A 144179-nucleotide genomic window follows, 5' to 3' on the forward strand; every position below is an offset into this window, starting at 1 on the left:
TTCAGTTCACGTAAAGTTATTTCCTTTAGCCTGATTACATTTTCCCTTCTCTCTCTCTCTCTCTCTCTCTCTCTCTCTCTCTCTCTCTCACTCCCTCCATCTCTCTATCTCTCCCTCTAACTCTCTCTCCCTTTCTCTCCTCTCCCACGTCTTTCATTGTTTCATTTTCTCTATACCGTCTTGCTTCTCAAATGGTTCTATTTCTGTTCTTTCGTTTCAGCTTCTGTTTCTCTTACTCATATCTCATTTCTACCCTATAAGTCCTTGAAACTTTTCTCGTTCACAGCGCACATTAGTAGCGCACATGTTGTTATTTCTTGCAGCATTTTTATTTTTTATCTCTGACATTTCTTTCTTTGATTTTTACCTCATTTTTAACGTTTACAATTTTGCCTCTACACTGCAATCGTAGGTGAACGGGTGAAAGTTTAACTGCTGAAGTTTGTGATTGGTGTTACCAATTTGGTGAAGCATGAACTCGATATTGTCATAATTGTAAGGATGTTGTTATCTCCGTTTAATGAAAAGAAACAGTATTTCCCCATGACATTTTTAAAAATAAACATATATAATAAATCAGAATTGATATACAGCTCCACACGTATATTGCGATTTTTTAACAGTATTTCAGCGAAAGGTTTTACTACTTACGAAATAATAACAAGTACATTATCTTCAGTCTAATAAAATCGATGGAATTGGTCATAAAAAAAATTACAAATTACAAATTATTTTATTTCTCAAATATGAAGTGCCTAAATCAAGTGAAACAGAAAAAAATTGAATACATTTCGTCTTTTCACTTTGAAGTAGTACTTAGGTAATTGCTTGATTAATGAAAGACATATACATCCTTATCACCTTCTACCAACTGTAGAAGATACTTGGTTAAATGAATGCTGCAATACGATTATATATATATATATATATATATATATATATATATATTTGAATATCACATCGTGTATCTATAACGGTGTACTGATCAATAGAAATAGTTTTTTGTAAGAGCCTCGGTAGCCTCCACCTCCGTGCACTTTGCGAACTGAGAAACTGACAATTTCATAACCAATATACGCATCATGTAGTTCAGCTTAAGCTGAGTTACCCCCTAAAGAAGTGAACAATATATTGAAAGACTTAATTATTCATATTCATTTCAATTATATTTTCCATGGAACGAATTAGACATTGATATGAAACAGCTTGTCTATTTGGGGTTAAAACTTGGGGATAGCATATTAAATTTTCAGTAGCTTGTGCTTTACCCCATCAAAAGTTCATATACATGTAACCTGCGTTTGATGGTACTTAATCTTACCTTAAGTGCGATTATGAATGGCAAAATCTTTCAATAGAGAAAATTTATGATAAAAAGATTAACTGATTTATCTTTAAATTTTCTTGCTTTCACGTGCTGTTCTTTATTATGTACATGTTTTTATTCGTATATCAATGTCTGATTGTCTTTTTTTCTTTTTAAAGAACCAAGGAAGAAGGCCTTTTAAAATAAACATTTCCTGTTTATTAATTGTTGTTATTGTGATTTTTTTGCAGCAACGCTGTTATTTTACTGATTCAGACATTGTCTGGTGTTATTTTCCTGGAAATTGAGTAAGACATTAAAGATTCTTCATTTTACTGTTCGTTTTGCAACATTACAGTATTGCAAAATTAAAGATGCTTTTTCACGAATACAATAATGCATGTCATAACAGTGTTGGACAGTAGCCACAGGAGGGGCAAAACATCTTGCCTTACAGTAATGCATATACTTCAGCACGGTTGGTACTACATCTCTCCACGCCCCTAATGAACAAAAGCTGAATTTCATGGGAATCAGAACGCCTGAAGAAGCCAGTTGGAACTGGTGAAACGTCGCGGATCAATAAGTTGAATCATTCCCAGTAACCGATATAGAACTAACTATTACATTTCTATAAAGATGAATAACAATGTATAACTATTGAGTAATAAATTCATTTTTTGGAACATGGCTATGTTTTGTGCATTTGATGGGTAAGAAATCTGTCGGCAGGTGCAGATGGCCTTCCTCCTCCTCCATTTGCCCCTGTATAACGCTACGTGGTATCGTTGTGCTTTTGAAAAGCCATCAGACTGATATGATGTTAATAGCGCCCTCGTCGATTTCAGAGAGTATAGAGTCGTGTCCTAAACTATACCCAGAATCCCAGTCTGTATCCGACTCACTCGCGTCCAGTCTTGTCGCGTCGATGAAATTTAGCGAGGCGATGTCAATCTGATTATCAGCTTTATCGTGCGCCGATTCGTCGATGTTGCTTTCTCCAGAGACAACGTGACCATTGGGGGTGGATTGTTGGACGGTTGAGTCTTGATAGGGAATGTCCGCATGATGAATGACAACAGATTGGTCATCGGGGGAATACCCTCTGTTGATGCCACGCCCACTTTCACCTACCACTTGTGCAGAAGATGCTTCGGCTCCAAGCGCGGCATGGTTTTCAATCACCGCATCGAATTTCAAAACAGCTGGTGCCTCGTTGATATGATTGGAATACCCGTTACTCCTGGTAACTCGAGAGTCCTGTAGATCTTCACCAGTCAGAGAGCCGTTGTCGTCATAGTGGTCGTCATCGGAGGCCAGAGCGTCGATGGGGGTCGTCTCGAAGACGACCAGGGGATTGATGTCGGTCTCCCATTCTAGTCTGCCTTCGATGCCACTCGACGCGACTTCAGCCTGACCACGCCTTCTCGACGTCGCCGACGCGACTGTCCAGTCGCCTTTCCTCCTTGCATGCCGCCTGAACACGAGAACGCATAGGACGATGATGGCGACGAATACAAGCAATCCGATAACGAGACCGATGATGAGGAATCTGGTGTCAATGATTCGATAACTTCGCACATGCACAATTGTGGTTGTCTCTGTAGGCCTTCCTGTCGTTGGTGACGAATACTCTGTTGTACTTTCATTAATCATCGGCGTCGGAGTTAAAGAAGTATCTGTTTTATTCGTAATCACCATTGTTGAAACATTGCTAGATGTTGTTGGAAGTACCGTAGTGAGGACCTCTTTTACTTCCAGCACTACTACAGACGCAAAGGCACTGGCTACTAGCCTATCACCGTACAGTAACATGCACTGGACTATAGGCTCAGTGTAATTCATTGTTATATTCGAGAACGCAATTTGGATGTTGGTATCACTATAGCGACGGGTGGTGTATTGGATCGTATCAGTTAATGTGGGTGGAGCTATCGTCAGCATGGCCCCGTTCAGAGTGGTGGTACAAGAGTAAGTCGCAGATCCACCCGAATTAATAGTTTCCACAGCAGGCGTTAGTGATAGGTAGCTATGAACGGGGTTGGGTACGACGACGACACGGTCAAAGCACGGCGTCGACGTGGATGGACAAGAACTTGCGGGGAAGGAAACGATGTTGCATTCTAGCGTCCTCACCAGAGTTGAGTTCACCGAATGAAAGGCGAGAACGGTGACTGAGACGCTTTCGATGTTGACCAAGCTAGCCGCAGGGTCTATGTTCACCCAAGATGGCTGTCCAGTCGCGCTACTGCAAGTGATGTTTTCACCTTTCTCTACAACAGGGCCGGTGGCTGCGTTGATCATGCAATCATGCAGATAAACCTGAGATTCAACAACAAGTCTCAGGACATTCGATTCGGTTGCGTTAGTCCGACATGTATAGTTTCCCGCATCTGCTTGTGTGACTGTTTCGAATGTTAAGAGCACCGACATGCAATTACTACCTTGGGTCAATGATGTGACGGACACCTCTCGCGATTGAAGCTCTGGGGCCAGCGATGTACCGTTGTAGAGCATTTCTCCATCTCTGTAAATTTCGACTACTCCGATCCGTCCGCTGCACTGGATGGTAACATTTCCATCTTCGCAGATTTGTGGTGAGCTTGATATTATGGTGATTTCATCTTCCATGCACGTCTGGCCAGCCGTGTAACCAGATAGAGAGAGCATGAAGATTAGTATGTAGAGAACAGTGGAAATAGAGATTGTCGGTGACATCGTGATGGACTGACTTTACACTGCTAGGTATCTATACATAAAGAAACAACGAGAAATAGAAACAAACAAAGTTACCAAACTATGAAGCAGTATTTTATTCTTTTTCTTTAAAAGAAATATCATCCTCTAACAAGTATAGCAGAAATATATATTAATTATTTTAACCACTGTAACGGATCACCCTTTCTTTAATTTTGAGTCAACAGATCCGTCAACCACGAGTTACAGAAGTGTAAAAAAACACAAAAAAAACAACGACAATCGAACAACACTGAAAGATATGGGGGGAGTTTAATTTCTTCTATCATAAAGGAATTCATACAAATGTAAATTCAGATATACAGGGTGTCCATGATAAAGGAAACCCAAGTTTACGGGTAAATAACTCGATAATTTCATATTGTTCCTTGATTAATTGATATGACTGGACAGCTTATTGTCTTTTCATTCATTTGACACCAAAATCATGATCAAGAAGTCACACATGACTAACTTCGAACAGCCCGAAGCGGCAACGTCAGAAATCCAATTGTCTAAAATAAATAAATGACTGTTACGTTTGTGTCAGTATCGTTTTTAAATGATAATACATGATTTGACATGAATGGGTAAATTTCAAACATAAACATCATTGAAAAGCTCATATTCTCTTCTTTCACAGGAAACCAGGGCCCAATTTCACAAAATTTGTCAACAGTGACAAATGACAGTTATTGTTATAAACTAGTGAAATCCTTGCTTCTGATTGGTTATCACCAGATTTGTCACTGATTTTTGTCATTTGTCAATGAAAGAAAGTTTTGTAAAACGGGTTCCAGAACTATAATGGATGGATCACGCATGAGTGAGCAGGTGGCATAAATTGCAATTGGTTCCGGCACATGCCAGTTTGTTTTAGGAAATGAAATGAGGTAGAATAATAATGATAATAATAATGGTGGCTTCTTATATAACGCACATGTCCATCACGTCGTGACGCTCCTGGCTCTGCCTCGATTATTACCCTGGCTTTAGCAAGGCGGCCATTACAGTGCTTTAGCATTTCAAGGAATTAATTCCTGCCAGATACCCAATTTACAAGACCTGGGTTGAGTGTGGCAAATGTAGATCAATGTCTTGCCAAAGGACATTAGTGCCGCGGCGGGACTCGAACCGCGGACCTTGTGATTGAGAGTCCCGCGACGTATCCACTCGACCACGACACCTCTACAAAATAACAAAATAATGTCACTCTGCCCTATCTATTATAAATTGAGCCTGCTCAGTCCAAGCGTGATCTTTTCATCATGATTATGGTCCCATGTGGTAGATGGGATTATGAGTTTGTAAATGATGTTTATTTCCAATAATAAATAATTCCTTATCATTCCTTTCCCTATAGAGGCATAATGAACGAAATGTAGCAGTCATACGCTTAGTTTGGATAATCGGGTTCTGACACTTTTTTTTCTCAGACTGTCTGTATTTCGATCATGCGGTACTTCTTGATCATGGTTTTGGTGTCATATGAAAGAAGAGAAACGAATTTTTCGACGAGTTAAAAAAAAATGGGTTCCCTTTTTCAGGGACACTGTATAATGAAATGTCTCCTTTCAAAGAATTAACAAACAAAAAATTACATGTACTCATAAAACTGTATTATAATAAGTAGTAAAGTCATAATGTACACATCGTTGAATAAAAAAAGAATATAGACTATCATTCGAAAACAACCAACCCAGACAAATGCAGATCCGAGATTGTGCCAACCAGCCCCAAACTGCTGGGCACTATGTGACCAACCAGTGTTATTGCCCGACTAATTTTACCTAATCAGAAAGAAGATTCGCACGAAATTCCATATATTGTGGTTGTAAAGTACCCAACGCTATGTTAATATGACTTATGGTTTAAAATCTATCACCAGTGTTGTAAAGTAAATTGCTCCTAAAGTGGTCTAAACCTGTGGCCCTGAATTTTTTAAAACATTGCCTAGAATTGGGTAATTTATTCTTTATACAACCAACAAGTGTTCACTTTGATGCCGAAAAGAAACATGCATGATACTTTTTACAGCATTTTATTCCCTTTCTGGCAAAATGAAATCAGATGATTATTTTGTCAGACTCAGTGTATACATGAGTTGTTTGTGAAACCATTGACTGATAGAGCATTAAGAATGCTAGGACCGCCCACTATTAACCGCGTTCTAGTCTATGCCTTTTTTGAATGAAAGGTATTTTAACGTCATCGGTCGTGCAAATATGTAATTCCTATTCAAACTGAGATTATCACAATATATTCCCATTCAATTCGAGTCAATTTATTTCAAACACACAATAAAAACACAGATCATATAAAATCAGTACAGTGAAAGATTAAAAAAAACCACCATACAATCTTATTATCTGAATGGGGACAGCTGTAAAGCCAAGACAATAAAAAATGCCCCTAAAAAGAAAATGGCATAACATTAAATTTCATTACTATAAATAAAATATGAAATGCTAAATGTAGTAAAAAACTTTCTTCTAATGTTAAAAGAAACGTACATTACAAAAATTAGAGAAGCAGACTGGTGAAGGTTTGAATGAAATCGGACAAAATGAAAGACATTCATGAGTCTTTGAAGGTTGTCACTGTGACGTAGAGCCGGATAACTTTTCCATTCATTTCAAAAACAACAAAAAAACGACTAACATGTCACTTATTCAAAATGTAAGAGTCACGAGGGTCTTTTCTCAAATATTATGCTATCCATAATAATTTTACATAGAAATCCCCAAGAAAGAAAGCACTAAGGAGAAAAACAGAAATTACTGATATTTTTGTACAGTCACGACAAACGTAAAAATGTCCACGACTACGTCACAATACACTGACCGAATTGCCAATTTGAGATTTGCACATAGATCCAGGGATCTCGTTTTTCAAATAATCATAATTCCCTTATGATTTTTCCGATTTATTCCAAACTTTTGCAATCATGAGTTCTTAATTTTCTGCTTTCATACGACATTAATGAACTGATCACAAAGAAACTCCTTTTAAACTTATCTATAACTAATATCATCATGATATACATAATAGTTCAAATAATTCAATGCATTAAAAAAAATGTCATAAAGTATACAATTACATTCCTTTATATACAGTTTGATAAGTATACTGAAGAATAAACATGGAACAAAGGTACCATAAAAGACGCCCCCTGTGCAATAAGTGTTTTAATGACAAGGGTCTCATGTAAAATTAAATAATTTTCAGTTTTTATGAGAGATACCTCTTTAATTTGGCACATTTCTTCCTCTCTTAGTTGTCTTTTATTGTTTCCTCTCTCATATATATATATATGTATTCAAACAAATCATGAAAAGAAGAATAATACTGGCATAATTATGTACACCCAACTTATGCCGGATCTCATAATTTTCAAGATATTCCAGTGGTCCTTCGAAAACATTTTCCTCCCTACATTTATGGCGGTTAATATCATCCTGCTTGAAATACTGTAGACCTACAACCTGATCCACATAGTACATGTAATTCTTTTTAGATTATAGTGTATAACGAGTACAAATACCTGGTTTAAACTATACTGGCCTGTATTCCTTCCCGACACACACCACTTACATATCAATCGTGCTTGATCAAGTATCATTTAAGGTGCTTCAATACATCTTATAATCTTAAACAACACCGTCTTCTGGTGGATGATCCGATCCCATCGTGGTTGGATTACAGTACAATCTAATCCTGATGATACTTATGTTTGATTACAGTGTATGACGAGTACAGGTATATGGTGTAAACTATATATATATATATATATATATATATATATAGGCTTGAATTCCTTGAATTCCGTCCCTACACCACCACCACCACCACCACCACCACAGGCACGCACAGACTAATCGTGGTTGAACAAAATCTTTTGCCAGATACCTACGGTTTTTCGAAAACTTTTCCTACCTTAATCAATTAGTGGCTTGTGATGGATAATCTGATCCCATTCTGGATGGATAACTGTACAATCTAATCCGGATAATGTTTTTGGATTACATGAATACATGATTTAAACTATATATGCGTACATTTCTTCCCAACATACAGGCACAGACCAATCGTGGTTGATACAAATCTTTTGCCAGATACCTACGGTTTTTCGAAAACTTTTCTTATCTTGAACAAATAATGCCTTATGATGGATAATCTGATCCCATTCTGGATAGATTACTGTACAATCTAATCCGGGTAATGTGTTGGATTACATAATTAGTACAAGTACATGGTTTAAACTATATAGGCCTATATTCCTTGCCAACACACACCACAAACATAACAATCCCGCTGGAGTAGGTATCATTTACCTCCAATACATTCATCACCTTCAAATCATCGTCTTCAGGTGGATGATCTGATCCCATCCTGGATGGATCACTGTACAATCTAATACGGATAATGTGTTGGATAACATAACTATTACAATTACATGGTTTAAACTATATAGGCCTGCGCTCCTTCCCGACAAACACCACACACATAACAATCGAGCTGGGGTAGGTATCATTTACTTCTAATACACTCATTACCTTAAAAGCATCGTCTTCTGGTGGATGATCTGATCCCATTCTGGTTTGATTAAAGTATAATCTAATCCAGATGTAACGTTGGATTACACGACGACTATAAGTACATGGTTTACACTATATATATATATATATATATATATATATGCCTATATTCCTTCCTAGAATGCACACATATACCAATCCAACTGTATGAAATATTTTTTGCGTTTTTCGACTTTTCCTTAAAAAACGTCTTTCCCTGGCTAACCTGATCTCATTCTGGATGGATTACTATACAACATAATCCAGATTTGGCATTGGATTACATAGTAAATATTTAGGCCCATATTCCTTCCCGACACACACCACACACATATCAATCGAGCAGGATCATTTACGATGCTTCAAATACATTATATTACCTTTGAAAAACAGTGTCTTTTGGTGGATTATCTGATCCCATCCTGGTTGAATCACAGTCCAATCTAATCCGGATTATGCAGGTGATCTTCCATGATGATACAACGCTCATTACGAGGGCGAGACTGGCATTGATGTAACGCACCGAATCTACACGGGGACTACTGTCGCAATATTCATATCGACTAGCGTATGGCTTCTATAAGAGTACATCTTGTATCATAAAAAGTTCAACAACAAGTGAATACTACGGTTCAGCAATCACAGTCGTCGTTTCTTTACAAATGTAAAGTTTACCAATTCTCGACGACACAATGGAGTAATATGTTTGGTGTAGACTAAAGGTATTTCCCGAATACTTTAGGTCAGAGGAATCGGTTGAGTTTGCGTTAGTTTCGCAATCAAAACACGGTGTTGGTTCTGTTATGCGAGGTTAAAAGCGGGATGACTCAAATGGTAAAGCAATAAATGTTGGGGTGGTATTCTGAAAACTATTTTTGGTGCAGAGATAACATAAAAGTAAATAACTACAATAATATGTCCATTTGTATGGTGCAACTACTGCATGAAAATATTATATATTCTACAGCGCTTAATACGAAGTACCATGTTATACTACCCCAGGCTGTATTTAAGCCGCCGTGATCATGATGGTAAGAACCAAAGCATTCAATGAATTTCCTCCTAGCGATTACCCATTTACTTCACCGGGGGGGGGGGGGGGGGGGGGAGTAGCAAATATAATGCAAGTGAATGTTTATGCAATTTTGGTTTCTGTAAAAAAAAAAATGTATTTGGTGTAATCTACATTTAAAAATATTAAACAGACATGGAAAACATAAATAGAAAGTAATGAGCTAACTTTTCATGGACACCCTTACACCCTTGTGAAAAAAAATGGTATTGCGCATGAACCGATGATAACTCATACATTAAAAAAAGGCCACAGATAACACATTTCTAGGCGAAATCAAACACGAAGTGGGATTGGTAAGAAAACATTTTAACGGTGATTTTCATTGAAGAATCAATGAGAAATGGGCAGCTGTCCAGAAGAAGTCGTAGATGGCGTTAAACAGTATTTGCTATGCTACACCCCCTTTAACATGATTTTCAGAATACTGAATTAGAGGTATGTTAGGGTATTTCCACCCTTTCAGCATCGACTTTCTTGGATCCAATATACTAGTTTGCACATGCAATCTGTACATGGGCAGCTTACGTTTATTTGTAAAAAAAGTCAACATATCTGTAGATAACGAACTGGTCTACTATACATGTTCTACACAGACCGATTTAATTGTTGATGTTTAAGTGTGACTAACCCTTTCTAACCTTATATCTCGGCCATACCAATGAGACCGATACCATACTGACTACTCATCAAATTAAAATATCCCCTATTATATTAAACTCTACCCGTATTATCCAAATCTCTTTTCAAATTCATCAAAAACTCTAGCATTTGTAACACCTTTCCTCGTACTGGTAGATATACATTTGCCATGTTTCATAATTTCTAAATCCTGTTGAATATCTTTCATTGGAATGTATCTCCCGATTTGATCTGAAACTAAAGAAAGATCCATCAAATCTAAATGTGTAAAGTATATGACTACAATAACAACTTCGACCCAAATTAAACTCTATGTATCTTCGTTATCAGAATATTTATCCTTGCCCTCAGAAAATATATGGGATCTTTCGTCTTTCTCCCTATTCCTTTTTCATTTAAGAAAAGAAAAGTAGATAGGATAAATTGTTAAAATCCATCACTATAACAATAATATATTCTGAACACTTTGGAGGACAGTGACACAACAATAACAAATCATTACATTGTCTTCTAAATGGAATAACAAATAAAGGTGATATGTATGTAGTTGCAGTCCACCGAAAAAGATCCTCGAAGAAAAATAGAAGTGAACCTTATCTTGTAATACGTACTACGACAAATAAAATACAAAGACATCCACACCCAGACCAGACCAGACAACCGATAACATTATCCACAGAGGCCAACAATAAGTCAGTTTGGACTTGTTGGAGTCGGTACGAAGTCGGTTCGCCAGTGTGACTGGAGTATTAATCATACCTCGAAAACCGACTTCAAATCGACCGATTCTCAGCGATTCGGGGCAATGTAATAGTGTGTCCGGTCTGTTGTTGGTCTGGCATCTTCTGTCAGTTGAACCCCCCATGGATCTATATTTGTCTCTTTAATTTTAGAACTGATTCTCAAAAACGAGGATTTTAGTTCATCTTCTTTACTTACGAAATTCTATATATGAATTCAATATGAAAATAATGAAAGTTATACATTTTGAGCAAAGGGTTCGAGTATGAAGTGCATATGTACACGGAAAGAGGCGAATAATATGCACTCTGTGAGCATCTTATAATGCTTAATTGATGGCGATACAATGACAAATTTGGTTTATATTCTGCCACTTCTAGAGAAGTGAAGCGAGTACTCTACATCAGTAGGTCACATCATGCCACATGTAGGGCGCTAAAGAAAAGCAATGGTTGTATTCTCTGTCCCTTTCGTCTTTCTCTCTTTTTCCTGTTTTCTCTCAAATTTCTTAGTATTCGATGTGTTTGAGTGTGTGTGTGTGTGTGTGTGTGTGCGTGTGGAGGGGGGGGGGGGGGCAGGTCAACCTAGCACTGTTAATGAATTAGGCGTAATGAAATATTGATCCGCCATGTTTTTTTTCTTTCACGCAAATCTAAAACCAGGTATTTTTCAGACCCCAAAATACAGCAAAAAGGCAAGGCAATAGGACTGTATTGTTGCAATACACTGTGCAGTAATATAGTCAGACTTCTGAAGCCAAGATGGATATGAATACAAAGTCCAATTTATGAAATGTTTTCATATAATCACGCTTGATTGCTCCTCAGAATAGTACAAATAGATAACGCTACTAAAGGGTACGGGCCCATTTAGACAGTATTTCAATGTCACATGACAAAAAGTAAGTTGATGTTTAGAGAGCACGGAAATATCATAATGAGAAAAACGTTGTAGGTGTGAATTACGTTTAACATGGCGCTGTTTTCAGCAGCAGCAAAAGGAGACGTCCTGAAGTTACAATCATTAATCGACTCAGAAGACAAGTCAGAGGATTCGGGAGGAGTTGATGTTAACTGCTCGGATACAACTGGCAAGACACCCCTCCACATTGCTTCGGGAAATGGAAATTTGCAAACGATTAAATGGCTTTCCCATCATGGAGCAAATGTTAATTTGGTCGATGCTAACCCACAGACATCTGTTCACTTATGCTCAAAGAAAGGGCATCTTCATGAGTTACAGCTGCTAGTGAACGAAGGAGCAGATATTGAAATTGGTGACAAAGATGGGTTTACAGCTCTTCACATAGCATCATTCGAGGGCCATCTTGATATTGTCAAATACCTCGTTGAGAAAGGGGCACAGCTTGACAAATGTGACAAAACCGACAGGACACCCTTGTCTCGTGCTTCTCAAAAAGGCCATCTTGAAGTCGTCGAGTTTATCGTGAACGAAGGAGCAGGCATTGAAATTAGTGACACGGATGGGTTTACAGCTCTTCACAAGGCATCATTGAAGGGTCATTTTGACATTGTCAGATACCTTGTTAGTAAAGGGGTAGAGCTGGAGAGACTTGCTAATGATTACTGGACACCTCTACACCTTGCTTTAGACGGTGGCCATCTTGACATAGCAGAGTACCTTTTGGCAGAAGGAGCCAACATAAACACGTGTGGCACAGGTGGATGTACAGCTCTACATGCTGCATTAAAAACTGGTAATATTGATGGGGTGAAATTTCTAATGAGTCAAGGAGCAGAGCTGGATAGAAGCACTGACGATGGTTGGACAGCACTTAGTTTGGCTTCATTTGGGGGACATCTTGACATTGTCAAAGGTCTCGTTAACGAAGGGGTAGAGGTTGACAAATCACTCAGGAACGGGACAACACCCTTGTGTCTTGCAACAGAAGGAGGCCATCTGGGTATTGTCGAGGTCTTACTGAACGTAGGAGCAAATATTGATAACTGTAATCGAGACGGGCTAACAGCACTCCACATTGCAACGTCCAATGGACACGTTGAAATAGTTGATCATCTTGTTAGGAAAGGGGCACAGCTTGACAAATGTGACAAAAAATACAGGACACCTTTGTCTTGTGCTTCTCAAAAAGGCCATCTTGAAGTCGTCAAGTATATCGTGAACAAAGGAGCAGGCATTGAAATTGGTGATAAAGATAAGGTGACAGCTCTCCACAGAGCATCCTTTAAGGGACATCTTGAAATTGTCAAATACCTTGTTAGGAAAGGGGCACAGGTTGACAAATGTGACAAAACAGACAGGACACCCTTGTCTTGTGCTTCCGCAGAAGGCCATCTGGGAGTCGTCGAATATTTCGTGAACAAAGGAGCAGGCATTGAAATTGGTGATAAAGATGGGTTTACAGCTCTTCACAGAGCATCATTCAAGAATCATCTTGATATTGTCAAATACCTTGTTACAAAAGGGGCACAGCTTGACAAATATGACAAAACAGACAGGACACCCTTGTATTGGGCTTCTAAAGAAGGCCATCGTGAAGTCGTCGAGTATATCGTGAACAAAGTAGCAGGTATTGAAATTGGTGATAAAGATGGGATAACAGCTCTTCACATAGCATCGCTGGAGGGTCATCTCGATATTGTCAAATCCCTCGTTAGGGAAGGGGCACAGCTTGACAAATGTGACAAGAAAGGCAGGACACCCTTGTCGTGTGCTTCTCAAAAAGGCCACCTTGAAGTCGTCGAGTTTCTTGTGAACGAAGGAGCAGGCATTGAAATCTGTGATAAAGATGGGCTTACAGTTCTTCACAGAGCATCATTCAAGGGTCATCTTGATATTGTCAAATACCTCGTTAGCAAAGGGGCAGACCTGAGGAGACTTTCTAATGATAACAGGACACCTTCACGTCTTGCTTTCAATGGCGGCCATATGGGTATACACGATTTTCTTTTAGATAAAGAAGCAACAAAGATCGTTAAGCCATTCATTGGGATTGAAGAGGACCACTATGACTACCTTCGCAGTACGTTCGGTAGTAAGGCTCTCCCTAGCTTAATGCCCCGCCCATACTCCCCACCATACGATCCATCTCTTACCAGTCCACAAGACAGCTCTAGCTCCTCGAGGAAGAGTATCACAGAAGAGACAATGATTATAAGTCTGGACGAGTACAGCATCAAGGTTCCACTTTCACCAGACGATGTGGACAGAGCCAAATATATCACAGCAGAAGCATTGACAACCATTCCACCTGACTTAAACCTGAACAAAGACGAAGTCATCATCTCAGTTGGGCTTAAGCTATCCCCTCCTGGTCTTCAGTTTAAAACTCCGGTGGAAGTCACGGTCTCGCATAGCGCTATTTTCACCAACCCAGACAAAGCAGAAATTGTGCTATACACCCGAAGGACTGGTAAGATCTTCCTATTACCATAGATCCCATATCTCCATATAAATTCCTTTCCCTTCCGTTCCTTTTATTTCCCTCTCTTTGTCTAATCTTCTTTGATTCGCTCTTAGATTTATATTGAATTGAAGGCATCTCGATTTACACGAGACAAGCTTTTGCTAAAAGTTGCCTTCTTTTTTTGTATCAAAACTGTTGAGATGTGGTGGTCTCGTGGATACTTAACCGGCCTGCAGATCACATAATTCATGTTCGCGCGGCACTCAGGCAAGACATAAATATGAATTTGCCACTCTCCACCAAAGTGTTTTATGGGTACCCGGCAAAGGAACATACCACGGTACGTTCCCATTATCATGCCATATGTTATTACGTGCATTACACCGCGTCTGAACTTTGAACATATCGAGATATACGTGGATCAAGAATGCTGCACAAGACTTATATAGCTGCTTCACAAAAATAGCATAGCCGAGTGAATATAGGTTTCTTAGACTCGTCTTATATTGTAGATTATTGAAATTTCCTTTGAGCTCATTTCTCGAAGGTCTTTCTGCTCGTGTTTGAAAAGAAAATAAGCATTTTTACAGTAACTGTTTCAAATTTGATGTCCGTTATGAATAATGAGGCGCGATAGCTCAGTCGGTAGAGCAGTGGTCTCGTAATCCGGTGAAGCAAATTTCAATGATAACTTAGCGCACAGTGCAGTCTCTGTAACAGGTCCATATCTACCACTGATTATTGTCGGTAATGAAGCTTTGACCTGAACTTTCAAAGTGCAAGAGGTATCGCGACGAATTGATCCAGAGTACTTTTCTCATTGTATTCAAACATATTGGCGTCTACTGATTAAATTAAAGTGTATTCAATCAGTTAAATTAAAATGTTCTTTGGTCAGACAAACGAAAAGCGGAAGGGATAGGGAAAATATGCTGTGGCAGTGCAGAGAGCCCTTGACTGTCACGACAAACACATAGCAATTATGACAGAGATCTTCACACAAAATTAATCCTTCCTATACTATCCTTGGTATCATAATGACCTCACTTTAATGTTGATATTCCTCTCAAGATGTTCTAATTCACTGAGTTTTACTTGATAATCTTCTATCAGAATAGAAATTCGCTTAAAATAAAAATGTTTCAGTCTTTGTGTTTGAATGACTTATAAGTCGCACAGTTCATACAGCTGCCATTTTCAAGATTCTTGTGGAAAGATCGAAGGGAATTACGAGAATGATTTAATGCATAAAACATTTTTCAATAGCCAATCACCAAAAAGCAAATGACATTTTACGTCATTGATCATGATTAAACATTGACCCTCCAACAAGGCTCCCCAGTAAACCCGCAAAACTCGGTTCCCTCTTTTTTTGTTTTTTGTTGACAGAGTCTGATGAATTTTCAAGGATAGTTCCTGCTTCTGACAAAGCTGCTCGGTGTGTAGTCGCAAAGAATCACCTTACTCTGTACTTAGACCATTTCTCGGAATGGTGGATTATCTCCTTAATCAGGAGATACTTCATCGGTAAACGGCTCATCTGTACGCCATACGTTCCCCTATCAACATACAGAGACGAGTTGAACCGCATCTATCTCGTCATTAAAGACGACTTCTGCGGCATAAAAGAGGTATATTTATCATAAATTAACGGTTCGGTATAATTTTAGCTGAAAAAGAATTTGAAGTCTATTTTAATATTTATTTAATTTAAATAAATTGTATTTGTGTCCCCAGTCTTTTTGTGGTTACGATGTCAGTATTTGTGTGTAACGTTTTCTGAGTATTTAGGTGGGTACACGGAGGGGTAGGGGGGGGGGGAGAGGGGACGGGGGTGGTCACAACAAATATAAAACAAATCACATATATAATATTCAAACCCGATAAACGTTTCACATCTTGAAGTAAATATTCAGTGTAATTGAGTACCTTCACTTGCTGCAGTGCCCTCTGGAAGAGCGGCAATTTTGCAATTATTGCAACTATTATTACTATATTCTTATTACTATTATTGTCATTATTATTCTTTCAATATTGATTCATATATGTTCAACCTTTTGTAGGATACCATACGAGACTACCAGGTAGCCTTTCTTGGTGAGCAGTACTGTGTATATTGGGGAAAAGGACCCCTTTCTGTCACACATCTGGAAAACAAAGAGGAAGTGTCAAAAGAGGTAACAATCCCAACATAATTGTTACTGTTGTTTCCCCCGAAGTAAATTATCCTGACAAACAAATCGTCCGTTAACTATTCTGCAGGTCCTAATAATATATTGCTTACATTACCAAAGATATAGTCCTTTCTTAAAGCGATACCGAACTGATGAACTTTCTGCCTTAGCGTACTGTTCATTGCACAACACCATCTCATTATAATATAATTTCAGGAAACTCGATTTAAACATGGGTCATAACTCATGGTATAACTTTTAAATTACGAAAATGGTACCGTTCCCTATACTTTCGTAGGGTATTAATTGATACTTATCTCTGATTTTCGTAGGAACTTGAAGAATGTGCTTTCTTTGACATGACGACCCATCGGATGCCGTTCAATCTTCAGCCACGTGAAAAAATAGTATACAGAGTTCTCGTCACTCTCATCTTGAAGCAAAAAATCACGAAGAAGATCACCTTCCCAGTACAGTACAACGGTAATATCAAGAGCATGAATTCCTTTCGGGGGAGGTGAGGGGGGGGGGGGGGGGGAGGGGGTGGCTTAAAGACTTCCATTGGCAGTGCTGGCAGCGAAAATAGTGTTCTTGTGCAATTTCAGGAATGGTTATTTGCCTGACCTTCGGACAAGCTGTAACATATCTTCAGATTAAACCCAAACACAACACTCCAATAACATTATTTCTTTCATTTGAGATATTTTTTAATGACTTGTGTACTGAGAAAGACGTGAGTTTACACGAATTTTTTAACGCATTTTTATTGAAACTGGACAAAATGCTCCCCAAAACAAAAAATTAACTCTCTACCAGTTTTGTCGATCCTGGTACTATTTTTTCATGTGGAAAGATTCTACACCACTAGTACCAGTGAATTTCACCCCTCATCATTGGAAGTATGCTAGTGCGTTTATACTGGTTCAGCCTGTAGGTATATATATATGTTTAATGTACAATTTTTTTAGTACGTGCAATGCTAAATATTTCATTTAGGGTAGCAAAAGAACCATGGCAAGTTACTCCTATTTCGAAAAAGTATCATTTTAGGCTAATCGCTTCTCATCACTTTGAGATCATGTATTCACATTTTAGATGTCCCCGACGAGAATCCAGTTACCCAATCAACTCCGAAAGGATCTGCATCGTCCAAAGGCAAAGCTGAACCAAATGATGTTGGACGAGGAACATCCAAATGTAAGGTTAAAAGAAAATGTATTAGTACTATTTTTTCCTTTTATTTGTTTTGTTTGTTTCATACACAAATTTCGATATGCAGGGCATCGTTTTACGAAAGCGTCATGAGTACAAATGGGAAATGTGTGTAGAAAAATTAACACGCTTTTCAATGGGATACCGGCGAGCTTGTTACATGAAACAATGTCCTTATTTTCAGACGATTTGAACAAAATCGAAATAATAACATTGTAAGGATACACATAAAAGCTTTTAATCTTGCGATTTACTCTCATGATTGCGAGATGAATTGTATTTGTGCTATTCTGATTTGATTTTGATTGATTTTTGCTTTATCAGCATCTCAGCTCTCTGAAGAGCTGACAAGAAGCGAGCGTCATGATCTTGAAGCGATAGGTTCAACATCACCTGAGCCTGCAGGCACAAAGGGTAAGACTATGGCCTATCAGGAGCGGTTCTGGAGGAATACCTATGAATATCTTTTTTTTTTGGGGGGGGGGGGGCAGGAGGGAGTAGCAGGAGGCAGGCGCGGATCCAGGGGGGGGGGGGCCGAGCGGGCCTTGGCCCCCCCCCCCGCAAAAAAAAAAAAAAAAAAAAAAAAAAGAGAGAGAAGAAAGGAAAAGAAGGGAAAGAGAAAGAAGAGAGAAAGGGAAAGAAAGAAGAGGAAGAAGAAAAGAAAAGGGGGAAGAAGGAGATCGGGGAAGGCGTAAGGGCCTTGCCTCCCAGGCTGTTGACCCCCCCCCCCCCAATCAAAAAAATAAGAGAGAAGGTAGGAAAGGGAAAGAAAAAAGGAAAAGAGGAGATACTCGCGTACTGATAGGGGGGGGGGGCTTGGGGGAAATCAAATTCAAACGTGGTTTATTTCTAATTCCACAACGGGGGATTACAAATAATGCTGAAATGACATAATTTCCGAGATTTTTCCTCACTTTTTAGTAGATTCCTACATGTCAGGGCCCGAGGTACGGCGGGGATCGGGAGCCCCGAGCCCCCCCCCCCTACTTTTTTGAAAAAGTATATTAAAGAGAAATAAAACAGAATGAGAGCAAGAAAGAAAGAATAGTTAACTGCCAGTGTTGAAAAATAATGAGGCATCAAAATATGCTCATCTGACCGTGATTAATGCCTAAAACCCCTAAGCTTCCGGGGGCTCTGCCCCCTGGATTTCACCTAGGGCCCTACGGCGGGCCCTTAGATGCTCATCTGACGGTAATTTAATGCCTAAAACCCCTGATTTTTTGGGGCTCCGCCCCCTGGACCCCACGCCAAATAGTGACGTGCCAATCTCACAAAATAATAAGGTATACAAAAAAATGCTCATCTGACCTTAATTAAACGCCTAAAACCCCTGAGCTTCCGGGGCCGACTCCGCCACCTCGACCTCCCCCCCCCCCCCAGGGGCCCTAAGACGGCCCCTGATTCAGACAAGGATTAAGAGTATAGAGAACGATACAACGCATCGTCTTCTTTCTCTAATAATATAATGAAACGTCAAAGCTTCGCGCAGGAGGGGAGGGGGGGGGGGGACTGAATTCAGACAAGGATTAAGAATCGAGAACGGTACAACGAATCGTCTTCTTTCTCTCATAATCTTATGAAACGTCAAGGCTTCCGCGCTTCGCGCGGGAGGGGGGGAACCTGAATTCAGACGAGGATTCAGAGGCGAGAACGGTAATACGAATCTTTAATGATTTAATGAAACGTAAAAGCTTCCGCGCTTCGCGCGGGATGGAGGGGGAACTAAATTCCGATGAGGATTATTTTCAAGAACGGTACAACGAATCGTCTATTTTCTCTAATGATTTAATGAAAATTAAAAGCTTCCGCGCGAGAGGGGGAACCTGAATCCAGACGAGGATTAAGAGTCGAGAACTTTACAGCCAATCGTCTTCTTTCTCTCATAATCTTGTGAAACTTAAAAGCTTCCGCGCTTTGCGCGGGAGGGGGAGGGGGAGACTGAATTTAGACAAGGATTAAGAGTCGAAAACGGCGAATCGTCTTCTTTCTCTAATGATTTAATGAATCGTAAAAGCTTCCGCGCTTCGCACGGGAGGGGGGAACCTAAATTCAGACGAGGATAAAGAGTCGAGAACTCGACAACGAATCGTCTCCTTTCTCTAATAATTTAATAAATCGTAAAATTTTCCGCGCTTCGCGCGGGAGGGGGAAAACTAAATTCCGATGAGGATTATTTTCAAGAACGGTACTACGAATCGTTTTCTTTCTCTAATGATTTAATGAAAATTAAAAGCTTCCGCGCTCCGCGCGAGAGGGGGAACCTGAATCCAGACGAGGATTAAGAGTCGAGAACTGTACAGCCAATCGTCTTCTTTCTCTCATAATCTTGTGAAACTTAAAAGCTTCCGCGCTTTGCGCGGGAGGGGGAGGGGGAGACTGAATTTAGACAAGGATTAAGAGTCGAAAACGGTACAACGAATCGTCTTCTTTCTCTAATGATTTAATGAATCGTAAAAGCTTCCGCGCTTCGCACGGGAGGGGGGGAACCTAAATTCAGACGAGGATAAAGAGTCGAGAACTCGACAACGAATCGTCTTCTTTCTCTAATAATTTAATAAATCGTAAAATTTTCCGCGCTTCGCGCGGGAGGGGGAAAACTAAATTCAGACGAGAATTATTTTCGAAAACGGTACAACGAATCGTCTTTTTTCTCTAATAATTTAATGAAACGTCAAAGCTTCCGCGTTTCGCGGAGGAGGGAGGGGGAAAATCGCCCCTCCCTGCACCGACCCCCCCCCCCGCATTACGTCACTGTTGGTCACCATTACGTACCAATATTTGGCTCGCAAAATTTCAAATTTGGGCCCCCCCCCCTAAGAAATCCTGGATCCGCGCCTGGCAGGAGGTGGGGTCTTCTAGCATTATGTGCTTTTGGTGGGGGGAAGGGGGGAGGGGCATTAGAACCGCTTCTGCGGCCCATATTCATATTAGTTTTTGTTTTAGATATTATTTAATGTTCAATCAATGTATTTTTATACCGTATAACTTTTACTCTGTAAATTGAACCATTTTATCTTTTTGCTACATGTTCCATGATTTTATCTCAATCATTTCAATAACCCAACCTAATACAATATAATCCAAGGGCCGACTTGGGATAAATAACAGATGAGTCACAGTTCTTTACAGCACAGGTTGAAGTCTGGTTTTAATCATTTCTTAAAGCCTTTTTTACGTTGCTTTTTTCAGATGAAAGTAGTCCTACTGAAGTCCGTACAAGACCTAGGCCGTTGACTCCGCCATCGATAGAATCACCGCCATGTGAACATGCCTACCAAGTCACACATGATTTGGTAACAGAGACAGAGACAGTTGGTAAGGAGCTGAAAGATAAAGTCGTGTTCAGGGCTCTGTAACAACACAAATTTCAATTGTACCTCAAAAAAATTAAGCTTATCTCCTCAATCAATCGTAACTTTAAGGTGCAGTTTGATGTTATGTTACAGATAGTAACGAACGAAACCTTTGGCAAAACATTATTGTTAATTATTTTGCTACACTCGATCCATGTGTAATAAGTGGGCAGGCTTCCTGAAACGGTTGCTGGAACTTAACCGGGGTAATAATATCTATAGCCATTTAGAAGCGCATATATTGTGATATACGTTTATTCCTTTTAAGTCCTCTACGGAAATTTGAACGATGTAATTGATTTATACGTCATAACATCTTTGTGTTCGTTTTGTTTTAAGCTTTGACGTTATCGAAAGTGCCCGTCTATTCATTAGAGTCTGCAGCAGAGGGGGCGATGGGAGTCCTAGCCCCACCAGCATGGTTTAATGTGGTTTAATCATTTTCTAAAACCTTTTTTTTTACGTTGCTTTATTTCAGACGGAAGTAGTCCTACTGAAGTTCTTACAAGACCTAGCCCTTTGATTTCACCAGCAGAGTCACTGTCACGGGAACATGCCTATCGAGTCACACATGATTTTGTAACGGAGACAGTAGCCTCACCAGCGTGTGCGGCAAACATTGTCCAAAAATTGGTTCCAGGACTTTCAGCCGACCAAATGCACCCGCGTTCTGGGGACGTCTATAATATTATGGTTATCAACAATCCCAAAGAAAAAGATTCTGAAGGAAATACTGTTGCCCCTGCCCCTGTTGCAATTGCTTCCATAGTACCTCCTAGGCTACTGCATGAGCTGCGTTGCCGGTTGAACAGAGAAAGCCCAGTTTTTGGTGACTGGAGGGGTCTTGCCAGTGAGCTGGGACTTGGAGACTACATTCAATCACTGGAGCAGTGCAAGAATCCGACTGAAGAATTACTCGTTCTTGCTGAGAGTCAAAAGAAGATCCAGAACCTTGGGGACTTGGCTAAGGCGTTCGAACGCATGAATCGTGGGGATTGTCAAGAGCTCTGCGAGAACTATGCGTTTGAGAAAACGAAGTCAGCTGATTCTCGGAATGATCAAATGGAAGATGATGACACAGACACCAGTGATTAGGGAACAAGCTCAATGTGTTCCACATCACCCTTTAATCCATGGTCTATGGCTCGTTAATCAGACAACCTGTGAACATAGCATTATATGGTTGTTGTAATCCACCAACTGCCTGTCATTTGGTTTAAAAAACCACAATCATTAGATTTGCTCGAAAAATATAAAGGTAAAGAAAAGGTATACTCTAAGGTTGGTATTCTCCTGATCATTTAAGCCATATCTAGGGGGAAATATCATGTTTAAAATAAAACTTAGATCTCACACCAATTTTCTTTTTGAACCACTGTTTTGCCAAAAGTCTAAATCCAGCGTCGGGTTAAAATATTAGAACAATTCAGGCCTATAAAATTGACCAAACATTGGTTAAAGAGGAAATATGCATGTTTGTTGGGTATATTACTTCCCAATAGTGCGTAAACCTAAACCTTATTCAATTTTGAGTACACTTACCTAGTATTGTGTAAACTTTTACCCTCTTGTAATATGCTTCGCTGCATCAAGATTATTACATCGATTGCTTTTACAGGAACGAAGAATTGAGATTCATTCTTGGCATATTCATCGATTTTAAGAAAGCAATTTTGACACCATTAATCTTAATGTACTGCGAGCTAAACTCTTTAATTATGGCATTCGAGTTTAATAAAGATCCAGATTGGTCAATGTGCTCAAACGTTATCTATAAGGAAAAAGATAATATATGGTCTTCCACAGTGATCATTGCTAGGGCCAATTCTGTTTTTATCTATATAAATGATCTGCCAAGACTGCCATCAGTAACTGATTATTTCAATTTGCGGCTGTTTGTCGATGATTCTGATATAATTCATACTTTTCCAGCTCACCAGGGCGACATTAATGTGGATGAAGTAATGAACAACACATGGAAAATTGTAAAAATAGGTATAAAGGGTAAACTGAACATAGCTGGAGAGGAAATCCAAGCGGTTAATGTTACCACTTATGATAGAAATCTGCCATGGAATAGTCATATTCGTTATGTAAATCAGTGTATCAGGATTGCGACATTTTGTTCCTAGGCGTACTTTGACAGTATCCATTATCATACAAAACGTGGATAAAACCACACAGGTGTGGTGAAGCAATATAAGGTTAGCCTATTAAGAAGCATATTGTATTCACAGAAAATAGCAGTTCGTGCTTTTTTTCATTTAGAGAGTGAATATTACTCATACAGCTCAACTACTTTTACGTTTGATCTGTTTAATAGAAGTTTGTCTCATATGTTGATATATAGTGTATAGAGTATATATAGAGAGAGTATAGTTATTCCACAAGGCAAACAGAAGGTTAACAATTACGTCTGCCAAAATTTAGAAAGACACATGGTCGATTTCCATCGTCTCTTGTGGTTAGTTACTTGATTACCTATTAATGTTAGATTATGTTACAACACATTTGTTGAACAAATCATGAATCGAAAATCCATGCAAATAGTCTGTATGTGTACAACAATTATATATAGTATTTTGTAAGACATTGTTAAAGTTATATATTTGTATAGTATTGATTGCAATAGTACATTAATTTCTTTGTTTTTGTTTAGTTTTCTGAAAGTTACTTGTACAAAATACATTGTTGAGCTGTGCATAAGGCGTTAGGGTCGACTAGCACATATGCTATTATCCGCCCAATTTACCAACCAATATTCTCTCTTATTGTACATATAAATATCGTTGTATGAAATAAATGGTTCTTATTTGCTGTTCGTAAATAAATCTATCAAATACAAAAATCTAATAAAAATAATAAACATTGGCAGGATTGTAACCAGAAAAAAGATGTACATGTATATGGAAATGTATTAACATCAACTCAAATCACATAAAATTAAATGAATTCAACATTTGAAAGTATCTAGAAGGAACCAGAGGTGTTAAATTGCATATTTTGTTTAAGGATCAAGGCAAGACCAGCGATGTTATTGCCTTTCATATGGATTATTCTTTTTAAATGTCATTAAGAAACAAAATATATATATGAGAGAGACAAAAATCTTATAAAGAAGACAACTAAGGAAGGAAGAAATCTGCCAAATTAAAGGGCATCCCTCATAAAAAACTGAACATCATTACGTTTTTCGTACTGAGATCCTTCTCATTCTAACGTTTATTACAAAGGAGTTCGTCTTTTATGTTACCTTTATTCGACGTTTATTCTTCGTCATACTTATCAAACTGTTTGTGTATACTTTATGTACATATATATTTTTAATTGCATTGGATTAATTTAACTTTCATGTATATCATGATGATATTCGTTATAGATAGGTATGATATAGGCGCTCCTTTGTTATCAGTTCATTAATTTTGTGTGAAAGTAGAAAAATAAGAAACTCATGATTGCAAACGTTTGAATAAATCTGTCAAATAATAAAGCAGTTATGAATGTTTGAAAAATGATATCTCTAAATCTATATGCGAATCTCAAATTGGCAATTGGGTCAATGGATTGTGATGTATTCGTGGACAATTCTTTCGTTTGTTGTGTACACAAATATCAATATTTTCTGTTTTTCTCCTTAGTGCCTTCTTCCATGGGGCACTCCTACATACAATGTATTGGATAGCATATTATATTATATATTTTATATGATTTGTGTTTTTATTTGTGTTTGAAATAAATTGAATCGAATTAAATTGAATATATTGTGAGAATCTCAGTTTGAAAAGAAATTACATATTTGCACACCCAATGACGTTAGAATACTAGTCATTCAAAAAGGGCATTGACTGGAACGCGGTTCTATACAGAGTGAGTCAGAAAAAATGTCCCACTTTTCAAAAGTTGTAATGTTTGAAGTCTGAATATTTAATCATGGGTTTCATGATATGTCTTGATAGAGTTATCCTCCTAGTACATTTAGGTACTATTTTCATTTGAATCTCTGCATGCATGACTAAACATCAGACAATCTTTACAAGACTGCCAGATCTCACTTGCGCCAAGTTACTGGGGGTGAGGAATAAAACAGTGCATTGAACAAAGACAGTCAGACAGACAGACATACACACACGCACACACACACGCACACACACGCACACACACATGAATTCACACATACACGAACACATGCATACACAGCACACACCATGACAATTGTTTCATAATATCCCCTTTTCTGATTAAGCAATGATTTTATCAAGATCGCTGAATGTTTAAGTGGCATAAACCCCTTTAGTACACATTCAATACCACTATTGTGTCATCATCATCATCATTGTCATCATCTTAATCTTCATCATTATCATCATCATGAAGCACAACATTCGCCAATACGCACCAAGAGGACAGCGGCCACTCAACTTTTCGTACGAGAAGAAGAATTCCCGACAAAAAGTAACAGTTTGGGTTGGCCTTGTCGGGAATGGAACGCTCATTTGTGTGCGTGTGCCTGTGCGTGTGTGTGTGTCTGTCTGGCAGTCTTGGTTCAAAACACTTTTTTTATTCCTCACCTAGCTACTTGGCGCAAGTGAGATCTGGCAGTCCTGTAAAGAATGTCTGATGTTCAGTCATGCATGCAGAGATTCAAATGAAAATGGTACCTAAATGTACTGGGAGGATAACTCTATCAAGACATATCATGAAACCCATGATTAAATAATCATACTTCAAACAATACAACTTTAACAAGTGGGACATTTTTTTCTGACTCACTCTGTAGAGCTCGCAATGCTTCATCAGTCAAGGGTTTCATACACAAATAATTTTGGCAGAAAGAGAATAAATTGCTGAGATTATTACATGTATCATCCGTGTGTGTATTTGACAACAAAGTGAACGCTAATCGGTATACGCTCTTAGAATTAAATTGCATGTAGGTAACTGCTAGTTGTTTTTAGAGAATTACCCGATTCTTGGCAATGATTTTAAAAATTCAGCGCCACAGGGTTTTGAACATTCTAGGGGCAATATATATTTTATACCATAAAGCAATACACGTTTGGGTGATATTCTGAAAACTTCAGACTTTCAGAATACTGAATAAGAGGTATGTTAAGGGTATTTCAACACACAAAAGAACCTTCAGCAACGGCCTTCTCGGAGCCAGTACTCCAGTTTGTATACAATTTGATATGGGCAGACTTAGGTTATTTTGTACAGAAGTTAGAATATCTGTGGATGTTTGAGGTGATTTGAACCATGTGCTAATTACGAACTGGTCTACACATTATTCTACACAGACCGATTTAATTGTTGATGTTTATGTGTGACCAATCCTCTCTAACCTTATATCTCAATCATATAAATGAGACCGATACCAGACTACTCATCACGAAAAAATATCCTCCTATTATACTTTTCTCATTCCCCCTACCCGTATTATCCAAATCTCTTTTCAAATTCATCAAAAACTCTAGCATTTTAAACACCTTTCCTCGTACTGGAAAATATACATTTGCAATGTATCATAATTTCTAAATCCTGTTAAATATCTTTCATTGGAATGTATCTTCCAATTTGATCTGAAACTAAAGAAAGAACCTTCAAATCTAAATGTGAATTAATCAACCCAAGAACACCTATTCTGTGTAAAGTACCAGGACTTAAATGACAACTTCCATCCCACATTAAACTCCATATATTTCTTACAACATAATATCTGCATATTTATCTTTGCACTCAGAAAATATCAGGGATCATTTGTTCTTTTCCCTGATTCCTTTTTCCTTTAAGGAAAGAAAAGTATAAGAAAGGATAGATTGTTAAAATCCATCACTATAACAATACAAAATTCGGAACACTTCTCTTTGGAGGACAGTGACATCACAATCACGAACCAAAATATTGTCTGCTGAATGGAACAAAAAAATAAAGGTGATATTTAAGTATTTATAGTCTCCAGAAGAAAATCCATGAAGAAAATTGAAGTGAACCATGTTTTTGTAATACTACGACAAATCAAATACAAATACCAGACCAGACCAGACCAGAAAACCGATTATATTATCCACAGAGGCCAAACAAAATAGGTCAGTTTGACCTTTTTGGAGTCGGTGCGAAGTCGGTTTGCCAGTGTGACTGAGGGACCGATTCTCGGCGAGTTGGAGCAATGTAATTGTGTCTCCGGTCTGTTGTCGGTCTTGTATCTTCTGTCAGTTGAACTACCCGTGAATCGAAATTTCTCTATTTCATATGTAAAACTTATTTTAAAGAGCGAAGATGTTAGTTCATCCTCTTTTTACTAAAAGATTTCTGAGAATGTATTCAATATGAGAATTATGAAAGTTATGCATTTTGACCAAAGTATGAAGTGCATATGTACATGGAGAGAGGCGAATAATTGGCACTTCGTTAGCATCTTTTAATGCTTAATTGGTGGCGATACACTATCAAATTTGGACATAAATTCTAGAGAAATGAAGCGAGTACTCTACATCAGCAGTTTACAGCATTACATAATGTTAATGAAAAGCGATAGTAGAGATCGTATTCCTTTTCCTTTCTCTGTCCCTTTTATCTTTCTCTCTTTTCCCTGTTTTCTCTCATATTTCTTAGTATTCGATGTGTCTGAGTGTGTGTGTTTGTGTGCGTGGGGAGGGGGGGGGGGCAGGTCAACCTAGCATTGGTTATGGATGAGTCGTAATGAAATATTGATCCGCCATGTTCTTTTTCTATCGCGCAGATCTAAAACCAGGTTTATTTCAGCCCCCCCCCCAATAAACATCAAATAAAGAGAAATTGCAAGGCAATAGAACTGTCTTGTTGCAGAACGCAGTAGAGTAATGTAGGCAGACTTCTAAAGCCGAATACAGAACTGAATGCAAAGTCCAATTTATGTATTGCTTTCATATAATCACGCTTGAGCGTTCCTTCAGAATAGACCAAATATCATCGCTACTAAAGGGTACGGGCTAATTTACACAGTAGTTTAATGTCACATTACAATAAGTAACATGGTGTTTGGAGAGCACGGTAATATCATAGAGAGAAAAACGTTGTGGGTGTGAATTACGTTAAACATGGCGCTCTTTTCAGCAGCAGCAAAAGGAGACTTCCTGAAGATACAATCATTAATCGACTCGGAAGACAAGTCAGAGGATTCGGGAGGAGTTGATGTAAACTGCAAGAATGCATCTGGCAAAACACCCCTTCACATTGCTTCGGAAAACGGACATTTGCAAACGGTTAAATGCCTCACCCACCATGGAGCAAAAGTGAATGTGATCGATGCTAACCTACAAACATCGGTTCATTTATGCTCGAAGAAAGGCCATCTTCATGTGGTACAGATGTTAGTGAACGAAGGAGCAGATATTGAAATTGGTGACAAAGATGGGTTTACAGCTCTTCACGTAGCATCATTGAATGGTCATATTGATGTTGTCAAATACCTTGTTACTAAAGGGGCAGAGCTGGAGAGACTTGCTGATGATTACTGGACACCTCTACACCTTGCTTTAGACAGTGGCCATCTTGATATTGCAGATTACCTTTTGACAGAAGGAGCCAACATTAACACATGTGGTAAAGATGGATATTCAGCTCTACATACTGCATCACAAACTGGTGATATTGATGTAGTGAAATATCTAACCAGTCAAGGAGCAGAGCTGGATAGGAGCACTGACGATGGTTGGACCGCACTTACTTTGGCTTCATTTGGCGGACGCCTTGACATTGTCAAATACCTTGTTAGTAAAGGGTCTCAACTTGACAAATGTGACAAAGCCGACAGGACCCCCTTGTATTGTGCTTCTCAAGAAGGCCATTTTGAAGTCGTCCAGTATATCGTGAACAAGGGAGCAGGCATTGAAATTGGTGATAAAGATGGGTATACAGCTCTTCACATTGCATCCTTCAAGGGTCATCTTGATATTGTCAAATACCTTGTTAGGAAAGGGGCACAGCTTAACAAATGTAACAAAAACGACAGGACACCCTTGTCTTGTGCTTCCCAAAAAGGCCATCTTGAAGTCGTCGAGTTTCTTGTGAACGAAGGAGCATGCATTGAAATTGGTAATAAAGATGGGGTTACAGCTCTCCACAGAGCATCATTCAATGGTCATCTTCATATTGTCAAATACCTTGTTAGTAAAGGTGCAGACCCGGGGAAACTTGCTAATGAAGAGGACCACTATGACTACCTTCGCAGTACGTTCGGTAGTAAGGCTCTCCCTAGCTTAATGCCCCGCCCATACTCCCCAACATACGATCCATATCTTACCAGTAAACAAGACAGCTCTAGCTCCTCGAGGAAGAGTATCACAGAAGAGACAAAGATTATAAGTCTGGACGAGTACAGCATCAAGGTTCCAATTTCACCAGACGATGTGGACAGAGCCAAATATATCACAGCAGAAGCATTGACAACCATTCCACATGACTTAAAGCTGGAAAAAGACGAAGTTATTATCTCAGTTGGGCTCAAGCTATCCCCTCCTGGTCTTCAGTTTAAAACTCCGGTGGAAGTCACGGTCTCACATAGCGCTATTTTCTCCAACCCAGACAAGGCAGAAATTGTGCTATACACCCGAAGGACTGGTAAGATCTTCCTATTACCATAGATCCTATATTTCCATATTAATTCCTTTCTCTTATTGTGACAGTGCAGAGAGCCCTTGACTGCCACGACGAACCCATCACAATTATGACAGAGATCTTCACACAAAATTAATCCTTCCCTACTATTCTTGTAATCATATGACCTTACTTCAATGATGATATTCCTTTCAGAATGTTCGTATTCACTTAGTTTTACTTGATAAACTTCTATTAGGATAGAAATTCACTTTATTATTTTTCTTCAGTCTTTGTGTTTGAATAACTTGTGGTAAGATCGTGGTAAATTGTGTAAATTAAACAAACAAAGATTAGGAATGATCTAATACATGAAATTGTTTGTTAATAGCCAATCACCAAACAGCAGTTGACATTTTTAACGACATTGCTCATAAATAAACAATGACCCTCAAACAAAGCTTCCCAGTCAATCTGCGAACCTTTACACAAAATACTTTCCTTTCTTTGTTATACTAAATCCCTGAGCGTTGACAGTTCACCGCGTTACAAAATTAACACGGTCCCCTATTTGTTGTTGTTGTCGACAGAGTCTGATGAATTTTCAAGGATAGTTCCTGCTTCTGACAAAGCTGCTCGGTGTGTAGTCACAAAGAATCACCTTACTCTGTACTTAGATCATTTCTCGGAATGGTGGATTATCTCCTTAATCAAGAGATACTTCATCGGTAAACGACTCATCTGTACGCCATACGTTCCCGTGTCAATATCCAGAGACGTCATGAACCCCATCTTGCTCGTCATTAAAGACGACTTCTACGGCATGAAAGAGGTAATTTTGTAACGGATTAACAGTCCGGTATATTTCTGGTCCATGTTATGTGTAATGATCTTTTTTCCTTCTCATTTCGTCACGAAACTTTCCAATCTTGCACATCTCATAGTCAATTTCGTATTTGGTCATTCATTTTCAGACTTTGTCCAATCGATTTCATCATTTTGCATCTAACTTCGTCAAAGTCAAATCAAGTTCATCATCCTTGGCTGCTAACGTACAATGCATGAAACAATTTTTTCAGTTTGCAACCAATTTCGTTAGAGCATCATTCAAATACCTTATCCTACCCCCGGACAATTACCCCATAGGATAGTTGTCCGGGAGGTAGTTGTCCTAGAGGGTTGGTTTCCCTAGGGGGTAGTTGTCCTAGGGGTAGTTGTCCCAGGGGGTAGGTGTCCCAGAACCTCTTGCATTTGCTGGAGGTTCTTGCAGTGCCCTCTGGAAGAACAGCATTATCTCAAAGTTTTCTTATCATAATCTATTTTTAGTCTCCCCCTCCCCCAATTATTATCACTATTATTTTGTTCAATATTGATTCATATGTTCAATCTTTTGCAGGATATTATACAAGAGTACAAGGCAGCCTATCCTGGTGAGCAGTACTGTGTATATTGGAGACAAGGACCCCTACTTGTCAGACATCTGGAAAACGAAGCCGAAGTGTCAACACAGGTAAGAATCTCAATATAATTGATACTATTGTTTCCCCCGAAATAAATTATCCTGACAAACAAATCGTCCGTTTCTTAGACAGCAGGGCGTAATATATATGTTGTCACATTACCAAAGACACGGGCTAGAGCTTTCTTAAAGCGACACTGAACTGATGAACGTTCTGCCTAAGCGTTCTGTTCAGAGCCATCTTTTCACATATATAGATGGCTCTGGTTCTGTTCATTGCACAGCGCCATCTCATGGTCAATTTGCCAACATTGTGTAATCCAATACCTTGTTTCCGCTTCGCAGACAGAGGGCTGGACGCGATATCATTTCAGCGAGTTACGGGCACCGAACTGTAAAATACGTATTTCACTCTTTTTTGGTTACGGGACCATACTGCTACAGCTGACCCCAGATAGCGCTAGATGGGATTTTGTGGTAATGCTTTTAGTACACTGTGGCTTCCATTAACACGTTAGGCGGACCAATGCATGAAATTACTTTGCAGGATAAATTTTATCAGCAAAGCTGTTTTTATCATGGTCCTGATTGAAATACAATGAGACTATGTATGCAATAAATCACATTTAATAGGTAGACCAAACAAAAATCATGATACCAAGTTAAGGGAAGTGTATCATGGGAAATACTGCAAAATGCCATCTACGTCTTTTTTGGACAACTGCACGTGAATGCTGCGTTCGCGTCGTCCGTAATCGTATTAGGCGATTTGCCCCGAGTAGGGCCACGGGAAAGACACACAGTCTCGTTATGACACACTCCCTTTAAGCCAAGTAGCCTGCTCAGCGGCCGGGCAGCGGATTTTTCCCAAACATACAGGTTTGTATTTCCGGTCTTCTGATTGACTGATATGTTTTATTTTTACGTCATTAGCAGCTTGTAAAGATAGTTTACAAACAATTAGACTTTGATTATTTATAAAGGGAAAATATGACGAAATCATTACTAGGATTCGAACCCACAACTTTAATATTGTAGATAAAGACGTAAAATATATCAGCAAATCAGAAGACCGGAAATATTAGTAATAGCAAACGTGTTTAAAAGGGAAAAAATTGCGGCCGTATCCTAATGCACCAGCACGGCGGGGCGATCGAACATAAAAACATAGCGCTCCCTAGTTGACCTCCGAGCAACTTTGTGGTTCCTGGTCCAAACGGCGCAAATCTGCTGCGAAGAGACAAGGCCTTCATTTCATTTCGAGTTGATAAACGCGACAAGCCGCAATTACGTTTGTATACTGTGTTTATATACACTGTTGGTCATGAAGGTGGAATGATTTCGACAATTATTTATTCCTAAAAGATCTAGATAATAGCATACATTCTCGTGTGTTATTGAATAATAATTGGCGAGTGCTTGTTTGCGTGACTGCTAAAACATGTGTATGGTACTACTATTATCAACCAGGGGACCTACGTCCTTAAGTCATGTCCTTAAGTTAACTGACATTAATGAGGATTAATGTCTCATAAAAGGGCACTAATATAGTACATCGACACGGTTTTGATCCTGGGGCCTCACAGTTACGAGGCCATTGCTTTGCCACTAAATCACTACTGTACGCAGCGGGGGCTAGGGAAGGGGGCAGCCCCCACAAATAAAAACAAAACAAAGAAAATGCAATAAATCATCAATAATTTATTGCATTTTCCCCCGGTCCCCAACAGGAAAATTCCTGTGTGTGGCCATGCCTTGAACCATAATGCTTTTTTCCTGTTAGGGACCGGGGAAAATGCAATGAATTAACGAGAATTGATTGCATTTTGGGGTTTTGTTTTTGTGTGGGCTGCCCCTTTGTGTGGACTGCGTACAGTCATGATTCAGTGGCAAAGCAATGGCCTCGTAACCGTGGATCAAAAACCGTGGATCAAAACCGTGTCGATCAGCTATATTAGTGCCCTTTTGGGAGGCATTTATCCTCATTACCGTCAGTTATGACTTAAGGACATGAGAATGTATACTATTATCTACATCTAATAGGAATAAATGTCAAAATTATTCCACAAATTGGGTTAAAAAGTAATATTCCACCTTCATGACCACAGTGTATATGTATGTAAACGCTGTTTCTGTGTTGAAGCGCTTATACGTGGTCTTGATGAGGTTACTTGGTTCTCGTTACAATATTATTTTAGAAAAAAATATTCAAGCATGGGCCATAGGGGTTAGGCTCGACTAGCACATGTGCTATTATCTGGCCCCTTTTACCAACCAATAGTTTCTTTTCTTGTATATGTAAATTATTGTATGAAATGTATTGCTGTTGGTAAATAAATCAAATCAATCAATTGAATTCATGGTATCACTTTTAAATTAGCATGTACCATGACACAATTTCTGTAACTTCGTAGGATGTTAATTGATGGTTATCTCTGATTTTCCTAGGAACTTGAAGTACGTGCTTTCTTTGACATGACGACCAATCGGATGCCGTTCGCTCTTCAGCCACGTGAACAAATGGTATCCGGAGTTCTTGTCACGCTCATCTTGAAGCAAACAATCACGAAGCGTATCGCCTTCCAAGTACTGTACAACGGTAATATCAAGGGCATGACTTCCCTTTTTGTTGGGGGGGGGGGGGGGGGGGGGGTTGCAACCATGTTCCATTAGTCTGCCTTATTCAATATATATTTATATAAATTATGTCATATATATGTATATTGTGTTTACGTGCAGTGCTATACAGTTCATTTAGTGTAGCAAAAGTACCATGGCAAGTGACTCCAATTTGGAATAGTTATTTTATGCTAATCGTTTCTCATCACGTTGATATCATGTATTCACAATTCAGATGTGCCGCATGAGAATCCAATTGCCAAATCAACTCCGACAGGAACTGCATCTTCCAAAGGCAAAGCTGAACCAACTGATGTTGGACGGGGAACATCCAAATGTAAGATTTAAAAAATATATATTAATATTATTTTTCCTTTTGATGTGCAGGGCATCGTTTTACAAAACCTTCGTTGGTACAAGTGAAAAATGTAGTGTATAAAATTAACACGTTTTAAAAGGGATGTCGGCGAGCTTGTTGCATATGAAAAAATCTCCTCACTGTAAAGAGACGATTTGAACTAAATCGAAAAAATAACATTATATTTGTGCTATTCTGATTCGATTCTGATTTGATTTTGATTGAACATTGCATTTTCAGCACATCAGCTCCACGAAGAGCAGACAAGAAGCGAGCATCATCTTGAAACGATAGGTTCAACATCACCTCAGCCTGCAGACACAAAGGGTAAGACTATATGTCCTGTCAGGAACGGTTCTGGAGGAATACATGTATAAATATTAAGTTATTTTTTGGAGGGCGCAGGGGATGGGGTCTTCTAGCAATCATTTATACATGTATTTTTGAGGGGGGGGGGGGGGGCTATAGAACCGCTACTGCGGCCTATATTCTTGTAATTGGCCTTTGCTTTAAATATCCTGTAATGTATTATCAATGTTTTTCTAAACCGTATAATATTTACTCTTTCAATTGAACAATATTCGCTACATGTTCCATGATTTTATCTCAATCATGTCACTAAACCAAATGAATACAATATAATTCAAGGGTCAACATGCGAAAGATAACGGATCAGTCAGAGTTCTTTACAGCACTGCATGGTCGGAGTCTGGTTTAATCGTTTTCTAAAACTTTTGTTTACGTTGCTTTATTTCAGACGGAAGTAGTCATACTGATGTCTTTACAAGACCTAGGCCGTTGATTCCACCATCGATAGAGTCACCGCCATGTGAACATGCCTACCAAGTAACAGAGACAGGAGCTATTGGTGAGGAGCTGAAAGGTAAGTCGTGTTCTTGGCTCTGCAACAAAAAAGTCAATTGTATCTCCCAAAAATTAATCTTATCTCCTCAATCAATCGAAACTTTTAGATAAATAGTTACTGATATAACGAAACCCTTTGGCAAAACATTAATCTATATATGCTACACTAAACCAATGTGTAATAAGTGGGTATGGTACCTGAAACGGTTGCTAGAACATAACCGGGGTAATACTATTTAAAGGGATACTTGAGTTATGTTTTCAGACCGCAGATGCTTTCAATGTGCATCGTTGTTGCTCTTATTCTTATGACATTTCTAGTGCCCTTTTAGAACCTTAAATTGCTATGAAGGTAATTTTAGACCCCAAAATGTGTGAAATTTAGCCAATAATATCATACCAATTCAGCTCCACTTTCAAACAAATACGGTCACCGTTAATTAATTATTTAATTTAACGAAAACATTAATGGGCCGGCTGGTTGTGCGTTATATGACCAACACGAAAATGCCAACAAAACAGCCAACATCGGCATTGGCTGTAATACGACGTAAAAGGTGCTATTTCGTTTTTTCAACGGCTTTTTCAAATTATCTAATATTTGTGGTGGCCACACAAATATTAGAAATCGTTATATTTATGAATATTTCAGCAGTCTCTGAACCGAATTTGATCGAACAAAGATGATTTTGTCATTTAAATTGTATTTTCTTTCAAATTTGACACTCAGTTTTTCATTATCTCACAACAAAATTATTTTGTGTAGCGCCATCTGCAACAGAACTCCCTTTAAAGTCCTTTAGAAGAGCATATTGTGATATCCGCTTAATATTTCCTTTACATACTCTTTGGAAATTTGAAATATGTAATTGCTTTACGTCATATCATCTTTGTGTTCGTTTTGTTTTAAGCTCCGACATCATCGACAGTGCCCGTCCATCCGGTAGAGCCTGCAGCAAAGAGGACAATGGGAGCCCCACCAGCAATTGTGGCAAACATTGTCCAAGAATTGGTTCCAGGACTTTCAGCAGATCGAAATATGCACCAGCGTCCTGGAAACGTCTATATCAACGTCAACAATATCAAAGTCATCAATAATTCCCAAGTGAATAATCCTCAAAGAAATACTGTTGCCCCTGTTCCAATTGTATCCATAGTACCTCCTATGCTACAGCATGAGCTGCGTTGCCGGTTGAACAGAGAAAGCCCAGTTTTTGATGACTGGAGGGGTCTTGCCAATCAGCTTGAACTTCAAGACTACATACAATCACTGGAGCAGTGCAAGAATCCGACTGAAGAACTACTCGTACTTGCAGAGAGTCAAAAGAAGATTCAGGACCTTGGGGACTTGTGTAAGGCGTTCGAACGTATGAATCGTGGAGATTGCCAAGAGCTCTGTGAAAAATATGCGTTTGAGAGAACAAAGTCAGCTGATCCTCGGAAGGATCAAATGGAAGATGATGACACGGAAACCAGTGATTAGGGAACAAACTCAATCTGTTCCATATCACCCTTAAATCCAGGGTCTATTGCTCGTTATTCATACAACCTATGAACATAGCCCTATATGGTTGTTGTAATCTACCAACTACCTGTCATTTGGTTTTAACAAACCAAATCATTAGATTTGCTCGAAACATAATAATTAAAGGTATAATATAAGGTCCGTATTCTCCTAATTCAGTTAAGTCTTATCCAGGGTCTAAAATCATGTTTGAAAGAAAACTGAGATCTTAGCCCAATTTTCTTTTTTAGACCACTTTTTTGACAAAAGTTTAAATCCAGCGTCGGGTTGAAATATTAGAACAATTCAGGCCTATAAAATTGACCAAATATATGTTTGTTGGGTAAATTATTACCACCCAATATTGCCAAAACCTTAGTCAATTATAAGTACATTATTATGATACTTATTATTATACAGATTATTGTGATACTTGGCACTTAACTGTTAATGCCAGCAAAACGAAAATTGTTGTTTTTTCACGTGTGAAAGTTAGAAGAATTCCAGAATTCGTTGATGATGGTGGTGTACTGGAAGTTGTTTATGACTTTGTATATTTAGGAGTGACGTTTAATTATAATGGTAACTTTAAAAAAGCAATTGCTAAACAGGTCACACAAGCTCGAAAGGCAATGTATAGTATGTTAGTAAAGGCAAAAGGTTGCATTTATCTGTTGATACACACTGTCATTTATTTGATCACTTAGTTTTGCCAATTCTATTATATGGTGCTGAGGTCTGGGGCTATGAGTGTATAGATCAACTTGAAGTTTTCCAAAGAATTTGTTTAAGAACGATATTGTTTGTAAATAAGTGCACACCTGACTGCATTGTTTATGGTGAAACTGGACGTGGTAAAATACTCGATAAAATTAAGTGTAGAATGATTGAATATTGGGTAAGACTAGATAAAGGGAAGCAATCAAAGTATTCATTGATTCTCTTTAAGTTTCTGTTGCAGTTGTAAAGTGAAGGACAAAGTTGAGTTAATATAAAGTCACAATGGGTTGAGTTTCTTGCAAACAGTTTTGACTATGCAGGACTTGGAAACGTCTGGCGAGCTCAAGGAGAAGGATATAGTGCTGCCTGGATTATGAATACTATGAAAACCAGGCTTTCTGACATGTCTATTCAGGAATGGAGCGCAGCTACCTGGTCAAATCGTATTTGCACGAACTATAGGATGTTTAAGAATGAGTTGGTTTGTGAAAAATACCTGCAGATATTATGTCAGAAGGAAGCAATAATTTTAAGTAAATTTAGATGCAGAACACATAGATTACCAGTGAATAAAGGTAGATTTGATGCAAATGTCGTAGATGATGTGCAATGCTCACTCTGTACACCAACATATATTGGTGATGAATTGCATTACATTTTTGTATGTCCATTCTTTCAAAATAAGAGAAATATCTATATACCAAATAACTTGTGTGGTAGTAGCTTAAGACCAAGTGCATTGCACATGGATAGGTTTGTAATACAGCTCACGCTTGCCAGCTGAAGAAATTAGCAAATTTTTGTAGAATCATTATGTCATATTTTTCAACAGAGTCAAGGGTAGATGGTAATACTGTAAATGATAACTCACAAATAAACAATGTTGTTGGGCACACTCATAGTGGTAGGAGGGTGAATTGCCCAGTTCGCCTCGATTTGTAAATATGTTCATTTGTTCATATTATCACATGTTTATCATTGTTCATATTATCACATGTTTATTATTGTTCACATTATCACATGTTTATCACTGTTCATATTATCACATGTTTTTCTTTGTTCATATTATCTTATTATGTTATCAATTTTCATGTTATCACATGTTCATCATTGTTATACTATTGTTATATTGATACTATGTTGTAAATATGTTTGTACTCTCATACCCCGAGAGGGGGTCGATAGAGTCAATAAAATCTTACAATCAATCAAAGTACATTATACCCATTAGTGAGGAAACGTTTACCCTCTTGTAATATGCTTCGCTGCATCAATATTATTTACTTGCTTGCTTTTACAGGTTCGAAGAAGTGAGATTCACTCTAGGCATATTCATCGATTTCATGAAAGCAATTTTGACACCATTAATCTAAATATACTACTAGCAAAACTCTCTAATCACGGCAATCGAGTTCTTTTTTATGGTTTAAGGACTATCTTAGTAACAGATCTAGATTGTTCAACGTGGTTAAACGTTATCCATAAGATATAAGATAAGATGTGGTGTTCCACAAGGATCGTTACTAGGGCCAACTCTGTTTTTATCTATATAATTGATCTGCACTCATTAACTGATTACTTCAATTTGCGGCTGTTTGCCGAATATTCTAATATAATTCATTCTTTTCCAGCTCACCAGGGCAAAATTAATGAGGATGAAGTAATGAACAACACACAGAAAAATTGTTGCATTGCTAAAAAAAAAAACTCAATTCAATGAAACCGTATTCCATTTTGATAAGTAGAAAGAGGTATTAAATCGTCGCTGTTTTCACGAAGTGACGGTAGTGAAAAAAAATTGCATTCACTTTGCGTTACGATTTTCCTCACTACCGTCACTTCGTGAAAACAAGGACGAAATGGTAAACTGGACGTAGCTGGAGAGGAAATCCAAGCGGTTGATGTTACCACTTATGATAGAAATCTGCCATGGAATAGTCATATTCGTTATGTAAATCAGTGTATCAGGTTTGCGATATTTTGTTCCTAGGCGTACTTTGACATTATCCATTATCAAATTAAACGTGGATAAAACCACACAGGTGTGGTGAAGCAACATAAGGTTATTAGCCTATTAAGAAGCATATTGTATTCACAGAAAATAGCAGTTCGTGCTTTTTTCATTTAGAGATAAAATTACTCATACAGCTCAACTACTTTCATGTTTGATCTGTTTAATAAAAGTTTGTCTCATATGTTGATATATAGTGTATAGAGTATATATAGAGTAAAGTTACTCCACAAGGCAAACAGAAGGTCAACAATTACGTCTGCCAAAATGTGGAACGACACATGGTCGATTTCCATTGTCTCTTGTGGTTAGTTACTTGATTACCTATTAATGTCAGATTCTGTTACAACACATTAGTTGAACAAATCATGAATCAAAAATCCATGCAAATAGTCTGTATGTGTACAACAATTATATATAGTATTTTGTAAGACATTGTTAAATTTATATATTTTTATAGTTTTGATTGCATTAGTACATTAATTTCTTTGTTTTTGTTTTGTTTTCTGAGAGTTACTTGTACAAAATACATTGTTAAGCTGTGCATAAGGCGTCAGGGTCGACTAGCACATATGCTATTATCCGCCCAATCTACCAACAAATATTTTCTCTTCTTGTACATATAAATATCGTTGTATGAAACAAATGGTACTTATTTGCTTTTCGTTAATGAATATATCAAATACAAAAATCTAATAAAAATAATAAACATTGACAGGAATGTAACCAGAAAAGGGATGTACATGTATATGGAAGTAAATTAACATCAACTCAAATCAAATAAAATGAAATGAATTCAACATTTGAAAGTATAAAGGAACCACAGGTGTTAAATTGAATATTTTGTTTAAGATAATGAAAACAATAAGCTCCTGTGGCCAGGAGCAAGGCAAGACCAGCGATTTGTATTGCGTTTCATATGCGAGTATCCTTTTTTTTTAATGTCATTAAAAAACAAAATATATATATGAGAGAGACAAAATCTTTATAAAGAAGACAACCTAGGAAGGAAGAAATCTGCCAAATTAAAGGGATCCTTCATAAACAACTGAACATTGTTACGTTTTGCGTATCTCCTGAGAATATCAAACTGTTTATGTAAACTTTATGTACATATATATATATTTAATTGCAATGGATTCATTGAACTGTTATGTATATCATGATGATATTCGTTATACATAGGTATGATAGGCGCTCCTTTGTTATATATAAGTTCATTAATTTTGTGTGAAAGCAGAAAAATAAGAAACTCATGATTGCAAACGTTTGAATAAATCGGTCAAATAATAAAGCAGTTATGAATGTTTGAAAATGATATCTCTAAATCTATATGCGAATCTCAAATATTCGTGACTGTATTCGTGGACAATTCTTTCGTTTTTTATGTACAAAAAATATCAGTATTTTCTGTTTTTTCTCCTTAGTGCCTTCTTCCATAGGGCACTCATACATACAATGTATTATGGATAGCATATTATATTATATATTTTATATGATATGTGTTTTTATTTGTGTTTGAAATAAACTGAATCGAATTAAATTGATTATATTGTGAGAATCTCAGTTTGAAAAGAAATTACATATTTGCACACCCAATGACGTTAGAATACCAGTCATTCAAAAAGGGCATTGACTGGAACGCGGTCCTATACAGAGTGAGTCAGAAAAAATGTCCCGCTTTTTAAAAGTTGTAATGTTTGAAGTATGAATATTTAATCATGGGTTTCATGATATGCCTCCTAGTACATTTAGGTACCATTTTCATTTGAATCTCTGCATGCATGACTGAACATCGGACAATCTTTACAATACTGCCAGATCTTACTTGCGCCAAGTTACTGGGTGAGGAATAAAACAGTGCATTGAATAAAGACAGTCAGACAGACACAGACATACCTGGACACAGACACACACACACGCGCAAAAACACACGCACACGCACACACATCACACACCGTGACAAATGTTTCATAATTTCCCCTTTTCTGATTAACCAATGATTTTTTATCAAGATCGCTGAATGTTTAAGTGGCATAACCCTGACAATATTTCACTTTAGTACACATTCACTAGCATCATCATATCATCATCATCATCATCATTGTCATCATCTTAATCGTCACTATCATCATCATTATCATCATCAACATCATCATCATCATCATGAAGTACAACATCCACCAATACGCACCAAGAGGACAGCGGCCACTCAACTTTTCGTACGAGAAGAAGAATTCCCGACAAAAAGTAACAGTTCGGGTGGGCCTTGTCGGGAATGGAACGATCATTTGTGTGCGTGTGCCTGTGCGTGTGTGTGTGTTTGTGGGTGAGTGTGTGCGTGTGTGTGTGTGATTGTCTGGCTGGCAGTCTTTGTTCAAAACACTATTTTATTCCTCACCTAGCTACTTAGCGCAAGTGAGATCTGGCAGTCTTGTAAAGAATGTCTGATGTTCAGTCATGCATGCAGAGATTCAAATAAAAATGGTACATAAATGTACTGGGAGGATAACTCTATCAAGACATATCATAAAATCCACGATTAAATATTCATACTTCAAACAATACAACTTTTAAAAAGTGGGACATTTTTTTCTGACTCACTCTGTAGAGCTCTCAATGCTTCATCAGTTAAGGGTTTCATACACAAATAATTTTGGCAGAAAAAGAATAAATTGCTGAGATTATTACATGTATCATGCGTGTGTGTATTTGACAACAAAGTGAACGCTAATCAGTATACGCTCTTAGAATTAAGTTGCATGTAGGTAGCTTCTGGTTGTTTATAGAGAATTACCCGATCCTTGGCAATGATTTTAAAACTTCAGCGCCACAGGTTTTGACCATTCTAGGGGCAATTTACTTACAACAGATATATATTTCATACCATCAAGCAATACATATTGGGGGTGATATTCTGAAAACTTCAGACTTTCAGAATACTGAATTAGAGGTATGTTAAGGGTATTTTAACCCACAAATGAACCTTCAGCAACGACTTTCTCGGATCCAGTGGTCCAGTTTGTATATACAATTTGACATCGGCAAACCTAGGTTACTTTGTACAAAAGTTAAAATATCTGTGGGTGTTTGAGGTGATTTGAACCATGTGATATTTACGAGCTGGTCTACAAATTATTCTACACAGACCGATTTAATTGTTGATGTTTATGTGTGACCAATCCTTTCTCAACTTATATCTCAATCAAATAAATGAGACCAATACCAGACTAATCATCATAATAAAATATCCTCCTATTATAATGATCTAATTTCCCCTACCCGTATCATCCAAACCTATTTTCAAATTCAGGCAAAAACTCTTACCTCTGTAATCCTTTTCCTCTTGCTGGAAAATAAACATTTGCAATGTATCATACTTTCTAAATCCTGTTGAATATCTTTCATTGGAATGTATCTCCTGATTTGATCTGAAATTACAGAAAGAACCTTCAAATCTAAATGTGAATTAATCAACACAAGAACATCCATATTGTGTAAAGTACTATGACTTAAATAACAACTTCCATCCCACGTTAAACTCCAAGTATTTTCTATATCATAAGTAATATAAGTTTCTTGCAACATAACATCTGCATATTTATCCTTGCACTGAGAAAATATATGGGATCTTTCGTTCTTTTCCCTGATTCCTTTTTTTTCATTTAAGAAAAGGAAAGTACAAGAAAGGGATAGTTTGTCAAAGTCCATCACTATAACAATGATATATTCTGAACATTTTGGAAGACAGTAACACAAAAATCATGAAACATAATATTATTTTCTTAATGGTATACATAAATAAAGGTGATATGTATGTAGTTGCAGTCCACCGAAAAAGATCCTCGAAGAAAAATAGAAGTGAACTTTATTCTTGTAATACGTACTACGACAATTCAAATACAAAGACATCCACACCCAGACCAGACCAGACAACCGATAACATTATCCACAGAGGCCAACAATAAGTCAGTTTGAACTCTTTGGATTCAATGCGAAGTCGGTTTGCCAGTGTGACTGGGGTATTAATTATATCTCGAAAACCGACTTCAAATCGACCGATTCTCAGCGATTCGGGGCAATAGTGTGTTATAGTGTGTCCGGTCTGTTGTTTCTCTGGCATCTTCTGTCAGTTGAACCACACATGAATCAAAATTTGTCTTTTTTATTTTTAGAACTCATTCTCAAGATATAGGATGATAGTCCATTTTTTTTTAGTAAACAAAATTCTGAGAATGTATTCAAAATGAGAATTATGAAAGTAATACATTTTGAGCAAAGTGCATAATATATGTACATGGAGAAAGACGAATGACCAGCACTTTGTTAGCATCTCATAATGCTTATTATTGATGGAGATATACTGACAAATTTGGTTTATATTCTGCCACTTCTAGATCAATGAAGCGAGTACTCTACATCAGCAGGTTACAGAATTACACATGTAGAGTGTTTAAGAAAAGCGATGGTTGAGATTGTATTCATTTATTTTCCTCTGTCCTTTTCATCTTTCTCTCTTTTTCCTGTTTTCTCTCATATTTCTTAGTATTCGATGTGTTTGTTTGTGTGTGTGTTTATGTGCGTGGGGAAGGGGGGGGGGGCACGTCAACCTAGCACTGGTTATGAATGAGGCGTAATGAAATATTGATCCGCCATGTTCTTTTTCTTTCGCGCAAAATTAATCTGAAACCAGGTATAGTTCAGGCCAAAAGAAATACAGAGAAATTGCAAGGCAATAGGACTGTGTTGTTGCAATACGCAGCATAGTAATGTAGGCAGACCTCTACAGCTGAATACGGATCTGAATGCAAAGTTCAATTTATGTAATGCTTTCATATAATCACGCTTGAGTGTTCCTTCAGAAAAGACCAAATATCATCGGTACTACAGGGTACAGGCTAATTTAAACAGTAGTTCAATGTTACATTACAATAAGAAACATGATGTTTTGAGAGCACGGTGATATATTATCATCAAGAGAAAAACGTTGTGGGTGTGAATAATTGCGTTAAACATGGCGCTGTTTTCAGCAGCAGCAAAAGGAGACTTCCTGAAGATACAATCATTAATCGACTCGGAGGACAAGTCAGAGGATTCGGGAGGAGTTGATGTAAACTGCTCGGATAAGTCTGGCCAGACACTCCTTCACATTGCTTCGGAAAACGGACATTTGCAAACGGTTAAATGCCTTACCCATCATGGAGCAAAAGTGAATGTAGTCGATGCTAACCTACAGACATCGGTTCACTTATGCTCAATGAAAGGCCATCTTCATGTGGTAGAGCTGTTAGCGAACGAAGGAGCAGATCTTGATGTTGGTGACAAAGATGGGTTTACAGCTCTTCACATAGCATCAGTCGAAGGTCATGTTGACATTGTCAAATACCTTGTTAATAAAGGGGCAGACCTAGGGAGAATTGCTAATGATTACTGGACCCCTCTACACCTTGCTTTATACAGTGGCCATCTTGACATAGCAGAGTACCTTTTGACAGAAGGAGCCAATATTAACACGTGTGGTAAAGGTGGATGTACAGCACTACATGATGCATCACAAACTGGAAATATAGATGAAGTGAAATATCTAATCAGTCAAGGAGCAGAGCTGGATAGGAGTACCGACGATGGTAAGACCGCACTTAGTTTGGCTTCATTCAAGGGTCATCTTGATATCGTCAAATACCTTGTTTGTAAAGGGGCACAGCTTGACAAATGTGACAAAAAAGGCAGGACACCCTTGTCTTGTGCTTCTCAAAAAGGCCATTTTAAAGTCGTCAAGTATATCGTGAGCAAAGGAGCAGACATTACAAATGGTGATAAAGATGGGATAACAGCTCTTCATAGAGCATCATTCAAGGGTCATCTTGGTATTGTCAAATACCTTGTTAGTAAAGGGGCACAGCTTGACAAATGTGACAAAAACGACAGGACACCCTTGTTTTGTGCTTCTCAAAAAGGCCATCTCGAAGTCGTCCAGTATATCGTTAACAAAGGAGCAGGTATCGAAATTGGTGATAAATATGGGATAACTGCTCTTCACATAGCTTCACTCAAGGGTCATCTTGCTATTGTCAAATACCTTGTTAGGAAAGGTGCTGACCCGGGAAAACTTGCTAATGAAGAGGACCACTATGACTACCTTCGCAGTATTTTTGGTAGTGGGGCTTTACCTAGCTATATGCCCCCATACTCCCGAACATACGATCCATATCTTACCAGTCCACAAGACATCTCTCGCTCCTCGAGGAAGAGCATCAGAGAAGAGACAATGATTATAAGTCTCGACGAGTACAGCATCAAGGTTTTACTTTCACCAGAAGATGTGGACAGAGCCAAATATATCACAGCAGAAGCATTGACAACCGTTCCACATGACTTAAACCTGGAAAAAGACGAAGTTATCATCTCAGTTGGGCTCAAGCTATCCCCTCCTGGTCTTCAGTTTAAAACTCCGGTGGAAGTCACGGTCTCACATAGCGCTATTTTCACCAACCCAGACAAGGCAGAAATTATGCTATACACCCGAAGGACTGGTAAGATCTTCCTATTACCATATATCCAATATTTCGATATAAATTCCTTCCGTTTCTTTTATTTCTCTCTCTTTGTCTAATCTTCTTTAATTCGCTCTTAGATTAATATTGAATTGAAGGCGTATCGATATACATAAGACAAGCGTATGCTAAAAGTTGCCTTCTTCTTTGTATAAAAAAAACTGTTGAGATGTGGTAGTCTTGTGGATACTTCACCGGACTGCAGATCACAGAATTCATGTTCACGCGGCAGTCTCTGTAACAGGTCCATATCTACCACTGATTATTGTCGGTAATCAAACTTTGACCTGAACTTTCAAAGTGTGAGAGGTATCGCGATAAAATGATCTAGTGTACATTTCTCATTGTATTCAAATAAATAGGCGTTGACTGATTAAATTTAAGTGTATTCAATCAGTTAATGTTTTTTGGTCAAACAAAAGAAAAACGGAAGGGAAAGGGAAAATATGTTGTGGCAGTGTAAAGAGCCCCCTGACTGCCACGACAAACACACAGCAATTATGACAGAGATCTTCACACAAAATTAATCCTTCCTATACTATTCTTGGTATCATAATGACCTCACTTCAATGTTGATGTTCCTCTCAGAATGTTCTAATTCACTGAGTTTTACGTGATAATCATCTATTAGAATAGAAATTCGCTTTAAAAAAAAAGTTTCAGTCTTTGTGTTTGAATGACTTATAAGTCGCACAGTTCATACAGCCGCCATTTTCAAGATTCTTGTGGAAAGATCGAGGGGGATTATGAGAATGATTTAATGCATAAAACATTTTTAATAGCCAATCACCAAAAAGCAATTGACATGTTTTTACGTCATTGATCGTGAGTAAACAATGACCGTCCAACAAGGCTCCCCAGTAAACCCGCAAAACTTGCAGAAAAATACTTGCTTTCTTTAATTGTGAAAGAAAATCCAAGAGTATGACAGTTCACTGCGTAACAAAATTAACACGGTCCCTTATTTTTTTTTTTTTTTTTGGACAGAGTCTGATGAATTTGCAAGGATAGTTCCTGCTTCTGACAAAGCTGCCCGGTGTGTAGTCGCAAATAATCACCTTACTCTGTACTTAGACCATTTCTCGGAATGGTGGATTATCTCCTTAATCAGGAGATACTTCATCGGTAAACGGCTCATCTGTACGCCATACGTTCCCCTGTCAACATCCAGAGACGTCATGAACTACATCTTGCTCAATATTAAAGACGACATCTGCGGCATGAAAGAGGTAGATTTATCATGAATTAACAGTTCGGTATATTTATGGCGCCTGTTATGGGTATTAATCTTCTTTTTTTCTTCATTCAATTTCGCTTCAGAACTTCCTAATCTTGCACATAATAATAATTAAAAAAAAAGACATTTTGATAGCGCGACATATCCACCCAGAGGGTGCTCAAGGCGCTTACAATGATCGAGCTACATAATATACTTAAATACAATTTTACCTACAATACATTACACATTACACATAAAAAAAGGAAGAAGATGATATTAGTTAAAGTTGGCCATTAGATAAGTTTTCAGGCTGGCCTTGAAACTATCTACTGATTTACAGTCCTTAAGTGTGTTAGGGAGACTGTTCCACAATCGGGGAGCTGCTGAGGCAAATGTTCGGTCTCCCCATGATCGTCTGGTCTTAGGGATGATCAGAGTTGATGTATTGGCAGAACGCAGACCAGAACGACCAGGCTTGCGAAAGTTGAGTAGAGAAGAGATGTACTGTGGCGAGGAGAACTTCAAGGCACGGTATGTGATCAGAAGGATTTTGTAGGTGAGACGATGTTCAACAGGAAGCCAAAGCAGGGATTTAAGGACTGGAGTGATGTGGGCAAACTTGCGTGTATATGTCACGAGACGGGCAGCAGCATTCTGAACAAGCTGGAGCCTGTTAACTTGAGACATAGGGATGCCATAGAGTAAAGAGTTACAACAATCGATGTGGGATGTAACAAATGCATGCACAAGCTGCTCAGCCGCCTTTGTGGTGAGATACTTGCGAATAGCACGGAGATTGCGGAGACTGTGGATCGCAAGTTTAACACTTGGTGATACTTGCGACTCCATGGTCATATTGGAGTCAAAAATAACTCCAAGATTTCGAACTTTCTTCACTGGAGTAATTGATGAAGAACCAATATTCAGATAGGGGGTTACCGACTTGGCGAGTTGCTGCTTGGAACCCAGCATAACAACCTGAGATTTGTCGTCATTGAGCTTCAAGTAATTCTCCTTCATCCAATTCCTAATGTCACTTATACAGGCTTCAACACGAGCAATCCAGGCATCAACTTCCCCTTGTGTGGGAGAACACGAAAAGTATATCTGCGTGTCATCAGCATACATATGGTGCTTGAGATTATGCCTCTTGATGATATCATGAAGGGGAAGAGTGTAAATGTTGAAGAGTTGTGGCCCAAGTACCGATCCCTGGGGCACAGAGAAGCCAAGATGAACTGTCTTAGAGACAGCACTGCGTACACAAACCCTTTGCGATCTGTTTGAGAGATAAGATGTTAACCACTGGTGAGCCTGTCCACCAATGCCCATAGACTGAAGTCTCTCTAGGAGTATAACATGGTCGACCGTGTCAAATGCACTACTCAGATCGAGCAGAATTAGCCCAGTTACTTTTCCACTATCCATTTCGGTGAGGATATCATTTTGCACTCGTAAGAAGGCAGTCTCAACACTGTGTTTTTCTCTGTAGGCTGATTGGAAGTTGTTTTGAAGGTTATTGTCATTCTTGGTCATTCATTTTCGGTCTTTATCGAATTCATCATTTTGCTTCCAATTTCGTCTAAGCCAAATCACAAAAACAACAAATATTGAAAAATCACAGATATAATAATTTCGAACCAAATAAACGTTTTACATATTGAAGTAATTAATCAGTTCGAGATTCATACAAAATTCATCACCTATTTTTGTGGAGGTGTCGTGGTATATTCGTTCATTCACTTGACTCTGAATCCAAGGGTTGAGGGTTCGAATGCCAGCCCGGCGCTAACGTTTACGTTCATTGCCTTACTTGACTTACTTGACTTAGATGCATAGGGCGGTGTGCCCCCTCCCCTCGCTCCCCTACGAGAAATCATGCTCCAGTCTGATCTGTCCTGGGCTCGTCGCTCTGCCTCTTGTGTGGGTAATCCCACATCGCATTGAACCTGGTCCTTCCATCTCCTTGGAGGGCGTCCCCGTGTTCTGCGTCCATTAAAGTCATTCTGGAATGCTTGGTATGATAGGCGATGATGCGGCATGCGTAAAACATGGCCAAACCATTTCAAGCGACGTTTGGTTATTTCCTCGCATATGGTGCTTGGGACATTCAGTCTCTGCCTGATCTCCTCGTTCCTTATCTTGTCCATTAGGTGAATTCCAAGGATGGTCCGGTACCTCAAGTACCTCAAGCTTATTTCTATCCGACATTCGGAGAGTCCAGGATACTGCTCCATATGTGGCAATAGGGAAGATAAGTGCTCTGTATATCCTGACTTTGAGTCTCCTAGAAATATCTTGGTTGGACCAGATGGCACTTTTCAGTCTTCCGAATTCCCAAGCAGCCAGTCTTGTACGTCTCTTCACGTCCTCTTCTATGGAAGGAACTGTGCTGCCGAGAAAGACAAAATTTTCCACTTTCTCAATGTTGGTGTTGTTAAGTGAAATATCTTGTTGATCCTCTGTCATGACTTTGCATTTTGTTGCATTGATTTTCATACCCCATCTTCTACATGCCTTCTGCAGTTCATTTGTTGAGATTTGGAGGTTTTCAAATATGAGTTCCATAAGGGTGGTGTCATCTGCATATCTGATGTTGTTGATACGCATGTCACCCATCTGTATTCCACTATTTAGTTGTTGGATGTCCTTCATCACATATTTCAGGAATAGGTTGAAGAGGCTTGGAGAGAGGAGGCAGCCTTGTCTTACCCCAGTTATGACGTCAAACCATTCAGTTATCTTTCCATTCACCATAACAGAGCATTTGGTTTGTTTGTAAGGACTTGTCCACTCCAATGGAACGTAGACATTTCCAGAGAGCTTCTCGCCATATGGTATCAAATGCTGCTTTAAAGATACAATGTCCCTTTTGCAGCCAACATCAAATTCTGTAGAACTTTGCAGATATTATGAATAGGTCATGTATGTCTTATCTGTGAAATTTAAACGTTAGCAGTGTCCTAATATTCAAATTATGCAAGGAAACCCGTTTACTTGCTAGACTTCGCTGTCAGATACTATTGAGTGACTGACAGTTTTTTTTCTTCTTTGGTTATAACATACATAAAATGAGCTGTACAGGGTACATCAGCATTTTGTCTACATCAATAACCCACTTCTTGTAATGACCAAAATTAAAGTGATTTAATCGTTGCGAAGCATAAAACGTACGATCATTCGGGACAATGGTCTGAAAATCAAGACTATTACTTATTGGCTCTATAGCTCTTAAGTCGATTCGACAGCTAATAGTTGTACAGAAAGTGCGACCCAGAGAGCACTGATCCGCTTCGTTCGTAGAACGAGGCGTTTTGAGTGTTCCTACTATTTTTTTTTTTTGCACATATCGCACGACAACCAAATGCTCTAAAATGTTGATACCTACTTTGATAGAAAAATAAGGTTTTACAAAAAAAGGAAAAATACTAGAAGAGAAAAGGAAAGAAAGAGTAAAGACGGATTGAGGACGGTAAATCCCAAACAAGAGACTCTGAAGATCTGCCCCAGAATCCTCTCACCGGCACCAGAGTTGCCTAGGCCAATGATGGCCGAGAAGATTGCGCAATGTACCGTGCCGGTCTGGCAGGAAGGTGCCAATTGCGGTGAGGGGTTTTTCATGGACCAGTAGATCTGCGATTATATTATCAAAAAAAAAGAAAAAAGAGAAGAGTACGAATTTACAAATAGTAAAAAAAAAAAAGTGAAAGGCGTAAATATTCTAAAAAAGAATGAAACGCCGATAATACCAAACAACAACAACAATAGTCGTTATTGTCCAACTTAACGACATTTTCAAGCCCCCTTTTTTTAGGGAAGTTCTAACTTAGTATTATCTTTCAAATGCCGTTGGAACTTAACCTTTTCATTTTTTGTTTGCCTTCAAATGGGACATAGTACCTTTAAAGTCAACAAAGTTCAAGTGGATTGGTATTCTTCTTTCTCTGGCCTTTTCGATGATTTGTCTAACGACAAACACAGCATCTGTGGTGCCCCTACAACTTCTGAATCCACATTGTTCCTCAGTCAGATGATTCTCGATAGTTCCCTGTATTCTCATGAGGACCATTCTACAGAAAACTTTCCCGGGTATGGAGAGTAGAGTTATAGCTCTGTTGGATGGATCCAGCTTGTCTCCTTTCTTAAATACTGGAGTGATAAGACCCTTGCTCCAGTCTTCCGGGGTTACACCTTCCGACCATGCTGCAGTTATTATTTTGAGCAGGAGTTGTCTCATTGGTTTTCCACCAGCCTTTCAAGTTTCGGCAGCTATTTTGTCCCACCCGCAGGCCTTGTAGTTCTTCAATAGTTTTATTGCCGTCTCTACTTCTTTAATTGTGAAAGGTTCACTTGGGTTATCTGTAGGTTGTGGGTCAGGTATGGTCAGAAGAGCATTTTCGTCCCTTGGAAATTGCGTGTTAAGGTGAACGCTAAAATGTACTCCCCAGCATTTCAACACGTCTGCAGGAGCAGTCTTTAAGATGCCGTCCTTGTTCTTCACGGCAGGTTGCATTTTGTCTCTCTCACCAGATAGTTTCTTCACCTTCTTGAAGAGCTCATGGCTGTTGTTCGTTGCGTGAGCTAATTCCATCTCTTCCACCTCCGTGTCAAGAATTTTCTTCTTCCACTTCCTCACCTCATACTTACCTCATACTGCTTTATTGAGTTTTAAGTAGATTTTCTTGTTGCAGGCCGAGGGATTATTCATCATGAGGATTCTGGCTTTCCTCCTTTGTTCACAGGCCTTACAAACCTCCTCTGGGAGACCTTTAACTTGTCTCGACCTTTTGAAGCCTACAATTTCCTCTGAGATATTATTGGTTGTATCTCTGAATTTCTTCCACAGCTCATCCACATCTGTGTCCGGGAGCTGATCTAGTGGTTCAAAGGCACCTCCAATCCTGGCTTTGAATGCTTATACAATGTTAGAGTCATTAAATCTGCCCAAATCATAGCTTTTCGGGAGGCTCTTCATTCGCTTGGTCTTTGTGGGTGAGAACTTCACATTAGCCAATACTAGATTGTGGTCTGACCCAATGTCAGCTGAGCAGTACGATCTGCAGTTCTGGAACGTCTCTATATTTTCTAATTTGGTAATAATGAAGTCTATCTGGTTTCTGTAATGTCCACTTGGGGATTTCCATGTTTCCCTTCTACATTCTTTGTGTTGGAAGTAGGTGTTACACACTGCCATTCCGTGTAACATGCGGAACTCCAGAAGTTTCTCCCCTCTTCTGTTGATCTGACCTAATCCATACTTGCCCAAAGTTGGTGCCCATGGTCTGCTCCTACTTTTGCATTAAGGTCACCTATGACAATTGTGTTCTCCTTCCTAGGTACCTTCTGGATATGCAACTGGAGTGCATCATAGAAAAGGTCACTTTCTTGTTCACTATGTGCAGATGTAGGGGCGTAAACCTGAATGATATTCACGATCCCTTCTTTCATGTTGAATTTTGCTGTGACGTTCTTTGACAAGACATTAATCCACATTTGCCACCCAGGTGTATCCGAGAACCTGGCAAATGTTGGAGTATATTGCAGTGCCCTCTGGAAGAACAGAATTATTGCAATTGTTATTATTATTGTTGTCATTATCATTCTAATATAAACATTCAAATATGGATTCAATCTGTTCAACCTTTTGCAGGATACCATACGAGACTACAAGGTAGCCTTCCCTGGTGAGCAGTACTGTGTATATTGGAGACAAGGACCCCTATTTGTCAGACATCTGGAAAACGAAGACGAAGTGACAAAAAAGGTAAGAATCTCAATATAATTGTTACTGTTGTTTCTCCCGAAGGAAAATATCCTGACTAACAGAACTGGCTACCTGCGTAGTGGGCCATACTGCTACAGCTTACTCGAGATGACGCTAGATGGGATAATGCTGTAGTGCTTCTAGTACACTGGCTTTCATTAATACGTCACGCGGACCAATGCATGAAACTACTTTGCGGTTACTAATTGGTTCTCGTAATAATATTATTTTAGGAAGCTCGATTCAAACATGGGCCATAATTTATGGTATCACTTTTGAATTAAAATGAACCATGGTAAAGTTCCAATAACTTCGTAGGGTGTTAATATTGATGGTTATTTCTTTTACAATTTTAGGAACTTGCAGAATGTGCTTTCTTTGACATGACGACCAATCGGATGCCGTTCACTCTTCAGCAACGAGAAAAAGTAGTGTCCGGAGTTCTCGTCACTTTCATCTTAGAGCAAAAGATCACGAAGGATATCACATTCCAAGTATGGTACAATGGTAATGCCAAGAGCGTGATTTCTTGTTGGGGAGGGGAATAGATTAAAGACTTCCACTGGCAGTGCTGGCAGAGAAGATCGTATTTTGGGGCAGTTTCAGGAATGGTTATTTGCCCAAGCTTCGGACAAGCTGTGACAAAACCGATTTAACACAAACATTTTTCTTTTTAATGACTTGTGTAATAAAGACATGATATTATACGAATTTTAAAACGCATTTTTATTGATACCGGATGTATGCTCAGGAAAACAAAATTAAATTTTGTACCAGTTTTGTCGATCCTGGTATCATTTTTTTCATGTGAAAAGATTATACTACTGCTTGTACCACTGAATTTGACCCAACATAATTGAAATTTTGGTATTCCGTTGATATTGGGCCACCCTGTTTATGTCTATAGGCCTATATAAATAATAATTAAGACAATTATAATCGCTTCTAATCATGTTGATATAATGTATTCACAATTTAGATGTGCCGCATGAGAACCCAAGTGCCCAATCATCTCTGACAGGAACTGCATCGTCCAAAGGCAAAGCTGAACCACCTGATGTAGGACGGGGAACTCCCAAATGTAAGATTTAAAAAATATATAATAATATTATTTTTCCTTTTGATATGCAGGGCATCGTTTCACAAAACCCTCATGGGTACAAGTGAAATATGTAGGGTAAAAATAAACACGCATTAAATGGAATGTCGGCGAGCTTGTTATATGCAACAATGTCATAATTGTAAAGAGACGATTTGAACAAAATCGAAAAAATGACATTATATTTCTGCTATTCTGGTTCGATTCTGATTTGAATTTGAATGAACATTGTATTTTCAGCATCTCAGCTCCCCGTAGAGCAGACAAGAAGCGAGCATCATCTTGAAACGATAGGTTCAACATTACCTGAGTCTGCAGACACAAAGGGTAAGACTATGTCCTATCAGGAGCGGTCACGACTGGAGGAATACATATGATTTTTTTTTTTTTTTTTTTTTTTTTTTGGGGGGGGGGGGGGCAAGAGAAGGTGGTAGCAGGGGGTGGGGTCTTCTAGCATTCGTTTTCTACATGTGCTTCTTTTGGGGGAAGGGGGGGGGGAGGGGCATTAGAACCGCTTCTGCGGCCTATTTTCTTGTAATTGGCCTTTGTTTAAAATATCCTGTAATGTATTATCAATGTATTTCTAAACCGTATAATATTTACTCTTTCAATTGACAATTTGTCGCTACATGTTCCATGATTTTATCTCAATCATGTCACTAAACCAAATGAATTCAATATAATTTGAGGGGCAACATGCGGAAGATAACGGACCAGTCAGAGTTCTTTACAACTCAGGGCGAAGTCTGGTTTTAATCATTTTGTAAAAGCTTTTTTTACGTTGCTTTATTTCAGATAGAAGTAGTCCTACTGAAGTCCTTACAAGGCCTAGGCCATTAACTCCATCATCGATAGAGTCACCGTCATGTGAAGATTCCTACCAAGTCACACGTGAATTGGTAACAGAGACAGAGACAGTTGGTAAGGAGCTGAAAGATAAAGTCATGTTCTGGGCTCCGTAACAACACAAATGTCAATTGTACCTCCAAAAAATTAAGTTTATCTCCTCGATCAATCGTAAATTTAAGGTGACATTTGATGTTATGTTACAGATAGTAACGAACAAACACCCTTTTGACAAAACATCAATCTATATATGCTACACTTGTCCGATGTGTAAAAGTAGGTAGGCTACCTGAAATGGTTACTGGAACTTGAACGGGTTAATAATATATTAAGTACTTTGCAAGCACATATAATTGTGATATACGCTTATTTCCTTTACACGCTCTTATAAAGTATCCATAGTACCTCCTACGCTACAGCATGAGCTGCGTTGTCGGTTGAACAGAGAAAGCCCAGTTTTTGATGACTGGAGGGGTCTTGCCATTCAGATGGGACTTGCAGACTACATACAATCACTGGGGCAGTGCAAGAATCCGACTGAAGAACTACTCGTTCTTGCTGAGAGTCAAAAGAAGATTCAGAACCTTGGGGACCTGGCTAAGGCGTTCGAACGCATGAATCGTGGGGATTGTCAAGAGCTATGTGAGGACTATGCGTTTGAGAGAACAATGTGGAAGGCTCAAATGGAAGATGATGACACAGACACCAGTGATTAGAAAACAGACTTAATCTGTTCCATATCACCCTTTAATCCAGGGTCTATGGCTCGTTATTTGGACAACCTATCAAAACAGCACTTTATGGTTGTTGTAGTCCGCCACTAATAATTCAGCTATCTGTCATTTGGTTTAAAAACACAACAATTGGATTTGCTCGAAGAATAATAAAGGTATACTTTAAGGTCGTATTCCCCTGATTTATTCAAGCCATATTCAGGGTATAAAATTCATGTTTAAAAGAAAACTTAGAATGACAGACCTATTTCCTTTTTTAACCTGCTTTTATGGACAAAAGTCTGAATCCAGCGTCAGGTTTAAATACTAGCACAATTCGGACCTATAAAAGTGACTAAACATTAGTTAAAGAGAATATATGCATGTTTGTCGGATATATTATTCCCCAATATTGCGTAAACCTTATTCAATTTGGAGTACATTATACCTATTGTGTAGACGCTTACCCTCTTATTATCTGCTTCGCTGCATCAAGATTGCTTTTAAAAGAACGAAGAAGTGAGATTCACTGTTGGAATATTCATCGATTTTGAGAAAGCAATTTTGACACATTTAATCATAATACTACTAGCGAAGCTCTCTTATAATGCCACTCGAGGTTACCTCTTGCATGGTTTAAGGACTATCTCAGTAGCAGATCTCATATTGTTCAATGTAGTCAAACGTTATTTGAATGGAATAAGATAAGATGTGGTGTTCCACCAGGATCAGTACTAGGGCCAACTTTGTTTTTAACTATATAAATGATCTGCCATCATTAACAGATTATTTCAATTTATTGCTGTTATTTTTGCAAATGATTCTAACATAAGTCATACTTATCAAGCCGACCAGTACGAAATTAATGTGAATGAAGTAGTTTACAACACACAGAAAAACTGGCACATTGCTATAAACAAACTTCAACTAGTTCAATGAAACTTATATCATGTTCATCAGTAGTATGCGTAAAAACAGGTATAAATGGTAAACTGGAAATAGCTTGATAGGATATCAAGGAGGTTGATGTTGTCAATTATGATACACGTCTGCCATGGAATAGTCATATTCGTTATGTAAATCAGTGTATCAGGATTGCAACATTTCGTTCCTAGGCGTACTTTGACATTATCCATTATCATATAACACGTGGATAAAACCACACAAGTGTGGGGAAGCAACATAAGGTTAGCCTCTTAAGGAGCATATTGTATTCACAGAAAATGGCAGTTCGTGCTTTTTTCATTTAGAGAGTGAATTACTCATACAGCTCAACTACTTTCAGCTACCTGTCATTTGGTTTAAAAAACACTACCTTTGTATTTGCTCGAAGAATAATAAAGGTATACTCTAAGGTCCGTATTGCCCTGATTTATTTAAGCCATATTTAGGGTATAACAATCATGTTTAAAAGAAAACTTAGAATCACAGACCAATTTCATTTTTGAACTTGCTTTTATGGACAAAAGTCTGAATTCAGCGTCAGGTTTAAATATTTGTACAATTCGGGCCTATAAAAGTGACCAAACATAGGTCAAGGAAGAAATATGCATGTTTGTTGGGTAAATTATTACCCAATATTGCGTAAACGTTATTCAATTTGGAGTACATTATACCCATTATTGTGTAAACGCTTACCCTTTTGTAATATGCTTCGCTGTATCAATATAATAACATTGCTTGCTTTTACAAGAACAAAGCAGTGATATTCACTTTGAAATATTCATCGATTTTAAGAAAGCAACTTTGACACATTTAATCATTATTCACTAGCTAAACTCTATTATATGGCATTCGAGGTTTACCTCTTGCATGGTTTAAGGACTATCTCAGTAGCAGATCTCATATTGTTCAAAGTAGGCAAACGTATTTGAATGGAATAAGATACGATGTGGTGTTCCACCAGGATCAGTACTAGGGCCAACTCTGTTTTTATATGTATAATTGATCTGCCATCAGTAACTAATTATTTCGATTTGCGGCTGTTTGCCGATGATTCTAACATAATTTATACTTTTCCAGCTGACCAGGGCGAAATTTATGTGGATGAAGTAATGAGCAACACACAGAAAAATGGTTGCATTGCTAAAAAAAAAATCAATTGAATGAAAACGTATTTCATGTTGATAAGTAGAAAGAGGTATTAAATGGTAAACTGAACATAGCTGGAGAGGAAATCAAAGAGGTTGATGTTGCCACTTATGATACACGTCTGCCATGGAATAGTCATTATCGTTATGTAAATCAGTGTATCAGGATTGCATCATTTCGTTCCTAGGCGTACTTTGAGAGTATCCATTATCATATAAAACGTGGATAAAACCACACAGGTGTGGGGAATCAAAAAGGTTAGCCTATAAAGAAGCATATTGTATTCACAGAAAATAGCAGTTCGTGCTTTTTTTCATTTAGAGAGTGAATTACTCATACAGCTCAACTGCTTTCATTTTTGATCTGTTTAATAGAAGTTTGTCTCATATGTTGATATATAGTGTATAGAGTATATATATATTTATATATATATATATATATATATAGAGAGAGAGAGAGAGAGAGAGAGAGAGTATAGTTACTCCACAGGGCAAACAGAAGGTTAACAATTACGTCTGCCAAAATTTAGAACGACACATGGTCGATTTCCATTGTCTCTTGTGGTTAGTTACTTGATTACCTATTAATGTCAGATTATGTTACAACACATTTGTTGAACAAATCATGAATAAAAAGTCCATGCAAATAGTCTGTATGTGTACAACAATTATATTTAGTATTTTGTAAGACATTGTTAAAGTTATATATTTATATAGTATTGATTGCAATAGTACATTAATTTCTTTGTTTGTGTTTTGTTTTCTGAAAGTTACTTGTACAAAATACATTTTTGAGCTGTGCATAAGGCGTTACGGTCAACTAGCACATATGCTTTTATCCGCCCATTTTTACCGACCAATATTTTCGGTAATCATTATTCACTAGCTAAACTCTATTATATGGCATTCGAGGTTTACCTCTTGCATGGTTTAAGGACTATCTCAGTAGCAGATCTCATATTGTTCAAAGTAGGCAAACGTATTTGAATGGAATAAGATACGATATGGTATTCCACCAGGATCAGTACTAGGGCCAACTCTGTTTTTATATGTATAATTGATCTGCCATCAGTAACTAATTATTTCGATTTGCGGCTGTTTGCCGATGATTCTAACATAATTTATACTTTTCCAGCTGACCAGGGCGAAATTTATGTGGATGAAGTAATGAGCAACACACAGAAAAATGGTTGCATTGCTAAAAAAAAAATCAATTGAATGAAAACGTATTTCATGTTGATAAGTAGAAAGAGGTATTAAATGGTAAACTGAACATAGCTGGAGAGGAAATCAAAGAGGTTGATGTTGCCACTTATGATACACGTCTGCCATGGAATAGTCATTATCGTTATGTAAATCAGTGTATCAGGATTGCATCATTTCGTTCCTAGGCGTACTTTGAGAGTATCCATTATCATATAAAACGTGGATAAAACCACACAGGTGTGGGGAATCAAAAAGGTTAGCCTATAAAGAAGCATATTGTATTCACAGAAAATAGCAGTTCGTGCTTTTTTTCATTTAGAGAGTGAATTACTCATACAGCTCAACTGCTTTCATTTTTGATCTGTTTAATAGAAGTTTGTCTCATATGTTGATATATAGTGTATAGAGTATATATATATTTATATATATATATATATATATATAGAGAGAGAGAGAGAGAGAGAGAGAGTATAGTTACTCCACAGGGCAAACAGAAGGTTAACAATTACGTCTGCCAAAATTTAGAACGACACATGGTCGATTTCCATTGTCTCTTGTGGTTAGTTACTTGATTACCTATTAATGTCAGATTATGTTACAACACATTTGTTGAACAAATCATGAATAAAAAGTCCATGCAAATAGTCTGTATGTGTACAACAATTATATTTAGTATTTTGTAAGACATTGTTAAAGTTATATATTTATATAGTATTGATTGCAATAGTACATTAATTTCTTTGTTTGTGTTTTGTTTTCTGAAAGTTACTTGTACAAAATACATTTTTGAGCTGTGCATAAGGCGTTACGGTCAACTAGCACATATGCTTTTATCCGCCCATTTTTACCGACCAATATTTTCGGTAATCATTATTCACTAGCTAAACTCTATTATATGGCATTCGAGGTTTACCTCTTGCATGGTTTAAGGACTATCTCAGTAGCAGATCTCATATTGTTCAAAGTAGGCAAACGTATTTGAATGGAATAAGATACGATATGGTATTCCACCAGGATCAGTACTAGGGCCAACTCTGTTTTTATATGTATAATTGATCTGCCATCAGTAACTAATTATTTCGATTTGCGGCTGTTTGCCGATGATTCTAACATAATTTATACTTTTCCAGCTGATCAGGGCGAAATTTATGTGGATGAAGTAATGAGCAACACACAGAAAAATGGTTGCATTGCTAAAAAAAAAATCAATTGAATGAAAACGTATTTCATGTTGATAAGTAGAAAGAGGTATTAAATGGTAAACTGAACATAGCTGGAGAGGAAATCAAAGAGGTTGATGTTGCCACTTATGATACACGTCTGCCATGGAATAGTCATTATCGTTATGTAAATCAGTGTATCAGGATTGCATCATTTCGTTCCTAGGCGTACTTTGAGAGTATCCATTATCATATAAAACGTGGATAAAACCACACAGGTGTGGGGAATCAAAAAGGTTAGCCTATAAAGAAGCATATTGTATTCACAGAAAATAGCAGTTCGTGCTTTTTTTCATTTAGAGAGTGAATTACTCATACAGCTCAACTGCTTTCATTTTTGATCTGTTTAATAGAAGTTTGTCTCATATGTTGATATATAGTGTATAGAGTATATATATATTTATATATATATATATATATATATAGAGAGAGAGAGAGAGAGAGAGAGTATAGTTACTCCACAGGGCAAACAGAAGGTTAACAATTACGTCTGCCAAAATTTAGAACGACACATGGTCGATTTCCATTGTCTCTTGTGGTTAGTTACTTGATTACCTATTAATGTCAGATTATGTTACAACACATTTGTTGAACAAATCATGAATAAAAAGTCCATGCAAATAGTCTGTATGTGTACAACAATTATATTTAGTATTTTGTAAGACATTGTTAAAGTTATATATTTATATAGTATTGATTGCAATAGTACATTAATTTCTTTGTTTGTGTTTTGTTTTTTGAAAGTTACTTGTACAAAATACATTTTTGAGCTGTGCATAAGGCGTTAGGGTTAACTAGCACATATGCTTTTATCCGCCCATTTTTACCGACCAATATTTTCTCTTCTTGTACATATAAATATGTATGAAATAAATGGTACTTATTTGCTTTTCGTAAATAAATCTATCAAATACAAAAATCTAATAAGAATAATAAACATTGACAGGATTGTAACCAGAAAAGTGATGTACATGTATATGGAAGTGAATTAACATCAACTCAAATCACATCAAATGAAATGAATTCAACATTTGAAAGTATCTAGAAGGAACCACAGGTGTTAAATTGAATATTTTGTTTAAGATTATTAAAACAATTAGCTCCTGTGGGCAGGAGCAAGGCAAGACCAGCGATTTTATTGCCTTTCATATGCGAGTATCCTTTTTTTTAATGTCATTAAAAAACAAAAAATATATATTGGAGAGACGAAATCGTTATAAAGAAGACAACTAAGGAAGGAAGTAATCTGTCAAATTAAAGGGGATCCCTCATAAAAAAAACTGAACATTATTACGTTTTGCGTACTGAGATCCTTCTCATTCAAACGTTTATTACAAAGGGGTTCGTCTTTTATGTTACCTTTATTCGACGTTTATTCTTCTTCATACTTATCAAACTGTTTATGTATACTTTATGTACATATATATTTTTAATTGCATTGGATTAATTGAACTTTTATGTATATCATGATGATATTCGTTATAGATAGGTATGATAGGTGCTCCTTTGTTATCAGTTCATTAATTTTGTGTGAAAGCAAACAAAAAAGAAACTCATGATTGCAAACGTTTGAATAAATCGGTCAAATAATAAAGCAGTTATTAATATTTGAAAAATGATATCTCTAAATCTATATGCGAATCTCAAATTGGCAATTGGGTCAATGGACCGTATTCGTGGACAATTCTTTCGTTTGTTGTGTTAAAAAATATCAGGATTTTCTGTTTTTCTCCTTAGTGCCTTCTTCCATGGGGCACTCCTATATACAATGTATTATGGATAGCACATTACATTATATATTTTATATGATATGTATTTTCATTTGTGTTTAAAATAAATTTAATCGAATTAAATTGAATATATTGTGAGAATCTCAGTTTGAAAAGTAATTACATATTTGCACACCCAATGACGTTAGAATACCAGTCATTCAAAAAGGGCATTGACTGGAACGCGGTCCTATACAAAGTGAGTCAGAACAAATGTCCCACTTTGTACAAGTTGTAATGTTTGAAGTATGAATATTTAATCATGGGTTTCATGCTATGTCTTGATAGAGTTATCCTCCTAGTACATTTAGGTACCATTTTCATTTGAATCTCTGCATGCATGACTGAACATCAGACAATCTTTACAAGACTGCCAGATCTCACCTGCGCCAAGTTACCGGGTGAGGAATAAAACAGTGCATTAAACAAAGACAGTCAGACAGACAGACACACACGCAAGCACATGCAAACCCACACGCACACACCGTTACAATTGTTTCATAATTTCCCCTTTTCTGATTAAGCAATTATTTTTATCAAGATCGTTGAATGTTTAAGTGGCATAGCCCTGACAATATTTCCCTTTAGTACAAATTCACTACCACCATCATGTCATCATCATCATCATCATCATTGTCATCATCTTAATCTTCATCATCATCATCATCATGAAGCACAACATTCGCCAATACGCACCAAGAGGACAGCGGCCACTCAACTTTCCGTACGAGAGGTATTCCCGTCAAAAAGTAACAGTTTGGGTGGGCCTTGTCTGTCTGGCAGTCTGTGTTCAAAACACTATAGTATTCCTCACCTTGCTACTTGGCGCAAGTGAGATACGGCAGTCTTGTAAACAATGTCTGATGTTCAGTCATGCATGAAGACATTCAAATGAAAATGGTACCTTAATGTACTGGGAGGATAACTCTATCAAGACATATCATGAAATCCACGATTAAATATTCATACCTCAAACAATACAACTTTTAAAAAGTGGGACAATTTTTCTGACTCACTCTGTTGAGCTCTCAATGCTTCATCAGTCAAGGGTTTCATACACAAATAATTTTGACAGAAAAAGAATAAACTGCTGAGATTATTACATGTATCATGCGTGTGTGTATTTGGCAACAAAGTAAACGCTAATCAGTATACGCTCTTAGAATTAAATTGCACGTAGGTAGCTGCTGGTTGTTTTAGAGAATTACCCGATTCTTGGCAATGATTCTAGGGGCAATATATATTTCATTCCATAAAGCAATACATGTTGGGGTGATATTCTGAAAACTTCTGATTTTCGGAATACTGTATTAAAGGTATAGCTAGGGTATTTCAACTCACAGATGAACCCACAAATGAGCCTTCAGCAACGACTTTCTCGGATCCATTACTCCAGTTTGTATACACAATTTGACACTGGGAGACTTAGGTTACTTTGTACAGAAGTTAGAATATATGTGGATGTTTGAGGTGATTCGAACCATGTGCTAATTACGAACTGGTCTACACATTATTCTACACAGACCGATTTCATTGTTGATGTTTATGTGTGACCAATCCTTTCTCACTTTATATCTCAATCAAATAAATGAGACCGATACCAGACTACTGATCATAATAAAATATCCTCCTATTATAATTATCTCATTTCCCCTACCCGTATTATACAAAACCCCTTCAAATTCATGCAACAACTCTAGCCTTTGTAACACCTTTCCTCGTACTGGTAGATATACATTTGTATGTATCATAATTTCTAAACCCTGTTAAATAACTTTCATTAGAATGTATCTCCTGATTTGATCTGAAATTAAAGAGAGAACCTTAAAATCTAAATGTGAATTAATCAACACAAGAACACCTTTACTTTGTTAAGTACTATCATGACTGAAATACCAACTCCCATCCCACATTAAACTACATGTATTTTATCAGAAGTACTGTATGTTTCTAGCAACACAATATCTGCATCTTTAACCTTGCACTAAGAAAATATCTGAGAGTTTTTGTTCTTTCCGCCCCCGATTCATTTTACATTTATAAAAAAGAAAAGTTCAAGAAAGAGATAGTTTTTCAAAGTCCATCACTATAACAATGATATATTCTGATCGACAACACAATAACAAACCATAATTTCTCTTCTTCATGGATTAGAAAATAAAGGTGATATTTAAGTAATTGTAGTCCACCGAAAAAAAGATCCTCGGAGAAAAATAGAAGTGAACCTTATCTTGTAATACGTACTACAACAAATAAAATACAAAGACATCCACACCCAGACCAGACCAGACAATCGATAACATAATCCACAGAGACCATAAATATGTCCGTTTGGACCCTTTTTTTGGAGTCGGTGCGAAGTCGGTTTGCCAGTGTGACTGAGGTATTAATCATACCTCGAAAACCGACTTCAAATCGACCGATTCTCGGCAATTCGGGGCAATATATGAGTGTGTCCGGTCTTTTGTCGGTCTGGCATCTTCTGTTAGTTAAACAATCCGTGAATCTAAATTTCTCTATTTCATTTTAAGAACTCATTTTCAAAAACGAGGATGGTAGTTCATCTTCTTCACCAACAAAGTATAATAATATTGCAAAATCATGAATTTTGAGCGAAGGGGTCGGGAATGAAGTGCATATGTACATGAAGAGAGACGAATAGTTAGCACCTTGTTGGCATCTTATAATGCTTAATTGATGATACTGACAAATTTGGTTTATATCCTGCCAATTCTAGAAAAATGAAGCGAGTACTCTATATCAACAGGTTACAGCAAATTCACAATCTATAGAGTGTTAAAGAAAAGCGATGATAGAGACCATATTTTTTTCTCTTTCTCTCTTTTTCTTTTTTTCCCGCAAATCAGAAACCAGATATATTTTAGGAAATTGTATGGTATTGTTGTAATACGCTGTACAGTAGTCAGACATTTAGAGCCGAATATGGATATGAATGCAAAGTCCAATTTGTAGAATGCTTTCATATAAACACGTCGCTTGATTGTTCCTTCAGAATAGACCAAATATCATCGCTACTAAAGGGTACGGGCTAATTTACTCAGTAGTTCAATGTCCAATGACAATAAGTAGCATGAAGTTTGGAGATCACGGTAATAATACGAGAAAAACGTTGTTGGTGTGAATTACGTTCAACATGGCGCTGTTTTCAGCAGCAGCAAAAGGAGACGTCCTGAAGATACAATCATTAATCGGCTCAGAAGACAAGTCAGAAGATTCTGATGGAGTTGATGTAAACTGCTCGGATGCATCTGGCAAGACACCCCTTCACATTGCTTCGGAAAACGGACATTTGCAAACGGTTAAATGGCTTACCCATCATGGAGCAAAAGTGAATGTGGTTGATGCTTACCTACAGACATCGGTTCACTTATGCTCGAAGAAAGGCCATCTTCATGTGATAGAGCTGTTAGTGGACGAAGGAGCAGATATTAAAATTGGCGACAAAGATGGGTTTACAGCTCTTCAAATAGCATCATTCAAGGGTCATGTTGATATTGTCAAATACCTTGTTAGCAAAGGGGCACAGCTTGACAAATGTGACAAAAACGGCAGGACACCCTTGTATTGTGCTTCTCAAGAAGGCCATCTTGAAGTCGTCGAGTATATCGTGAACAATGGAGCAGGCATTGAAATTGGTGATAAAGATGGGTTTACAGCTCTTCAAATAGCATCATTCAAGGGTCATGTTGATATTGTCAAATACCTTGTTAGCAAAGGGGCACAGCTTGACAAATGTGACAAAAACGGCACGACACCCTTGTATTGTGCTTCTCAAGAAGGCCATCTTGAAGTCGTCGAGTATATCGTGAACAAAGGAGCAGGCTTTGAAATTGGTGAAAAAGAGGAAGTTAAAGCTCTTCACATAGCTTCACTCAAAGGTCATCTTGATATTGTCAAATATCTTGTAGGTAAAGGGGCAGACCTGGGGAGACTTGCTAGTGATGACTGGACACCTCTTCACTTTGCATTAGACGGTGGTCATATTGGCATTGCAGAGTATCTTTTGACAGAAGGAGCCAACATTAACATGTGTGGTAAAGGTGGATGTACAGCTCTACATACTGCATCACAAACTGGTAATATTGATGTAGTGAAATATCTTACCAGTCAAGGAGCGGAGCTGGATAGGAGCACTGACGATGGTTGGACCGCACTTAGTCTGGCCTCATTTGGTGGACACCTTGAAATTGTCAAAGCTCTCGTTAACGAAGGGGTAGAGGTTGACAAAGCACTCAGGAGTGGGACGACACCCTTGTGTCTTGCAACAAAAAGAGGCCATTTGGATATTGTCGAGGTCTTACTGAACGTAGGAGCAAATATTGATAACTGTAAGCTAGACGGGTTAAGAGCACTCCACATAGCATCATTGGAGGGTCATCTTGATATTTTCAAATACCTTGTTAGGAAAGGGGCGAAGCTTGACATATGTGACAAAAACTACAGGACACCCTTGTCTTGTGCTTCTCAAGAAGGCTATCTTGAAGTCGTTGAGTATATCGTGAGCAAAGGAGCAGGCATTGAAATTGGTGATAAAGATGGGATAACAGCTCTTCACATTGCATCATTCAAGGGACATCTTGATATCGTCAAATACCTCGTTGGGAAAGGGGCACAGCTTGACAAAACAGACAAAAACGACAGGACACCCTTGTATCGTGCTTCTCAAGAAGGCCATCTTGAAGTCGTCGAGTATATCGTGAACAAACGAGCAGACATTGAAATTGGTGATAAAGATGGGTTAACAGCTCTTCACATAGCAGCATTCGCGGGTCATTTTGATATTGTCAAATACCTCGTTAGTAAAGGGGCAGACCTGTGGAGACTTGCTGATGATTACTGGACACCTTCAGGCCTTGCTCTTTATGGTGGCTATCTGGATATACATGACTTTCTTTTAAATAGAGAAGCAAGAAAGATTGTTAAGCCATTCATTGGGTTTGAAGAGGACCACTATGACTACCTTCGCAGTACGTTTGGTAGTAAGGCTCTCCCTAGCTTAATGCCCCGCCCATACTCCCCAACATACGATCCATATCTTACCAGTCCACAAGACAGCTCTAGCTCCTCGAGGAAGAGTATCACAGAAGAGACAAAGATTATAAGTCTGGACGAGTACAGCATCAAGGTTCCAATTTCACCAGACGACGTGGACAGAGCCAAATATATCACAGCAGAAGCATTGACAACCATTCCACCTGACTTAAAGCTGGAAAAAGACGAAGTTATCATCTCAGTTGGGCTCAAGCTATCCCCTCCTGGTCTTCAGTTTAAAACTCCGGTGGAAGTCACGGTCTCACATAGCGCTATTTTCAGCAACCCAGACAAGGCAGAAATTGTGCTATACACCCGAAGAACTGGTAAGATCTTCATATTACCATAGATCCCATATTTCCATATAAATTCCTATCTCTTGTTGTGATAGTGCAGAGAGCACCTGACTGCCACGACGACCCCATCACAATTATGACAGAGATCTTCACACAAAATTAATTCTACCCTACTTTTCTTGGTATCACATGACCTCGCTTCAATGTTTATATTCCTCTGAGAATGTTTTTATTCACTGAGTTTTACATGATCAAATTCTATTAGAATAACAATTCACTTAAAGAAAAATTGTTTCAGTCTTTGTGTTTGAATAACTTATAAATCGCACAGTTTATATACAGCCGCTGTTTTCAGGATTCGTTTTGAAAGATCGAAGGGAATTATGAGTATTGATTTAATGCATAAAACATTTTGTTAATAGCCAATCACCAAAAAGCAATTGACATTTTTTAATGTCATTGTTCATGAGTAAAACAATGACCCTCCAACAAGGCTCCCCAGTAAACCCGCAAAAGTTACAAAAATACTTTATTTCTGAAAAGTAAATCCCAGAGTATGACAGTTCACTACGTAACAAAATTAACACGGTCCCCTTTTTTGTGCCCGTCTTGTTTAAAGGGTCTGATGAATTTTCAAGGATAGTTCCTGCTTCTGACAAAGCTGCTCGGTGTGTAGTCGCAAAGAATCACCTTACTCTGTACTTGGACCATTTCTCGGAATGGTGGATTATTTCCTTAATCAGGAGATACTTCATCGGTAAACGGCTCATCTGTACGCCTTACGTTCCCCTGTCAACATACAGAGATGTGTTAAACCGCATCTATCTCGTCATTAAAGACGACTTCTGCGGCATGAAAGAGGTATATTTATCATAAATTAACGGTTCGGTATAGTTTTAGCTGAATAAGAAGTTGAAGTCCATTTTAAAATTTATTGAATATAAATGAATGTTAAATTAGACAGGAAATCCTTTAGTAAGTCCATGCAACTAAGATATATAATAATTGTTTTTGTTTGTATAGCAAACGCTGGAATTAGGACAGAAAGTTGTTTTACCATGTTCATTGAAATAACTTTTATTTGTGTCCCCGGTCTTCCAGTGGTTACGATGTCAATACTTGTCTAACGTTTTCTGAGTAGTTGGCAGCGTACACGGAGGGGTAGGGGGGGGGGAGGGGACGGGGGCGGTTACACACAATATAAAACAAATCACAGATATAATATTCAAACCCGATAAACGTTTCACATCTTGAAGTAAATATTCAGTGTATTTGATTACCTTCATTTGCTGCAGTACACTGCAGTGCCCTCTGGAAGAGCGGCATTATTGCAACTATAATTACTATATTCTTATTACTATTATTGTCATTATTATTATTTCAATATTGATTCATATATGTTCAACCTTTTGTAGGATACCATACGAGACTACCAGGTAGCCTTTCTTGGTGAGCAGTACTGTGTATATTGGGGAAAAGGACCCCTTTCTGTCAGACATCTAGAAAACAAAGAGGAAGTGTCAAAAGAGGTAACAATCCCAATATAATTGTTACTGTTGTTTCCCCCGAAGAAAATTATCCTGACAAACAAATCGTCCGTTACCTATTCTGTAGGTCCTAATATATATCTTTTGCATTACCAAAGATATAGAGATTTCTTAAAGCGATACCGACATTATGAACTTTTCTCTTTAGCGTACTGTTCATTGCACAACACCATCTCATTATAATATAATTTCAGGAAACTCGATTCAAACATGGGTCATAATTCATGATATAACTTTAAAATTACGACTATGGCACCGTTCCCTATAACTTCGTAGGGTATTAATTGATGGTTATCTCTGATTTTCTTAGGAACTTGAAGAATGTGCTTTCTTTGACATGACTACCCATCGGATGCCGTTCACTCTTCAGCCACGTGAAAAAGTAGTATCCGGAGTTCTCGTCACTCTCATCTTGAAGCAAAAAATCACGAAGAAGATCATCTTTCCAGTACAGTACAACGGTAATGTCAAGAGCATTGATTCCTTTCGGGGGAGGGAGGGGGTGGGGGGGGGGGGGCTTAAAGACCTCCACTGGCAGTGCTGGCAGAGAAGATCGTATTCTGGCGCAGTTTCAGGAATGGTTATTTACCTGATCTTCGGACAAGCTGTAACAAAACGTCAGATTAAACACAAACGTAACACTTCATAACATTATTTCTTTCAATTAAGATAATTATTAATGAGATGTGTAAGAAAGACGTCCGATTATCCGAATTTATAAAACGCAATTTCATTGATACCGGACAAAATGCTATTTGGATATTTGGAAAGATTATACTACTGCTAGTACCAGTATGCTAGTGCTTATATTTTGGGCCACCCTGTACACACACACACACACACACACATATATATATATATATATATCATATGCACATTATGTTTACGTGCAATGCTAAACATTTCATTTAGTGTAGCTAAAGCACCGTGGCAAGTGACTCCAAGTTGGAATAATTATCATTTTAGGCTAATCGCTTCTCATTACTTTGATATCATGTATTCATGATTTAGATGTGCCGCATGAGAATCCAAATCCCCAATCAACTCCGACAGGAACTGCATCGTCCAAAGGCAAAGCTGAACCAACTGATGTTGGACGGAGATCATCCAAATGTAAGATTTAAAGATAAACATTAATACATTTTTTCTCTTTTTTGTTTTTTCATACACAAACCTTTTGATATGCAGGGCATCGTTTCACTAAACCGTCATGGGTACAAATGAAACAGGAATGTAAAATAACACGCATTCAATGGAATTTCGGTGAGCTTGGTATATGAAACAATTTCCTTCTTGTAAAGAGACGATTGGAACGAAATCGAGCAACTAACCATATATTTGTGCTATTCTGATTTGATTTTGATTGATTATTGTATCATCAGCATCTCAGTTCTCAGAAGAGCTGACGAGAAGCGAGCATCATGATCTTGAAACGATAGGTTCAACATCACCTGAGCCTGCAGACACAAAGGGTAAGACTATGTCCTATCAGGAGCGGCTCTCGAGGAATACATATGTATATGTTTTTTGTTTTGTTTTTTGTTTTTGTTTTTGTTTTTGTTTTTTTTTTTTTTTTGGGGGGGGGGGGGAGAGAGGGGCAGGAGGGGGGAGGGGGTAGCAGGGATAGGGGTCTTCGTTTTCTACATGTGCTACTTTTAGGGGAAGGGGGAGGGACATAAGAACCGCTACTGCGGCCTATATTCTTGAATTTTGCCTTGTTTTTTTTTAATGTGGTAATTGAATGAGGTGGTCGTTATTTTACCTGACTGCTAAGAAAGCATACTGCTTGTAAGTAAGCAACCAGACGGCCGACGGCTTTAGGTCCTCCCGAGGGACCTGGTAATGAGGATTAATGCCTTACCAAAGGGCACTAGCGCATCGACTTGGTTTCGAACCCGGGTCACCGGATCACGAGACCACTGCTCTACCGACTGAGCTATCGCGCCTCAGTTTTTAACTCCTTTGGTTTAAATCATATTCTTTACTATATTATTGATGTATATTTTATATCGTATGATTTTTACTCTGTACATTGAACAATTTCATCTCAACACTACATGTTCCATGATATTATCCCAATGATTTCAATAAACCAAAATAATACAATATAATTCGACAGTCGACTTGCGATGATAACGGATCAGTCAGATTTCTTTACAGCACAAGTCGGGGTCTGGTTTAATCATTTTTAAAAGCTTTTTTTTACGTTGCTTTATTTCAGACGGAGGTATTCCTACTGAAGCACTTACAAGACCTAGCCCTTTGACTCCGCCATCGGTAGAGTCACCGCCAAGTGAACATGCCTACCAAGTCACACATGATTTGGTAACAGAAAGAGGAGCAATTGGTAAGGAGCTAAAATATTAAGGTGTGTCCTGGGCTCTGTAACAAAAAAGTCAATTATTTCTCCCAAAAATTTATCTTATCTCCTCAATCAATCGTATCTTTGAGGTGACATTTGATGTTATGTTACAGATAGTAGCGAACGAAATCCTTTGGCAAAACATTATTGTTTATAATTACGCTACACTCGATCCATGTGTAATAAGTGGGCAGGTTACCTGAAAAGGTTGCTGGAATTTAACCGGGGTAATAATATCAAAAGCCCTTGAGAAGCGCATTATTGTGATATACGCTTATTTCCTTTACATGCTCTACGGAAATTTAAACGATGTAATTGATTTACGTCATATCATCTTTTTGTTCGTTTTGTTTTAAGCTCCGACATCATCGACAGAGCCCGTCCTTTCATTAGATTCTGCAGCAGAGGGGAAAGTGGGAGTCTTAGACCGACCAGCATTTGTGGAAAACATTGTCCAAGAATTCGCTCCAGGACTTTCAGCAGATCGAAATATCAACCAGCGTACTGGAAACGTCTATATCAACGTCAACAATATCAAAGTCATCAACAATCCCCAAGGGAATAATCCTCATGGAAATATTGCTGCCCCTGCCCCTGTTCCAATTGCTTCCATAGTACCTCCTAGGCTACAGCATGAGCTGCGTTGCCGGTTGAACAGAGAAAGCCCAGTTTTTGATGACTGGAGGGGTCTTGCCAATCAGCTTGAACTTCAAGACTACATACAATCACTGGAGCAGTGCAAGAATCCGACTGAAGAACTACTCGTTCTTGCTGAGAGTCAAAAGAAGATTCGGAACCTTGGAGACTTGACTAAGGCGTTCGAACGCATGAATCGTAGGGATTGTCAAGAGCTCTGCGAGAACTATGCGTTTGAGAGAACAAAGTCAGCTGATCCTCGGAAGGATCAAATGGAAGATGATGACACAGACATCAGTGATTAGGGAACAGGCTCAATCTGTTCCATATCACCCTTTAATCCATGGTCTATGGCTCGTTATTTGGACAACATGAACATAGCACCATAATTACGGTTGTTTTAATCCGACATGCACCTGTCGTTTGGTTTTCGCAAAAAAACAAACATTCAATGAGTTTTCTCGAAAAATAATAAAGGTATACTCTAATTCATTTAAGCCTTATCCTAAACATAGTTCTCAGACCAATTTTCTTTTTAACCCAATTTTTTGACGATGTCTCAATCCAACGTCCAGTATAAATATTAGTACAATTCGGGCCTAATAAATTGACCAAACATTGGTCAAAGAGGAAATATGCATGCATTTTGGGTATATTACTACCCAATATTACGTAAACCTTGTTCAATTATTAGTACATTATACAAATTATTGTGTAAACGCTCGCTGCATCAAGATTATGACATTGATTGCTTTTACACGAACAAAGCAGTGAGATTCACTTTGAAATATTCATCGATTTTAAGAAAGCAACTTTGACACATTTAATCATTATTCACTAGCTAAACTCTATTATAATGGCATTCGAGGTTTACCTCTTGCATGGTTTAAGGACTATATCAGTAGCAGATCTCATATTGTTCAATGTGGTCAAACGTTATTTGAATGGAATACAATAAGATGTGGGGTTCCACCAGGATCAGTACTAGGGCCAACTTTGTTTTTAACTGTATTAATGATCTGCCATCATTAACTGATTATGTCAATTTATTGCTGTTAATTTTGCAAATGTTTCTAACATAAGTCATACTTATAAAGCTGACCAGTGCGAAATTAATGTGGATGAAGTAGTTTACAACACACAGACAAACTAGCACATTGCTATAAACAAACTTCAACTAGTTCAATGAAACTTATATCATGTTCATAAGTAGTATGCGTAAAAACAGGTATAAATGGTAAACTGAACATAGCTGGAGAGGGAATCCAAGCGGTTGATGATACCACTTATGATAGAAATCTGCCATGGAATAGTCATATTCGTTTTGTAAATCAGTGTATCAGGATTGCAACATTTCGTTCCTAGGCGTACTTTGACAGTATCCATTATCATATAAAACGTGGATAAAATCACACAGGTGTGGGGAAGCAATATAAGGTTAGCCTATTAAGAAGCATATTGTATTCACAGAAAATAGCAGTTCGTACTTTTTTTCTTCATTTAGACATTTAGAGAGTGAATTACTCATACAGCTCAACTACTTTCATGTTTGATCTGTTTAATAAAAGTTTGTCTCATATGTTGATATATAGTGTATAGAGTATACATGTATAGAGTATAGTTACTCCACAAGGCAAACAGAAGGTTAACAATTACGTCTGCCAAAATGTAGAACGACACATGGTCGATTTCCATTGTCTCTTGTGGTTAGTTACTTGATTAATGTCAGATTAAGTTACAACACATTTGTTGAACAAATCATGAATCAAAAATCCATGCAAATAGTCTGTATGTGTACAACAATTATATTTAGTATTTTGTAAGACATTGTTAAAGTTATATATTTTTATAGTATTGATTGCAATAGTACATTAATTTCTTAGTTTGTGTTTTGTTTTATGAAAGTTACTTGTACAAAATACATTGTTGAGCTGTGCATAAGGCGTTAGGGTCAACTAGCACATATGCTTTTATCCGCCCATTTTTACCAACCAATATTTTCTCTTCTTGTACATATAAATATGTTTGAAATAAATGGTACTTATTTACTGTTCGTAAATAAATCTATCAAATACACAAATCTAATAAAAATAATAAAATTGGCAAGATTATAACCAGAAAAAAAGATGTACATGTATATGGAAGTGAATTAACATCAACTCAAATCACATGAAATGAAATGAATTCAACATTTGAAAGTATATAGAAGGAACCCCAGGTGTTAAATTTAATATCTTGTTTAAGATAATGAAAACAATGAGCTCCTGTGGCCATGAGCAAGGCAAGACCAGTGATTTTTATTGCCTTTCATATGGAGTATCCTTTTTTAATGTCATTAAAAAACAAAATATATATATGAGAGAGACAAATTCTTTATAAAAAGAAAGGAAGGAAGAAATCTGCCAAATTAAAGGGGATCCCTCATAAACAAACTGAACATTATTACGTTTTGCGTACTGACATCCTTCTCATTCAAACGTTTATTACAAAGGGGTTCGTCTTTTATGTTACCTTTATTCGACGTTTATTCTTCTTCATACTTATCAAACTGTTGATGTATACTTTATGTACATATATATTTTTAATTGCATTGGATTAATTGAACTTTTATGTATATCATGATGATATTCGTTATAGATAGGTATGATAGGCGCTCCTTTGTTATAAAGTTCATCAATTTTGTGTGAAAGCAAACAAATAAGAAACTCATAATTGCAAATGTATAAATAAATCGGTCAAAAAATAAAGCAGTTATGATTGTTTGAAAAATGATATCTCTATATGCGAATCTCAAATTGGCAATTGGGTCAATGGATTGTGATGTATTCGTGGACAATTCTTTCGTTTGTTGTGTACAAAAAGATCAGTATTGTCTGTTTTTTCTCCTAGTGCCTTCTTCCATGGGGCACTCCTACATACAATGTATTATGGATAGCATATAATATTATATATTTTAAATGATATGTGTTTTTATTTGTGTTTGAAATAAATTGAATCGAATTAAATTGAATCTAAAGTGAAAATTTCAGTTTGAAAAGAAATTACATATTTGCACACCCAATGACGTTAGAATACCAGTCATTCAAAAAGGACATTGACTGGAAAGCGGTCTTATTCTCTTTCTGCCAAAATTATTTGTGTATGAAACCCGTGACTGATGAAGCATTGAGAGCTCTACAGAGTGAGTCAGAAAATATGTCCCACTTTTTGAAAGTTGTACTGTTTGAAGTATGTATATTTAATCATGGGTTTCATGATATGTCTTGATAGAGTTATCCTCCTAGTACATTTAGGTACCATTTTCATTTGAGTCTCTGCATGCATGACTGAACATCAGACAATCTTTACAAGACTGCCAGATCTCACTTGCGCCAAGTTACTGGGCAAGGAATAAAACAGTGCGTTGAACAAAGACAGTCAGACACACGCAGACACACACACACACACACGCACACACGCATGTATGCATACACACGAACACACGCACACACAGCACACACCGTGACAATTGTTTCATAATTTCCCCTCTTCTGATTGAGCAATGATTTTTATCAAGATCGCTGAATGTTTAAGTGGCATAGCCCTGACAATATTTCCCTTTAGTACAAATTCACTACCACCATCATGTCATCATCATTGTCATCATCTTAATCTTCATCATCATCATCATCATGAAGCACAACATCCGCCAATACGCACTAAGAGAACAGCAGCCACTCAACTTTTCGTACGAGAAGAAGAATTCCCGACAAAAAGTAACAGTTTGGGTGGGCCTTGTCTGTCTGGCAGTCTGTGTTCAAAACACTATTTTATTCCCCACCTAGCTACTTGGCGAGTGAGATTTGGCAGTCTTGTAAAGAATGTCTGATGTTCAGTCATGCATGCAGAGATTCAAGACATATCATGAAATCCACGATTAAATATTCATACTTCACACAATACAACTTTTAAAAAGTGGGACTTTTTTTCTGACTCACTCTGTAGAGCTCTCAATGCTTCATCAGTCACGGGTTTCATACACAAATAATTTTGGCAGAAAGAGAATAAATTGCTGAGATTATTACATGTATCATCCGTGTGTGTATTTGACAACAAAGTGAACGCCAATCAGTATACGCTCTTAGAATTAAATTGCATGTAGGTAACTGCTGGTTGTTTTTAGAGAATTACCCGATTCTTGGCAATGATTTTAAAAATTCAGCGCCACAGGGTTTTGAACATTCTAGGGGCAATATATATTTCATACCATAAAGCAATACACGTTTGGGTGATATTCTGAAAACTTCAGACTTTCAGAATACTGAATAAGAGGTATGTTAAGGGTATTTCAACACACAAAAGAACCTCCAGCAACGACTTTCTCGGAGCCAGTACTCCAGTTTGTATACAATTTGATATGGGCAGACTTAGGTTATTTTGTACAGAAGTTAGAATATCTGTGGATGTTTGAGGTGATTTGAACCATGTGCTAATTACGAACTGGTCTACACATTATTCTACACAGACCGATTTAATTGTTGATGTTTATGTGTGACCAATCCTCTCTAACCTTATATCTCAATCATATAAATGAGACCGATACCAGACTACTCATCACGAAAAATATCCTCCTATCATACTTTTCTCATTCCCCCTACCCGTATTATCCAAATCTCTTTTCAAATTCATCAAAAACTCTAGCATTTTAAACACCTTTCCTCGTACTGGAAAATATACATTTGCAATGTATCATAATTTCTAAATCCTGTTAAATATCTTTCATTGGAATGTATCTTCCAATTTGATCTGAAACTAAAGCAAGAACCTTCAAATCTAAATGTGAATTAATCAACCCCAAGAACACCTATTCTGTGTAAAGTACCAGGACTTAAATGACAACTTCCATCCCACATTAAACTCCATATATTTCTTACAACATAATATCTGCATATTTATCTTTGCACTCAGAAAATATCAGGGATCATTTGTTCTTTTCCCTGATTTCTTTTTCCTTTAAGGAAAGAAAAGTATAAGAAAGGATAGATTGTTAAAATCCATCACTATAACAATAAAAAATTCGGAACACTTCTCTTTGGAGGACAGTGACATCACAATCACGAACCATAATATTGTCTGCTGAATGGGACAAAAAAATAAAGGTGAAATTTAAATATTTATAGTCTCCAGAAGAAAATCCATGAAGAAAATTGAAGTGAACCATGTTTTTGTAATACTACGACAAATCAAATACAAATACATCCAGACCAGACCAGACAACCGATTATATTATCCACAGAGGCCAAACAAAATAGGTCAGTTTGAACTTTTTGGAGTCGGTGCGAAGTCGGTTTGCCAGTGTGACTGAGGGACCGATTCTCGGCGAGTTGGAGCAATGTAATTGTGTCTCCGGTCTGTTGTCGGTCTTGTATCTTCTGTCAGTTGAACTACCCGTGAATCGAAATTTCTCTATTTCATATGTAAAACTTATTTTAAAGAGCGAAGATGTTAGTTCATCCTCTTTTTACTAAAAGATTTCTGAGAATGTATTCAATATGAGAATTATGAAAGTTATGCATTTTGACCAAAGTATGAAGTGCATATGTACATGGAGAGAGGCGAATAATTGGCACTTCGTTAGCATCTTTTAATGCTTAATTGGTGGTGATACACTATCAAATTTGGACATAAATTCTAGAGAAATGAAGCGAGTACTCTACATCAGCAGTTTACAGCATTACACATGTAGAGTGTTAATGAAAAGCGATAGTAGAGATCGTATTCCTTTTCCTTTCTCTGTCCCTTTTATCTTTCTCTCTTTTCCCTGTTTTCTCTCATATTTCTTAGTATTCGATGTGTCTGAGTGTGTGTGTTTGTGTGCGTGGGGAGGGGGGGGGGGCAGGTCAACCTAGCATTGGTTATGGATGAGTCGTAATGAAATATTGATCCGCCATGTTCTTTTTCTATCGCGCAGATCTAAAACCAGGTTTATTTCAGCCCCCCCCCCCCAATAAACAACAAATAAAGAGAAATTGCAAGGAAATAGAACTGTATTGTTGCAGAACGCAGTACAGTAATGTAGGCAGACTTCTAAAGCCGAATACAGAACTGAATGCAAAGTCCAATTTATGTATTGCTTTCATATAATCACGCTTGAGCGTTCCTTCAGAATAGACCAAATATCATCGCTACTAAAGGGTACGGGCTAATTTACACAGTAGTTTAATGTCACATTACAATAAGTAACATGGTGTTTGGAGAGCACGGTAATATCATAGAGAGAAAAACGTTGTGGGTGTGAATTACGTTAAACATGGCGCTCTTTTCAGCAGCAGCAAAAGGAGACTTCCTGAAGATACAATCATTAATCGACTCGGAAGACAAGTCAGAGGATTCGGGAGGAGTTGATGTAAACTGCACGAATGCATCTGGCAAAACACCCCTTCACATTGCTTCGGAAAACGGACATTTGCAAACGGTTAAATGCCTCACCCACCATGGAGCAAAAGTGAATGTGATCGATGCTAACCTACAAACATCGGTTCATTTATGCTCGAAGAAAGGCCATCTCCATGTGGTACAGATGTTAGTGAACGAAGGAGCAGATATTGAAATTGGTGACAAAGATGGGTTTACAGCTCTTCACGTAGCATCATTCAATGGTCATATTGATGTTGTCAAATACCTTGTTACTAAAGGGGCAGAGCTGGAGAGACTTGGTAATGATTACTGGACACCTCTACACCTTGCTTTAGACAGTGGCCATCTTGATATTGCAGATTACCTTTTGACAGAAGGAGCCAACATTAACACATGTGGTAAAGATGAATATTCAGCTCTACATACTGCATCACAAACTGGTGATATTGATGTAGTGAAATATCTAACCAGTCAAGGAGCAGAAGTGGATAGGAGCACTGACGATGGTTGGACCGCACTTACTTTGGCTTCATTTGGCGGACGCCTTGACATTGTCAAATACCTTGTTAGTAAAGGGTCTCAACTTGACAAATGTGACAAAGCCGACAGGACCCCCTTGTATTGTGCTTCTCAAGAAGGCCATTTTGAAGTCGTCCAGTATATCGTGAACAAGGGAGCAGGCATTGAAATTGGTGATAAAGATGGGTATACAGCTCTTCACATTGCATCCTTCAAGGGTCATCTTGATATTGTCAAATACCTTAGTAGAAAAGGGGCACACCTTGACAAATGTGACAAAAACGACAGGACACCCTTGTATTGGGCTTCCGCAGAAGGCCATCTTGAAGTCGTCGAGTTTCTTGTGAAAGAAGGAGCAGGCATTGAAATTGGTGATAAATATGGGGTTACAGCTCTCCACAGAGCATCATTCAATGGTCATCTTGATATTGTCAAATACCTTGTTAGTAAAGGTGCAGACCCGGGGAAACTTGCTAATGAAGAGGACCACTATGACTACCTTCGCAGTACGTTCGGTAGTAAGGCTCTCTCTAGCTTAATGCCCCGCCCATACTCCCCAACATACGATCCATATCTTACCAGTAAACAAGACAGCTCTAGCTCCTCGAGGAAGAGTATCACAGAAGAGACAAAGATTATAAGTCTGGACGAGTACAGCATCAAGGTTCCAATTTCACCAGACGATGTGGACAGAGCCAAATATATCACAGCAGAAGCATTGACAACCATTCCACCTGACTTAAAGCTGGACAAAGACGAAGTTATCATCTCAGTTGGGCTCAAGTTATCCCCTCCTGGTTTTCAGTTTAAAACTCCGGTGGAAGTCACGGTCTCACATAGCGCTATTTTCACCAACCCAGACAAGGCAGAAATTGTGCTATACACCCGAAGGACTGGTAAGATCTTCCTATTATCATAGATCCCATATTTCCATATAAATTCCTTTCTCTCGTTGTGACAGTGCAGAGAGCCCCTGACTACCACGACGAAACCATCACAATTATGACAGAGGTGTTCACACAAAATTAATGCTTCCCTACTATTCTTGGTATCATATGACCTCACTTCAATGTTTATATTCCTTTTAGAATGTTCGTATTCACTGAGTTTTACTTGATAAACTTCTATTAGAATAGAAATTCACTTTAATATTTTTTCTTAAGTCTTTGTGTTTGAATAACTCATAAGTTGCACAGTTCATACAGCCGCCATTTTCCACATTCTTGTGGATAGATCATAGGGAATTGTAGGAATTAAACAAACAAAGATTAGGAATGATCTAAAATACTTTCCCTTCTTTGTTATACTAAATTCCTCAGCGTTGACAGTTCACGCGTAACAAAATTAACACGGTTCCTTCTTTCTATGTGTGTCTTGTTGAAAGGGTCTGATGAATTTTCAAGGACAGTCCCTGCTTCTGACAAAGCTGCTCGGTGTGTAGTCGCAAAGAATCACCTGACTCTGTACTTAGACCATTTCTCGGAATGGTGGATTATCTCCTTAATCAAGAGATACTTCATCGGTAAACGGCTCGTCTGTACGCCATACGTTCCCCTGTCAACATCCAGAGACGTCATGGACCCCATCTTGCTCGTCATTAAAGACGACTGCTACGGCATGAAAGAGGTAGTTCTGTAACGAAATAACAGTCCGGTTTATTTCTGGTCCATGTTATGTGTAATGATCCTTTTTCCTTCTCATTTCGTCACGAAACTTTCCAACCTTGCACATCTTATAGTCAATTTCGTATTTGGTCATTCATTTTTAGACTTTGTCCAATCGATTTCATCATTTTGCATCTAGCTTCGTCAAAGTCAAATCAAGTTCATCATCCTTGGTTGCTGACGTACATTTATTGCATGAAACAATTTTGTCAGTTTGCAACCAATTTCGTTAGAGCATCATTCAAATACCTTATCCTACCCCCGGACAATTGCCCCATAGGATAGTTGTCCGGGAGGTAGTTGTCCTAGAGGATGGTTTTCGTAGGGGTTAGTTCTCTGGGGGTAGTTGTCCGGGGAGTAAATGTCCGAGGGTAGTTGTCCTAGGGGGTAGTTGTCATGCGGGTAGTTGTCCGGGGTAGTTGACTAAGGGGGTAGTTGCCCTATGGGGTAGTTGTCTGGGGTAGTTGTCCGGGGGTAGTCGTCTTAGAGGGTAGTTGCCCTAGGGGGTAGTTGTCCTAGGGATAGTTGTCCCAGGGGTAGTTGACTGGGGGCTGTTATTGAGGTGGTGGATGTCCAGGAGGTAGGTGTCCCAGAACCCCTGGTAATTGCTGGCGGTTATTGCAATGCCGTCCGAAAGAACAGCATTAATTATCTCAGAGTTTACTTATCATAATCTCTTATTAGTCTTTCCCCCCAATTATATCACTATTATTATCATTGTCACTATTATTTGTTCAATATTGATTCATATGTTCAATCTCTTGCAGGATACCATACAAGAGTACAAGGCAGCCTATCCTGGTGAGCAGTACTGTGTATATTGGAGACAAGGACCCCTACTTGTCAGACATCTGGAAAACGAAGACGAAGTGTCAACACAGGTAAGAATCTCAATATAATTGATACTGTTATTTCCCCCGAAGTAAATTATCCTGACAAACAAATTGTCCGTTTCTTATTAGGCAGGGCCTAATATATATATACACTGTCGCTCATAAAGTTGGAATATTTTTGTTTTACCCCAACTTATGAAATTATTAAACAAATTATTTATTCCTAGTAGATCTAGATAATAGTATACATTCTCAGATTTTATTGAATAATAATTTGCCTGTGTTTGTTTTGCGTGACTGCTAAAGCATGTGTACGCTAATATGCTTATGAACTAGGGGACCTACGCCCTTAAGTCACAAATGACAGTAATGAGGATTAATGCCCCATAAAAGGGCATTAATATGGCACATCAACACGGTTTTGATCCTGGGGCCTCACAGTTATGAGGCCATTGATTTGTCACTAAACCATGACTGTACGCAGCGGTGGCTTGGTTAGGGGGGCAGTTCCCACAATTTTTTTTTTTAAAATTCAATAATTAATTAAATTCTATCCCGTTCCCCAACAGGAAAAAAATCCTCTGTGTGCCAATGCCTTGAGCCATAATGCATGGCCGTACAGAGCATTTTTATAATTTTTAGTCGATTAATGTTTCATAAAAGGGCACTAATATAGTACATCGACACAATTTTGATCCTGGGGCCTCACAGCTACTAGGCTATTGCTTTGCCACTGAATCATGACTGTACGCAGCGGGGGCTAGGGTAGGGGGCAGCCCCCAGAAATAAAAACAAAACAAAGAAAATGCAATAAATTATCAATAATTAGTTGTATTTCCCCCCGGTCCCCAACAGGAAAATTCCTGTGTTACCATGCCTTGAACCATAATGCATGGCCGTGCACAGTAATTTTTCCTGTTGGGGACCGGGGAAAATGCAATGAATCCACGATAATTTATTGCATTTTGGGGTGTTTTTTTGTGTGTGGACTGCCTCCTTTGTGTGGACTGCGTACAGTCATGATACAGTGGCAAAGCAATTGCCTCGTAACTGTAAGGCCCCAGGATCAAAACGTGTCGATCAGCTATACTAGTGCCCTTTTGTGAGGCATTTATCCTCATTACCGTCAGCTATGACTTAAGGACATGAGAATGTATACTGTTATCTAGATCTATTAGGAATAAATCATTGTCAAAATTATTCCACAAATTGGGTTAAAAATGATATTCCACCTTCATGAACACAGTGTCTTATTACGTGGTCTTGATGAGGTTACTTGGTTCTCGTTATAATATTATTTTAGGAAAAACGATTCAAACATTGGCCATAGGGGTTAGGCTCGACTAGCACATGTGCTATTATCTGGCTCCTTTTAGCAACCAATAGTTTCTCTTCTTGTATATGTAAATTATTGTATGAAATGTATTGCTGTTGGTAAATCAATCAAATCAATCAATTGAATTCATGGTATCACTTTTAGATTATAATGTAGGCCTACCATGGCACAATTCCTTTAACTTCGTAGGATGTTATTTGATGGTTATCTCTGATTTTATTAGGAACTTGAAGTACGTGCTTTCTTTGACATGACGACCAATCGGATGCCGTTCGCTCTTCAGTCACGTGAACAAATAGTATCCGGAGTTCTCGTCACGCTCATCTTGAAGCAAGCAATCACGAAGCGTATCGCCTTCAAAGTACTGTACAACGGTAATATCAAGGGCATGAATTCCTTTGGGGAGGGGTGGCTTAAAGACCTACACTAGCAGAGAAAAGTGTATTCTTGTGTAGTTCCAGGAATGATTATTTCTATTATATAGAAAAAGACACCTGTCTACCAAGGCAGGAACTCCCAAAGATCCTAGAGAATAGAACTCGATGAAAAAGCTTGTCAAATCAGTGCGAGAACGCTCGACCTAGTTAGTACATTATTTTGTTTACGTGCAATGCTATACAGTTCATTTAGTGTAGCAAAAGCACCATGTCAAGTGACTCCAACTTGGAATAATTATTATTTTAGGCTAATCGTTTCTCATCACGTTAATATCATATGTATTCACAATTCAGATGTGCCGCATGAGAATCCAAGTGCCAGATCAACTCCGACAGGATCTGCATCACCCAAGGGCAAAGGTGAACCAACTGATATTGGACGGGAAACATCTAAATGTAAGATTTAAAATATATTTATTAATATTATTTTTCCTTTTGATATACAGGGCATCTTTTCACAAAACCCCCATGGTACAAGTGAAAAATGTAGTGTACAAAATTAACTCGCTTTCAATGGGATGTCGGCGAGCTTGTTATATGAAACAATTTCCTTATAGTAGAGAGACGATTTTAACGAAATCGAAAAAATAACATTATATTTGTGCTATTCTGATTCGATTCTGATTTGATTTTGATTGATTTTTGTATCATCAGCATCTCAGCTCTTCGAAGAGCTGACGAGAAGCGAGCATCATAATCTTGAAACGATAGGTTCAACATCACCTGAGCCTGCAGACACAAAGGGTAAGACTATGTCCTATCAGGAGCGGTTCTGGAGGAATACATATATACATGTATGTTATTTGAGAGGGGGCACAGGGGGATGCAGGAGGTGGGGTCTTCTAGCATTCGTTTTCTACATATTTTTTTTTTGGGGGGGGGGAGGGGGGAAGGGGGCTCAAGAGCTGCTACTACGGCCTTTATTCTTGAAATTGGCCTTTGTTTTAAATATCCTTTAATGTATTATCATTGTAATTTTATACCGTATAATTTCTACTCTGTAAATTGAACAATTTTATTTCTTCGCTACATGTTTCATGATATCGTCTGAAGGATGTCAATAAACCAAAATAATACAATATAATTCGACAGTCGCCTTGCGATAGATAACGGATCAGTCAGAGTTCTTTACAGTGCAAGTTGGAGTCTGGTTTAATAATTTTCTAAAACTTTTGTTTTACGTTGCTTTATTTCAGATAGAAGTAGTCCTACTGAAGACCTTACAAGACCTAGGCCGTTGACTCCGCCATCGATAGAGTCACCGTCATGTGAACATGCCTACCAAGTCACACATGAATTGCTAACAGAAACAGAGACAGTTGGTAAGGAGCTGAAAGACAAAGTCGTGTTCTAGGCTCGGAAACAACACACATGTTAATTGTACCTCAACACAATTAAGCTTATCTCCTCTTATCAATCGTAACTTTAAGGTGACATTTGGAGTTATGTTACATATATTAACGAACGAAATTCTTTGGCAAAACATTATTGTTCATAATTATGCTACACTCGATCCATGTGTAATAAGTGGGCAGGCTACCTGAAACGGTTGCTGGAACTTTAACCGGGTTAATAATATCTTAAGTACTTTGGAGGCACAAATAATTGCGATATACGCTTATATCCTTTACAAGCTCTTCGGAAATTCGAACGATATTATTAGTTTACGACATCATCTTTTTGTTCAAATTTGTTTTAAGCTCCGACATCATCGACAGTGCCCGTCCATTCATTAGAGTCTGCAGCTGAGGGGATAATGGGAGTCTTAGCTCCACAAGCATTTGCGGCAAACGTTGTCCAAGAATTGGTTCCAGGACCTTTAGCAGATCCAGTGCACCAGCGTTCTGGGAACGTCAATATCTACGTCCGAGAGATGGTCATCAACAATCCCCAAGGGAATAATCCTCAAGGAAATACTGTTGCCTCTCCCCCTGTACCAATTGCTTCCATAGTACCTCCTAGGCTACAGCATGAGCTGCGTTGTCGGTTGAACAGAGAAAGCCCAGTTTTTGATGACTGGAGGGGTCTTGCCAATCAGCTTGAACTTCAAGACTACATACAATCACTGGAGCAGTGCAAAAATCCGACTGAAGAACTACTCGTTCTTGCAGAGAGTCAAAAGAAGATTCAGGACCTTGGGGACTTGTGTAAGGCGTTCGAACGCATGAATCGTGGGGATTGCCAAGAGCTCTGCGAGAACTATGCGTTTAAGAGAACAAAGTCAGCTGATCCTCGGAAGGATCAAATGGAAGATGATGACACAGACACCAGTGATTAGGGAACAGACTCGATGTGTTCCACATTACCCTTTAATCCAGGGTCTATGGCTTGTTATTCAGACAACCTATGAACATTATATTGTTATTGTTGTAATATATAATTATATTTGTTGTTGTAGTCCACCACTGACAATTCAAGTACCTGTCATTTGGTTTAAAAAAAACACAATCTGTAGAATTGCTCGAAAAGTAATAAGGGTATATAATGTAACTCATTTAAGCCTTATCCTAAAATCGTGTTTAAAAGAAAACTTAGATCTCAGACCAATTTTTGTTTTTAACCCACTTATTTTGACAAAAGTCTCAATCCAGCGTCCGATTTAAGTATTGGTACAATTTGGGCCTATGAAATTGAACAAATATTGGTTAAAGAGGAAATATGCATGTATTTTGGATAGATAACTACCCAATATTGCTTAAACCTTATGCAATTTTGAGTATATTATACCCAGTATTGTGTAAACGCTCGCCCTCTTGTTAAATGCTTCGCTGCAACAACATAATTACATTGATTGCTTTTACAAGAACGAAGCAGTGAGATTCACTCTTGGAATATTCATCGATTTTAAGAAAGCAATTTTGACACATTTAATCATAATACTACTAGCTAAACTCTCTTATAATGGCATTCGAGGTTACCTCTTGCATGGTTTACAGAGAAGGTTGAGTTCTGGGAAGAGGTGAAAAATAATTTATGAGCGTTATCATTCTTATTATGCAAGTGTGGAAGAACATCAGATAAGACATGTTCCCTGAAAAGCACGGCTCTTCAAATGCCTTCATATTCTAAATATTTCATGTAACATCGTAAAAATCCAGGGTAGGATTCTTACGCCACGTTTTCGTGTAGTCCCATTTACATCTTTCTGTGTACAGTGTTTGTAACTTTACCAAGACTTGGCCAAATTTCTTATCTTTTTGATGATTCCAGAACTTTGCAATACACACAAATTCTTATATGGTAGATGATCAACCTTTTCTGGTCGATTCCACACAGTTTCTTTCACGATGCAATCGCATGACCAGAACTCAACTTCATCTTTAAGGACTATCTTAGTAACAGATCTCATATTGTTCAATGTTCGAACGTTATTTGAATGGAACAAGAGAAGATGTGGTGTTCCACAAGGGTTAGTACTAGGGCCAACTCTGTTTTATCTAAATAAATTATCTGCCATCAACAACTGATTATTTCAATGTGCGGCTGTTTGCCGATGATTGTAACATAATTCAACCTTTTACGGCTGCTAGAGCAAAATTAATGTGGATGAAGTAATTAACAACACACGGAAAAGTGGTGCATTGCTAAAAAAAACTTACAATCAATTCAATGAAAACGTATTTCATGTTAATAAGTAGTAGGAGTAAAAATAGGTACAAAGGGTAAACTGAACATATCTAAAGAGGAAATCCAAGAGATTGATGTTACCATTTACGATAGACATCTGTCATGGAATAGTCATATTAGTTATGTAAATCAGTGCATCCGGATTGCAACATTTTGTTCCTAGGCGTACTTTGACATTATCCATTATCATATAAAACGTGGATAAAACGACACAGGTGTGGGAAGCAATATAAGGTTAGCCTATTAAGAAGCATATTGTATTCCCAGAAAAAGGCAGTTCGTGCTTTTTTCATTTAGAGAGAGAAGAACTCATACAGCTAAACTACTTTCATGTTTGATCTGTTTAATAAAAGTTTGTCTTATATTTTGATAGATTACTGTGATATTCTAGAGTATAGCTACTCCACAAGGCAAACAGAAGGTGACCAATTACGTCTGCCAAAATTTAGAACGACACATGGTCGATCTCCATTGTCTCTTGTGGTTAGATACTTGATTACCTATAATGTCAGATTCTGTTACAACACATTTGTTGAACAAATCATGAATAAATATTCAATGCAAATAGTCTGTATGTGTAGAAAAATTATATTTCGTATTATCAGTTTGAATCTTGTAAGACATTGTTAAAGTTATATATTTTATAGAATTGATTGCAATACTAAATTAATTTCTTTGTTTTTGTTTTGTTTTCTAAAGTTTACTAGTACAAAATACATTGTTTAGCTGTAAGGCGTTAGGGTCAAATAGCACATATGCTATTATCCGACCATTTTACCAACCAATATTTTCTCTTCTTGTAGATATAAATATTGTTGTATGAAATGAATAGTATTTATTTGCTGTTCGTAAATAAATCAATCAATACAAAAATATAATGAAAGAAATAATAAACATTGACAGGATTGTAACCAGAAAAGTGATGTACATGTACATGGAAATGTATTAACATCAATTCAAAACACATCAAATTAAATGAATTCAACATTTGAAGTATCTAGAATGAACCAGAGGTGTTAAATTGAACATTTTGTTTAAGATAATGAAAACAATGAGCTCCTGTTGCATGCAAAGCCAGCGATTTTATTCCTTGGGGGGGGGGGGGGGGGGGGGCAACAGCCGGAAAACGCAACATTCAAGACGTATTGATAGCATTCTTTGAAAGCATTCTTTGCATTTAATTAAACTAACACAACTTGACAAATAGCGGGGAATAAAGGGGATCCCTCATAAAAACTGAACATTATTACGTTTTGCGTGAGATCCTTCTCATTCAAACGTTTCTTACAAAGGGGTTCGTCTTTTATGTTACCTTTATTCGACGTTTATTCTTCTTCATACTTATCAAACTGTTTATGAATACTTTATGTACATATATTTGTAATTGCATTGGATTAATTGAACTTTTATGTATATCATGATGATATTCGCTATAGATAGGTATGATAGGCGCTCCTTTGTTATAAGTTCATTAATTTTGTGTGAAAGCAGAAAAATAAGAAACTCATGAATGCAAACGTTTTAATAAATCGGTCAAATAATAAAGCAGTTATGAATGTTTGAAAAATGATATCTCTAAATCTATATGCGAATCTCAAATTGGCAATTGGGTCAATGGACTGTGATGTATTCGTGGACAATTCTTTTGTTTGTTGTGTACAAAAATATCAGTATTTTTTGTTTTTCTCCTTAGTGCCTTCTTCCATGGGGCACTCGTACGTACCATTTTTTATGGATAGCATATTACATTATATATTTTATATGATATGTGATTTTATTTGTGTTTGAAATAAATTGAATCGAATTAAATTGAATATATTGTGAGAATCTCAGTTTGAAAATAAATTACATATTTGCACACCCAATGACGTTAGAATACCAGTAATTCAAAGAGGGCATTGACTGGAACGCGGTCCTATACAGAGTGAGTCAGCAAAAATGTCTTACTTTTTAAAAGTTGTAATGTTTGAAGTATGAATATTTAATCATGGGTTTCATGATATGTCTTGATAGAGTTATCCTCCTAGTACATTTAGGTACCATTTTCATTTGAATCTCTGCATGCATGACTGAACTTCAGACAATCTTTACAAGACTGCCAGATCTCACTGGATGAGGAATAAAACAGTGCGTTGAACAGACAGTCAGACAGACAGACAACACACACGCACAAACACACACGCACACGCAAACACTCATGCATGCACGCACACGCACACACGCACATACAGCACACACCGTGACAATTGTTTCATAATCTCCCCTTTTCTGATTAAGCAATGATTTTTTATCAAGATCGCTGAATGTTTGAGTGGCATAGCCCTGACAATATTTCCCTTTAGTACAAATCCAATAACACCATCATGTCATCATCATCATCATTGTCATCATCTTAATCTTCATCATCATCATCATCATCATCATCATCATGAAGCACAACATACGTCAATACGCACCAAGAGGACAGCGGCCACTCAACTTTTCGTACGACAAGAAGCATTCCCGACAAAAAGTAACAGTTTGGGAGGGCCTTGTCTGTCCACAATAAACAAAATCACGTGAAAATCACGTCAATATCAAGGTATCGACTTGAGGAGAGTTACGTTCTTCAAACACCGGACATTTACATAAATGTGTTAATACGTTTATTGCACTAGGTCACTTAAAACACACGTACACTTAATCACGCAATTGTCACTGCAATATCACCATTATAATAACGTGATTATCCCTACCTCGGAGACCATGGTTTGGAAACCTAATACTCCCGTGTTTTTTGGGTTATGAAATTACATCTTCATAAACGAAATTATCGCGTCACAGAAACACGTGAAGTGTTAGTGATAGTTTTAGTCAAAATACCTGCGTGAAATTCACGTGAATATTACGTCGAAGAGGAAATATATTACTGTAACCCGCGTTCAACCCAATAATTACGCAAATGTTACACAATAAATAAACCAAAATAATAACGTTCTCATCCCGTTTCTGAACATCGTGTTTTGGATCTTCCATAATTACGTCCAGGTGCGCCGGAAGCAGTTTGGGATTAGAGGGGGTGGGGGGGTCGGGGGTGGTTGCAAACATCCCAGAGGAGAAAAAAATTAGTTGCAACTGGTCCAGTTGATGAACCAGTTAATGCCAACTGGTAACCCCGGAAATTGAAATGGGCTAAATGATCCAGTTGGTCCAGACCAGTTAGAATTCAACTGGTCTAGCTGAGCCATTAGAACCATTTGGTAAAACTTCCAACCAGTTGAACGGCAACAACACTTCAATACTGGTACGCCTGTATTTCCAATGTAAAGGCATTGGTAATAAGTAGACTTACATAATTTAGTTAATCGATTTTTTTCTTCATATAGTTGTATTTTATTGAAATTATTTTAGTTTTAGGGGGGGGGGGGGGGGGGGGGGGGTAAGCGGACACTTTTTTTTTTTTTTGTCTCGAAATTTCAAAATTTGACATTTTTCTTCGTTGGGGGGGGGGGGGGGTAAGGTCACCTTTTTTAGGTTAACCGTGGGTATAATTTTTTTTTTCTTTTTTTTTTCTTTAATAATTAAAAAAAAAAAAAAAAAAAAAAAAAACCCAAAGGGGGGGGGGGGGGGGGGGGGGGGGGTTTTAGGGGGGTTTACACACATAAAAATACCAAAGGGGGGAGTTTGAACCCCCAAACCCCCCCCCCCCCTGCGCACGCCCCTGGCCGGTGTAAGTAACGTGATTATTACCATCAACCTTGGATAACCTGTGAAACCAATCGATTAAGGTGCTTAAAAGACCGAATAATTACTTATTTATCACCACCCTCGGTTAACGGACAAAAAACTCGTTGCTTGGTCAAGTGGTTATTTGGCATAAACACGTGATTTACAGAGGTAAGTGGAATCACGTTACTCCAGTCGCGTGGTAAATTGGTGGTTTTTAGGTTAGATGAAAACGTGAACAGGAGTACTTTTTTTTAAATGAAAGCCCGTGTCGATAACGTATAAATTTAGTTCAAAGGGCACCATACTTTAAAATCACTTAAAATACACTCCCAAAAGACGTTACTTTTTAGTGTTTTGTTTATTGGGTCTGGCAGTCTGTGTTCAAAACACTATTTATTCCTCACTTAGCTACTTGGCGCAAGTGAGATCTGGCAGTCGTGTAAAGAATGTCTGATGTTCAGTCATGCATGCAGAGATTGAAATGAAAATGGTACCTAAATGTCCTGGGAGGATAACTCTATCAAGACATATCATGAAATCCACGATTAAATATTCATACCTCAAACAATACAACTTTTAAAAAGTGGGACAATTTTTCTGACTCACTCTGTAGAGCTCTCAATGCTTCATCAGTCAAGGGTTTCATACACAAATAATTTTGGCAGAAAAAGAATAAACTGCTGAGATTATTACATGTATCATGCGTGTGTGTATTTGGCAACAAAGTAAACGCTAATCAGTATACGCTCTTAAAATTAAATTGCATGTAGGTAGCTGCTGGTTGTTTTAGAGAATTAACCGATTCTAGGCAATGTTTTAAACAAATCAGCGTCACAGGTTCTGACCATTCTAGGGGCAATTTACTTACAACAGATATATATTTCATACCATGAAGCAATACATGTTGGGGTGATATTCTGAAAACTTCTGATTTTAAGAATACTGAATTAAAGGTATGTTACGGGTATTTAATCCACAAAAGAACCTTCAGCAACGACTTTCCCGGATCCAGTTCTCCAGTTTGTATACAATTTGATATGGGCAGTCTTATGTTACTTTGTACAGAAGTTTGAATATCTGTGGATGTTTGAGGTGATTTGAACCATGTGCTAATTACGAACTGGTCTACAAATTATTCTACACAGACCGATTTAATTGTTGATGTTCATGTGTGACCAATCCTTTCTCACCTTATATCTCAATCATATAAATGAGACCGATATCAGATTACTCATTATAATAAAATATCCTCCTATTATACTTATCTCATTCTCCCTACCCGTATTATCCAAACCTATTTTCAAATTCAGGCAAAAACTCTTGCCTCTGTAATCCTTTTCCTCTTGCTGGAAAATAAACAGTTGCAATGTATCATAATTTCTAAATCCTGTTAAATATCTTTCATCGGAATGTATCTCTCAAATTGGTCCAACATTAAAGAAAGAACCTTCAAATCTAAATGTGAATTAATCAACACAAGAACACCTATACTGTGTAAAGTACCATGACTTAAATGACAAACTTCCATCCCACATTAAACTCCATGTATTTCTTGCAACAAAATATCTGCATATTTATCCTTACACTCAGAAAATATCTGAGATCTTTTTTTTTCTTTCCCTGAATCCTTTTTCCTTTAAGGAAAGAAAAGTATAAGAAAGGATAGATTGTTAAAATCCATCATTATAACAATAATAAAATCGGAACACTTGTCTTTGGAGGATAGTGACATCACAATCACGAACCATAATATTGTCTGCTAAATGGAACAAAAAAATAAAGGTGATGTTTAAGTATTTATAGTCCACCGAAAAAGATCCATAAAGTAATATAGAAGTGAACCTTATCTTGTAATACGTACTACGACAAATCAAATACAAAGACATCAACACCCAGACCAGACCAGACAACCGATAACATTATCCACAGAGGCCAAAAATAAGTCAGTTTGGACTCTTTGGAGACAGTGCGAAGTCGGTTTGCCAGTGTGACACTGGGGTATTAATCATACCTCGAAAACCGACTTCAAATCGACCGATTCTTAGCGATTCGGGGCAACATAATAGTGTGTCCGGTCTGTTGTTGGTCTGGCATCTTCTGTCAGTTGAACCACCCATGAATCGAACTTTCTCTATTTCATATGTAGAACTTATTTTGAAGAGCGAGGATGTTAGTCCATCTTTTTTATTAAACAAAATGCTGAGAATGTATTCAATATGAGAATAATTAAAGTCATACATTTTGAGCAAAGGGTTCGAGGATGAAGTGAATATGTACATGGAGAGAGGCGAATAATAAGCACTCTGTGAGCATCTTATAATGCTTAATTGATGGCGATACACTGACAAATTTGGTTTATATTCTGCCACTTCCAGAAAAATGAAGCGAGTACTTTACATCAGCAGGTCACATCATTACACATGTAGGGTGCTAAAGAAAAGCGATGGTAGAGATTGTATTCTTTATCATTCTCTGTCTCTTTCGTCATTTTATCTTTCTCCTGTTTTCTCTCATATTTCTTAGTATTCGATGTGTTTGAGTGTGTGTGTTTGGTGCGTGGGAAGGGAAGGGGCAGATCTACCTAGCGATGGTTATGAATGAGGCGTAATTAAATATTGATCAGCCATGTTCTTTTTCTTTCGCGCAGATCTAAAACCAGATATATTTCAGGCTCCCAAAATACAGCAAAAAGGCAAGGCAATAGGACTGTATTGTTGCAATAGACTGTGCAGTAATGTAGTCGGACTTCTAAAGCCCAATATGGATATGAATGCAAAGTCCAATTTATGTAATGCTTTCATATAATCACGCTTGAGTGTTCCTTCAGAATAGACCAAATATCATCGCTACTAAAGGGTACGGGCTAATTTACACAGCGGTTCAATGTCACATTACAATAAGTAACATGGTGTTTGGAGAGCACAGTAATATCATAGAGAGAAAAACGTTGTGGGTGTGAATTACGTTGAACATGGCGCTGTTTTCAGCAGCAGCAAGAGGAGACGTCCTGAAGATACAATCATTAATCGACTCAGAGGACAAGTCAGAGGATTCGGTAGGAGTTGATGTAAACTGCTTGGATGCATCTGGCAAGACGGCCCTCCACATTGCTTCGGAAAACGGACATTTGCTAACAGTTAAATGCCTTACCCATCATGGAGCAAAAGTAAATGTGGACGATGCTTACCTACAGACATCGGTTCACTTATGCTCAAAGAAAGGCCATCTTAATGTGATAGAGCTGTTAGTGAACGAAGGAGCAGATATTGATATTGGCGACAAAGATGGGTTTACAGCTCTTCACGTAGCATCATTCAATGGTCATATTGATATTGTAAAATACCTTGTTAGTAAAGGGGCAGAGCTGGAGAGACTTGTTAATGATTACTGGACACCTCTACACCTTGCATTAGACGGTGGCCATCTTGACATTGCAGAGTACCTTTTGACAGAAGGAGCCAACATTAATACGTGTGGTAAAGGTGGGTGTACAGCTCTACATACTGCATCACAAACTGGTAATATTGATGGAGTGAAATATCTAACCAGTCATGGAGCAAAGCTGGATAGGAGCACTGATGATGGTTTGACCGCACTTAGTCTGGCTTCATTTAGGGGACACCTTGACATTATCAAAGTTCTCGTTAACGAAGGGGCACAGCTTGACAAATGTGACGATACCGACAGGACACCCTTATCTTATGCTTCTCAAGAAGGCCATCTTGAAGTCGTCGAGTTTATCGTGAACGAAGGGGCAGGCATCGAAATTGGTAATAAAGATGGGTATACAGCTCTTCACATTGCATCCTACAAGGGTCATTTTGATATTGTCAAATTCCTTGTTAGTAAAGGGGCAGAACTGGAGAGACTTGCTAATAATAACTGGACACCTCTACACCTTGCTCTAGACTTTGGCCACCTTTACATCGCAGAGTCCCTTTGAAAGTAGGAGCCAACATTAACACGTGTGAAAAAGGGGGATGTACAGCTCTACATACTGCATCACATACTGGCAACATTGACAAAGTGAAATATCTAACCAGGCAAGGAGCAGAGCTCAATAGGAGCACTGACGATGGTTGGACCGCACTTAGTTTGGCTTCATTCGGGGGACACCTTGACATTGTCAAAGTTCTCGTTAACGGAGGAGTAGAGGTTGACAAAGCACTTAGGAACGGAATGACACCCTTGTGTCTTGCAGCAGAAGAAGACCATTTGGGTATTGTCGAGGTCTTACTGAACGTAGGAGCAAATATTGATAACTGTAATCGAGACGGGTTAACAGCACTCCACATTGCATCGTCCTATGGACGCGTTGAAATAGTTCACCATCTTGTTAAAAAAGGGGCAGACCTGAGGAGACTTTCTAATGATAAATGGACACCTTCATGGCTTGCTTTTAATGGCTGCCATCTGGATATCTATAAATATCTTTTGGATAGAGAAGCAGCAATGATCGTTAAGCCATCCATTTGGTTTAAAGACGACCACTTGAACTACCCTCGCAGTACTTCTGGTGGTAAGGCTCTCCCTAGCTATATGCCCCCAAACTCCCGATCATGCGATTCATACCTTACCAGTCCACAAGACAGCTCTAGCTCCCCGAGGAAGAGTATCACAGAAGAGACAAAGATTATAAGTCTCGACGAGTACAGCATCAAGGTTTCACTTTCACCAGACGATCTGGACAAAGCCACATATATCACAGCAGAAGCGTTGACAACCATTCCACCTGACTTAAACCTGGAAAAAGACGAAGTTATCATCTCAGTTGGGCTCAAGCTATCCCCTCCTGGTCTTCAGTTTAAAACTCCGGTGGAAGTCACGATCTCGCATAGCGCTATTTTCACTAACCCAGACAAGGCAGACATTGTGCTATACACCCGAAGGACTGGTAAGATCTTTCTTTTACCATAGATCCCATAATTCCTTTACCTTCCGTTCCTCTTTTTTCCCTCTCTTTGTCTAATCTTCTTTAATTCGCTCTTAGGTATATTTTGAATTGAAGGCTTATCGATATACACAAGATAAGCTTATGCTCAAAGTTGCCCTCTTCTTTGTATCAAAATTGTTGAGATGTGGTGGTCTTGTGGATACGTCACCAGACTGCAGATCACAAAATTCACGGTTCACAGCACCACTGTGTCAGACAAGACATAAATCTGAATTTGCCACTCTCCACGAATGTGTTTATATGGTTACCCGGCAAAGGTACGTTCCCATCATCATGCCATATTTTATTATGTTCATTACATCGTGATAGAACTTTGAACGCATCGAGACATGCACAGATCAAGAATGTTGCACAGAGCTTGCGTAGTGATGCACACAACTTGCATAGCTGCTGCACAAAAATAGCACAGCCGGGCGCGATGAAGAAGATGCGCACAGTGCAGTCTCTGTAACAGGTCCATATCTACCACTGATTATAGTCGGTAATCAAGCTTTGACCTGAACTTTCAAAGTGTGAGAGGTATCGCGATGAATTGATCTAGAGTACTTTCTCAGTGTATTCAAACATATTGGCGTTGACTGAATAAATTTAAGTGTATTCAATCAGTTAATGTTCTTTGGTCAAACAAAAGAAAAGCGGAAGGGAAAGGGGAAATATGTTGTAGCAGTGCAGAGAGCCCCTGACTGCCACGACAAACACATAGCAATTATGACAGAGATCTTCACACAAAATTAATCCTTCCTATACTATCCTTGGTATCATAATGAACTCACTTCAATGTTGATGTTCCTCTCAGGATGTTCTAATTCACTGAGTTTTATTTGATAATCTTCTATTAGAATAGAAATTCGCTTAATAAATAAAAATAAAACTGTTTCAGTCTTTGAGTTTAAATGACTTATAAGTCGCACAGTTCATACAGCCGCCATTTTCAAGATTCTTGTGGAAAGATCGAAGGGAATTATGAGAATGATTTAATGCATACAAATTTTAATAGTCAATCACCAAAAAGTAATTGACATTTGTTATGTCATTGATCATGAGTAAACAATGACCCTACAACAAGGCTCCCCAATAAACCCGCAAATCTTGCAGAAAAAATACTTGTTTTCTTTATTTGTGAAAGTAAATCCCATAGTATGACAGTTCACTGCGTAACAAAATTAACACGGTCCCCTATTTTTTGTTTTCTTGACAGAGTCTGATGAATTTTCAAGGATAGTTCCTGCTTCTGACAAAGCTGCTCGGTGTGTAGTCGCAAAGAATCACCTTACTCTGTACTTAGACCATTTCTCGGAATGGTGGATTATCTCCTCTATCGGGAGATACTTCAGGAGATACTTCATCGGTAAACGGCTCATCTGTACGCCATACGTTCCCCTGTCTACCTCCAGAGACGTCACGAACTACATCTTTCTCGATATTAAAGACGACTTCTGTGGCATGAAAGAGGTAGATTTATCATGAATTAACAGTTCGGTATAATTTTAGCTGAAAAAGAATTTGAGTTAAATAAATGTTAAAATGGGCAGGAAATCCTTAATGCGGTGGTCACATCCCGCCGTACTTGCAAGTGCGTGCTGTCTACGTGCAAAAACGTAGGCAAAATTTGGGTATCCGTACGTGATGAGAACCGCCTCCGTACGGATTTGGGAGCACGCAGACACACCGTAGCACTTTTAGTGCAAGAGGAACTTTCGCTGCGTTCGGGCTGCGTTCGGGCTACCGATTCACCCCAGTGCGTGTGACGTGCGTGCCCGGTACTGCCAACGAGCGCACAACGCACTGACTCCGTGCGTCTTTTAAAGGCGCACGTGATAAGTGCGTGGTCCGTGCTTACTCGCCACTTCCCCAGTTCAGCTATCAAATGAGCACGCAGAACTCACGTGGACCGTACCGAGTAAGCACTTACGACGCACGTTGTTCACACTGATTTATGCAGTATATAGTCTCTTCGGTGGAATGGGCGGCATCTTGAGGCAGCAACAGCTGGGACTGCTGGAGAACATCGGAATGTCGTCCTATATAAACACCGAGTTCATCGCACGTGCACGCACTTACAACATGCGAGTGAGTAAGGACACCGTACGTGAGCAGCACTTGTAAGTACGACCTCCGTACGATAACGTGGCAACCGCACGGAGACCGTACGTTGTAAGCACGTTGTAAGCACGTACAACGCACTTACCACGTGCGGAACGTACGATGCACGCAACCGTTCACGGCCAGGCGTGGCGTGCGGGCCACGTACTTACAAAGTGCGTGTGACGCGCGTTGCCGGTACTCCCTACCTGCCTTTGCCACTCCCTCCCTACGTTTTCAGAAAAACGTGGCGGCCGTGGCCTCCCCAAAAACCGTACGGACTGAAAACACGCACGGTGGGATGTGACCAACGCTTAAGTAAGTCCATGCAACTTATATTACATGTTTATGTTCATTAACTTCATTGAAATAACTTTCTGTTTGTGTCTCCGGTCTTTTAGTGGTTACGATATGTCAATACTTTTTGTGCAACGTTTTCTGAGTAGAGGGGTTCGTGGACGGACGGTGGGGGCAGGTGGGCAGAGGGGGGGGGGGGATACGTGGTCACAACAAATGTAAAACAAATCACAGATATAATATTCAAACCCGATAAACATTTCGCATCTTGAAGTAAACAATCATAAAAGATTCACCCATCATCGCCGCCAGAGGGTATATGGGTACCTTGCAATTGCTGCAGTACATTGCAGTGCCCTCTTGAAGAACAGCATTATTGCAATAATTGCAACTATTTGTTATTGTTATTACTATTATTTTCATCATCATTGTGTCAATATGGATCCATATATATTCAACCATTTGCAGGATACCATACAAGACTACAAGGTAGCCTTTCCTGGTGAGCAGTACTGTGTATATTGGGGACAAGGACCCCTATTTGTCAGACATCTGGAAAACGAAGACGAAGTGTCAACACAGGTAAGAATCTCAATATATTTGATGCTGTAGTTTCCCCGAAGTTAAATTAGCCTGACAAACAAATCGTCCGTTTCTTATTCGGTAGAGCCTAATATATATATTTTTATCCTGGGGCCTCACAGTTACGAGGCCATTGCTTTGCCAATGAATCATGACTGTACACAGCGAGGGTTAGGTTAGGGGGCAGCCCCCACAAATAAAAACAAAACAAAGAAAATGCAATAAATTATCAATAATTCATTGAATTTCCCCCGGTCCCCAACATAAAAAATTCCTCTGTACGGCCATGAATTATGGTTCAAGGCATGGCCACATGGGATCTTTTTCCGCTGAGGACCGGGAGGAATGCTATGGATAATTGATAATTTCGTAGGGTGTTAATTGATGGTTATCTCTGATTTCTTTAGGAACTTGAAGAATGTGCTTTCTTCCACATGACGACACATCGGATGCCGTTCTCTCTTCAGCCACGTGAAGTATCTGAAGTTCCCGTCATATTTATCTTGAAGCAAAAAATCACGAAGCGTATCGCCTTCAAAGTACTGTACAACGGTAATATCAAGGGCACGAATTCCTTTGGGGAGGGGTGGCTTAAAGAACACTGGCAGAGAAAAGCGTATTCTTGTGCAGTTTCAGGAATGGTTATTTGCCTGAGCTTCGGGCAAGCTGTGACAAAACATCAAATTTAACACAAACATATTATCCACAAACATTTTATTTAGGCGTTTTAAATAATTTGTGTAAGAAAGACGTGAGATTTTACGAATTCAAAAAACATTTTTATTGATACTGAACAAAACAGCTCCTGAAAAAAAAGAATTCTTTACCAGTTTTGTCGATCCTGGGGCGGTATTCTGAACCCTGTGTTATCTCTAATATTGTTGTATCTTTGGAGATAAGATAAAGTTGGTATTCTGAACACTGTTGTAAGTTTTGTGTTATCTTTTGTTGTATCTTTTCTCTCATCTCATTGGCCGCCCCTGCGCTCATAGCTTGGTGCGCTTGTAATTGTGCTTATTAGTAATAACATGGCGCTTAATCCTCATTTGCATATGCGCACGAGAGATAATATGTCGAGATAATTGGTATTCTGAAAGTTGTTGTATCTTTATCTTATCTTATCTTGCATGGTATTTACAACAATATTTACAACAGGTAGGGGTTGTTGTATCTTTCGTGGTGATATAATGGCGGCAATATTTCTTGCCCAGAACCAACTTTGTGCCAATAGACGAGTTAGAAGAAGATAATGTGTTGACCGGAAACATCAAAGATGAGAACTTTCTAAGAAATTAAATACTAGGATATGATGATTTTAATGCTCTCATCTTAACCAATATAGTGAAAGCGTGATTTGTCTTCATGATCCACATGCCACAGCGCAAATGATGACGCGCGTAATAAGCGCTCAAATAACTAATTACGCCCAAGATTAGTATGCGCTAGGCGCATCTTCAGATATGGCATAAAGTATTTCTATTGGTTGACCTACTTATCATGCTTATATAAAACAGATTTTGATTGGTAGGGTCCATACAAATGGGCGTGTCAATAGTGGTCAAAGATAAGATAGAGGCGGTCCTTCGAGAGATAACACAGGGATAAAATGATGTTCAGAATACCAACTTACAACAATATTAGCGCTGTGTTATCTCTGGGAGATACAACAAAAGATAACACAAAACTTACAACAATGTTCAGAATACCACCCCGGGTATCATGTACATTAGTTTTTACGTGCAATGCTATACAGTTCATTTGGTGTAGCAAAAGCACCATGGCAAGTGACTCCAAGTTGGAATAATTATCATTTTAGGCTAATCGGTTCTCATCACGTTGAAATCATGTATTCACAATTCAGATGTGCCGCATAAGAATCCAATTGCCCAATCAACTCCGACAGGAACTGCATCGTCTAAAGGCAAAGCTGAACCAACAGATGTTGGACCGGGAACATCCAAATGTAAGATTTAAAAAATATATACTAATAGTATTTTTCCTTTTGATATGCAGGGCATCGTTTCATGAAACCTAAATGGCTACAAGTGAAAAATGTAGTGTACGAAATGAACACGCTTTAAATAGGATGTCTGCAAACTTGTTGCATATGAAAAAATGTCCTTATTTTTTGAAAATTTGAACAAAATCGAAACAACAAACGTTGTGAGGAGGCTTTTAATCTTCCGATTTACTCTCATGAGTGCAAGATGAAAACATGTTTTGTATTTGTGCTATTCTGATTTAAATGACTATTGCATTTTCAGCATCTCAGCTCTCCGAAGAGCAGACAAGAAGCAAGCATCATGATCTTGAAACGAAAGGTCCAACATCAACTGAGCCTGCAGATACAAAGGGTAAGACTATGGCCTATCAGACGCGGTTCTGGAGGAATACATGTACTAGTATGATGTTGTTTTTTTATCGGGGGGAAGCAGGGGTTGGGGCCTTCTAGCAAGCTTTTATTTTTTTTTTTTACATGTGCTTCTTTTTGGGGGAAGGGGGGGGGGCTGTAGAACCGCTACTGCGGCCTATATTCTAGCAATTAGCCTTTGTTTTAAATATCCTGTAAAGTATTATTAACGTTTTTCGGAACCGTATAATATTTACTCTTTAAATTGAACAATTTCATCTCTTCGCTACATGTTCCATGATCTTATCTCAATCATGTCAATAAACTAAACTAATACATTATAATTCAAAGGGTCGACTTGCGATAGATAACGGATCAGTCAGAGTTCTTTACAGCACAGGTCGGAGTCTGGTGTAATCATTTTCTAAAACCTTTTTTACGTTGCTTTTTTCAGACGGAAGTAGTCATACTGATGTCTTTACAAGACCTAGGCCGTTGACTCCATCATCGAAAGAGTCACCGCCTTGTGAACATGCCTACCAAGTCACACATGCCTACCACGTAACAGAGCCAGGAGCAATTGGTAAGGAGCTGAAAGATAAAGTCGTGTTCAGGGGTGGTATTCTGAACATTGTTGTAAGTTTTGTGTTATCTTTTGTTGTACCTTCCAGAGATAACACAGCGCTAATATTGTTGTAAGTTGGTATTCTGAACATCATTTTATCCCTGTGTTATCTCTTGAAGGACCGCCTCTATCTTATATTTGACCATTGATGACACGCCCATTTTTATGGACCCTACCAATCAAAATCTATTTTATATAAGCATGATAAGTAGGTCAACCAATAGGAATACTTTATGCCATATCTGCAGATGCGCCTAGCGCATACTAATCTTGGGCGTAATTAGTTATTTGAGCACTTATTACGCGCGTCATCACTATGCGCTGTTGAATGTGCATCATGAAGACAAATCACGCTTTCACTATATTGGTTAAGATGAGAGCATTAAAATCGTCATATCCTAGCATGTAATATCTTAGAAAGTTCTCATCTGTGACGTTTCCGGTCAACACACAATCTTCTTCTAACTCGTCTATTGGCACGAAGTTGGTTCTCGGCAAAAAATATTGCCGCCATTATATCACCACGAAAGATACAGCAACCCCCTACCTGTTGTAAATATTGTTGTAAATACCATGCAAGATAAGATAAGATAAAAGATACAACAACTTTCAGAATACCAATTATCTCGACATTATTATCTCCCGTGCGCATATGCAAATGAGGATTAAATGCCACTTTATTAATAATACGCATAATTACAAGCGCACCAAAGTATGAGCGCATGCGCGGCCAATAAGATGAGAGAAAAGATGCAACAAAAGATAACACAAAAGTTACAACAATGTTCAGAATACCACCTTTATCTTATCTTTAAAGAAACAACAATATTAGAGATAACACAGGGTTCAGAATACCGTCAATTGTACCTCCCTAAAATTAATTTCATCTCCTCAATCTATTGTAAATTTTAGATTAATAGATACTGACATTTAATTTTATGTTACAAATAGTAATGAACGAATTCCTTTGACAAAACAGTAATCTATCTATGCTACACTCGACCCATGTGTAATAAGTGGGTATAGGCTCGCTGAAATAGTTGCTGGAACTTAACCGGGTTAATCATATATTAAGTACTTTGGAAGCACATATAATTGTGATATACCCTTATTTCCTTTACACTCTCTTCGGAAATTTGAACGACGTTATTGATTTCGACATCATCTTTTTGTTCGAATTTGTTTTAAGCTCCGACATCATCGACAGAGCCCTTCCATTCATTAGATTCTGCAGCAGAAGAGGCACTGGTAGTCTTAGCCCCACAAGCATTTGCGGCAAACGTTGTCCAAGAATTGGTTCCAGGACCTTTAGCAGATCGAAATATGCACCAGCGTCCTGGAAACGTCTATATCAACGTCAACAATATCAAAGTCATCAACAATTCCCAAGTGAATAATCCTCATGGAAATACTGCTGCCCCTGCCCCTGTTCCAATTGCTTGCATAGTACCTCCTAGGCTACAGCATGAGCTGCGCTGTCGGTTGAATAGAGAAAGCCCAGTTTTTGATGACTGGAGGGGTCTTGCCAATCAGCTTGAACTTCAAGACTACATACAACATCTGGAGCAGTGCAAGAATCCGACTGAAGAACTACTTGTTCTTGCTGAGAATCAAAAGAAGATTCAGAACCTTGGGGACTTGGCCAAGGCGTTCGAACGCATGAATCGTGGGGATTGTCAAGAGCTCTGCGAGAACTATGCGTTTAAGAGAACAAAGACAGATGATGACACAGACACCAGTGATTAGGAAACAGGCTCAATGTGTTCCACATCACCCTTTAATCAAGGGCCTATGGCTCGTTAATCAGACAACCTGTGAACATAGCATTATATGGTTGTTGTAATCCACCAACTGCCTGTCATTTGGTTTAAAAAACCACAATCATTAGATTTGCTCGAAAAATATAAAGGTAAAGAAAAGGTATGCTCTAAGGTTCGTATTCTCCTGATCATTTAAACCATATCTAGGGGGAAATATCATGTTTAAAATAAAACTTAGATCTCAGACCAATTTCCTTTTTTCAACCACTTTTTTGACAAAAGGCTAAATCCAGCGTCGGGTTAAAATATTAGAACAATTCAGGCCTATAATATTGACCAAACATTGGTTAAAGAGGAAATATGCATGTTTGTTGGGTTTATTACTTCCCAATATTGCGGAAACCTTATTAAATTTTGAGTACAATTACCTAATATTGTGTAAACTTTTACCCTCTTATATGCTACGCTGCATCAAGATTATTACGTCGATTGCTTTTACAGGAACGAAGAATTGAGATTCACTCTTGGCATATTCATCGATTTTAAGAAAGCAATTTTGACACCATTATTCTTAATGTACTGCTAGCTAAACTCTTAAATTATGGCATTCGAGTTTTATAAAGATCCAGATTGTTCAATGTGGTCAAACGTTATCTATAAGGAAAAAGATAATATATGGTGTTCCACAATGATCAGTGCTAGGGCCAACTCTGTTTTTATCTATATAAATGATCTGCCAAGACTGCCATCAGTAACTGATTATTTCAATTTGCGGCTGTTTGCCGATGATTCTAATATAATTCATACTTTCCCAGCTCACCAGAGCGACATTAATGTGGATGAAGTAATGAACAAAACATGGAAAATTGTAAAAATAGGTATAAAGGGTAAACTAAACATAGCTGGAGAGGAAATCCAAGCGGTTGATGTTACCACTTATGATAGAAATCTGCCGTGGAATAGTCATATTCGTTATGTAAATCAGGGTATCAGGATTGCGATATTTTGTTCCTAGGCGTACTTTTACAGTATCCATTATCATATAAAACGTGGATAAAACCACACAGGTGTGGAGAAGCAACATAAGGTTAGCCTATTAAGAAGCGTATTGTATTCACAGAAAATAGCAGTTCGTGCTTTTTTCATTTAGAGAGTGAATTACTCATACAGCTCAACTACTTTCATGTTTGATCTGTTTAATAAAAGTTTGTCTCAAATGTTTATATATAGTGTATAGAGTATATAGAGAGTATAGTTACTCCACAAGGCAAACAGAAGATTAACAATTACGTCTGCCAAAATTTAGAACGACACATGGTCGATTTCCATTGTCTCTTGTGATTAGTTACTTGATTACCTATTAAAATATATCTTATTTGCAGACGACACCAGTGTGTTTATGTCCCATAAAAATATTCAAAGTTTACAACAGGACTTTGGTAATGAAATAAACAAGCTATTACATTGGCTTTCTTTGAATAAATTAATTTTGAATGTTAATAAAACTAACTACATGGTTTTTACAAAACAAAAAATAGATTTTAATGACGTTGATCTTCAGGTGAATAATCATGAATTCCAACGTGTATCTGTAAACAAATTCCTCGGAATTGAAATTGATTCTAAACTTACATGGAATGAACACACTGGTGCTGTCTGCAACAAGATCTCAAAAAATACTGGCATTCTAAACAAACTTAGATTTCTACCAAAATGTGTTTTAAGAATGTTATATAATACTTTAATTCTTCCTCATTTATATTACTGTTCTGAAGTATGGGGCATGACAAGCCAAACCAATCTGAATAGGATACTCAAAATGCAAAAGAAAGCCATCCGGATAATTTCAAATTCACACTACAGAGCTCATTCGAAACCTATATTTTATAAATTAAAGCTTCTCAATGTATTTGATATCTGTGAATATCACATTGCAGTCTTTATGTACTTGTGTCGAAATGAATCTTTACCATGTGCACTTCTAAAGTATTTTAATTTGAATTCGACTTTTCATGATTATGAAACTAGAAATGCAACTAATTTCCACTTACCTCAAATTAAAACAACTTTAATGAAAAAGTCAATATTTTTCGATGGTCCAAAAATTTGGAATTCCATTCCAATAAATATAAGAAATTGCAAAAGTCTTCAAACTTTTAAACGAAAATATAAAATGTATTTAATTGATTCCTACGTGCTATAACTCACCAGGCTCTTTACCCCCCTTGTTTTCCCTCTTTTTGTCATGCTTCCAATCCTACAACATTTAATTTGCCTTTTATTTATATTATACTGAGGGATGGGCTCTAGCATAAGGACCATACTCCTTTTTAGCTCATCCCTTCACTCCCATTATGTTACATGTATGTTATTTTGTTGTTATTGAATGTATGATATTTTATGTGTGATTATTCCGTATTTAATTGTATATGTTCTTGTATTTTTAATGATGAGTGTAAATAAAGGAACTTGAACTTGAACTTGAACTTGAACTTGATTAATGTTAGAATATGTTACAACACATTTGATGAACAAATCATGAATCGAAAATCCATGCAAAAAGTCTGTATGTGTACAACAATTATATTTCGTATTTTGTAAGACATTGTTAAAGTTATATATTTGTATAGTATTGATTGCAATAGTACATTAATTTCTTCTTTTTTTTCTTTTCTGAAGGTTACTTGTACAAAATACATTGGTTAGCTGTTAGGCGTTAGGATCGATTACATACCTCACTTAAGAAATCCAGCCATCTGATTGGTCGAAATTGCATTCATAAACTTTAACTATTTCTGTAAAATTCCCAGTAACCATGGTTAAAACAGTTCTAAAATCCCAGTAACCATGGTTACCGGGAAAATAGTTCAGTCTCCATGGTTACCCCATAGGTTTACATGTTAAAAAATGGTTTGAGCGATCAAGGATACCGCACGTGTGCGAAGAATTGGTCGGTATTTTCATACAAGACAAGACAATTCCAAACAAGACAAAAATGACTAAAGAAACTGTCCCATGATTTCAACTTATCAAATGCAAGACACGCTGACAGCAAGAACAACAAAAAGGGTACGTGAAATTATCCATAAACATGTTCGTTTAGTTGCTGAAAATGGAGTACCAGCATAGACGTAGACGAAAATAGATCTAGTTGTCAGGGTGTCTGATCGCGCACCCGATGTTGTGTACAAAAATTCTTCCCATAGAGATTACACGCAATGCAGTCTTTATGCCGTCTACGTGCATTTCGCGACCATGCAAAAAAAGTCAAGTTTTTTTTTTCAATTCGAGATTCAAACCTTTATCTTTTGTGATCCTGAAGGTGATACTCAATAAGTGAGGTGTCATATGAAAGCGCAGGTTCTTTTCTCTATTCCCCACAGGGCCGGCCACCCCCAAAATTGTAAAAATATCTTGCTTAGACTAGAATCTAGATCTAGTCTACTCTCAAAGATACACTCATAAAAAACAACCGTGCAGATAAACTAGAGAAAGGCTAAGGTGGTGTCATTAGTTGACTCTTTTGTTTTCGGCATATAAAAGTATTAATGACTGCTTTAATATTCGAGAAGTAGTTGTTTTTATACGCTCTCGGGAAGGTTACAATTGGGCTATTGCCCTCGGCACGCCTCGGGCAATAGCACAATTGTAACCTTCCCTTGAGCGTATAAAAACAACTATTTCTCTCAAAGCAGTCATTAATACTATACTATCACATATGCAATTATTCGGCGCCCATTTTGCAAACCAATATTTTCTCTTCTTGTACATATAAATACCGTTGTATGAAATGCATGGTATTTATTTGCTGTTACTAAATAAATCAATCAAATAAAAACAAATCTAATGAAAATTCTAAACATTGACAGGATTGTAATCATAAAAGTGATATACATGTACATGGAAATTATTAACATCAACTCAAATGAAATCAAATTAAATGAATTCAACATTTGAAAGCATCTAGCAGGAACCACAGGTGTTAAGAAAATGAAAACAATGAGCTCCTGTTGTATGCAAAGCCAGCGATTTTATTCCTTGGGGGAGGGGGGGGGGTGCAACAGCCGGAAAACGCAACCTTCAAGACATATTGATAGCATTCTTTGAAAGCATTCTTTGCATTTAATTAAACTAACACACCTTGACAAATAGCGGTGAATAAAGGGGATCCCTCATGTCTTTGATCAAATCAGAACAGAACTAAAAGAAATAGATTGGATAAAGGAACTTGAAAACCAGACGACTGATCAAATATGGAACACAATTGAAAGAAAGTTGAAGCAGTTAATGCATGATCATGTACCATTAAAAAGGCAATCTAGAAAGAAGAAAGCTATCTGGCTCACAAAAAGAACACAGAAAAGCATCCGTCGAAAGCATCGAGCTTGGAAAAGGTACAAATCAGATAAGACAACCAAGAACTTAGAGTACTACAAGAAATGCCAGAGGGACGCCAAACATGAAATAAAGACGGCAAAACGTGACTTCGAGAAGAAACTTGCTCAAAACATTAAAGAAGATTCGAAGAGCTTCTATGCATATGTTTGATCAAAACAAAAGGTCAGAGACACTGTAGGACCTCTTAAAAGAGAAAATGGAGAGTCAGTCCCATCAGGCCAACAAACGGCAAATATCTTAAATGAATACTTTGCAGCAGTCTTCACTGAAGAGGACCTAAATGTTCCCAATCCCCAGAATGTCTTCATAGGAACTAATGAAGAGATCCTTGCTGAGATAGAAATCACTGAAGATTGTGTGAAAAAGAAGCTTGAACACCTCGACCCATCCAAAGCAGCGGGTCCAGACGATATACCACCGGCTTTTCTAAGACCCCTGGCTGAAGAACTGAGTGTTCCATACACCATTTTGTTTGGAAAATCATTAAAGGAAGGACATGTACCAGAGGAATGGAGATCAGCCCATATAACTCCAATATTCAAGAAAGGGGCAAGATCTAAACCGGAGAACTACCGACCGATCAGCTTAACATCAGTCAGCTGTAAAGTACTAGAGAGCATTATCAAAGACAAAATAACTAACCACCTGAATAAATATGGTCTGATACAGGATACCCAGCATGGTTTTAGGAAAGGGAAATCTACAACTACCAACTTGCTAGAATACCTAGAAATCATCACCAAATCAGTAGACAATGGTACACCAGTAGATGTAGTATACCTTGACCTAGCAAAGGCCTTCGATACCGTCCCACACAAGAGACTAGTAACAAAGATCAAGGCCCATGGAATAGATGGTAACATATTACAGTGGATAACAGCCTGGCTCAACAGTCGCAAGCAGAAAGTCGTTACCCAGGGAGCCAAATCTAGCTGGAGACCTGTTACCAGCTCTGTAGTACAAGGATCAGTCCTGGGACCACTGTGCTTCTTGATATACATGAATGACCTCGAAATTGGGCTAACCGACAAATCAACAGTTAGCAAATTTGCTGATGACACCAAGCTAATCCATCCAGTGCAAATAGACAATGATAGAACAGACATGCAAAACTCCATCAACCACCTTCACAGATGGGCAAATACATGGCAGATGAGGTACAATGCAGACAAATGTGGAGTGATGCATTTTGGAACCCACAACCCACACTACACATACACGATGGGCAACTCCCAGGTGAAAGAAAGTACAGAAGAAAAAGATCTAGGGGTTCTAGTACACAAGTCCCTGAAAGTTGCCTCCCAGTGTGCTGCAGCAGCAAATAAAGGAAACAGGACACTAGGAATGATAAAACGCAACTTTACATTCAGGAGTAAGGAAGTGATCTTGAAACTATACAAGTCACTCGTCAGACCCCACCTAGATTACGCCATTCAGGCCTGGTGTCCTTACCTGGAAAAAGACAAAAAGAAGTTGGAAAAAGTTCAAGCAAGAGCCACAAAACTCATCCCAAGTATTCAAAATCTACCATATGAAGAGAGACTAGCAAAACTGAAACTAACTACTTTGGAGAAAAGAAGAGAGAGAGGAGACCTACTGCAAACCTACAGGATAATGACGCAAATCGACAAATCCAACCCCGAGAATTATTTTCAGTTTGCTAACTATGAAAGAACAAGAGGCCATTCCATGAAGCTAGCCAAAACAAGAAGCCGCCTTGACATCAGGAAAAATTTCTATAGCCAGAGAGTTGTAAGCAATTGGAACAAGCTGCCACAAACTGCCATTGATGCTCCCACACTCCTAAGCTTCAAACAACAACTATCCAACCTGGGTTTTTAAATGGGTCCCATGGGACCCCCTTAACCCTGCCACACCACACTATCTACGGGATCTTTATCACCACGATGGCGAGGTGTGGACTTCAAGGTATATTCAAGGTATATTCATAAAAACTGAACATTATTACGTTTTGCCTGAGATCCATCTCATTCAAACGTTAATTACAAAGGGGTTCGTCTTTTATGTTACCTTTATTCGACGTTTATTCTTCTTCAAACTATTTATCAATACTTTATGTACATATATCTTTTTAATTGCATTGGATTAATTGAACTGTTATGTATATCATAATGATATTCGTTATAGATAGGTATGATAGGCGCTCCTTTGTTATAAGTTCATTAATTTTGCGTTAAAGCAGAAAAATAAGAAACTCATGATTGCAAACGTTTAAATTAATCGGTCAAATAATAAAGCAGTTATGAATATTTGAAAGATGATATCTCTAAATCTATATGCGAATCTCAAATTGGCAATTGGGTCAATGGATTGTGATGTATTCTTGGACAATTCTTTCGTTTGTTGTGTACAAAAATATCAGTATTTTCTGTTTTTCTCCTTGCCTTCTTCCATTGGGCACTCCTACGTACATATATATGTATATATTATATATTTTATATCATATGTGTTTTTATTTGTGTTTGAAATGAATTAAAATCGAATTAAATTGAATATATTATGAGAATCTCAGTTTGTATAGAAATTACATATTTGCACACCCAATGGCGTTAGAATACCTTTCATTCAAAAAGGGCATTGACTGGAACGCGGTCCTAAAGAGCTCTCAATGCTTCATCCGTCAAGGTTTCATAAACAAATAATGTTGGCAGAGACGGAATAAAGTGCGGAGATTATCACATATATCATGCATGTTTCTGAGGTATTAATCATACCTCCAAACGGACTTGAAATTGTTTGTTTGTTTTTATTTCCGAAATCCATATATACATACAAGTTTAAAAAACTTTCATATAAAACACATTTCAAACGATAAGAAAGTAAGTAAATGTGTTAGGTATAGACTAACGGTTGGATAGCCCATTTCAGAACCATTTTCAAAATGTTCCTGTTCTTCCATGGGGTCCGAAAGCAAAAATCATAAATTTACATACAATATCAATTTTTATAAAAATCATAGTAATTTAACAATACACTACCACCCCTTATCGATTCCCCTAACCTCACACCCACCCGCCACCCTCTCGATACTGCCAACCCCTCCCGCTACCCCTTCCCAAGTCCTCCAGTGTATATTATCGTCCGATTCTTAGCGATTCGGGGCAATGTTATAGTGTGTCCGGGTTGTTGTTGGTCTGGCATCTTCTGTCTGTTGAGCAGCCCGTGAATCGAAATTTCTCTATTTTATTTTTAGAACTCATTTTCAAGAACGAGGATGTTAGTCCATCTATTTTTATTAAACACAATTCTGAGAATGTATTCAATATGAGAATAATGAAAGTAATACATTGTGAGCAAAGGGTTCGAGTATGAAGTGCATATGTGCATGGAGAAGGGCGAATAACATGCACTTTGTTAGCATCTTATTATGCTTAATTGATGGCGATACTATGAAAAATTTGGTTTATATTCTGCCAATTCTAGAGGTATGAAGCAAGTACTCTACACCAACCGATTACATCATTACACATTCATATAGAGTTTTACAGAAAAGCGATATTATATGTGGAATTCTTTTTCATTCTCTGTCCCTTTCATCTTTTTCTCTTTTTCCTGTTTTCTCTCATATTTCTTAATATTCGATGTGTTTGAGTGTGTGTGTTTGTGTGCGTGGGGAAGGGGTGGGGGGGGGGCAGATCAACCTAGCAATGGTTATGAGTGAGGAGTAATACAATATTGATCCGCCATGTTCTTTTTCTTTCGCGCAGATCTAAAACTAGGTATATTTCAGGCCCACAAAAAATACAGAGAAATGGCAAGGCAATAGGACTGTATTGTCGCAATATGCAGTACAGTAATGTAGGCAGACTTCTACAGCCGAATACGGATCTGAATGCAAAGTCCAATTCATGTCATGCTTTCATATAATCACGCTTGAATGCTCCTTCAGAATAGACCAAATTTCATCGCTACTAAAGGGTACGGGTTAATTTACACAGTAGTTCAATGTCAAATCACAATCAGTAATATGGTGTTTGGAGAGCACGGTAATATCATAGAGAAAAAAACGTTGTGGGTGTGAATTACGTTTAACATGGCGCTGTTTTCAGCAGCAGCAAAAGGAGATGTCCTGAAGATACAATCATTAATCGGCTCAGAAGACAAGTCAGAGGATTCGGGAGGAGTTGATGTAAACTGCACGGATACATCTGGCAAGACACCCCACCACATCGCTTCGGAAAACGGACATTTGCAAACGGTTAAATGCCTTACCAATCATGGAGCAACCGTGAATGTAATCGATTGTAACCTACAGACATCGGTTCACTTATGCTCAAAGAAAGGCCATCTTCATGTGGTAGAGCTGTTAGTGAACGAAGGAGCAGATATTGATGTTGGTGACGACATTGGGTTTACAGCTCTTCACATAGCATCATCTGAGGGTCATCTTGATATTGTCAAATACCTTGTTAGGAAATTGGCACAGCTTGACAAAAGTGACAAAAACGACAGGACACCCTTGTACTGTGCTTCTCAAGAAGGCCATCTTGAAGTCGTCAAGTATATCGTGAACAAAGGAGCAGGCATTGACATTAGTGCTAAAGATGGGTTTACAGCTCTTCACATAGCATCATTGGAGGTCATTTTGATATAGTCAAATACCTTGTTAGCAAAGGGGCAGAGCTGGAGAGACTTGCTAATGATTACTGGACACCTCTACACCTTGCTTTAGACGGTGGCCATATTGACATTGCAGAGTATCTTTTGACAGAAGGAGCCAACATTAACACGTGTGGCAGAGGTGGATGTACAGCTCTACATACTGCATCACAAACTGGTAATATTGATGTAGTGAAATATGTTACCAGTCAAGGAGCGGAGCTGGATAGGAGCACTGACGATGGTTGGACCGCACTTAGCCTGGCCTCATTTGGTGGACACCTTGAAATTGTCAAAGCTCTCGTTAAAGAAGGGGTAGAGGTTGACAAAGCACTCAAGAGTGGGACGACACCATTGTGTCTTGCAACAAAAGGAGGCCATTTGGATATTGTCGAGGTCTTACTGAACGTAGGAGCAAATATTGATAACTGTAAGCTAGATGGGTTAACAGCACTCCACATAGCATCATTGGAGGGTCATCTTGATATTTTCAAATACCTTGTTAGGAAAGGGGCGAAGCTTGACAAATGTGACGACACCGACAGGACACCACTGTCTTGTGCTTCTCAAGAAGGCCATCTTGAAGTCGTCGAGTATATCGTGAACAAAGGAGCAGGCATTGAAATTAGTGACAAAGATGGGTTTACAGCTCTTCACAAGGCATCATTGGAGGGTCATTTTGATATTGTCAAATACCTTGTTAGTAAAGGGGCAGAGCTGGAGAGACTTGCTAATAATTACTGGACACCTTTACACCTTGCTTTAAACGGTTGCCATCTTGACATTGCAGAGTACCTTTTGACAAAAGGAGCCAATATTAACGCGTGTGGTAAAGGTGGATGTACAGCTCTACATACTGCATCACAAACTGGTAATATTGATGTAGTTAAATATCTAACCAGTCATCGAGCGGATCTGGATAGGAGCACTGACGATGGTTTGACCCCACTTAGTCTGGCCTCATTTGGGGGACACCTTGACATTGTCAAATTTCTCGTTAACGAAGGGATAGAGGTTGACAAAGCACTCAGGAACGGAATGACACCCTTGTGTTTGCAACAGAAGAAGGCCACTTGGGTATTGTCGAGGTCTTACTGAACGTAGGAGCAAATATTGATAACTGTAATCGAGACGGGTTAACAGCACTCCACATTGCATCGTCCAATGGACACGTTGAAATAGTTCATCATCTTGTTAGTAAAGGGGCAGACCTGAGGAGACTTTCTAATGATAACTGGACACCTTCAGGCCTTGCTCTTAATGGCGGCCATCTGGATATACATGACTATCTTTTAAATAGAGAAGCAACAAACATCGTTAAGCCATTTATCGGGTTTGAAGACGACCACAATGACTACCTCCGCAGTACTTTTGGTGGTGAGGCTCTCCCTAGTTTAAAGCCCCGCCCATACTCCCGCCCATACGATCCATATCGTACCAGTCCACAAGACAGCTCTCGCTCCTCGAGTAAGAGCAACACTGAAGAGACAATGATTATAAGTCTGGACGAGTACAGCATCAAGGTTCCACTTTCACCAGACGATCCGGACCAGTGGCGTAGACAGGTTCGTACACCTGGGGGGGATGACTCAGGGGCGGATCTAGCTTTTTGCTAAGGGGGGGGTGACCAAAATAATGACGATGCGGAGCATCGTCCACGAGCCGCGAAGCGGCGAGCCGATTTTTTTTGGGGTGTTTATTTGAACCCCGTAAGTGATGTTTTCCTGGCATCTATTAACACAATGGAGACCATAAAAAGCAGTGCATGATAACGTCTTTTTAAATCAAGTAACAGTTAAATACACAGTTATATCCAGAGTTATCATGTGTTTGGTTAAGTTACCAGATGAGTTGAATATCTTCTCACAATATTTGCACTTGAAAGGGTTTCTCTCCAGCGTGCGTTCTTTTTTCTTTTTTTTTTTCTTTTTTTTTTCTTCTTTTTTCCCCCTTTTTTTTGTTTTGTTTGTTTTTTGGGCCGCCCAAGGGGGGGGGGGGGGGGTTAAACCCCCTAAACCCCCCACCGTAGATCCGCGCCTGTTTAATCTTGTGGTTATCTTGTGGTTTCCAAACCACAAGATAACCACAAAATACTTGTAAGATTTTCTTTTTTTTACCGTCTGAATTGGCTAATAACAATAAACACAATTACAATAATGATGAGGATTATTATTATCATCATCATAATTATTATTATTAATATTATAATTGTTATCATTATTATTATTACTATTATTATCATCATTATGACTTATTAAGTAAGCAAATATCATTCCCCAAAACCTGGGGGGATGATTATACATGCCACCCCCCCCCACCTTGTGAGATGGGGGGATGCATCCCCCTCATCCCCCCCGTTGTCTACGCCCCTGATCCGGACAGATCCAAATATATCACAGCAGAAGCATTGACAAGCATTCCACCTGACTTAAACTTGGAAAAAGACGAAGTTATCATCTCAGTTGGGCTCAAGCTATCACCTCCCCGTCTTCAGTTTCAAACTCCGGTGGAAGTCTCGGTTTCGCATAACGCTATTTTCACCAACCCAGACAAGGCAGAAATTGTGCTATACACCCGAAGGACTGGTAAGATTTTCCAATTACCATAGATCCCATATTTCCATATAAATTCCTTTCTCTTATTGTGATAGTGCAGAGAGCCCCTGACTACCTCGACGAACCCATCACAATTATGACAGAGATGTTCACACAAAATTGATGCTTCCCTACTATTCTTGGTATCTTATGACCTCACTTCAATGTTGATATTCCTCTCAGAATGTTCTTATTCACTGAGTTCTACTTGATAAAGTTCTATTAGAATAGAAATTCACTTTAATTTTTTCTTCAGTCTTTGTGTTTGAATAACTTATAAGTCGCACAGTTCATACAGCCGCCATTTTCCAGATTCTTGTGGAAATATCGTGGGGAATTGTGGGAATAGCTGTTGTTAATAGCCAATCACCAAATAGCAGTTGACATTTTTAACGACATTGCTCATAAATAAACAATGACCCTCCAACAAAGCTTCCCAGTCAATCTGCGAACCTTACCAAAAAAAAAATACTTTCCTTTCTTCGGTATACTAAATCCCAGAACATTGACAGTTCACTGCGTAACAAAATTAACACGGTTCCCTCTTTCTGTGTGTGTCTTGTTGAAAGGGTCTGATGAATTTTCAAGGATAGTTCCTGCTTCTGACAAATCTGCCAGGTGTGTAGTCGCAAAGAATCACCTTACTCTGTACTTAAATCATTTCTCGGAATGGTGGATTATCTCCTCTATCGGGAGATGCTTAAGGAACTACTTCATCGGTAAACGGCTCATCTGTACGCCATACGTTCCCTTGTCAACATCCAGAGAAGCCACGAACTTCATCTTGCTCAATATTAAAGACGACTTCTGCGGCATTAAAGAGGTAGATTTATGATGAATTAACAGTTCGGCATAATTTTAGCTGAAAAATAATTTGAGTTAAATAAATGTTAAAATGGACAGGTAATCCTTTAGTAAGTCCATGCAACTTATATATATTATATTCTAGTTTGTATAGCAAACACTGGAACTTTTTTGGGGGAAGGTGGTGGTCACAACAAATGTAAAACAAATCACAGATATAATATTCAAACCCGATAAACATTTTGCATCTTGAAGTAAATAATTAGCTCGAGACTCAAAAAAGGTTCACCCATAATTGCCGACAGGGTGTTTCTTGGTACCTTACAATTGCTGCAGTACATTGCAGTACCCTTTAGAAGAACAGCATTATTGCAACTATTATTATTACTATTATTGTCATTATCATTGTGTCAATATGGATCCATACATGTTCAAACTTTTGCAGGATACCATACCAGACTACAAGGTAGCCTTTCCTGGTGAGCAGTACTGTGTATATTGGGGACAAGGACCCCTATTTGTCAGACATCTGGAAAACGAAGAAGAAGTGTCAACACTGGTAAGAATCTCAATATAATTGTTACTGTTGTTTCCCCCGAAGTAAATTGTCCTTACAAACTAATCGTCCGTATCTTATTCGGCAGAGTCTAATATATATATTTTTTTATAATGGGGCCTCACAGTTACGAGGCCATTGCTTTGCCAACGAATCATGACTGTACACAGCGGGGGTAAGGGTAGGGGGCAGCCCCTATAAATAAAAAACAAAACAAAGAAAATGCAATAAATTATCAATATTTCATTGAATTTCCCCCGGTCCCCAACAAAAAAAAAAATCTTCTGTACGGCCATGCATCATGGTTCAAGGCATGGCCACAGAGGATTTTTTTTTCTGCTGGAGACCGGGGGAAAATGCAATGAATTATTGATAATTTCATAGGGTGTTAATTGATGATTATCTCTAATTTGCTTAGGAACTTGAAGAATGTGCTTTCTTCCACATGACGACCCATCGGATGCCGTTCACTCTTCAGCCACGTGAAGCATCTGAAGTTCCCTTCATATTCATCCTGAAGCAAAAAATCACGAAGCGTATCGCCTTCAAAGTACTGTACAACGGTAATATCAAGGGCATGAACTCCTTTGGGGGAGGGGTGGCTTAAAGACTTCCACTGTTCAGTTTCAGGAATGCTTATTTGCCTGAGCTTCGGACAAACTGTGACAAAACATCAGATTTAACACAAACATAACATTCCACAAACAGTATTTCTTTTTATTCAGGCGTTTTAAATAAGTTGTGTAAGAAAGACGTGAGAATTTACGAATTAAAAAAAAAGCATTTTTATTGATACTAAACAAAGAAGCTTTTAGTACCAGTTTTGTCGATCCTGGTATCATTTTTCTATCATGATTCTACTACTGCTGGTACTAGTGAATTCGACCAATATCATTGGAACTCTGCTAGGCCGTGTATATTTCTTTCTTTTCAGGCGTTTTAAATAAGTTGTGTAAGAAAGACGTGAGAATTTACGAATTCAAAAAACGCATTTTTATTGATACTTAACAAAGAAGCTCCTGAAAACAAAACTGAACTCTTTACCAGTTTTGTTGATCCTGGTATCATTTGTTCATGTGATATGATTCTACTACTGCTGGTACTAGTGAATTCGACCAATATCATTGGAACTATGCTAGGCCGTGTATATTTCTTTCTTTTCAGGCGTTTTAAATAAGTTGTGTAAGAAAGACGTGAGAATTTACGAATTCAAAAAACGCATTTTATTGATACTAAACAAAGAAGCTCCTGAAAACAAAACTGAACTCTTTACCAGTTTTGTCGATCCTGGTATCATTTTTTCATGTGATATGATTCTACTACTGCCGGTACTAGTGAATTCGACCAATATCATTGGAACTATGCTAGGCCGTGTATATAGCGCCACCCTGTATTATGTACATTATTGTTTACGTGCAACGCTATACAGTTCATTTGGTGTAGCAAAAGCACCATGGCAAGGGACACCAATTTGGAATAATAATCATTTTAGGCTAATCGGGTCTCATCACGTTGATATAATGTATTCATAATTTAGATGTGCCGCATGGGAATCCAATTGCCCAATCAACTCCGAAAGGAACTGCATCGTCCAAAGGCAAAGCTGAACCATCTGATGTTGGACGGGGAACATCCAAATGTAAGATTTAAAAACAAATATTAATACTATTTTTCTGTTTTTGTTTTTTCATAAACAAACCTTTTGGTATGCAGGGCATCGTTTCACGAAAGCGTCATGGGTATATACAAGTGAAAAACGAGTGTAAAAATAACACGCATTCATGGGATCTCGGCGAGCATGTTATATGAAACAATTTCCTTGTTGTAAAGAGACGATTTGAACGAAATCGAACATATAACCATGTATTTGTGATTTTGATTGACTATTGCATCTTTAGCATCTCAGCCCCCTGAAGAGCTGACAAGAAACGAGCATCATGATCTTGAAACGATAGTTTCAACATCACCTGAGCCTGCAGACACAAAGGGTAAGACTATGTCCTATCAGGAGCGGTTCTAGAGGAATACATGTGTATGTTTATGTGTGTTTTTTTTTGGGGGGGGGGGGCGGGGAGGGAGGGGGTGGGGTAGTAGGGGGTGGGGTCTTCTAGCATCCGTTTTCTATATGTGCTTCTTTTTGGGGAAGGGGGGGGGGAGCGGAATTAGAACCGCTACTGCGGCCTATATGCTTGAAATTAGTCTTTGTTTAAATATTATTCAATGTATTATCAATGATTTTTATACCTTATAATTTTCACCTCTTCGCTACATGTTCCATGATATTATCTCAATCATGTCAATAAACCAAACTAATACAACATAAGTCGAGGGTCAACTTGCGATAAATAACGGATCAAGTCACACATAATTTTCTAAAAGCTTTTATTTTTACATTGCTTTTTTTCCAGAAGGAAGTAGTCCTACTAAAATTCTTACAAGGCCTAGCCCGTTGACTCCACCATCGACAAAGTCACAGTTATGTGAACATCCCTACCAATTCACACATGATTTGGTAACAGAGACAGGAGCAATCGGTAAGGCCCGGTCACACAGAGGGGACGCATGGGGGACGCACGGCCAGCGCATTGGAAATTTGCAATTTGGGCCAGTGCGTTGTCGTTCGCTAGGCGTGCGTCATCATTCGTTACTCGTTCGTCGAGCGCGCTGGACCAACGCTGGACCAGCGCTATGCATTCGTCGTCATTCGCTGTGTGCGTCGGGTTATTTTGAGCATGCTCAAAAGTGTGCGCGTAGCTGGACGCATGAATGTACACGCCAAAGGCACGCCAGACAGGCGTCGAGCGCGCTAGACCAGCGCCAGACGTACGCGGAGCACACGCCCTGTATACGCACAGCGCGCTAGCTACACGCTGTGCATGTTTTGTCAGCTCGCTAGCTTTTCCAAAATCTTGACAAAAGTTAGGCACACGGCCTTTTCCGATTTCCGATGCGCTGGCCGTGCGTCGTATAACGCGGTGCATGCGTTGACCATTCGTCCAGCGCGCTAGCAACACGCTGTGCATTCGTGGAAGTTGTTATCATGTGCGCTCTGTGTACGGTCTGTATGCGCACTGTATGCGCCCTGTATGCGCTCAGCGCGCTAGCAACATGCTATGCATTTGGTGTCAACTCGCTGTAGCTTTGACAAAAGTTGGGCGCACGACAACGCACTGGCCAAAATTGCAATAATATCATAAGTACTTTGGAAGCACATATACTTGTGATATACGCTTATTTTCTTTAGACGCTCTTCGGAAATTCGAAAGATGTAATTGATTTACGTCACATCATCTTTTGTTCGTTTTGTTTTAAGCTCCGACATCATCGCCAGTGCCCATCCATCCGGCAGAGTCTGCAGCAGAGGGTAGGCCTACAATGGGAGCCTTAGCCCTACCAGCATTGGCGAAAGACGTTTTACAAGAATTGGGTCCAAAATTTTCAGAAGATCAGCGTTCTGGAAACTTCTATTTCAGCTTCCAACAGGTCCAAGTGAATAATTCTCAAGGAAATACTGTTGCCTCTCCCCCTGTTCCCATTGCTTCCATAGTACCTCATAGGCTACAGCATGAGTTGCGTTGCCGGTTGAACAGAGAAAGCCCAGTTTTTGGTGACTGGAGGGGTCTTGCCAGTGAGCTGGGACTTGGGGCCTACATACAATCACTGGAGCAGTGCAAGAATCCGACTGAAGAACTACTCATTCTTGCTGAGAGTCAAAAGAAGATTCAGAACCTTGGGGACTTGGCTAAGGCGTTCGAACGCATGAATCGTGGGGATTGTCAAGAGCTCTGCGAGAACTATGCGTTTGAGAGAACAAAGTCAGCTGATCCTCGTAAGGATCAAATGGAAGATGATGACACTGACATCAGTGATTAGGGAACAGACTCAATCTGTTCCATATCACCCTTTAATCCAGGGTATATTGCTCGTTATTCATACAACCTATGAACATAGCACTATATGGTTGTTGTAATCTACCAACTACCTGTCATTTGGTATTTGTATTTGGTATTTGTCAATCTACCAAATCATTAGATTTGCTCGAAACATAATAATTAAAGGTATACTTTAAGGTCCGTATTCTCCTAATTCATTTAAGCCATATCTAGGGGGAAATATCATGTTTAAAATAAAACTTAGATCTCAGACCAATTTCCTTTTTGAACCACTTTTTTGACAAAAGTCTAAATCCAGCGTCGGGTTAAAATATTAGAACAATTCAGGCCTATAGACTTGACCAAACATTGGTTAAAGAGGAAATATGCATGTTTGTTGGGTATATTACTTCCCGATATTGCGTAAACCTTATTCAATTTTGAGTACAATTACCTAGTATTGTGTAAACTTTTACCCTCTTGTATGCTACGCTGCATCAAGATTATAACATCGATTGCTTTTACAAGAACGAAGAATTGAGATTCACTTTTTGCATATTCATCGATTTTAAGAAAGCAGTTTTGACACCATTAATCTTAATACTACTAGCTAAACTCTCTTATAATGGCATTCGAGTTTAGCCTTTTGTAAGGTTAAGGACTATCTTAGTAACAGATACACATTGTTCAATGTGGTTAAACGTTTTATATAAGATAAGATGTGATGTTCCACAAGGATCAGTTCTAGTGCCAACTCTATATAAATGATCTGCCAAGACTGCCATCAGTAACAGATTATTTCAATTTGCTGCTGTTTGCCGATGATTCTAACATAATTCATTTTTTTCCAGCTCACCAGGGCAAAATTGTTCCTAGGTGTACTTTGACATTATCCATTATCATATAAAACGTGGATAAAACCACACAGGTGTGGGGAAGCAATATAAGGTTAGCCTATTAAGAAGCATATTGTATTCACAGAAAATAGCAGTTCGTGCTTTTTTCATTTAGAGAGTGAAGAACTCATACAGCTCAACTACTCTCATGTTTGATCTGTTTATTAAAAGTTTGCCTCATATGTTGATAGATTACTGTGATATTCTAGAGTATAGCTACTCCACAAGGCAAACAGAAGGTGAACAATTACGTCTGCCAAAATTTAGAACGACACATGGTCGATTTCCATTGTCTCTTGAGGTTAGTTACTTGATTACCTATAATGTCAGATTCTGTTACAACACATTTGTTGAACAAATAATGAATCAAAAATCCATGCTAATAGTCTGTATGTGTACAAAATTATATTTCATATCATCAGTTTGTATCTTTTAAGACGATGTTAAAGTGATATATTTGTTTAGTATTGATTGCAATCGTAAATTAATTTCTACGTTTTTGTTTTGTTTTCTGAAGGCTACTTGTACAAAATACATTGTTTAGCTGTATGGTGTTAGGGTCTAGCACTAGCACATATGCTATAAACCGCCCATTTTACCAACCAATATTTTCTCTTCTTGTACATATAAATATTGTTGTATGAAATGAATAGTACTTATTTGCTGTTCGTAAACAAATCAATCAATACAAAAATCTAATAAAAATAATAAACATTGACAGGATTGTAACCAGAAAAGTGATGTACATGTAAATGGAAATGTATTAACATCAACTCAAATCACATCAAATTAAATGCATTTAACATTTGAAAGTATCTAGAAGGAACCAGAGGTGTTAAATTGAATATTTTGTTTAAGATACACACAAAAAACGGAACTAAGTATGGTGAGTAAAAGCCGTAGCTAACTCATTCAGTCGAGAGAATATATCCAATAAATGCATTATTTTAAACATTTGGTGAATACACCACCTTTCTCTGAAATTGTACACACATGATATTAAAAACGAGTATGTGACCCGATTATTTTCTCGATGAGTCTTTTTACTCATTAAAGTACATGTAAGTTAATATTGGATCAGTATTCTCCAGCTTTATTGACCGAATGAGTAAAAATATTCACAAGTGTGTAGAGTGGCTTTTTGCTATCTAATATGTCACAGACTCTTTATTCGTTGGATTACTAAAAAAACCAACAACCTTAGTTTTACAGTGACAAAGATACAAACTCACAATTTTACTCCATAATTCTCGTTCGAGAATATTATGAGAACCCGCCGCGTCCGCGCATGCACAGATCATTATCTCTCCGCAATGTTTCTTAGTGCACAACACTAGGATTTCGTCGCACAGAATCCGTCGAAATCTCCGCAATCGAACGTTATTCGACTTATATTTGATATACATTTGTTGATTGGACCTCGGTCTTTATTACAACACGTCAATTTTGTAAATCATCTTTGTGGTTTTTTATCGTATTTCTCGACCGGCACCACTGACGACACCACTGCCGACAGCTCGGTCGCGGCCGGGAAGGATCAGCGGTAGAAAAAGGGCCGTAAGAACGGCGATATAACCTGACTGACTGAGTAATTGAAGCATTACTCACTAATTGAGTTGGAGCGATTTACTCACAACATTAGGTTAAATAACTCACTTATTTAAAATACTTATTTGCTATGTCACTATAATGTTAAATTAACAAAACTCATTCCTGTGCGTTATTAAACTCAATTTAATGAGTTAATACATTCAGTTAAGTATGTCACTATAGTGTCAAAATTTATTTGCCTATTTGAGTAAGATTACCCAAATATTTCTTTGTGTGTAATGAAAACAATGAGCTCCTGTTGCATGTAAAGCCAGCAATTTTATTGCCTTTCCTCGGGAGGGGGGGGGGGGGGGGCAACAGCCGGAAAACGCAACATTCAAGACGTATTGATAGCATTCTTTGAAAGCATTCTTTACATTTAAATAAACTATTAACACACCTTGAAAAATAGAGGGGAATAAAGGGGATCCCTCATAAAAACTGAACATTATTACGTTTTGCGTGAGATCCTTCTCATTCAAACGTTTATTACAAAGGGGTTCGTCTTTTATGTTACCTTTATTCGACGTTTATTCTTCTTCAAACTGTTGATGTATACTTTATGTACATATCTATTTTTAATTACATTTGATTAATTGAACTTTTATGTATATCATGATGATATTCGTTATTGATAGGTATGATAGGCGCTCCTTTGTTATAAGTTCATTAATTTTGTGTGAAAGCAGAAAAATAAGAAACTATAAAGCAGTTATGAATGTTTAAAAAATGATATCTCTAAATCTATATGCGAATCTCAAATTGGCAATCGGGTCAATGCATTGTGATGTATTCGTGAACAATTCTTTCGTTTGTTGTGTACAAAAATATCAGTATTTTCAGTTTTCTCCTCAGTGCCTTCTTCCACGGGGCAATCCTACATACAATGTATTATGGATAGCATATTATATTATATATTTTATATGATATGTGTTTTTATTTGTGTTTGAAATAAATTGAATCGAATTAAAATGAATATATTGTGAGAATCTCAGTTTGAAAAGAAATTACATATTTGCACACCCAATGATGTTAGAATACCAGTCATTCAAAAACGGCAATGACTGGAACGCGGTCCTATACAGAGAGAGTCAGAAAAAATGTCCCACTTTTTAAAAGTTGTCACGTTTGGAGTATGAATATTTAATCTTGGGTTTCATGATATGTCTTGATAGAGTAATCCTCCTTGTACATTTAGGTACCATTTTCATTTGAATCTCTGCATGCATGACTGAACATCAGACAATCTTTACAAGACTGCCAGATCTCGATCACTTGCGCCAAGTTACTGGGTGAGGAATAAAACAGTGCATAGAACAAAGACAGTCAGACAGACAGACACAAACACACACACACACACGCACGCACACACACACACACACACATACATGCACACAAACGCACACACCCACACACAGCACACATCGTGACAATTGTTTCATAATTTCCCCTTTTCTGATTAAGCAATGATTTTTATCAAGATCGCTGAATGTTTAAGTGGCATAACCCTGACAATATTTTCCTTTAGTACACATTCACTACCAACTTAATGTCATCATCATCATCATTGTCATCATCTTAATCTACATCATCATCATCATAATCATTATCATCATCATCATCATGAAGCACAACATCCGCCAATACGCACTAAGAGGACAGCGGCCACTCAACTTTTCATACGAGAAGAATTCCCTACAAAAAGTAACAGTTTGAGTGGGCCTTGTCAGGAATAAAACGCTCTTTTGTGTGCGTGTGCCTGTGCGTGTGTGTTTATTCGTGCGTGTGCGCGCGTGTGTGTGCGTGCGTGTGTGTTTGTCTGTCTGGCATTCTTAGTTCAAAACACTATTTTATTCCTCACCTAGCTACTTGGCGCAAGTGAGATCTGGCAGTCTTGTAAAGAATGTCTGATGTTCAGTCATGCATGCAGAGATTCAAATGAAAATGGTACCTAAATGTACTGGGAGGATAACTCTATCAAGACATATCATGAAATCCACGATTAAATATTCATACTTCAAACAATACAACTTATAAAAGGTGGGACATTTTTTCTGACTCACTCTGTAGAGCTCTCAATGCTTCATCAGTCAAGGGTTTTATATACAAATAATTTTGGCAGAAAGAGAATAAATTATTACATGTATCATGCGTGTGTGTATTTGGCAACAAAGTGAACGCTAATCAGTATACGCTCTTAGAATTAAGTTGCATGAAGGTACGTAACCGCTGGTTGTTTTTAGAGAATTACCCGATTCTGGCAATGATTTTTAAAATTCAGCGCCACAGGTTTTGACCATTCTAGGGGCAATTTACTTACAACAGATATATATTTCATACCATCAAGCAATACATATTGGGGGTGATATTCTGAAAACTTATTTTCAGAATATTGAATTAAAGGTACAATACGGGTATTTAATCCATAAATGAACCTTCAGCAACGACTTTCTCGGATCCAGTACTCCAGTTTGTATACAATTTGATATGGGCAGACTTAGGTTATTTTGTACAGAAGTTAGAATATCTGTGGATGTTTGAGGTGATTTGAACCATGTGCTAATTACGAACTGGTCTACACATTATTCTACACAGACCGATTTAATTGTTGATGTTTATGTGTGACCAATCCTTTCTAAACTTATATCTCAATCAAATAAATGAGACCGCTACCAGACTACTCATCATAATAAAATATCATCCTATTATAATTATCTCATTTCCCCTACCCGTATCATCCAAATCTCTTTTCAAATTCATGCACAAACTCTAGCCTTTGTAACACCTTTCCTCGTACTGGTAGATATACATTTGCAATGTTTCATAATTTCTAAATCCCGTTAAATATATTTCATTGGAATGTATCTCCCGATATGATCTTAAATTAAAGAAAGAACCTTCAAATCTAAATATGAATTAATCTGTGTAAAGTATCATGACTAAAATAACAACTTCCGTCCCACATTAAACTCGATATATCTTCTATATCAGAAGTACTATATGTTTCTTGCAACGTAACATCTGCATATTTATCCTTGCACTCAGAAGAGTATATTTTGAACACTTTTGAGGACAGTGACACAATAATCATGAAACATATAATAATGTCTTCTTAATGGAATAACAAAATAAAGGTGAAAATTAAGGATTTATAGTCCCCACAAGAAGATCCATCAAGAAAAAAAGAAGTGAACCTTGTTCGTGTAATACTACGACACATCAAATACAGAGACATCCACACCCAGACAAGACCAGACAACCGATAACATTATTCACAGAGGCCCCCCCCCAAAAAAAAAAAGTCAATGTGACTGAGGGACCTATTCTCGGCGAGTTGGGGCAATGTATTTGTGTTTCAGGTCTGTTGACGGTCTAGTATCTTCTGTCAGTTGAACAACCCGTGAATCGAAATTGCTCTATTACATAATAGAATCTATTTTCAAGAACGAGGATGTTAGTCCATCTTTTTTATTAAACAAAATTCTGAGAATGTATTCAATATGAGAATAATGAAAGTTATACATTTTGAGCAAAGGGTTCGAGTATGAAGTGCATAATGTACACGGAGAGGGGCGAATAATAAGCATTCTGTTAGCATCTTATAATGCTTAATTGATGGCGATACACTGACAAATTTGGTTTATATTCTGCCAATTCTAGAGAAGTGAAGCGAGTACTCTACATCAGTAGGTCACATCATGACACATGTAAGGAGCTAAAGAAAAGCAATGGTTGTATTCTTTATCATTCTCTGTCCCTTTCGTCTTTCTCTCTTTTTCCTGTTTTCTCTCAAATTTCTTAGTATTCGATGTGTTTGAGTGTGTGTGTTTGTGTGTGTGTGTGTGTGTGTGTGTGTGTGTGTGTGTGTATGTGTGCGTGGGGAAGGGGGGGGGGCAGGTCAACATAGCACTGTTAATGAATTAGGCGTAATGAAATATTGATCCGCCATGTTTTTTTTTCTTTCACGCAATTCTAAAACCAGGCATATTTCAGACCCCCCAAATACAGCAAAAAGGCAAGGCAATAGGACTGTATTGTTGCAATACACTGTGCAGTAATATAGTCAGACTTCTGAAGCCAAGATGGATATGAATACAAAGTCCAATTTATGAAATGTTTTCATATAATCACGCTTGATTGCTCCTCAGAATAGTACAAAAAGATAACGCTACTAAAGGGTACGGGCCCATTTAGACAGTATTTCAATGTCACATGACAAAAAGTAACTTGATGTTTGGAGAGCACAGTAATATCATAGAGAGAAAAACGTTGCGGTGTGAATTACGTTTAACATGGCGCTGTTTTCAGCAGCAGCAAAAGGAGACGTCCTGAAGATACAATCATTAATCGACTCAGAAGACAAGTCAGAGGATTCGGAAGGAATTGATGTAAACTGCTCGGATGCGTCTGGCAAGACGGCCCTCCACATTGCCTCGGAAAACGGACATTTGGAAACGGTTAAATGCCTTATCAATCATGGAGCAAAAGTGAATGTGGTCGATGCTAACCGACAGACATCGGTTTATTTATGCTCAAAGAAAGGCCATCTTAATGTGGTAGAGCTGTTAGTGAACGGAGGAGCAGATATTGATATTGATGATGAAGATGGACTTACGGCTCTTCACGTAGCATCACTCAAGGGTCATCTTGATATTGTCAAATACCTTGTTATGAAAGGGGCACAGCTTGACAAATGTGACAAAAACGACAGGAAACCCTTGCTTTATGCTTCTCAAGAAGGCCATAATGAAGTCGTCGAGTATATCGTGAACGAAGGAGCAGGCATTGAAATTGGCGATAAAGATGGACTTACGGCTCTTCAAGTAGCATCATTCAAGGGTCATCTTGATATTGTCAAATACCTTGTTATGAAAGGGGCACAACTTGACAAATATGACAAAAACGACAGGACACCCTTGTTTTACGCTTCTCAAGAAGGCCATCTTGAAGTTGTCGAGTATATCGTGAACGAAGGAGCAGGCATTGAAATTGATGATAAAGACGGGTTAAGAGCTCTTCACATAGCATCATTCAGTGGTCATCTTGATATAGTCAAATACCTTGTTAGGAAAGGGGCACAGCTTGACAAATGTGACAAAATCGACAGGACACCCTTGTTTTATGCTTCTCAAGAAGGCCATCTTGAAGTCGTCCAGTATATCGTGAACGTAGGAGCAGGCATTGAAATTGATGATAAAGACGGGTTTACCGCTCTTCACATAGCATCATTGGAGGGTCATCTTGATATTGTCAAATGCCTTGTTAGAAAAGGGGCAAAGCTCGACAAATGTGACAAAACCAACAGGAAACCCTTGTATTGGGCTTCTCAAGAAGGCCATCTTGAAGTAGTCGAGTATATCGTTAACAAAGGAGCAGGTATCGAAATTGGTGATAAAGATGGCGTTACAGCTCTTCACATAGCTTCACTCAATGGTCATCATGATATTGTCAAATATCTTGTTAGTAAAGGTGCAGACCCGGGGAAACTTGCTAATGAAGAGGACCACTATGACTACCTTCGCAGTACGTTCGGTAGTAAGGCTCTCTCTAGCTTAATGCCCCGCCCATACTCCCCAACATACGATCCATATCTTACCAGTAAACAAGACAGCTCTAGCTCCTCGAGGAAGAGTATCACAGAAGAGACAAAGATTATAAGTCTCGACGAGTACAGCATCAAGGTTCCAATTTCACCAGAAGATGTGGACAGAGCCAAATATATCACAGCAGAAGCATTGACAACCATTCCACCTGACTTAAAGCTGGAAAAAGACGAAGTTATCATCTCAGTTGGGCTCAAGCTATCCCCTCCTGGTCTTCAGTTTCAAACTCCGGTGGAAGTCACGGTCTCGCATAGCGCTATTTTCACCAACCCAGACAAGGCAGAAATTGTGCTATACACCCGAAGGAATGGTAAGATCTTCCTATTACCATATATCCCATATTTCCATCTAAATTCCTTTCTCTTGTTGTGACAGTGCAGAGAGCCCCTGACTGCCACGACGAACCCATCACAATTATGACAGAGATCTTCACACAAAATTAATTCTTCCCTACTATTCTTGGTATCATATGACCTCACTTCAATGTTGATATTCCTCTCAGAATGTTCTTATTCACTGAGTTTTACTTGATAAACTTTCATTAGAATAGAAATTCACTTTAATTTGTTTTTCTTCAGTCTTTGTGTTTGAATAACTTATAATTAGCACAGTTCATACAGCCGCCATTTTCCAGATTCTTGTGGAAAGATCGTGGGGAATTGTGGGAATTAAACAAACAGAGATTAAGCATGATCTTAAACATGAAATTGTTTGTTAATAACCACACGCCAAATAGCAGTTGACATCTTTTAATGACGTTGCTCATAAATAAACAATGACCTTCCAACAAAGCTTCCCAGTCAATCTGCAAACCTTACCTAAAAAATACTTTCCTTTCTTTATTATATTAAATCCCTGAGCGTTGACAGTTTACTGCGTAACAAAATTAACACGGTCCCCTCTTTCTATGTGTCTTGTTGAAAGGGTCCGATGAATTTTCAAGGATAGTTCCTGCTTCTGACAAAGCTGCTCGGTGTGTAGTCGCAAAGAATCACCTTACTCTGTACTTAGACCATTTCTCGGAATGGTGGATTATCTCCTTAATCAAGAGATACTTCATCGGTAAACGGCTCGTCTGTACGCCATACGTTCCCGTGTCAACATCCAGAGACGGCATGAACCTCATCTTGCTCGTCATTAAAGACGACTTTGACGGCATGAAAGAGGTAATTTTGTAACGAATTAACAGTCCGGTATATTTCTGGTCCATGTTATGTGCAATGATTTTTTCCCTTTTTCATTTCCCCACGAAACTTTCCAATCTTGCACATCTCATAGTCAATATCGTATTTGGTCATTCATTTTCAGACTTTGTCCAATCGATTTCATCATTTTGCATCTAACTTCGTCAAAGTCAAATCAAGTTCATCATCCTTGGCTGCTGACGTACATTTATTACATGAAATAATTTTGTCAGTTTGCAACCAATTTCGTTAGAGCATCATTCAAATACCTTATCCTACCCCCGGACAATTACCCCATAGGATAGGTGTCCGGGAGGTAGTTGTCCTAGAGGTTGTTGTAGTAGGGGTTAGTTCTCTAGGAGTAGTTGTCCGGGGAGTAGTTGTCCGAGGGTAGTTGTCCTAGGGGGTAGTTGTCATGCGGGTAGTTGTCCGGGGGTAGTTGACCAAGGGGATAGTTTCCCTATGGCGTAGTTGTCTGGGGTAGTTGTCCAGGGGTAGTCGTCTTATAGGGTGTCTGCCCTAGGGGGTAGTTGTCCTAGGGGTAGTTGTCCCAGGGGAAGTTGACTGGGGGTTGTTATCGAGGTGGTGGATGTCGAGGGGGTAGGTGTCCCAGAACCCCTGGTAATTGCTGGTGGTTATTGCAATGCCCTCCGAAAGAACAGCATTATCTCAAAGTTTTCTTATCATAATCTCTTATTAGTCTTTCCCCCCAATTATTATCACTACTATTATTGTCAGTATTATTTGTTCAATATTGATTCATATGTTCAATCTTTTGCAGGATACCATACAAGAGTACAAGGCAGCCTATCCTGGTGAGCAGTACTGTGTATATTGGAGACAAGGACCCCTACTTATCAGACATCTGGAAAACGAAGACGAAGTGTCAACACAGGTAAGGATCTCAATATAATTGTTACTGTTATTTCCCCCGAAGTAAATTATCCTGACAAACAAATTGTCCGTTTCTTATTCGGCAGGGCCTAATATGTATACGCTGTCGCTCATAAAGTTGGAATATTTTTGTTTTACCCCAATTTATGGAATTATTAAACAAATTATATATTCCTAATAGATCTAGATAATAGTATACATTCTCAGATTTTATTAAATAATAATTTGCCTGTTTTTTTTTTTGCGTGACTGCTAAAGCATGTGTACGCTAATATGCTTATGAACTAGGGGACCTACGCCCTTAAGTCATAAATGACAGTAATGAGGATTAATGCCCCACAAAAGGGCACTAATATGGCATATCAACACGGTTTTGATCATGGGGCCTCACAGTTATGAGGCCATTGCTTTGTCACTAAACCCTGACTGTACGCAGCGGGGGCTAGGGTAGGGGGCAGTTCCCACAAATTAAAAAAACACACAATAAATTGTCAATAATTAATTAAATTTTATCCCGATTCCCAACAAAAAAAAATCCTCTGTGTGCCCATGCCTTGAACCATAATGCATGGCCGTGCAGAGAAATTTTATCTGTTGGGGACTGGGGCAAATGCAATGAATCCACGATAATTTATTGCATTTTGGTTTTGTGTGTGTGTGTGTGGACTGCCCCCTTTGTGTGGTCAGCGTACAGTCATGATCAAAACCGTGTCGATCAGCTATACTAGTGCCCTTTTGTGAGGCATTTATCCTCATTACCGTCAGCTATGACTTAAGGACATGAGAATGTATACTGTTTTCTAGATCTAATAGGAATAAATCATTGTCAAAATTATTCCACAAATTGGGTTAAAAAGAAATATTTCACCTTCAAGACCACAGTGTATATGTATGTAAACGCTGTTTCTGTGTTAAAGCGCTTATACGTGGTCTTGACGAGGTTACTTGGTTCTCGTTATAATATTATTTTAGGAAAAACGATTCAAACATGGGCCATAGGGGTTAAGCTCGACTAGCACATGTGCTATTATCTGGCCCCATTTACCAACCAATAGTTTCTCTTCTTGTATATGTAAACTATTGTACGAAATCAAATCAATCAATTGAATTCATGGTATCACTTTTAAATTAAAATGTACCATAGCACAATTCCTTTAACTTCGTAGGATGTTAATTGATGGGAATCTCTGACTTTCTTAGGAACTTGATGTACGTGCTTTCTTTGACATGACGACCAATCGGATGCCGTTCACTCTTCAGCCACGTGAACAAATGGTATCCAGAGTTCTCGTCACGCTCATCTTGAAGCAAAGAATCACGAAGAAGATCACCTTCCCAGTACTGTTCAACGGTAATATCAAGAGCATGGATTCCGTTTTTTTTTTGGGGGGGGGGGGGGTGGTTGCGTAAAGACTATTACTGGCAGTGCTGGTAGAGAAAAACGTATTCTTGTGCAGTTCCAGGAATGATTATTTTCCTGAGCTTCGGACAAGCTGTGACAAATATCAGATTTAACACAAAAATAACATTCCACAAACAATATTCTTTTCAGGCGTTATTAATGACTCGTGTAAGAAAGACGAGAGATTTTACGAATTTAAAAAACGCAATATTATTGATACTGAACAAAAATGCTCCTGAAAACAAAGAGGAACTCTTTGCCAGTTTTGTCGATCCTGGTACAAATTTTTCATGTGAAATGATTCTACAACTGCTGGTACCAGTGAATATGACCCCGCATCATTAGAAGTATGCTAATGCGTATACATTGGGCCAGCCTGTATGTATGTATATGTATATATTTATATTGAATGTACATTATTTTTACGTGCAGTGCTGTTCATTTGATGTAGCAAAAGAACCATGTCAAGTGACTCCAATTTGGAATAATTATTATTTTAGGCTAATCGCTTCTCATCACGTTGAAATCATGTATTCACTATTTAGATGTGCCTCATGAGAATCCAATTGCCAAATCAACTCCGAAAGGATCTGCATCGTCCAAAGGCAAAGCTGAACCAACTGATGTTGTACGGGGAACATCCAAATGTAAGATTATAAAAAAATAAGTATTAATACTATTATTCCTGTTTTTGTTTTTTGTTTGTTGGTTTCATACACAAACTTTTGTGTGTGTAAACAAAACACGCTTTCAATGGGATGTGCTTTTTACAAGTTGAAGTTATGGTTCAAGTGTAATTTCAAGTTCATTGACTGATACAAATCCACAAGGAACAACAATACATTAGGACATAATACATACATAGGTACACAATGCATACATTAGATCAGAATACACCTAAGAAAGCAGGTACATGGTGGAAGGAAATTAATGTTAATTAAAGTTAATTTAAAGTACATGTCCTTATAAAAAAAATTGTCCTTATTTTGAGACAATTTGAACAAAATCGAAAAAATTACATCGTTAGGAGACACAGAAGCTTTTAATCTTATGATTTACTCTCATGAGTGCAAGATGAAAAGTTTTTTTTGTATTTGTGCTATTCTGATTTGATTGATTATTGCATTTTCAGCACCTCAGCTCCCCGAAGAGCAGTCAAGAAGCGAGCATCATCTTGAAACGATAGGTTCAACATCACCTGAGCCTGCAGACACAAAGGGTAAGACTATGTTCTATCAGAAGCTGTTCTGGAGGAACACATGTATATGTTGTTACCTTTTGTGGGTAGGGGTTGCTAGGTGTGGGGTCTTCCAGCATTCATTTTCTACACGTGCTTCTTTTGGAGGAAGGGGGGAGGGGCATTAGACCCGCTATTTGGGCCGATATTCATGAAATTAGCCTTTGTTTTAAGTAATATCCTTTACTATATTATTGATGTATTTTTATATCGTACGATTTTTACTCTGTAAATTGAACAATTTCATCTCTTTTACTACATTTTCCATAATATTATCTCAATCATGTCAATACAAAAAAGAAATAAAATACAATTCGAGGGTAGACTAGCGATGATAACGGATCAGTTAGAGTTCTTTACAGCACAAGTCAGAATGTGGTTTAATCATTTTCTAAAGGCTTTTTTTTTTTTTACGTTGCTTTATTTCAGATAGAAGTAGTCCTACTAAAGCACTTACAAGACCTAGGCCGTTAACTCCATCATCCATAGAGTCACCGTCATGTGAACATTCCTACCAAGTTACAGATGACTTGGTAACAGAGACAGAGACAGATAGTAAGGAGCTGAAAGATAAAGCCGTGTTCTGGACTCTATAACAAAAAATGCAATTGTATCTCCCAAAAATTAATCTTATCTCCTCAATCAATCGTAACTTTAAGGTGAATAGTTACTGACATTTGATTTAATGTTACAGATAGTAACGAACGAAATCCTTTGGCAAAACATGAATCTATAAATGCTACACGCGACCCATGCGTAATAAGTGGGCAGGTTACCTGAAACGGGTGCTGGAACATAACCGGGGTAATAATATCTAAAGCCCTTTAGAAGCGCATATATTGTGATATACGCTTATTTCCTTTAAGTGACTCTCACACTCTGCCGTGTAGGCCTACCGTGTGCCACCGTGCGCGAAAATGTCTGCGGACGGTGGAGAACGGCGAGGGCACACGGTGGTTCGTTATCAAAGCGGGCATCACGTTAATAGGGTGTTGGCGCTTATTTGCACCCGGTGGGACCCGGCGAAATTTTGGGCATGTTCAAAACTTTGGCCGGCTGGCACCGGCCGCAAGTAAGCGTTCAAATCGGGGTATTTATGGCAGTCGTGTCATGACGTCAGCAGTTCGGGGACTCGCTCACAGGACGCTCCGAGCGGTGAGGGGACGCTAAGTGACTGGTAGGTGGCTGCTACAAACCCGGTGCACACGTTCGAGACCCGGTATGGGCCCGGTATGGAAACGGCCAAAATTTTCAACAAAAGTCAATCTGGGCGGTGTAGACGGTAGAAGCACGTTCAACACCCGGTGTGCGCCCGGTGAGAACGGTCAGAAGATGGCAAAGAAACGGTGAAAAGATTAATTTTATGAATTTTTTTTGCGGCCGGGGACAAGTTCGCTCAAAACCCAACGTTCTGGACTCTGTTGTTTTTTTAATAGCCCGGCAGGTGGACGGTAGGCCTATGTGGCAGAGTGTGAGAGCTCCATTACATGCTCTACGGAAATTTAAACGATGTAATTGATTTACGTCATACTATCTTATTGTGCGTTTTATTTTAAGCCTCGACATCATCGACAGAGCCCGTCCATTCATTAGAGTCTGCAGCAGAGGAGACACTGGGAGTCTTAGCCCCACAAGCATTTCTGGCAGACATTGTCCAAGAATTGGTTCCAGGACTTTCAACAGATCGGAATATGCACCAGCGTTCTGGCAACGTCTATATCAACGTAAACGCGATGGTCATCAAGAATTCCGAAGGGAATAATCCTCAAAGAAATACTGTTGCCCATGCTCCAATTGTATCCATAGTACCTCCTAGGCTACAGCATGAGCTGCGTTGCCGGTTGGACAGGGAAAGGCCAGTTTTTGATAACTGGAGGGGTCTTGCCAATCAGCTTGAACTTGACGAATACATACAATCACTGGAGCAGTGCAAGAACCCGACTGAAGAACTACTCGTTCTTGCTGAGAGTCAAAAGAAGATTCAGAACCTTGGGGACTTGGCCAAGGCGTTCGAACGCATGAATCGTGGGGATTGCCAAGAGCTCTGCGAGAACTATGCGTTTGAGAGAACAAAGTCAGCTGATCCTCGGAAGGATCAAATGGAAGATGATGACACAGACACTAGTGATGAGGGAACAGAGTCAGTTGTTGCAATTGGTTCCAAAGTACCTCCTAGGCTACAGCATGAGCTGCGTTGCCGGTTGAACAGAGAAAGCCCAGTGTTTGATGACTGGAGGGGTCTTGCCAATCAGCTTGAACTTGACAAATACATAAAACATCTGGAGCAGTGCGAGAATCCGACTAAAGAACTACTCGTTCTTGCTGAGAGTCAAAAGAAGATTCAGAACCTTGGGGACTTGGCCAAGGCGTTCGAACGCATGAATCGTGGGGATTGCCAAGAGCTCTGCGAGAACTATGCGTTTGAGAGAACAAAGTCAGCTGATTCTCGGAAGGATCAAATGAAAGATGATGACACAGACACTAGTGATGAGGGAACAGAGTCAGCTGTTGCAATTGGTTCCAAAGTACCTCCTAGGCTATACGACCAAGCTCTCTACCCTCCACGATTCGGCTCTGGTTCAAAGATCATCAGAGAAAAAACAAAGATTATTAGTCTCGACGAGTACAGCATCAAGGTTCCAATTTCACCAGACAATGTGGACAGTGCCGAAAAAATCACAGCAGAAGCTTTGACAACCATTCCACCTGACTTAAACCTGGAAAAAGACGAAGTTATCATCTCAGTTGGGCTCAAGCTATCCCCTCCTGGTCTTCAGTTTAAAACTCCGGTGGAAGTCAGGGTCTCGCATAGCGCTATTTTCACCAACCCAGACAAGGCAGAAATTGTGCTATACACCCGAAGGACTGGTAAGATCTTCCTATTACCATAGATCCCATATTTTATGGAAAGATCGTAGGTGATTATGGGAATTAAAACAATTTGATGCATATTCTAATACATAAAACAGCTTGTAAACAGCCAATACCCAAATAGCAATTGACTTTTTGTTAACGTTATTGCTCATGAATAAACAATGACCCTCCAACAAAGTTTCCCAGTCAATCCGCAATTTAATTTGTGAAAGTAAAATCCCAGAGTATGACAGTTCACTGCGTAACAAAATTAACATGGTCCCTTATTTGTTGTTGTTGTTGTTGAAAGAGTCTGACGAATTTTCAAGGATAGTTCCTGCTTCTGACAAAGCTGCTCGGTGTGTAGTCGCAAAGAATCACCTTACTCTGTACATCGACCATTTCTCGGAATGGTGGATTACCTCCTTAATCAAGAGATACTTCATCGGTAAACGGCTCATCTGTACGCCATACGTTCCCCTGTCAATGTCCAGAGACGTCAGGAACCCCATCTGGCTCGTCATTAAAGACGACTTTTCAAGGAAAGAGGAAAGGAAAGAGGTAATTTTGTAACGAAATGTAAAAAAAACAGTCCGGTATATTTCTGGTCCAGGTTATGTGCAATTTTTTTCCCCTTCTCATTTCGTCACGAAACTTTCCAATCTTGCACATCTCATAGTCAATTTCGTATTTGGTCATTCATTTTCAGACTTTGTCCATTCGATTTCATCATTTTGCATCTAACTTCGTCAAAGTCAAATCAAGTTCATCATACTTGGCTACTAAAACGTACATTTATTGCATGAAACAATTTTGTCAGTTTGCAACCAATTTCGTAAGAGCATCATTCAAATACCTTATCCTATCCCCGGACAATTACCCCATAGGATAGTTGTCCGGGAGGTAATTGTCCTAGAGGATGGTTGCCGTAGGGGTTAGTTCTCTGGGGGTAGTTATCCGGGGAGTAGTTGTCCTAGTGGGTAGTTGTCATGCGTGTAGTTTTCCGGGGGGTAGTTGACCAAGGGGGTAGTTGCCCTATTTGGTAGTTGTCTGGGGTAGTTGTCCGGGGATAGTCGTCTTAGTGGGAGGTTGCCAGTGGCGTAATGAGCAAAAACGTTTTTTTTTTTTTTTTTTTTTTAGGGGGGGGGGGGGGGGGGGGCTGACAAAAAAAAAATCCGCAGCACCCCACTCTAACATGCAGGCCCCGCTGAACGTTTCGCAAAGTGGGGTCTAGGGGCGGAGCCCCCGAAGCTCAAGGCGTATGGGCATCGGTGGCGGATCCAGGAATTTCTTACCGGGGGCACAAAATGGCATGGGGTTAAATATATGTAAAACAAGCGGCGAGGGAGCGGAGCGACCAAGCGGGGGTGGGTCTGGGAGTAAGAAGCATTTGCAATTTTAGAACCAAATTAGACGCATTTTCAGGCACTTCCTGGAGTAATATGACGTAAAATTGCCACCTACCCCTTCCAAGAGCAAGGATCTTTTACAATTTGAGAACCACATTTGGAGCATTAATGTCCACCGGCACTTCCTGAGAAAAAAAACGAGGCCTCCTGATTGGTTAGAAGTTAGAGAAAAATGACCTGTCACGTCTTGAGACGTATTATGCTTTGATGCCGCAAAATGCACAAAGACCGTGGTCCGGTACTTCATCAGTAGTACTTGCAAACCTTTTCTCGAGTGTATAAACTGTGTCGTTATCAGGGGCGTCGCTAGATCTTTGTAAGTGGGGGAGTGGGGAGGGTGTAGAGGCCACCGATTACGACAAATATATTAATGCCAATGTCCAAATAAATGTCTACAAATTTAATCCTATAAACCCGGGGCCAGAAAATTCGTTATTTTTTCAGTCTCCCCTCTTTCGCGCGAAGCGCAAAAACTTTGACACTTCATTAAAATATTAAAGAAGGAAGACGATTCGTTGCACCGTTCTCGACGCTTAATTCTAATCTGAATTCAATTGCCCCCCCCCCCCGAAGCGCGGAAGCTTTGCCGTTTCATAGCCGTTTCAGTACCGTTCACTACTCTTAATCTTCTGAGTAGTCTGAATTCAATTTCCCCACTGGGCCCCTTAACGATACATGTGCAGTGTTACATGATGTAAGTATGGAACGCCCGGCAGTGCTTGTCACAGTTGCTTCTGGAAAATATCTTTTTACTAGTGTTACTGTTAGTGGCCCCGGCCCCTTAGCGAACATAAAAAACATATGCTCTTCCTGGCCATTTGGGAATGTGTCAGTTTGCAACAGAAATGGAGAAACGCGCATTTTGTTAAAAATCATGTGATACCACGAACATTATATATCATTTGTATATGGAATTGAAAATAAGTCATGGTTCAATTTTATTTGGGGGGCTGGCGCCCCAAGCCCCCCCAACCAGTACGCCAGTGGTGGTTGCCCTAGGGGGTAGTTGTCGTAGGGGTAGTTTTCCCAGGGGTAGTTGAATGGGGGTGGTTGTCCAGGGGGTAGGTGTCCCAGAACCCCTGGCAATTGCTGGAGGTTATTGCACTGCCCTCTTGAAGAGCAGCATTATCTCAAAGTTTACTTATCATGATCTCTTATTAGTCTTTTCCCCCAATTATTATCACTATTATTATTGTCACTATTATTTTTTCAATATTGATTCATATGTTCAATCTTTTGCAGGATACCATACGAGAGTACAAGGCAGCCTTTCACGGTGAGCAGTACTGTGTATATTGGAGACGAGGACCCCTACTTGTCAGACATCTGGAAAACGAAGACGAAGTGTCAAGACAGGTACGAATCTCAATATAATTGATACTGTTGTTTCCCCCGAAGTAAATTATCCTGACAAACAAATCGTCCGTTTCTTATTCGACAGGTCCTAATATATATATATATATATATATATATATATGTTGTTACATTATCAAAGACACGGGCTAGAGCTTTCTTTAAGCGACGCTGACTTGATGTACTTTCTGCCTTAGCCTACTGTTCATTGCACAGCGCCATCTCATGGTCAATTTGCCAACATTGTGTAATCTAATACCTTGTTTCCGCTTCGCAGACAGAGGGCTGGAAGCAATACTTATCATTTTAGCGAGTTACGGGCATACTGAAGAATATGTATTTCACAGTTTTGTGGTTACGGGGCCATACTGCTACAGCTGACCCCAGATAGCGATAGATGGGATTTTGTGGTAATGCTTTCAGTACGCTGTGGCTTTCATTAACACGTTAGGCGGACCAATGCATGAAATTACTTTGCGGGTTATTTATTTGAACGAACAACTTTATTCAGGATAAATTTGATCAGCAAAGCTATTTTTTATCACGGTCCTGATTGAAATACGATGAAAATACACCACAATGAGAGTATGTAAGCAATAGATCACATTTCATAGGTAGACAAAAAAAAATCATGATACCAAGTTAAAGGGAGTGTATCATGGGAAATACTGGTTAATGCCATCTACGTCTTCTTTTGGACAACTGCACGTAAACAAATGGACTTGATTAACTGGGTCAGCGCACGCTAGCGTTCGCGAAACAGACCAAAGTTCTTCTTACGCTTCGGTTTCGCGTATGTTGCACGCACGTGAATGCTGCGGTCGCGTCGTCCGTAGTCGTATTACATCCGATTCGCCCCGAGTAGGGCCACGGGAAAGACACACAGTCTCGTCATGACACACTCCCGTTAAGCCATGGTCCCAACCCGAGAAGTAGCCTGCTCGGCGGCCGGGCAGCGGATTTTTCCCAAACATACAGATTTGTATTTCACTGATATGTTTCACTTTTACATCATTAGCAGCTTGTAAAGAGATATTACAATTAGACTTTAATTATTTATTGCTTTGCCTCACCATTTATCAAGGGAAAAATATGACGGAATAATTACTGCGTATGCAGGGGGGGGGGGTTAACCCCCCCCTCGATTTTTTTTTTTTTATGTGTATGTTTTATGTATGTTATTTTGGAAACTCCCCCCCTTTTGAGATTGCCAATGGCTGACCTTAAAAAGGTGACCTTACCCCCCCCCCCAACTGGACAAAATGTCAGATTTTTCAAATTTCGAGACCAAAAAAAAAAAGTTTCCTCTTACCCCCCCCCCTTGAAAAAAAGCCTGCGTACGCCACTGCCACAGTATATATAAACGCTGTTTCTGTGTTGAAGCGCTTATACGTGGTCTTGACGAGGTTACTTGGTTCTCGTTATAATATTATTTAAGGCAAAATGATTCAAACATTGGCCATAGGGGTAAGGCTCGACTAGCACATGTGCTATTATCTGGCCCCTTTACCAACCAATAGTTTCTCTTCTTGTATATGTGAATTATTGTATGAAATGTATTGCTGTTGGTAAATAAATCAAATCAATCAATTGAATTCATGGTGTCACTTTTAGATTAGAATGTACCATGACACAATTCCTTTAACTTCGTAGGATGTTAATTGATGGTTATCTCTGATTTTCTTAGGAACTTGAAGTACGTGCTTTCTTTGACATGACGACCAATCGGATGCCGTTTGCTCTTCAGTCACGTGAACAAATAGTACCCGGAGTTCTCGTCACGCTCATCTTGAAGCAAACAATCACGAAGCGTATCGCCTTCCAAGTACTCTACAACGGTAATATCAAGGGCATGAATTCCTTTTTGGGGGGGGGGGGTGGGGATTGCTGCAGTGCTGGCAGAGATAAAGGTATTATTGTGCAGTTTCAGGAATGATTATTTTCCTAGGCTTCGGACAAGCTGTGAAAAACAGCAGATTTAACACAAAAATAACATTCCACAAACATTGTTCTTTTCAGGCGATTTTAATGACTTGTGTAAGAAAGACGTGAGCTTTTACGAATTTAAAAAACGCAATTTTATTGATACTGAACAAAAATGCTTCTGAAAACAAAAATGAACTCTTTACCAGTGTTGTCGATCCTGATACAAATTTGTCATGTGAAAAGATTCTACTACTGCTGGTACCAGTGAATTTGACCCCGCATCATTAGAAGTATGCTAATGCGTATACATTGGGCAAGCCTGTATGTATGTAAATATTATTTATATTAAATGTACATTATTTTTACGTGCAATGCTATACAGTTCATTTGGTGTAGCTAAAGCATCGTGCCAAGAGACTCTAATTTGGAATAATTATCAGTTCAGGCTAATCGCTTCTCATCACTTTGATATTATGTATTCACAATTTAGATGTGCTGCATGAGAATCAAAGTCCCCAATCAACTCCGAGAGAATCTGCATCGTCCAAAGGCAAAGCTGAACCAACTGATGTTGGACGGGGAACATCCAAATGTAAGATTAGAAAAAATATATATTAATACTATTTTCCTTTTTGATATGCAGAGCATCGTTCAACGAAACCGTCATGGGTACAAGTGGAAAACGTGTGTCAAAATTAATACGCATTCAATTGGATGTCGGCGAGCTTGTTATATGAAAACATCTCCTCATTGTAAAGAGACGATTTGAGGGTCGACTTGCGATAGATAACGGATCAGTCAGAGTTCTTTACAACACAGGGCGAAGTCTGGTTTTAATCATTTTTAAAAGCTTTTTTTACGTTGCTTTTTTCAGATGAAAGTAGTCCTACTGAAGTCCTTACAAGGCCTAGGCCATTAACTCCATCATCGATAGAGTTACCGTCATGTGAACATGACTACCAAGCCACACATGAATTGGTAACAGAGACAGAGACAGTTGGTAAGGAGCTGAAAGATAAAGTCATGTTCTGGGCTCCGTAACAACACAAATGTCAATTGTACCTCCAAAAAATTAAGTTTATCTCCTCGATCAATCGTAAATTTAAGGTGACATTTGATGTTATGTTACAGATAGTAACGAACAAACACCCTTTTGACAAAACATCAATCTATATATGCTACACTTGTCCGATGTGTAAAAGTAGGTAGGCTACCTGAAATGGTTACTGGAACTTGAACGGGTTAATAATATATTAAGTACTTTGCGAGCACATATAATTGTGATATACGCTTATTTCCTTTACACGCTCTTATAAAGTATCCATAGTACCTCCTATGCTACAGCATGAGCTGCGTTGTCGGTTGAACAGAGAAAGGCCAGTTTTTGATGACTGGAGGGGTCTTGCCAATGAGCTGGGACTTGGAGACTACATACAATCACTGGGGCAGTGCAAGAGTCCGGCTGAAGAACTACTCGTTCTTGCTGAGAGTCAAAAGAAGATTCAGAACCTTGGAGACTTGGCCAAGGCGTTTGAACGCATGAATCGTGGGGATTGTCGAGAGCTATGTGAGGACTATGCGTTTGAGAGAACAATGTGGAAGGATCAAATGGAAGATGATGACACAGACTCCAGTGATTAGAAAACAGACTTAATCTGTTCCATATCACCCTTTAATCCAGGGTCTATGGCTCGTTATTTGGACAACCTATCAAAACAGCACTTTATGGTTGTTGTAGTCCGCCACTAATAATTCAGCTATCTGTCATTTGGTTTAAAAACACAACAATTAGATTTGCTCGAAGAATAATAAAGGTATACTTTAAGGTCGTATTCCCCTGATTTATTTAAGCCATATTCAGGGTATAAAATTCATGTTTAAAAGAAAACTTAGAATGCCAGACCTATTTCCTTTTTGAACCTGCTTTTATGGACAAAAGTCTGAATCCAGCGTCAGGTTTAAATACTAGCACAATTCGGGCCTATAAAAGTGACTAAACATTAGTTAAAGAGAATATATGCATGTTTGTCGGATATGTTATTCCCCAATATTGCGTAAACCTTATTCAATTTGGAGTACATTATACCTATTGTGTAGACGCTTACCCTCTTATTATCTGCTTCGCTGCATCAAGATTGCTTTTAAAAGAACGAAGAAGTGAGATTCACTGTTGGAATATTCATCGATTTTAAGAAAGCAATTTTGACACATTTAATCATAATACTACTAGCGAAGCTCTCTTATAATGCCACTCGAGGTTACCTCTTGCATGGTTTAAGGACTATCTCAGTAGCAGATCTCATATTGTTTAATGTAGTCAAACGTTATTTGAATGGAATAAGATAAGATGTGGTGTTCCACCAGGATCAGTACTAGGGCCAACTTTGTTTTTAACTATATAAATGATCTGCCATCATTAACTGATTATTTCAATTTATTGCTGTTATTTTTGCAAATGATTCTAACATAAGTCATACTTATCAAGCTGACCAGTGCGAAATTAATGTGGATGAAGTAGTTTACAACACACAGAAAAACTGGCACATTGCTATAAATAAACTTCAACTAGTTCAATGAAACTTATATCATGTTCATAAGTAGTATGCGTAAAAACAGGTATAAATGATAAACTGGAAATAGCTTGATAGGATATCAAGGAGGATGATGTTGTCAATTATGATACACGTCTGCCATGGAATAGTCATATTCGTTATGGAAATCAGTGTATCAGGATTGCGACATTTTGTCCCTAGGCGTACTGTGACAGTATCCATTATCATATAAAACTTGGATAAAACCACACAGGTGTGGGGAAGCAACATAAGGTTAGCCTATTAAGGAGCATATTGTATTCACAGAAAATGGCAGTTCGTGCTTTTTTCATTTAGAGAGTGAAATACTCATACAGCTCAACTACTTTCAGCTACCTGTCATTTGGTTTAAAAAACACTACCTTTGTATTTGCTCGAAGAATAATAAAGGTATACTCTAAGGTCCGTATTGCCCTGATTTATTTAAGCCATATTTAGGGTATAACAATCATGTTTAAAAGAAAACTTAGAATCACAGACCAATTTCATCTTTGAACCTGCTATTATGGACAAAAGTCTGAATTCAGCGTCAGGTTTAAATATTTGTACAATTCGGGCCTTTAAAAGTGACCAAACATAGGTTAAGGAAGAAATATGCATGTTTGTTGCGTAAATTATAACCCAATATTGCGTAAACGTTATTCAATTTGGAGTACATTATACCCATTATTGTGTAAACGCTTACCCTTTTGTAATATGCTTCGCTGCATCAATATAATTACATTGCTTGCTTTTACAAGAACAAAGCAGTGAGATTCATTTTGAAATATTCATCGATTTTAAGAAAGCAAATTTGACACATTTAATCATTATTCACTAGCTTAACTCTATTATATGGCATTCGAGGTTTACCTCTTGCATGGTTTAAGGACTATCTCAGTAGCAGATCTCATATTGTTCAATGTAGTCAAACGTTATTTGAATGGAATAAGATAAGATGTGGTGTTCCACCAGGATCAGTACTAGGGCCAACTTTGTTTTTAACTATATAAATGATCTGCCATCATTAACTGATTATTTCAATTTATTGCTGTTATTTTTGCAAATGATTCTAACATAAGTCATACTTATCAAGCTGACCAGTGCGAAATTAATGTGGATGAAGTAGTTTACAACACACAGAAAAACTGGCACATTGCTTTAAACAAACTTCAACTAGTTCAATGAAACTTATATCATGTTCATAAGTAGTATGCGTAAAAACAAGTATAAATGGTAAACTGGAAATAGCTTGATAGGATATCAAGGAGGTTGATGTTGTCAATTATGATACACGTCTGCCATGGAATATAGTCATATTCGTTATGTAAATCAGTGTATCAGGATTGCGACATTTTGTCCCTAGGCGTACTGTGACAGTATCCATTATCATATAAAACTTGGATAAAACCACACAGGTGTGGGTAAGCAATATTAGGTTAGCCTATTAAGAAGCATATAGTATTCACAGAAAATGGCAGTTCGTGCTTTTTTGCATTGAGAGAGTGAAGAACTCATACAGCTAAACTAGTCTCATGTTTGATCTGTTTAATAAAAATTTG

General features: G+C 38.4%; 7 protein-coding genes across 7 annotated transcripts; 6 read left to right on the forward strand and 1 right to left on the reverse strand.

The window, feature by feature from the left end:
- Positions 1 to 1488: 1488 nt before the first annotated feature.
- Positions 1489 to 9314, reverse strand: LOC100892310. The gene is made up of 2 exons (XM_003729870.3): positions 9000 to 9314; positions 1489 to 4055 (listed from the first exon to the last, which is right to left on the reverse strand). Exon 2 carries the CDS (start codon positions 4022 to 4024, stop codon positions 2114 to 2116), a length of 1911 nt encoding a protein of 636 aa, XP_003729918.1. The 5' UTR covers positions 4025 to 4055; positions 9000 to 9314; the 3' UTR covers positions 1489 to 2113.
- A 2732-nt stretch (positions 9315 to 12046) lies between these two features.
- Positions 12047 to 16108, forward strand: LOC115924658 (ankyrin repeat domain-containing protein 50-like). The gene is made up of 3 exons (XM_030987368.1): positions 12047 to 13142; positions 13521 to 14468; positions 15852 to 16108. Exons 1-3 carry the CDS (start codon positions 12047 to 12049, stop codon positions 16106 to 16108), a joined length of 2301 nt encoding a protein of 766 aa, XP_030843228.1.
- A 12172-nt stretch (positions 16109 to 28280) lies between these two features.
- On the forward strand, positions 28281 to 38088 carry LOC115924659. Its single transcript, XM_030987369.1, has 8 exons — positions 28281 to 29802; positions 30369 to 30610; positions 31175 to 31288; positions 33686 to 33836; positions 34092 to 34193; positions 34455 to 34541; positions 34972 to 35097; positions 35990 to 38088. Exons 1-8 carry the CDS (start codon positions 28281 to 28283, stop codon positions 36559 to 36561), a joined length of 2916 nt encoding a protein of 971 aa, XP_030843229.1. The 3' UTR covers positions 36562 to 38088.
- A 6239-nt stretch (positions 38089 to 44327) lies between these two features.
- On the forward strand, positions 44328 to 47111 carry LOC115924660 (serine/threonine-protein kinase TNNI3K-like). The gene is made up of 3 exons (XM_030987370.1): positions 44328 to 44676; positions 45271 to 45846; positions 46855 to 47111. Exons 1-3 carry the CDS (start codon positions 44328 to 44330, stop codon positions 47109 to 47111), a joined length of 1182 nt encoding a protein of 393 aa, XP_030843230.1.
- A 17836-nt stretch (positions 47112 to 64947) lies between these two features.
- Positions 64948 to 65785, forward strand: LOC115924661 (ankyrin repeat domain-containing protein 39-like). The gene is made up of 2 exons (XM_030987371.1): positions 64948 to 65322; positions 65723 to 65785. The coding sequence occupies exons 1-2, from the start codon at positions 64948 to 64950 to the stop codon at positions 65783 to 65785; spliced, it is 438 nt and encodes a 145-aa protein (XP_030843231.1).
- A 3480-nt stretch (positions 65786 to 69265) lies between these two features.
- LOC105441374 lies at positions 69266 to 71991 on the forward strand. The gene is made up of 5 exons (XM_030987372.1): positions 69266 to 69305; positions 69700 to 69801; positions 70071 to 70160; positions 70910 to 71035; positions 71408 to 71991. The coding sequence occupies exons 1-5, from the start codon at positions 69266 to 69268 to the stop codon at positions 71989 to 71991; spliced, it is 942 nt and encodes a 313-aa protein (XP_030843232.1).
- Positions 71992 to 93177: 21186 nt separating this feature from the next.
- LOC763749 (ankyrin repeat domain-containing protein 50-like) lies at positions 93178 to 94149 on the forward strand. The gene has a single exon (XM_001199819.3). It carries the CDS (start codon positions 93178 to 93180, stop codon positions 94147 to 94149), a length of 972 nt encoding a protein of 323 aa, XP_001199819.3.
- The last annotated feature ends 50030 nt before the right edge of the window (positions 94150 to 144179 follow it).

Source organism: Strongylocentrotus purpuratus, unplaced genomic scaffold (assembly GCF_000002235.5).
Source record: "Strongylocentrotus purpuratus isolate Spur 01 unplaced genomic scaffold, Spur_5.0 spur5_scaffold_16, whole genome shotgun sequence".
Lineage (NCBI taxonomy): Eukaryota > Metazoa > Echinodermata > Echinoidea > Camarodonta > Strongylocentrotidae > Strongylocentrotus > Strongylocentrotus purpuratus.

Bases quoted from the DNA above. Each gene is read 5' to 3' on its own strand.
- LOC100892310 (XM_003729870.3), bottom strand. From the start codon at position 4,024: ATGTCACCGACAATCTCTATTTCCACTGTTCTCTACATACTAATCTTC.
- LOC115924658 (XM_030987368.1), top strand. From the start codon at position 12,047: ATGGCGCTGTTTTCAGCAGCAGCAAAAGGAGACGTCCTGAAGTTACAA. The intron at 13,143-13,520 runs GTGACAAAAAAT...TTGTTACAAAAG, and splicing joins AGGGGCACAGCTTGACAAAT to GGGCACAGCTTGACAAATAT. The intron at 14,469-15,851 runs GTAAGATCTTCC...TTTTGTTGACAG, and splicing joins GCTATACACCCGAAGGACTG to AGTCTGATGAATTTTCAAGG.
- LOC115924659 (XM_030987369.1), top strand. From the start codon at position 28,281: ATGGCGCTCTTTTCAGCAGCAGCAAAAGGAGACTTCCTGAAGATACAA. The intron at 29,803-30,368 runs GTAAGATCTTCC...TGTTGTCGACAG, and splicing joins GCTATACACCCGAAGGACTG to AGTCTGATGAATTTTCAAGG. The intron at 34,542-34,971 runs GTAAGACTATAT...GCTTTATTTCAG, and splicing joins TCAGCCTGCAGACACAAAGG to ACGGAAGTAGTCATACTGAT.
- LOC115924660 (XM_030987370.1), top strand. From the start codon at position 44,328: ATGGCGCTGTTTTCAGCAGCAGCAAAAGGAGACTTCCTGAAGATACAA. The intron at 44,677-45,270 runs GTCATGTTGACA...CTTCTCAAAAAG, and splicing joins TCACATAGCATCAGTCGAAG to GCCATCTCGAAGTCGTCCAG. The intron at 45,847-46,854 runs GTAAGATCTTCC...TTTTTTGGACAG, and splicing joins GCTATACACCCGAAGGACTG to AGTCTGATGAATTTGCAAGG.
- LOC115924661 (XM_030987371.1), top strand. From the start codon at position 64,948: ATGGCGCTGTTTTCAGCAGCAGCAAAAGGAGACGTCCTGAAGATACAA. The intron at 65,323-65,722 runs GTTAGCAAAGGG...AATATCTTGTAG, and splicing joins TTGATATTGTCAAATACCTT to GTAAAGGGGCAGACCTGGGG.
- LOC105441374 (XM_030987372.1), top strand. From the start codon at position 69,266: ATGGTTATTTACCTGATCTTCGGACAAGCTGTAACAAAAC. The intron at 69,802-70,070 runs GTAAGATTTAAA...TTGTATCATCAG, and splicing joins TGGACGGAGATCATCCAAAT to CATCTCAGTTCTCAGAAGAG. The intron at 70,161-70,909 runs GTAAGACTATGT...GCTTTATTTCAG, and splicing joins TGAGCCTGCAGACACAAAGG to ACGGAGGTATTCCTACTGAA.
- LOC763749 (XM_001199819.3), top strand. From the start codon at position 93,178: ATGGCGCTGTTTTCAGCAGCAGCAAGAGGAGACGTCCTGAAGATACAA.